We start from the raw sequence: 144,179 nt of genomic DNA on the forward strand, positions 1-144,179 counted from the left end.
CTAGAAAATGGGACATTTTAAATTGATCTAATTTTTGATGTTTTGAAAAGAATAAAATGGAAGAGATCGACATGTATTAGGAAATGGTTCTTTAAAAAGAAAAAAAAATGCTGCAGTTCAACATGTTTGGACTTGTACAGGGTAAAATCAAATGGTTGCATACAACAGTATTTTTATAGCACAATAATGAGGGCAAAAGAATATAACCACATTTTCCTGCAGCCTTGAACCTATCTCTTATGCTGTTTTAAATATTCCTCAAGTGCTTTAACTATCCTGAGCCAATTGTCGGGGTAATCAATAAAAATAATTTCCTATTTAGATTAGATAATACCATGATTAGATAATTCTTTACTGGATTAGAAGGCCTTCCGTAAATGGATTATTTTGATTTAGAACCCACCAATGTCCTGGGCTTAAACTTCCCAGATATTGTGGGATCCAGCAATGTTCAGAAAGTAATAGTGACCTATGTAGCCTAGACAATGAAAAGAATCCTTTTAGCAATAAAATTTCTAATAATGATGAGTACACTTCAATGAACTTTTAAAATAGAAAATACATTTTCCTGTCCATTTCCTATGCATCCTAGAAAATGTTCATGGATCTAGAAATATGGAAGTATAATGTTTGGAGCAGAATGGACATGTATATGTACAGATCTGGAAATATAAGTATTGGCAACCAAAAATAACATGTCACTGTTATATTTTTTTTGTTCTAAAGCTCCACAATTAGTAAGGCAGGAATTAGAATTCTACATCACTGTGTGTCAGAGAATACATCTGTTATTCGGAGACGGTCGCATAGCTTTTATAGTTCTGCGAATGTTAATGCCCTGGTTAGGGGATGCTCAAACTACCAAAGCCCAAAGGAAGTTGGATCAACCAATCATCATATGGGATGCACATCTTCACACAATGCATAGTTGAGATTTGGGAAGTGTGTACATTGGCCCATCTGCAACCATCTGCAAAGTATACCTACCCCATCAGCCCTTTGCTGCATAGGTATGTATCAACATGCAGTTGCGGACAAGTCTAATTAAAGCTTAAGTTGGGCATTCTTATTCATAACTTAGTCAGTTATGAAAAGTTCTCATGTTCTATTTTTCACTACACACTCTGGGAAATAAGTGGTGTCTTTAAAATGCTGTGGTTTATGGAAAGGGGATGTTGGAGAGAATGCCTGACTTTCTTCTACTAGATGAAATTCTACTGGATCCAAACTTCTTCTGAGCATTTGGATTCAGCTCTCATGTGAATGAGATGTGGACTTCTGACAAACAAAATATACAGAAGCAGTGATCACCAACCCCGTAATTTGACCTATTCCAACATAAAAGCAAATGACTGGCAATGTATTTAATATTTATTGTAAAATTTATATCTGCAGAAATCTAAGTTAAGTTACCCTGCAACACTCGTATAAAACTAAACAATATTGCATAACAATTTTGCAACTGCAAATATATTTCAACAGGCTGTAAATCATCTTCAAATGGGCACAAATGAAAAAAAATCCACATAGGATACAAACTATTCTAAATTCTGAACATTACCTTCAACCAGGTAATCTATGCATATCATATATTTGCACCATTGAAATGCTAAAATATTTCATTATGTAAGCATAGTAAATGCAAACACAAAAGAATTTAATTCATGAAAACATGGTTCTTCATTGTCAAGTGTTGAATGGTTCATTGCAGTCTCCATTGATGGATTGGAAGAAATGTTACTGATTCAGTTGAAATTGGAGACTCTACCTATAAAGTGCAATTTGTATCTACTGATCTTCTTGGCCATAGCTAAATATTAGTATTTAAATTTATATGTTGCCTGACTCCTAGCAACTCTTGAAAGAATTCCCCATTGTCTCAATTATCCATTTCAAAACTACACCTCTCACTATGGATTACAGGACTCCCATTGCTTTAGAAATGTTTTTATAATATTTTCATATTGTACTGTTATTAATTACTTTTTTAAAAAAAAAAATCAGGAATTTATTTCAAATAGAACTTGACGTAATTTTAAAAGCTGTGTAGTATGAACTTCACTACATTAAAGAAGCTAAAGTTTGTGAAATTTGTATAAGGAAAAAATTGACCCAAACCAGAGCTGCTTATTTAATGAAATGTTTTCCACAATTGAGCCTAACTATTTCTTTAAATTAATATATTAAACTAAGACTGATGACCTTTTTTACATGTTGAATGACTGTGCTTATGAAAAAGAAAACACACACTAAATAACACACTAAAATGGTGTTATTGGTTTAATCAGATACTCTTGATATATCAATAGGACCCATATGAAGCTCTGTTAAGCTCAGTGGCAAAGATATGCAAACATTCAGAACATCCAATACAGTCAATTTTACAAAACTGCATGCCAAGAAATGTTCAACACAGTTTAACGTGAGTTAAAGTACAGTGGTTTCGATGTAGTCATTGGTATAAACTGGACTATATTCAAGATTATCATGCTTCATTGACAATTTAAGATCTAACCAAATTCTGTACCAGTTTAATTCCAGGGATTAAATCCAGTGAAAATATTGATATATTCTAATATTTTCAGAATATATTAACTTGCTAATATTTGATGAAATTCAATAATTAGCAGTCATTATCAGCAAATTTTTATTGTTTGAATTTAATTCAAGTCTCAGAAGCTTCTGCAGTAGATATTTACTTGAAATTTTGTGGGCAGTTCTTAGTGGCCACATTATACCACTGCTTCTGAGTTGCACTGATTACTGGTTTGCTTCTGGGTGCAATCAAGGTGTTGGTTAATTACCTTTAAAGTCCTGCATGGCATGGATCCAGGTTACATGAGGAACCATCTTACCCTGATGGGATTGGCCTACCCCACCCCACCCACCCTAGCAGAGGGGACTGGTAGGGTCCAGGAGAAAATCCTTCTCTGCTGTGGCTCCTGCTCTTTGGAATATCTTGGAGATTGGCTCCCACTCTCCTGACTTTTTGTAAGAACTTTAAGACCTAGTTTTATCAGATGACTTGAGACCCAGTGAGGGAGCTTCAAACTGGAGGGGGTTTGATTAATTAATAGGTAATCCCACCTTCCACCCACCATGCATCCAACTGCGTCCTTCTCCCTCTTTTGTCAATGATTTTATTTTGTTTGCATTGTCATTTTAGATTTGATGATTTAATGTTTTTTATGCTCTAAGCTGCTCAGAGTCACATCAAAATGAGATGGGCAGCAAATAAATTTAATAAATAAACAAATAAAAAATAATAATAATTTTGGAAATTAGCAGATCTCTCTGTTGAACAGACCTGTGTAGAATTGCAATATGGATGATGTAGGTCTAATATATCTAATGTCCACAAAGATGGAAATTTGTCTATGGCTGATTTTTTTTTAATTGAAAAATTGATCTTGGTAAATTTTCCTGCAGAAAATTTAAACATCTTTTAAAGTTCTGCTGAAATGCTCTTACCGTAGACAATTCATCAAGAGAAATAGAATTCTGTATTGGTTTTATGTACTTGATGGGAAACTAGATGAAAAAAATTAGTTTCTCTCCAATCCAGAATTTTAGAAGAGGCATTAAGCTCAGTTCAAATATTGTACACCAAATTGATCACCAATTAGAAGGCTGGTGGTAAAGCTGAATTTAGCCCCTTCATCATTTAATCAGTGAACTTATTGATTTTTTAAAGGACAGTTCTATGGACAAAGTCTTAGCAGCTATGGGCATTTCATTGCATCCAATTCAGCTTGAAAACCCCTAACTCTGAGAACAACTTTTTTGTTTGAACAATGTTATTTTTATTTTCTTTCCCTCTCTTACGTTGCTAATTGAATCAAACATAACTTGACTACAATTAAGATAATAACATTGGCACAGCTGCAGAATTTATACAGTTTTTTTAAAAGGGATATTACAAATACTGATGTTGTGCAGGATGGTGCTCTTTACATAAAGAAAATAGAACATAGAATAATACACCTGGGAGGGACCTCAGAGTTCTAGTCCAACTCCCTGCTCAAGCAGGAGACTCTATATCATTTCAGGCAAATGGTTGTCCAGCCTTTTTTTTGAAAGCCTTAAGTGATGGAGCACCCACAATTTCTGCAGGCAAGCTGTTCCATTGGTTAATTGCTTTCTGTTAGGACATTTCTGCTTCATTCTAGGTTGCTTCTCTCTTTGGTTAGTTTTCAACCATTGTTTCTTGTCTTGCCTTTTGGTGCTTTGGAAAATAATTTGACCGTCTTGTCTTTATAGAAACCCCTCAAATGTTGAAATAGTGCTCTCATGTCCCCCCAGTCCTTCTTTTCATTAGATTAGAATGAAATGACCAATTCCTGTAACCATTGTTCTTATGGTGTATATTGTGCAAATTGGAGGGCAAAGGCTTTTTGTTTCTTTAATTATGAAAGACAGGTATGGGAATTATATTTCTCTAATAGAAACTGATTTATCTTTTAACTAGCACACTAATGTCCACCAGTGCTGTTTGCCAGAGATTACTGTACTAGTCTTCATAAACCTGGCTAAAAATAAAATCCAGTATTTTGCAGCTTTGAGGAATGCAGCAGCTATCATGAACAACAGAGCACACATGCGTTTATTTATTTACACTGAGTATAAATCACACTCTGGACACATCAGAAGCCCAGATTTCAGTTATGATGGGAAAATATATTTGTGAAACATATTCTTCATCTATATTACTTATTAATGTTAAAATACACATACAAATAATAGAGCTTTAGACCAACAGTGCAGAATCTAAAACCTGGGACTGGATGCATTCCCCCAAAGTATTAAATGTGCCCTCAATATGAATGCTGATCATCTGGAAATGTTAATATAGCCCAGGGCAATAATATATAAATATATGAAGAATGCATTAGCAGGATTTAATTAATTTTAGTTAATTTTAGTTATGTTTAAATTCAGTTAAAATGTATTGATTCATTTTATATATTTGCTAAGTTTAGATATTGCTTTTTTTCCCAGGAAGTCAACTTTTATTCTTTTTCCTTCAGTCAGAACCTGATGAGATAGGAATCTGAATCGTCTCCATCATACATACTAGGAGACCTTTACTCCATATCATACATTACCTACTCTGATCTTGCCCGCTTTGGGCAATCTGATCCTCAACCCCAAGAGGTTTAGCTGTCCCCTATCTGTCTCTCATCAACTCAGCTATGCTTTAAATACTTAAGATAAACCTTGGGAATTTAAAGAAATCTGGTGTACCATTGTAGAAAGTTAGCACCAACCCCTCTCCTAGGAAAATGAAATATTTTAGGAAATATTAAAAAGACAAAATATTATATTTTCTCTAAAGGAGAAATATGTTTCTAAAGACAAATTCAGAGCCTCAGATCCCTGAACCCCCAGCAGATATTTTGGTGCCAACCTATCCAGTGGTGGGATTCAAGTAATTTAACAACCGGTTCTCTGCCCTAATGATTTCTTCCAACAACCAGTTTGCCAAACTGCTCGGAAAGTTAACAACTGGTTCTCCCAAAGTAGTGCAAACTGGCTGAATCACACCACTGAACTTATCTATAAGACAAAGGCTGGGCCAGCTTATCTACAACACAAGACATGGCCCCAAGGACATGATAGGATTAGCCCTCACTCAAGATCCAAACCAGGACAACGCCATTAAGCCATAAGAGCCCTGGTGGCGCAGCAGACTAAAGTACTGTTATTAACATCAGCTGCCTGCAATTACTGCAAGTTCAAATCTCATCAGGCTCAAGTTTGACTCAGCCTTCCATCCTTTCTAAGGTAGGTAAAATGAGGACCCAGATTGTAGGGGCAATAAGATGACTTTGTATAAAATATACAAAAGTATGAAGGCTATTGCTTAACGCACTGTAAGCTGCCCTGAGTCTCCGGAGAAGGGCTACATATAAATAAATAAATAAATAAAGGAATTGCTCAAAGCCCCTTTATTACAGCATCACCCTGCAAGATTCAATCAGGCCTGGGAATCTGACAACCAATCAGAGTACATTCCTTACACAAGAACAGGAAGCTCCAAGGTGGGGCCCAAGAAAGGGTATAAATCTCTCTCCCTTTCTCATCCATGTGCTCTTTTTTGCCCAGGACCTCAAACAATGTAATCCTGTGCACCATTAAACCATCTTTCCAAGCAGTCTCCATGTTTCTTTCTTCCCACTTGGATCTGAACCAGATGGACATTTCTTCCAACACCACCTATAAACTTAATTAAATCCTACTGTTTTCATTCTTCTTCTCTTACCTTGTTTAAAAGGGAACTCAAAGTAACCCTGATACTAGTTTTATAATGATCAGTGTAAATAAAAATGAACTGTGGCCAATAATATACAGGAAATTACATAATTTTATTTATAAAATTTATAAAATTTTATTTAAATTTATAAAAAATTTCTAAAATATTGAAGATTAGAAAAAAATATGGGTAAATATTGTAGACAGTTGGAATTACAATAAAATTTAGCAGATTCTCATTTAACAGAGTTAGTCTTGGATACAACAGACCAAATATACATTTGATTTCACCTCTATGGAGTATGGACAAATGCAATGCATGTCATTTGCATCAATTTATGTTGCATGTGTACTGATGTAATTGATGTTTTCATGCAATTAATGTAAAATTGGTGCAAATATTGTTAAAACATTAACTACACGATTATGTAAATTATGTAAATATGTAATCATTATATAATCAATATATAAGTATGTACATTTGGATTTAATGGACATTCAGATTTAACGGACACACTTTCTCCCTAGTTATTCATTAAATATAGGTTTTAGTCCAGGGTCTGGAACTGGCAGGAATCTTAGTTATAAAATACAATGCAATACTGTACACAGACAATGGAAATATAAAATGCCTATCTTAATGATAGTATATAATCTTAGTAAGAAGATATGTCTAATCGTAAACAGTTGAAGGCAGTGATACAGCTTTGCTGAAAGCTGCAGATGAATCAGAGCTGTGGATGTTAGGAGGAAAGAGAATCTCCTCCTCCCTAAGTGGCTCCATTCCTAATCATCCACAACTGGAAAATATTCATCTCAATATGTGTGGTAAATCTTGCCTGCCTCACATTTCATTTGACTTTGAGATAACCCAGTAAAATCAATGTATGCTGAAATTGCATGATTTCACTCTGGGTTAGGCATTCCAACCTTCTCTGGGTTTCATCCGTGGTTTAGAATCCTGGCAAAGTCGATTGGCCCAACATGAGTCATGCTGAGTGGAAGACTAATATGAAGAATTGAGATCTGTTCCAAAATCCAAATTCCTTATTACTAAATCTACAGTAGTCTCTCCAATGGAAGCAAATGAGATGAAGCAGCCTTAACACTTTAACTTGAGAGAGACACAAATATTTCACTGGAACTTTCTATCAAACTTTGTAGTTTAAGACCTACAGCTTCAAATTTCTGTTTTGAGTGTGAGCTGCATAGATCATTCCTGTTTTATTTTGTTCTTCTGCTTTGCTTCGAAGTGATGGTTTTTTTCAGCCTGCTCTGTCCTGTGTCCTGTTCAACACGAGTCACACCCACTTGGGTTTTACCTTAAAGGAGGAATTAGCTCTATCGGTTTTATTTAAACAAAAAGGATTTATTGAAAAGCAAGCCTTATAAAACAGTGAGATTTTGAATTCTGATATACTATTTGAATAACTTTAAAGTTTAGCGTTCCCTGTGATCCATGTCTTAGTTCAAACCATGAATCAAAGAGAATTTGGTCATTTTAAGTAGCTTATTACTTATTACAATCCTCTACTGAAAATATGTGAAGATGTTTTTCTCCTCTGGAATAAATCATGTTTATCCATCCCTACCCCCTTCCCAAACCTAATCAGTGATTACCTTCCTGAGGGAGACACAAGTCCTAAACTTGTTAAACGAATTTTCAGATTTGCCAAACCATCCTGTAGTAGAGGCCTTCTGGACCATTGCACTATGTCATTTTGAAATTTCCCATGAATTCTGCATTTGCGTAGTCCATATCCAGAAAAAAAAAAAAAGCAAACCAAAAGGTAGGGGGAGTGAATATGTTTAGTGGGAGAAAGAAAATTACAAAGGCAAGCAGTCGTGGGTGGGGGTGGGGTAGCAATCACACACAGCCATGCAGCTATTAAGCATATGCCAAAGTAAAGAATCATGCTCAGGCCTGCCATAGCTTTGCCCTGCAGGTAGATGACAGGCAACACAGAACGAAAGCAAACGAAAAAGAAAATAAAAAACAGTACAGGACGTGGATGAGATGTCAAGCGCTGGAAACCTCAACAGTCAGATCTTCAAACCACATCATCAGCCGTGCAAAGCAGGACATACCTTTCTGGCTTGCTGGTTTTGTCCGCTGAAACAAAGCAGCCCCATTCTCAGCAGGAGGCCAAATCAAAATGAAATTTTATTTAGTCTGCCCTGTTCTCAGATTGGATTTCAGAATGACTGCTTGAGGAGATAGCATGGCTATGGCTGATGGATGCTTTGCATAGAAAATTGCAGGAGGGTTAAAAAAAAAAGAATCTACATAATCAAAAAAAGCTGTGCTGTGTGCGAAGAAAACCTGCATGTATCCGTGCATACATGTATGCACATACGCACACACACTCACACATGGATATTAAAAGCATCAACACGGAAAGGACCTTTCCAATTAAAATCAGTTGTTTCCAAAAATAAACATTTTAAGGAAATACCTGAAAAATAATCTTGCCCAGCCCTGCTGAGGGAATTAGTGGGATGGAGAGATCATTCTTCTCTTTCTTTCTCTTGGTGTGAAAAATATTGCATAAGACATAAAGGCCTTAAAAAAAACCGCATGAAAAGTAAAATATGTTTGTAGCTTCCAAGACACTGCATTGTTCTCCTGATCCTTCATACTGTTTTCTATTTAATCTCTTTCTTCCTTCAGGAACCAGAAAAGAAAACAAAAAAAGAAAGAAAGCTCTTTTGGTAGAAAGTAACATCTGTTTTCATAATCATTAATATAAGCAGACCATGCTTGATTTATAAGAGAGAAAGATTTCTTTCACTAGGTTGCAATCTCATACCCAATTACCTAGGACTAAATCCCATTAAATTCAACAGAGCTTTCTTTAGGATTGCATTGCGAGAGACTTAATTTTATAGCCTACTGAATAAATTATCAAGCAATCTCCATATATTTTCCCTCAAAGTTGGAAACAAGACAAGAAAGTTCATCTAGAAAATATATAGCATAGATCTCATGTAATACCTTTGTTATTAGTTATGCTGCAAATGCGATTTTCAAATAGAATTATTTGCAGGGTAGGATAGTAAACCTGTAGAAAAATGCAGCATAAGCAACAAGGGAGCTGTACCCCACAGAGACAGTGTAGACCCTGCCTGATCATTCGTATTCCTATTACAGAAACTGCTCGGGTTTCGTCCTGCAAAGTAGCAGATGCAGAATGATAGATTTTTAGTGGCCTGACCCTGGCTATGAGAAGGGTCTATCAACCACATCAGTCTAAGCCAAATACACATGCAAACAAGCAACATTTCCAGGCATTCTATTTAGCAATTATTGCCGACTAACATAAGCAGTGCTAAAAAATGATAGTGTAAATGGCACTGTGGTGTACAGGCAAAAACTCAATTTATATTTCATCCAGGAGGAATGCAAAAGGGATAAGAATACCAGGCAGAAAGCAGAGCTAGAAACTTGCTGCTATAATGAGATACAGTACAAATCAAGCACACTATGTGCTTTCAGAGAGCAGCCACGGAAGTCACTGACAACAATGCAGCCATGGCTAGGCATTCCTTGGAGACATCATTGGTAATTCAATCTTCTGTGTCTTGTAGGATATAGGTTGGGGATCCTCAGCAATAACTGCCAGAGTATAAAATCCTTCAGTAATTGGACTTTGCAGGATGGAGCTTCAAACACATATTGTGTAACGCCACAGCTATTTCATAAATTCAGCAGCCCATGAGGAACAAGCTGCGTATACTCATGTAGGGTTAAAAGACAAAAGTGCATTCACAAGTTTTTATTTTTCTAGTATGTTCAGTGACATACAAGCTGGTAAATTAACTGACTTCAGGGCATGTAACAAAATAATAATAAATTATTGGCATAGCCTTATGTTAATATTCTGTCAAAATCCCACAATTTATCTTGGCTGGAAATAGTTTTTGTCTCTTGCAGCCACACTTTAATTCTAAAAAGACTGTCTCCCCCAATGCTAATCTTCCCCAAATCCAGTGCACCTTGTATTTGTACTAAATCTAATAAGCATCCTTAAAAATAGATATCTTTGATGTCTCCAGTCAACTTATTAATTTATTCCTCAGGCAACTGAAGAATATGCACCTAACTCTTCAACAATTTTTAAGAAATATTGGATGTCAACACTGCTACAGAAAGTTGGAAAACCCTTGATACACTGGAAAACTTTTCACCTCCACCCACCCTTTCCGTCATATTTCAGACACATGCTTCCTACAAAATGTTTTTATTAAAAAAGTTTAAAAATGCCAAGGCTTAGCTAAGAGCCAAAATGTACATGTTAAATAGAGAGGAAAGAGAGAGAGAGGGGAAAAAAAAGAGAACAACTTACACTCTGTGGCAAATAGCAAAACTGAATAAACTCAAAGGAATGTTTTGCTGAAAGAAGAATTTATGACCAAGTCATTTCAATTGAGTGAGCTCTTTTTGGATGGATTATTTAACAAAACTTATTTTGTATATGGACCTGGTCTCAGACATATCCAAAAACAATCTGCTGTACTTTTCTTAATGCAGAATAGCTGAATAATTGTGTGCTTTGCCCACATTAAAAGCTCGGAATAATGTTTATAAAATGTTAGGAAATCCCTGTAGGTTTCCTATTTAACAAGCCATGTATGACAAATCACAGTGTAATGTACTACGTTCTTAATCTTTAATTAGAATGTGAATATCTGCTAGAGAACGCATTTAACTTTGACACATTAAATCTTCTGGTTAAAGTGCCTTATAGGAAGTGCAAAGATGAAGCACTGTAGCAATCTACTGCCTCTCTCTCCATTCACCCAGACAGTTGGGGAAGGACGATAACATCTTGTAATACCTGCTCTGTAGTAATTAATCGCTGTGGTATTTAGGACCATTCAAGTAGACAAATATGACAGAGACAGGAACAATTAGGAACCTTGTTCAAGCTACATTAACTTTTCCAGCTATTACAACACAGCAGCTCAAGTTTGCTTGTAAAAGCTGCAGAGGGATTGTTATGCATTAGCCATGCGATTATTAATGAAAAGAAAAGGAGAATTGTGTTTATTGTACTTTGAAAATTGCAAATAAATTTCAATTATCTGCTGTGTCATTTTGTTAAACATGCATTTCTGAAGTGCCTTTGTGCTTGACAATCACATGCTACTTATGACAAAATAATACTAGGAAAAAACCCTCCGGGAAACATAATGCCAAATTATCACTTTTAGGACCGGGTGGGTTAGTTCCTTTTTTCTGCACTGGTCTTCCTTTCATTGGCACCAGAGATGACACTGGAGAGAAAGTTACCTCAAAAGATTTCTGAAGTATAATGAATTCTGTTGGTGGATGGCCTTCCTTGCTTCCATCAAACATCTCACTGATGTTTGAATCAGGATTCGGTCCTGAGAATGTCTTGCTTCAATCACTGATATGTATTATAAATGATCAGCGAGCATAAACTTCGCATCAGGAAATCAGGACAAGAATTCAACAATTCCAATGTAACAGAGAGAATTTATACTTTCATTATCATTATTAACCCTATAATCAATGTACTGTATCAATATTCCTTTTTCATTTTATCTTCCTAACAAAAATAGGAGGGCTCTCGGATCTGACTGCATGAATCTATTCAGAAACTTGTCAGCTAGTGATTTTTGTACAAAGTTGATCATACACAAACAACTGCAAATAGACACATTCATTGCACAGACTCTTATATTAATCAGTCAGGGAACAGAAGGTGGACTGCATGCTTCATTTATTGAAACAGAAAAGCATAACTCAACTAATACAGTACTGACATAAAACTCTCCAAATAGTTGATAGTTGGGGTAAATAAAAAATACTGTTTTTTGAAAAAATGTTGGAATCCTTTTGGAAGTATAGAAAATATTGACGAAATCAGTGAAACTTACAGATGAGTTGAGTGTGCTGCAAGTCCAAATGCAAACAATCTTATCTTATTTTACAAATGAATTCTTTTTTTGTGTCACCGCAAGTTGGTGTTTCATATACATTTGAACCACAAATCAAAGACATGCAACTCCTTAGTTAATAAAAGCAAAGCACATGGACTGTTTTGACTTAGTTTTTATAGGAAATGGTCTTAACATTTCTGAGACTTTATATATATCTCTGTATAAATGGTTAATAATATAACAACAATAATAAAAAAAATCCTAAATGTATATTCTTACTCTATTTCTTCCTTCTATCTTGTCAACCATGTGTGTGGTCTTTTTAAAGCCTTTAACAACTCTACACATCACAAGACTTTCTGAATCTAAATGTACAACTCTGGCATTTGCTACAGGCTGGACAGGAAGTATCCTGATCTTTCGAACAGGGACTTAGAGATTTCTTGAATTTTCCTTGTCTGAACACCATTTCCTTTCCTTCTTCTTCTTTTTTTCCTTTTTTCCTTTTTTCCTTTTTTCCTTTTTTCCTTTCCTTTCCTTTCCTTTCCTTTCCTTTCCTTTCCTTTCCTTTCCTTTCCTTTCCTTTCCTCTTTTTTTCTTCTCTGCCTCCCCCTGGCAGTTTTCATGGAGACTGACAAACTTGCATCAATTGTGCTCTGCAAATAGAAAGAAAGGCCAGCTTAGTGTGGCACAATTTACATCCCACCTCAGAATCTGTTGTCCCCAAATGAGAAAGCCACGGAAAGGGGGAGAGGGAGAAGAAAAAACAAAAACCGCAGCCCCACAGCCAGGAACAATTCCCCCTCTCAGCTGAGCTGCAATGATGTCAGCTTTCTGATTACAAACTGCTTATTTATGCTTCAACAGCTGCCAAGAGCAGCCAATAAGTGGCTAAAAGAGTGTCTAGACCAGGCATTCAGGCTGCTATTGTTTGCTGGTTGTTACCTGGTTGACAGCGATGGGTACAGCTGCCTGGTGTGAAAGGGAGCAGAAATGGGGAGGTGGTGATTGACAGTAGGGCCCTGGGGGTCAGGCACAGGCTGCCCGGATGGCCCCATGTCTTTATATTCTCTGCTCTAAAGGGAAGGCAATGGCCCTGCCTAGGGGTTGGAGGTGAAAGGAAATGTTGCAGGGTAATGAAAAAAATCCTTTGGTCAAATTTGTGATCATGGACACATACTCCAGGGAATTTAAACCAGCAACATCCTCTGCAATTCACAGCCTATATACATAACAGAGCAAACCAGAACAATCTGTGACAACTGTAATACTGAGAGAATACACTGTATATTCCCTTAATTTGCTTGTACTGTATTCTTATTCTGCTTTCAGGGATGGGTGGCTGCCTTTTTAAAAAATGTTTGAACAAAAATAAGAAATATAAATTCATCTGCATGGATAAGAGGGATCAGGCAAATAAAAACTACATCACTTTATGATTTCTCTCTGTACTCTCCTTTTTTAGTTAGTCCCAAGCTAGGCAATTTCTGTGAATGCTCTTTTAAAAATTATGCTCACAGCAATCTGTGTGCTTTCCTCCAGTATCTATTATCATCAGTGGATATTGCCCAGGCTTGATTTTGATTCCATTCAATCTGGTATGGTTGAGTTACAACAGTGTCACTGCTGTTTCTCTACATATTTAAAGCTTTTCAAGGTTGGAATTATACATCTACACAAACACATATATCCACACATGCAGAAAAACAAAAGGAATAATTTTGTCTTCAGATACACTCCAAAAAAGAGAGTTGCTAGACTGATCTTCAAGCTAGATGAGCAACAGTTTTGTATCTTCAGGGGATTTATAACCAATTTGTAAATATTTTTTCTTTGGCTGTAGGTTCTATGAGCTTAAACAGAAAATTCTATCATCTGGAGCTTATTCTATGGGTATTTCATATCACAATGGGCTTATTCTATAGATTATTACATTTAGACCATTTTGAGGAATGGGGGATTTCCTGCAAAGAAGAGAAGGAAAATACTTGTTTGTGCATCTGGCTTTACTTCAGATAGCCAGAAAACAGGATCCAATGTATGGCACGATCCCACACAGAATTTTATTAATTTAAAGAATAAGCATCCTTATCTATGTATGAAAAATCAGATTCTACAATCTTGCAGGCTTGTGCAATTATGTCCGCAGAAATGAATGGGGAATCCATGGTGAACATTACAGTTCCACTGGAACAGCAGAAGTGTGGTAAATTCATTTGCATTCTGATTTTAAAGACAAGAATTGAGTGCAAAAAATATTCACTGGAGATTTTTTTCCCCATTAAAGCCATTCAAAATCAAAACATAAATGTGGATATAAGACTAGTTCCTTCACTGATTTTTAAAATTTTAATATATTCTTGATTATTATTGCAGATTAAACTATGGAAATCATTCTGCTTCTAACCTGAACACACTTATGTCCCATTGACGTCCATTGGACTTATCTCTGAATGCGATTTGGATAGTGCTATATATTGTCATTATTTGTCACCCTTTTCCTGTTTTACAAGGAAACACTGCTACTTTTATATAAAATCAGATTAGTGGTTCTTCTTAAATGATGCATCATTTTTACAACAGAAATTAAACTGATGAATGCAATATATCAATTATTTGTAAAAATAATGGAAGAGGGGAAAAAGTACCCATGTGCAAACTTAATTTTTAAAAAATTCCTACTCCCCCCAACTTCCTAGATTTAGGATAGTCAAGGTATCTAACATTCAGAAATAAAAATTCTAAACAAGTCAATAAAATCAGATTGATTTTGATTGATTAGATTACACAAAAATGTAACAGAAGTAGTCTAGTAGAGGATCTTCTTTCAGTTTCTTATAAATATCTGATGCAGATTCTGTAAGTAAAATGAAATCATGTTAAATTAACTATAAAAAGTTGATTTAATTAAGCACGGACTTATTAGATATGATAAATGTTAAAAAGTCAAATGAGGTGCAGTTGCATTTCACTTAGCCAATGCACTAAATGTGTTCCTTTCAATAATGATGTGTTTTGAGCATTTAGTTAGATAAATAATATTTAATCATGCCAGCAGAGCTGAACTAGAAGAATTTGTTCTCCTCAACGGTGACACTCACGTCATACTATCTATTTTAAAGAATAGAAGAAGGCAGAAAATAAATAGGTGGACTGAGGAATTATAGTGGATTAATCCTGTCTCAAGGCCTCATTCAAAATCAAGGTTTGCTAAACAAGACATTATTTACTGTATGGAGTGTGCTTGTTTTCTTGGGAAAGAGATTTGTTCTATTTGCCACCTTCTAACACACAGTTCCAGAGATATATAGTGAGAAAAGACATTCAATAGATGTCCTATAATTCATCATAATACTGTTTCATTTAATAACTACTTTTCTGAAGTGATTGGCGTGATTACAGGAAAATTACTTCAAATTATTCATCTCTTATCTTGCATCTAAGATGTCCTAAACTTGCATGATAGTTAGCATAATGGCACCTATTAATTGCTAATGCTGGGAGCCCTTCAGTACTTAAATATGCCTTCTATGGAGAATAGCAATTTATTGAAAGAATGAAAAGGCAGTAAAAAGGCAACTTGATGGTGTCGCTTTTTCAAGATGCTCCATGTTTTGCCCTATCAATGAATATTCCAGCAAAAATGAAGGCAAACCTTTCGGGGAACATTCAGCACATCTTTAATCAAAGACAATGTGAGATAGTGGAACCTGGCTAAAAATGACTAGAGAACAGTTCTTTCAATGAGATGATACAGCTAAAAGTTCTGGGCATGATGGTTGCACCAGAACTGGGCAGAGAGGAGAAATAGAGATGGGAAAATGTTCACTGGTGGCCCAATATGTTTCAGTTGAAGTCCTTTGTCAAGGGCAGTGACAAATTTAGCTGCTTAGACTGTCTAAATCAGTTCATTAGTCCTATACTCTCTACTGATTTAACTAGCACAAATGAAAATCTGTCATTGCCCTTGACAAAGGACTTTGTTCAAAATGCATTGGACCACCAGTAAACTTTTCCCCAGCTCTGAAGGGGTTTTTTTGCAAAAGAAAAGTGGGACATAAATTATCCAAAACAAACAAAAAAATACATTTATAGTTGTTTATATAGACAACAGACTGTGTTCTGTTACTAACACTTCTACCTATATCATTTTATTCCTTTGCGTTTTAACATGTCATTCAAAAGCTACTATTTACACCTTGCACTGAAGGAATCTATTGATGTTGTTATATTTTCATATAAAATTTTTCTTTCACTTTAAAAGATGTCCATAATTTTCCATATATTGATAAGGAGTACAGTACATATATTTACCCTTTAAATGTGTAATTCCATATTATTGATTTCTAAATATGGGATTCTCATTATTATGGTTTGTCACACACTCAGCCAGATGTTCAAACTGGATTTGGCATCTTTGTACACCTGGGATAGGCAGATAGGCAGTATGTTTGATTATTATTATTACAGGTATTACAAGTAGTCCTCAACTTATAGCCATTTGTTTAGGGACTGTTTGAAGTTACAATGGCCCTGAAGAAAATGACGTCTAACTGGTCTTCACATTTACGACTCTCTCAGTATCCTCATGGTCATGTGATCAAAATTTAAGTGCTTGGCAACCGGCATGTATTTATGGTAATTGCAGCATCCCATAGTCATATGACCATCACTCTGATCAAAACAAGGATAGTAGAAAGCTGTTGAAGGAGATTCAAAATAGTCAGGATAGAGGCAGCCAACATGCAATCAAGACTCTATCTTCTTTTTATGTTTCTTATTTCAAACATGTGTGCATGGCCACCCTCTTGACCATTTTGACACCTTCCCTGCAGATACCCCTGGTTACTATATCTTTCCATCTTCCTCTGAGTGGTTTATAGAAGGTACCTTAAACCTGTGGTAGAATTCAAATAATTTAACAACCGGTTCTCTGCCCTAATGATTTCTTTCAATAACCAGTTCACCAAACTGTTCAGAAAGTTAACAACCGGTTCTCCCAAAGTGGTGTGAACTGGCTGAATCCCACCACTGCCTTAAACCTTAGTTTTTCAGCAATCTGAGTTGCATTGCAGAGGCTGGTTCACAAATTCAGAAGTGCAATATAGCTGACTGCATGGATATGGAAATTGCATTTCTCCAGGATCAGTTTGTTAATGAGTTATGCTTGGCCAAAGGCAAAAGTCTTTGAAATACAAACAGTGGAAAGAAACAAATGTTCCAATTTCTCTACCATCATTGGTAGACGTTGAGTTTTCTCTTCCAAGAGGTAAAGAGATCTCGTGAACCGGCCTTGGGAAATTTGGAGCTTCATGTGGCTCAAAAGCTAAGGTTATCGACCTTTGCACAAATGTATTTGAAAGCTGCATTAGGACTGAGAATCTTGATTTATATTCTCCTTAAGATTTCGGGAAAAAACAGATCATTTAATTCAGTGTAGGCAGAGAAATCCCTCTTATTGTTTTCTCTGAATACCCTTCTCTTTTATTAAAAAGACATGACTTTCAACAATTCTTTCAAAGTGAAAATTTTCGGAGGTGGAATGCAATATGCAATGTTTTTGCACCTATTTAGTGACAAAGCGACCAAGGGTTTGGTATGAATCTCTTTTCTTTCACTGTACAATCATCTCACTAATGGCTCCATCTTCTGCTTTCTGACTTTCAATTAAATCTTGAAAGGTGCCACCAGGAAACTTTGCCCATTGGGCTTTTTCAGTACAGAGCTAGGGTCACATCTTAAGGGAGACCTGCCATAGAGAAATCATTGAAGAATTTTTCCTTTCTTTAACAAAATTAGAGGAATCATGTGCTAATCTTTACATTTACATTTCTTGTGCCACAAATTTGGTGCCAAGCCATAACCTAAGTACAGATTCTTCCCCTGTCTATAGCTATAAATAAACTAAGATTAGAAGGGGGGAAAGTTGGGTGTCCATTAGTTTTATCAGAAATATAAAACAAAATGAAACACATGCATATTGCAAAGGTGATTAACATCTACTCATAACCCTTTTTGTTTTTTTGCTGGCTCTGTCATATTTCTTTGGAAGAGGAGAACACAGAGAGAACTATTTTATAATTCTTATGAACAGTGTCATACTCAGTGGTGTATGATAAATTGTATCACATTTTTAACGAATAAACTGATTTTTGGACCTTGTAAAATGCATACCTTTCCAATTAGTCATTAACTTTTATTTTTATTCTGTTCTAGCATTTAAATGAAAAACTTCCTCATATGTAGGATTCACACTGGGAAGGATTAAGTGAAAAGATGGGTCTTCAGATGCCACCAAGTCATACTATCATAGAATACCTAAGATATCAGTTGAGAACATACCATAGTTATAGACCATGTGGCCCATCCAAACACAGAACCTTTCTCTTCCTCCTCCTCCTTCTTTCTCCTCCTCCTTCCCTTCTCATCTTCCTTCTCCTTCTCCATCTCCATCCCTCCTCCCCCTCCCCCTACCTCCTACTTCCTCCTCCAATTCAGCAGTATACTATAAATTTAAGAAGTCATGACTCTTTGATTTAATCTCTATCCCACTCCCCATCTAAGCATTAATAGACTTGACATCCATTTTATTTCACCCCCTCAACTAAAATAAATAAATAAATCAACCAAAAATTCTGACCTCGCCTCTTGTGAAGATGTAATTACAATATAGTTATAATGACAATAAAGCTTCAGCCCTTTTTTTTGACTTTTTTTTTTTTTGAAGAGGAGATGTGTAAGGTCCTTATCCTTCTCTCTCCTTACATATATAAATAAAAAATGGAGTGATACGGTGTACTATTTTGTTAGAAGACATGACATTTTTTTCAGGAAGAAAAAAATGGAGTTTCCTGAAGAACTCCAAAAACACTGCAAAGAATAACTATACTATCCAGGAAATGTTGTTTCATGATTGGCTTGGACATCCATGCCAGCCCTTTTGTAAGTAGGCAAGTTTTCATTGTTCTAGGTATTTTGCAGCATTTTGCAACAGGGCTGATGATAATTAATCACAGAGCTATGGATCTGCATGATTTGGTAGAAGATGATGTTCCTAAGATCAAAGTAGGCAAGTGAGGCTATTATAAATGAATTTTGGCATGGGGAGGGGCTTAATAAGGGAAAAGGATTAAGACATTCAGTTCCTTTAAGGCAGAGAATGTCTATTTTGCTTGCAAATCTTTATAAAATCACATCTGCACTAATGACCTTGTATAAATAATACTTTCTATTATTACTAATTTTTTTTTGGGAAATCATATGAAAAGAAAGGCCTTTATTGTTTTCTTTTGTTTTGGTTTGGTGAAAATATTCTCAATTGTTCAGGCTTAGTTTCAATACACTGAATTGCAACATTCAATAAAAAAAAAATGCCCCAGAATATCCTGGAAGGTTAGAATTCAGCATTGGTTCAGAAGATTCAATGGAGTGTGAAATGTGAACAACTTAGTTGTTCAAGATGTAAAGATCAGGTCAGTTCACATCAGAATTTGTAAAAGTTCAATTGTTCAACCATTCTTACTGCATTTCTGGGTGTGGGAATGCTGCTTTTGTGCAATTTACAACAATTTTATGCTATAGAAATTAGAAATACAGGAAGATGTTACCAGCTAGGATACAACCCTTCTTCTAAATTCTCTCTGTCCATTTTTCTTCTTTTTTCATATGTACAGGGAAGATACATTATGCCATTACTTACTCAGTAGCAGATAGGTTTGCAATATCCCATAAACGCTATTCTTTGGTACGAGCAAAAAGAAAAGACTGAAATTTGAGTTCCCACACCCAAAACTCTCTCTGCCTTCAACTTTTCTTTTAATTTAGAAATTTCAAACAATAGGAAAAAGTGGCTAAGAAGAAGAGGGTGTGGGATAGACCTATTTATCCATTGTTTTGTATTTATTAAATATTGGATATCACAGTTTACCCCTTCAAGCTGCCTAAAATAAAAGAGGTGGCTCCATCAATTGACATAAATGGGAAACCATAACAGATATAAGATAATCATGCCCTATGCATTCATTCAAAGAGCTAAATTGGGGAAGTAAACCTAGGTATTCATTGAAGCTCATTCCCACACATCCTCACCTACTCTTCTACATGAGTTTAATATGAAGATCTGAAAGAAGTTTTTAAAGTCTTATTTACACACTGGGAACCCCTAAAGCTATCATGGACTCTATAGCTAAAACTGGTAGTGTGGCTTAGGACGTAAACCAACAAATAAACATAGTTGCCACAATTGGGATTTTGAAGTGAGTTACCAAAGACTAATGGAAGTTATAATAATATATGTAGCTCATGGTAGAACTGTGTAGTCCTTCTGCTCTCTGAGCTTGGTTGTTTGCTTACAGACATTTCATTACCCAATTTATTAATATCACCAATGCAAGTAGAGTGAGGTTTGTTTAAAAACAGCAACTTGCCCTGCCATCAGCCACTGTCCAAGTAAGCAAGGATTAACACCAGACAAAGAATCAAGCACAAAACAATACCCTAATCAATGAACTAAAAGAATAAACTGCTCCCTCCTCCAAACCTAGCAGTTTAAGCAGTTTAAACCTAGCAGTTTAAGCAGTTTAAATAGCGAGTAAACCAGTGGTGGGTTCCAATTACCTTTACTACCGGTTCGCATTGTGCCTGCAAACTCTTCTGCTCATGTGCAGAAGCTTCTGCACATGCACAGATCACCTATGATGACGTCCGGATCAGTGGGGGGAGCGTCCCACTGGTTTTACTACTGGTTTTTGCGAATCAGTCCGAACCAGGGGCAACCCACCACTGTAGTAAACCCTACACCCATTTGTACTAATGATGTAACCTAGTTGGTTAATAAAACATTTGTGAGCAAACAACTAAACTCAGAGAGCACCAAGGACTCCGCTCATGTAAATATCCCATTTTCAACAACTCTTGTGGAACAGAAATTCTGAAATCATTTTAGCATATTTGTAAGCTCCTTTCAGATCTTCATGCTAAAACACGCAAAGATTTGTCAAGAGTTGATGTGGATATGGTGAGCAGGACTTGCCAGCATGGCCACATCCATATTGGGTGAGCTCTTTAGGAACTAAAGTCAATTAACTGAATGCAATCCACTTTTCTAGGCAAAGCATTATTATAAAACATTAACACTATCCTATCTGAGTTTTTAATCATGATTGTAGACTCAATGATCCCATGCCTAGCCAAAAACAAAACACCCAAATGAGGGGGGAAACAGGAACAAATACTAAAAATGACCAAATCCAGTATCCATTCATCAAAAGTCTGTAGAGATTCTCAGTCATCCAGTTCATGGTTGTCCCAAAGTACTTTTTCAGGAGACAACTGAAGTTTCCTGTTTTTTCTTTGAAGATGTTTCGCTTCTCATCCAAGAAGCTTCTTCAGGTCTGACATGATAGTGAGATATAAATCCTTTCATTCCCCACTATCCAGTCAGAGCTGAAAAAGCTTCTTGGATGAGAAGCGAAACATCTTCAAAGAAAAAACAAGAAAGCCCAGTTGCCTCCTGAAAAAGCACCTTTGGGGCCATTCATCAAAATTTACTCAACTCTCACGATTTCCAGGGAACTCAGAGATAAATTGTGGCATGCAAAAATCAGCACTTTAAATATCATGTTTGCAGTCTGAAATCTAGAAGCCTAATCAGGGCTTCCTTAGAAGAAGAGAAAATGATTACATAAACAAAACATGCGATTTAGTAACAAAAATATTTGATAAATTAGCAATAAGTAATATTTTAAAAATAGCTGTTCTAAGCTATTTAGTTTTAGTTCCTGCCAAGGTGGGGGAGGGGGAGGAAGGGAGGAGAGAGAGAGAGAGAGATTTAAAATGTGGATGTGAAAAATCATTCCAGGTTTATTCCTTTGATGTGGACTTCAGAGTCTGCCTTTATAATGCAGTCTGTACATCAACCAAGACTGGATTTTTTTTTTTTTTTTTGAATGCTACTCCACAAAATTTAGAGGCTGCTTTAAACAACAAAACTGCTTGGATTTAAATTTATGCTACTCCTTAGAGACAAACATAATTAAAGCAAATTTAAAATTCATTAAGTGAAAAAGATAAAACTTTGAAACACATACCCACAGAAACATACACCCTTTATAGTTTTTTTTTTTTTAAAAAAGCACAATGGTACTTTTTTTCTGTCCTTTACCCTGTTAAAAAGAAAAGCTATGGGGCCTAGTTCTGTCATGGCGGGAGCAGGCAGTTGGATACGGTAATGCATGCCTGAAGCCTTCACCAAAGATGATAAGCCTGCATGAATTTTACGAGTTTCAGTATCAAGGTTGCCCTCGCCCAAGGGATTTAAGAATAAGGGGGAAAAAAGAGAAGGCAGATGTATGAATAACTGGCATTGTAAATCTTCACCGTGGCAACCTACAGCTAGAAAAAGTCTGTGATGGGTTCATGACTTGAGAAGAAAGCGACACAGCAGAATGTGAATGGATTTTCTTCAGCTACTTAATACACTGCTTAGACCAGCTTAAGTGTGTGTGTGTGTGTGTGTGTGTGTGTGTGTGTGTGTGTGTGTAAACGTGCGTGCACATGCACATGAGAGAAAGAAAGAGTATATATGTAAGTGTATATGGGAGAAGAGGATTGTATTTATGTAATTTGTCGATGAAATTGCTGGTATTACCCTGCTTATTAGCTTCAAGGGAAAGGTACACTGTAGAAAAAAACATCATTTAGTTGCACTTTTAAATGTCTAGGGGGGGGAGAAAGGGGGAAAAAAAAGATTGAAGGGAGAGGTGTTCCAATTTATGCAAGCACATAACACCACGAAGCAAATTGGACACTCAACAACACAGCACAAGGTCACTGCGGAAGTCACAAGAGTGGGGTGGGGTGTAGATAGCTTGAGGTAGAAAACAGACCATGATAAATAGCTTCCCATTCTGCAAAATCTGGTAGTTAATGAAAATAAGATGCATCTGAGTTCTCAGTGAACACCTGACACACACACATACTCTCTCTCTCTCTCCCCCTCCCTCCCCCTCCCCCTCCCCCCCTCTCTCCCCCTCCCTCTCTCTCTCCCCCTCCCTCCTCTTTCTCCCTCCCTCTCTCGTTCACTCATGCTCAGGTCCTGCTGATGTATGAAAGCAAAGGGCTGGCTCTAATTGCACAATTATAAAACGGAAATGATGCAGATTTGGCAACATGGAGAAAGGAGGCAGCTCAATAACATTGTTTAATAACAAGCAAATAAAGCTCAGAGGGGAAAGAGGTGACGATTTCTGCTTTAGGCTCATTAAGGAGCCTGAAACATATTGTAAAAGAGTGATATTTAATTATGGAATGGACTGATAATATGGAGCAGGGCCTCACTGGGAGAAATAGACCCCTGTGCTCCTAAGAGCTAGCAGTTCCCTCCAAACATCAATTACCATGATTATCAAGCCAGGGCTTTAAAAATGCACCCGCCTTAGTATTCCATCAGTGACCCATAAACAGGCCCAGGCAGAAGCAGGGGCTAAATTTATGGGCATCAGCAGCCAGGCCCAGGTGGTGGGGGGGAAGAATTTCCCACCACTCACCTCAGCACAGGAGTATGGAGGGAGAAACGAAAGAGAAAGAAAGAAAAATTTGTCTTCTGCCCTGCCAAAAGAGCAATTTATTACTAAGCATTTGCTGGAGACAGCGTGTGTTGGCCTGCTGCCTTTTTCCCCCTCTGTTGACTGTCTGAATGAGAAATGGGAGCATATTAACCATCTTATGGGTTACAAAGGATGGCTTGGCATGGTCCCATCAAACTTAGTGCTGCTCAGGTGGGTCAGAAGTCAAGAGAGAACATTAGCAGCAGAGATTTAGAATCTGGTGCATTTTCTTTAACCTTAACTGTTGGGGACAGAGGATCACTTTATTTCTTTGGTCAAGAAATCATTTACTCTGGAAAGACATTACAGGCAGGGCCATAGCATCCACCTTAGAGGAGATAAAGAGATTTCTAATAGGGTGAAAAAGGAATATTCCTCTTGGGAAGCTACACTTCTGTTCCCACATTAATGGTAAGTCATTGTTCAGCTTGGTACTTTATAAACTAGCTGCCTTCCTATTTCCAAATAACAATAAAAGAAGAAAGATACTAGATCATAGAAAGTAAGAAACAAATAATATTTAATCAAATATTAGTTTCTCTTTTATCTTTGAAACAATCCCTTCCCAGAAAGGATTATATACCAAGAGTCAAGCCCACTGCGTACTATCTATTCCCAAACTTTTCTACCTATTGTGCAACACAAGCAAAGGAACGGTAGAGGAACTCAGATTCTCTTTCATTTAATCTTGTGTTTCTCAATCTCAGCAACTTTTAAGATGTATGGACTTCAATTCCCAGAATTCCCCAGTGAGCCATGTATAATCAAACTTGACCAATTTTTCCAAGTAAGTACCCTTTTGTCCATGTTATTTCATGTGAATCTCAAGATAAATTTATGTTACTCATGAAATATAATTTTGTCTGGAAAACAAACTTTGTTGTGCAACCTGGTTAAAGAAGGGCTCTTTAGATTTTTGAAGGATTGAATGCAACTCCCAATTCCTATGGCTGTGGATTAGACATGGCTTTATAGGATGCCCAAGGTAGGAAAAAGGCAGGGATAGCAAGCCTGGTGGCTCAGCAGACTAAAAGCATTGTGATTAACACCAGCTGTCTGCAATTACTGTAAGTTCGAATCTCACCAGGCTCAAGGTTGACTCAGCCTTCTATCTTTTCTAAGGTAGGTAAATTGAGGACCCAGTTTGTGGGGGCAATAAGCTGACTTTGTATAAAGGCTGTTGCTTAACGCATTGTAAGCCGCCATGAGTCTCCGGAGAAGGGTGGCATATAAATCAAATAATAATAATAAAAAAAGCAAACATTTTAATATTCTCAGAAAGACAATTGTAAGTTTTTCTGTATTATCAATGCCACTTCTTACAACTTTATCAATTAGTAGTTTGTATCGTTAGCATTTTAATAGCATACTTTGATTTTGAACCTTGTTTTTCATATATAAATTTTGTAAGCTGCCTAGATTTTGGCTGCATTCAAGTGGTCAGATTTCATATGTTTAATAGACAAAGAAAGAAATAGCTAAAATGGAGGATCCTTGCACCTGCTTAATTTCAGGGTCCTTATCTTCCAAGAAAAGGCATTCTGGGAAGATGCCAGAAAACCTTTTCTTAGTCTGACAAGTGTGTCTCTTGAATAAAACAGGACACAGGACAGGACAGGACAGGACAGAACAATAGGTTTATTGGCCAAGTGTGATTGGACACACAAGGAATTTGTCTCCAGTGCATAAGATACCCAGTGGATATCACTTTTGATATCCCCAATACCATATCTCTCCTCTCATTTCTTCCACAGCCATTTTTATTCCTTCTCATAGCTGTCTGTTCTCAGATACCAGTGCGGATGTTTCCTAGCTGTGGATATACAGCTGGCAATAGGGCCATCTATAATGGCACAGCTTTTTAATGTGCTGGTAAGCTGCAGATAGTGCCCAATGATGTCATTTTACAGAGAAGAAGACTAGGTAACATGAAAAATGCCAAAATAAATTCATGCTCTTTATCACGGACTATGATGGTGTATCTAGTAGACCAGATTCCCTTAAGGGAAAGGAGGCATTCCAGAGGAGTAAGAGGTAACTCAATTCAGATAATTTGTGTAAAAGACAGAGAAGAGAGCTGCTCCTTAAAAGTTCCCAGCGTATATGCTTGATAGAGGAAATAGGCTTCTTCAGTCTGGCAAGACTCTGTCTATAGATGTGCAACAATAAAAGAAAACCTGCTTGGAAGATTTGTGCCTTTCTTGGTTTGGGGGGCCTGACATCAATCTTGCAAGATCAAAGCAATCTTTTTCCCACATCATATATTCTGGGAACTATTAGGGAGATGCTGTCTTCACCTCTTTTTTCTCACACAAACTATTTGAACTGAGTTGTCTCTTACTTCTCTGAAGTGCACCCTCTCTCTCCTGGAAATCTGGCCCATTACATTCCATCACAGGACCACTTGACTGAGTCATCATTCATCACTAAGATACTATATCGTGTTTATATCAATAGGTATATGTGTCTGCAAAGTATTTGATTGACCCCAGGATCCTTTGCAACACTGATATCTTTATGATGTGTGAGAACTTCAACTCCTAGCATACCCCAGCTAGGATTCTGGTCAAGGAATTCTAAAAGTTGAAGTCCACACATCTTAGAGATGCCAAATTCGAGAAACACTGCAGTTATTACTATATTGTTAATACAAATTGCCATTAAAATGGTTTCAAACTCTTCAAAATGTCTCTTTTTCCTACAAATTAATCTCATCATAAGAAAGCCCTTACAGCAAAAAAACATTATAAATTATTTATATACACAAATACATGTCAACATTAGAGACTATCCTTCTCAGTCATTTGTTGGGTCAATACCCATAAGCCTTAGCCAATGTGCCAATAGTCATATTGTCTGGGGATTATGGTGACTGTTATCCAACACATGAGTAGTGAACAGAATTTAATAACCAGAATAAAATCTTAGATATTTCTCTTTTCTGACCATGAGAAATTCTTGCCAAGCACCTACACAAAGACACAGAAGAAGCTTGAACTCATAAGCATTTTGGATAAAGTTGTCTCTTCTGTTCCTTTTAATACTTGATATCTCCAGTGTAATCATGAAATAGCAGTTACTTATTTATCTCACGTCTTGCTCCTTGATAGCTACCCAGTCCTGCCGGCATGACCTCTGAAGCACACACATTAATTTTACTTCAGTATTTCTATAGCATCAATTAATAAAAACTGACTACATTTTCAACAAACACACATGTACTGATAAATGAGGGTCCTGACTTAATTGCTCTGTAAATTAAGAGCTCACAGTGGTGACAACAGAGAATAGTTTTAATATTTAAAAACTCATTAAATTTGTGTACATTCTGCATAATTAAAGACACACAACCACTTTTAAGAGCTAATTCAAGATTAATTTTGAAATGTATAGTTCAGACAATGGAGTTTTTGAAAAGTTTATAAAAATATTTTTATGATTCAGTAAGCCACTGGTTTTTCATTTTTGTTCAATTGTTCTCTTAATTAATTAGAAGATATACAGTATATGTATATTCTAATAATATATGTATGTATATATATGTGTGTGTTTATAAACATTTAAATATATAAATATGAATAATGTATACACACAAACACACACAATTTTGTTTTCCTAATACAAATAGATTTAGGTGAGGCATATAGAAATAATATTACATATTTTTGTGGTTTAGGGGTTTGTTTTTTTGTGTGCTTGTTTTTTCCATTCCTACTCTGGACACAATATCTTAGTCTACTTAAAAAAAAAGTTAACAGTCACTTTGGGAATATAAATGTGTATTTGCTATGTGTTTCCCCCCCATTATAGATACAATTAAATCCAACTGCAAATGCTGTAGCAAAGTACCATACGTTGTTCAGGCAAAGCAAGATATAATCTATGCAAAATTTTGCTTTCTGAATTTATATAACAATAAATTTGGTATATGGAAATGAAACACTTTCAAAACTTGTAGAAAACATATTATACTTTCACAAACTGTATTGCTTTCTCTTCTTTTTTATTATAAATTTTAGTTATAGTTGCAATTCATTTAACAGGTTCTAATGCTAATAAGAATAATCTTCATTTTAGATTTATATTTTAGTTTGGATCTAGGCTCCATATTCTAGAATTAGGGAGGTTAGGCACTAGAGTCTGGTGTGCATGTGTTAGTTGGTGTTGGGGGTAGGAATGAATTGTAGCTCTATCAGAACAGGCTAAATAAAATTTGTAATGTTGATAATATATTATTAGAAATTTCTTTTGGAGTTTACAAATAGGGAAATTTCTGAAAACTTCAGCCAAAGTTCTCAGGAATGTAAAAGAAATGTGAAATTAGCAGACAGATTTGAACTGCCATCATCAATTTTGTAGTGGCATCAATAAGATGAATGGATTCCACCAGTTTCTTTTCTCTTTGCTCAAAACATCTCATGAAAATTGGATATTTGGGAAACATATATCCCAAAAAATAATGTCTACTGGAAAAGGTTGTAAACCAAATCTGGCATTTAATATGGTTGCTTGACTGGAAATAGTCTAAAATAGTGTAGATTATTTTAAAAACACATATTAAGTTAGTATTGTGAAGAAAGACCATATGATATTGAAATTAGAATAAGTCTTTTCAGGCTTTTATTAAGATAACAAATACAAAAATGTGAAACAATAGGTAAAAGTTAGCAATATCCACAAAGGCAGTGTTTCTCAACCTTGGGAACTTTAAGACATGTGTATTTCAATTCCCAGAATAATGCACTTGTCTTAATGTTGCCAAAGTTAAGAAACGCTGAAAAAACAGCAAATTTTGATTTATATATCCCCATTTACTGTACAAATAAACCATCCCCTTTTATAGTAATTTGTTTTTATTTCTTTTTCCCTATAATGTTACCTCATTGAAATCTTGTTTATCGGCACACATTGTTCAAAGTGAGTCGAGGTGGCGCAGTGGTTAGAGTGCAGTACTGCAGCTACTTCAGCTGACTGCTAGTTAGCAGATCAGAGGATCAAATCTCACCGGCTCAAGGTTGACTCAGCCTTCCATCCTTCTGAGGTGGGTAAAATGAGGACCCATATTGATGGGGGCAATATACTATTTAGTATACTGTCTTTGGTGTAAGCCGCCCAGAGTCCTCAGAGAGCGGGCGGCATAGAAATATGACTAGTAAATAAATAAATAATAAATAAAAGTCTACCATAAATTATGTAATATTAAAAGATGGGTAAATATGTGAATGTTGAGAATGTTCCAGCTATAGTGATGCACAGTTCAATCTCATTGATTTACTTGTTCTGCCATTGAGAATCGGAACTTAACTGAGCATTTTTATCTTCAGATGAATTGTGCCTAGTATCATTATTATCACAAAGACGTACATAACCCAAAGTGTCTTTATGTTGTTATAATCCCATAATTGATTGCAAAAGACTTAGGGTAGAGCAGCATCTGGTATTCCAGTGTGTTGAACACCAGCTACACCTGGCTAATTCTGAGAAATGATGGGAGGTGTAGTAAGAGAACTTTTGAAGGGCCATGTATTGCCATGGGCCTTTGTCACAGGGGGTTGGGGGGAAGGGCAGTGACATCTTGCACAAGCAAAGGATGTGACTCACATATTGCATATCATTCTTGTGATAACTTGACTGGTGCAAATTCTGTAATTTGTATCATTGCACACAGACATTATGCCACGTGTAAGAATTATGAAAGTTTTTAGAAAGATGCAGGGATTTCCACCAGGCAAATAGTCATAAATCTTGCCGAGGGAAAAGGATCATTGTAACAAGGAGAGTAAAAAATAAAATAGAAAAAAAAATGGAAGCTTACGCCAGTGATGTCACACATAAGTGAAATCATTGTCATGTTTAGTAAATTAGTATGGCCTAACCACACAGCAGCAGTAGCAAAAAAAAAAAAAAAAAAAGACAGAGAAAGAGAGAGAGAGAGAGAGAAAGAAAAACCCTCCTTAAGCTACAATAAAGCCTAAATGATTTTAGACTCCCATGATCCTTTGTAGTCATCTTAAAGCACTACTTTAGTGAGCTAAACCTGTAAAGTTTTCTTTGGAGCGGCTGTGACTTGATTAGATCTATTTCAGCCTCGTCGTGGTAATAGGCTCCTCTCTGTGAAACTGCTTAGCCTCTGTTCCCCCGGCAGCTGGAGAAACTGGAATTAATCAGGTCTGCTGGGGACTTCTTCAGCATCTCCGCAGGCCAGCAACTCTGGAATCATTTACTACAGAATCTTACTGTCAACTCTTTGTCATTTAGGCTTTTGATTATGCTTCTTTCCCTGGAAAAGGAAGAGGAAAAAATGGAAATGGGTGACAGATTATCCTAATGGAAAATTTCGCTACTTTTATAGGCATCTATTATCCTGCTTTGTACTTTATTTTTTTTTAAAATTATAGGTGCACAAAAGATTCAAGGGGAAGAGGGTAAGCGGGAGAAAGCAAAAGGAAGCGATTAAAATGAATGAGTTACTTCTAATTAAAGTACTACCGTGCTAATAAAATTAGCTGCTAAAAATGGTTTATATTTTACTCATGTCAAAAATAGAAATTTGCAAGACTGTTTAAAAGCATTTGCAAAGTCATTGAGGTGACAGTAGGCACTTTTCTTCATCAAGCATCCAGATAACTTTTTAACATATGTCATTGTGGGACTTAGGAATCCATTCTTTACTCTGGTGAGCGATGAGCCTTATTTCCAGGTGACAGAAGACGGGTCCTTCGGGGATTCCTGCATAAGACAAGCTTAAAGATTTGATGTTGGCCATCACTGAATCAGCCTTTGATATTTCTTTATAATCTGCTTCTCTTCCAAAATGCTGGACCAGGGCTCAGTTGATGGGAATGACAAAAACTGTTGCTCAATGATTCTGGAGATCACTGGGGCTGTAGGAGGTGTGATAAATTGTGAGAATACCCAACTCCAAACTTACACTTCAAAAGAGTAAGTAATTTTTTTTTGCTTCAAAATATTAAAAGAATAATAGTACCATAAAAATGACAAACAGACATAGAAAGGGAACATTCAAGAGGATAAAGGCATTTGATTTGTCCCTCTCCATTGTCATCTCAAGGGCCCATCTCATCCATCTTAACCAAAGGCCCAAGGGAACTGCCAGATTTTAAAGAAATACTTGAAGGAGGGCAAGGTGGAAACTCACTCAGAAAGTTCTTGACATTTTGTTAGATGATATGAAAAAGGTGAAAGGAATGAGCAACCTAGCAGATGAGGCAATGTGGTGGCTACCAATGACTGTCCTTCCTGCATATTCAAAATAAAATTGCTGCCTTTTTCTCTCACTGCATAATGAATATTTGGGGGCAGGCCAGGTTCAGTAGAGCAAGAAATCTGAGTGGAACTATGAACATTTATTTGGGCTATTCTATGCATAGCATTTATGTGGTGCCTAGAATAACCCAAAGCACACATTCTGGTAGTTCCTTTAAGATGGGCTCCAGCACATGTCCAAAAGCTAAGAAGACTAAATCTCTGATTCCAGTGATCGATCCAGATTAGATCCTGAAACATTACTCCTGGGACTTGCCTTAATTCTATTTGCCTTAATTCTATGATTGTTTAACCTTTTAGTTCTTTTTTTTTTTTGAAACAGTATTCCAAATGTCTAAACTTGCTATGGTGCATGATGGATGATTTATAGGGGAACCATTCCTACTTAGTTAAATTAGGTATAGATAGATACCAATATAGAGAAGTGGGGAGAGGGGAGAGGGAGATGTCAGTTTTGCCATTGCTGTGTATTATCTGATTTTGATTTCCCTTTCTTATATTGTTGGGATCTATGAACATTTCAACTACTTTCCAGCTTTTAAATAAATTTCTAGCAAACAGGATATGAAAAGTCCTATGTTTGTCCAAATATGGCATAGGAATGGCATCATGAAGATGTTCCCATTAATTTATTCCAAACAGGTAGCAAAAAGTACAGTCTCCGAGACAAAGTATAGTCTCCAAGGCAAAGTAGACCTGAAAATTCTGTCCAGATGAAGGCTGTGTCTCCCTTTGAATGGCTCCTTTTGAATAGCTTGTAGGTGGCCAAGCTGTTAAGGGACAAGGCCCCCTAAAAAAGAAAGCAAGACAAAAAATGTAGCCAAATTAATTAAATATTGATATTATTTGGAGGGGGGGCTTTGTTACTTAGGTCGAAGGAATGCATTGGAATGGCAATGGGCATTAAAACATTGGCATGATTGAACTGAGGGCTTTTTTTGCTACTTCCATATAGAATTTAGCACTACAGATCTAGGCTGCAAAAATTGGGAAAACCACTAGAGATTTTGCTAGCCCAGACATGGTAAACCTAAGAGATTTTAGGGCAGCATTATCAGGTCTAGCTTTCAGCCAAATGGTAGAGTCTTAAGGGAGACCAAATTGTTCTCATAGAATGAACCGTAGTTCATTGTAAATGCCTTGTAGCCAATGGAATTTATAATAATTCAGAAAATGCAGCGCCAGCTGCAGAATGGCTATAGAGAATTCCATTGTCAATACAGCATGATTAAAAGTTTGCAACATTTGCAACACAAAAAAGAAGAATCATCATCGAGATTCAGCGGATGAAAAAACTGAACAGAAATAAATGGACAATGAGCACTCTTTTCTTTAAAAGTACTTTCAAAGAATAAGAAAAGAAGAGATAGGACCACTATGTGGGTGTTCCATTCTTGGTCCACTCATCATACTATTCTTGATACACTCATAAGTGAATGGTTGAAGAAGACCATTGTTAGTGTGTAAATTGAGAAGAGTATGTATTTGGAAATGGGTTTAAGATATTTTTTTTATGGGAGAAAGACTGCCCTATCTTTAGACCACAACCTATTCAGTCATCTATTGCCCAGCTCAGCCCAGCCCAGCATTATTGTTCATCTTGAGTCTAGTATTATGGAATTTGATCATAATCCAGAGGGCCATACCATCATGGTATTTTTATTTACAAAAATTTACATAAAGATTCAAAGAAAGGAAGGCGTATTCTATCATAATCTCTTCATTTTCTGTGCAACTGCAATTTAACTGGCATTTTATAATGATATCTTTGTACGTAATTGTATCAATTCCTATAAGTCTTGATTTTTTGGGACTGATTGTTTTACATAACCAGAGACATTAGAGAAATAAAAGGCAAGCATAGCTGCCTACATGAAGACTGAGAACTTTAAAAGGGCTGAGTCTCTCAGATTCAGTATGTAGTGGAGGAAGAGGTGGAGAAAAAAAGGCTCAAATCAATGATTCAGAAAAGAAATAACTTAAAAGACTTAGGTTAGACACAATGACCTGTTTAATGTCATAATTGGCTGCTGCCAAATTCGTCAAACTGAATGAAGTTCTTAACTAAAATGTCATAAACTTCTCAACATGAAGATTTATATAATGCAGGTATCTGGCCGGTTATACGTTTGTTATGTTGCATTTGACTTTTTCTAAAGAAAGAAAAAGAGTGGGGGGGGAAAAGAAGGATCTGTACATGTCTATGTTCTGGAGTTTTTCAAAACTCTAGGAACTAGTCCTGATATATATACGTTATATACTCAGTATATATGTGACACACACAAGATAAACAGTCATTTTTCTGATATAATAAAAATCAGATTTAAAATATTTTCAGTGGGAAAGTTACATGTTTATGATGAATGGATGTGGCTAATGTTAAATTTGAACAGTGTGTTTTTAACAAGAGTGTCAATGGAACATTTCATAATTAAAGTAAACTCCTTGAGGTCCTGTTGCCATTCAGGGATTCTAATGTTTACTCTTTAATAATTAGTTACAGTAATGGTATAAAACATTTTATGGGATGCTGATTCTATAGAACCTGCATTTAACTTTTGGGAAGGATGTAGGATGCTGCTGCTTGGATGCATTGAGATATGTGACAATTTTAGTCCATTCCTTTGTGACCAACGTCTAGTCAGTGCTACAGAGCTGCTGGCCCTATCCACTTGTTTCCTGATTTTTGTGTGGGTGTTAATAAAAAAAAAAGTCTTGGAGACTTTGGATGCCAACTCTTGGATGTCTCTATTCTGGCTTTAACATTTCTAACCCTTCTGGTCAAATTGCCCCTTCCCCTTTTTTGACATATAGAACCAGTGCTCCACTATGTGGTATCATTCCATGTGCCAGTTCTCCTTGGCTAGAAAAAAAGACAATTTTCCTTACTAGAGAGAAAAAGGAAGCAGAGCCATTATACCAGTGCTCAGAATATTCTGTTGTTGGTTAGATGGATAGAACAGATTTTGAAATATCTTTCTGGACAGGGGTAGCCATCTCAGATCTAATCTTACATTAGTAACAAAACCAACTCACATCTCTGACAGTCTCCCTGAATGGGCACATATGCAGACGCAGGCTTGCTCAAGCAAAGATATTGCCTTTGAGGTTCTACATGCAAGAATTTAGCAAATAATCAATTCCTGGATGAGGAAAGAGATGAAAGGACCATAAACGGATGAACTCCACTACTCCGGTCTGCAATCATTTATGGAGCAGGCCAGCCAAACAAAATAGCCTGATTTCAAGCATGTGGTGTCATAGTCTCGTCCTAGTACTACAGTCACAACTATCCTAAAGTAATTGAAAACATTGGACTGAAACACACCTAAATCTAATTTTTGTTGTTAAGTTATTGAAGCATCTGCTTATTCAGTAAATCAAGAAAATATTGAAAAATGGGATATGAAGGCTGAAGCAATGCAGAAAAAAAAAATAATCCTAACTTTCTTCTTGTATCTATAGATTCCCTCATTGTTTTGGCACGAACTTAACTTGTGTTATTAAACTTATCGCTCTCCTCTCTCTCTCCCCCCCCACTGTCCCCTATCATCATCTATCTGGAACCAAAATAAACCACACATTGTTCTTGCATAAGTTTGCATGCAGATATCTAAGACTGATTGCATTGGCATTGGTTTAGACTGTTGTTATTAGGCAAAAATTACCTTAAACCGATAGCGAGATGCAGTGGTGGGTTGCCCCCAGTTCGGACCGATTGTAAAACCAGTGAGAGGCCCCACCCACCTCCCCAGATGTCGTCATCAGTGATCTGCGCATGCGCAGAAGCAATGCACGTGCTCTCTCTTTGCTCTTGCATGCGTGCAATCCCATTGCGAACCGGTAGTAAAGGTAAGTAGAACCCACTCCTGGCGAGGTGGTTTATTCTTAGTCATGGTATTACCTAGTAAATATCATAGTTTGGTCAGGTCTCATTTAGGGCTTTATTCCCTATTATTTTTATTGAAGGTAAGTTCATCCAGAAGCTTAACATAATATCTGATAAAATTAGGGTCTCTAAACAATAAGGCTATTTGTTTCTGGGGACCCTAACCAAGAGAAAAAATAAAATAATACACAGAATAAAATAATACACACAAAGTTTTTCCATCATCATCATCATAAAAAAAAAAAAACCACTGGAATCATCAGGTTGAGAAAGTTTTAGAGAATGAGAAACTCAAGATCTTGTGGGACTTCAGGATTCAGACTGACAGGCACTTGGTCCACAACACACCTGACATAACAATAGTTGAAAAGAAAAAAGTATGGTTCATTGACATTGCAACACCTGGTGATGCATGGATTGAAGATAAGCAAAAATCACAAAGTACCGGGACTTGCAAATTGAAGTTGAGCGACTGTGGAAAAAGAAATTGTGTGTTGTCCCGATTATAATTGGAGCCCTTGGAGCAATACCCAAAGGGCTACCCCGCTATTTAGAAATTCTAAATTTACCGGATTTGAACATTTTGACTCTGCAAAAAACCACCTTACTCAGAACAGCTTACATCCTCTGACGATACCTTAACAGTTCCTAGGTCCTTGGTTAGGACTCGAGCTGCTGAGCTATTAACCAGCCTCAAAGGCTGTGAATCTCACTAAAGATTAACCAATAATAATAATAATAATATATACCTCCAACTCTCAAAATTCTATAGCTTTGCATAGTTTAAACCTGCATAATTCTTAAATTGGCCTGTTATTAATACTTTTGCTGCTGTCTGAGGCACATATGTTTGATTCTTCAATGGCATTCAGTGAGTTATCTGCAAGGTCTCTTACTGCTGCTACAGCAATATGAACCAGACTACACCCACATGAACAAAGAAAATTTAACTTTCATAAGTTGATTTTTAAAATGCATTCACTTTGACTCAACCAAGTACATCTAAAAAAAGATGAAAAGCATCTTTAGCGTGCCAGAAACATCTGGTTTCATATTTTGAGCCCAAAAGGAAATTGCATGAAGTCTAAAGTCTTATGTTTTGATTTACATTATTATTGGAGAGCTGAGAATCTGCCAGTCATAAAATAAAAATTTTATGATAATAAATAAATAAGGAAAACAATCTGACAAAACATGTTATGGAACAAAGATGCATTTCAAGTTTAATTAACTGATAACAATGTTTAGGAGAGCAGAATTGTGCCACCAATTATGCAGCTAGTAAATGCATGCCAGCCATGCAGAGCTGGCCTATAAAAGTGTGATAGAAAAGAAAGAAAGAAAGAAAGAAAAATCTCCTGCAGCAAAATTTGTCCAAGCACAAAGGGAAGGTATTCAGCATGTAGTAAATCAGACGGCAATTAAGATCCCCTCTGAAGACGTTTATGAGAAGGTATTTTATAGATTGTATTGCAGTTGCTGGGTTTCAAGGGTGCATTGTAAATTGCACAATTGTCATCAGTCTGGCTTTCCAATATGCCTACTGATAGTGTCCACAGCAACTGCGGGGTTAGAAATTTTCATTGTGCAGATATAAAAATGGGAGGGGAAGAAAGAGAAGGCAGAGAAGACTATATGTCCATGGAGTTGTATAAATTGGTCCTGTCTATTCCTGGCCTTGTGTCTTTCCAAAGTGGTGCAGTGGGACCCTAGCTTCAGAAATATCAGCTGCTGGAAGACGCATGTGATCCTCCATTTTATGGGAAGGAAGATGTGCTTCAGTTTTCTACAATCCAGGGATGGAAATTTTCCCTGTTGCCTTGTTTTCCTCAGCCTTAAAATGAATGTGTTATTCCAGTTCTCAAGAACACCTAGTGAGACCTCAGCACAAGTATATACTACAAATAATAAGGTAAATTAAGGTATTCATGGTTTTATAGTTTGTTACCTTTAGCTCAGCTCAGCTCAGCAGCCCAAATCCATTCCTTTTCAATATTGTAATGGCAGCATTTGTTTTCCAATTTGGACAAGAGCCTTAAAAAAAAAAAAGAGGAAAAAATAGTCAGACTCATTTAACAAATAGAAAATTGTTATATTTTCAACTGAAGTGCACAACACTTCTTCATTACTTTCAACAATCCAACTATGGAATTTGAATATGGACATTAAGTATGCTGTGATGTGTCCCACTGACATCTTTTTTTATTAAGAGTAAATGCTTTGCATTCTCTTTTCAAGTTTAAACTCATATTTTTTTTACAGATATTTAGCTGTAAATAGGCACAAATAGAAGCATCACAGTTATAATGTGGTGGAAAGGACCTTGAGGTCTTCAAGTCCAATCCCCTACTTAGGCAGGAAACCTTATACCATTTCAGACAAACAGTTGTCCAATCGCTTATTAAAAACTTCTGATGTTGGAGCATTCACAACTTCTGCAGGCAAGTTGTTCCACTGATTAATTGTTCCAACTGTCGGGAAATTTCTCCTTAGTTCTAGGTTGCTTCTCTCCTTGATTAGTTTCCATCCATTGCTTCTTGTCCTGCCTTCAGGTGCTTTGGAGAATAGGTTGGCTCCAGAGGTGGTATTCAGCCAGTTTGCTCCAGTTCGCGCAAACCGTTGGCAGAAATTTGGCCAAGGTCGCCGAACCGGTAGCAATGGACAGCTGGCCACGCCCCTGAACTGGTTCCCCAGTTGCCGCTCACTTGCTCCGCCTGCCATGTTTGTCACCACCATGTTCTTTGCACACATGCATCCCATTGCCTTGCAAGTTCAATGGGATGTGCAAAGAACATGGCAGCAATGGCAGCAGCTTTTTCCGTGACCTCCCTCTGGTACTCTTCGGTGGCCTGCAGCCACAAAGTGGCTCTCAAAGAGGAGGTGGTGGGGAGGGTTCTTTGCCAGCTGGTTTCCAGCAGTGGCGGCTGGCTGGGGGCAACCGAAAACTCCAGTCAGCTTGCCTTCTAAACTCTGGACCAGCCGCCGTGGAAGGTAAGCAGCCTGAACAAAGAGGTGGTGATGAGGAGGAAGTGGGACTAGGGCCGGGGTCACTAAAGGAGGGGAAACAGGGGCAACTGGTGAACAGAGGGCAGGGGTAGATAGTAGTAGTAGGAGTAGGGCCAAGAGATGATTGGCCCCTCCCATAAGGCTTAAAAGACCAGCAACGGCTCTTGGCCTCTTTGTCGGAAAACAACCGTTGAGAGATTTGCTTCATGTTTGGGTGTATTTCTTTCTTGTCAGCATCTTCTGTTCCTGAACTGTTGCCAAGAAACGCCTTTGGCAGTTTGCCTAATTATCCCAAGGTCAGTGATAAACTGAGGAATGGTGTTTTGAAGAATTTGCTTTAATTTATTTTGGACTATGCTGAGAATGAGTTAATTCTCAGCTGTTCTAATAAAGTCTTTTTGTTTTTGAACTGTTTGCATTTAATACTAACTACTTGGGCCTGGGTCACAACAATGGCAAACATTTTCCAAAATTTGTGATAGGACTAATGTTTATGAATTAAGGCAGGCTCTTGTCTGAATGGAAACCATGTTCCCTAGTGGAAATATTAAAATATCCCAACACCATTAATTTATAGAAATTACCTTTTCTTTAACTGTTAAGGTAGAGAAGTTGTTGGGAATACTTTGTCATTGTTCTGTCCCCGTCTCCACACACACACAGACACAGCCAGCCGAGGGTTAAGAAAGCACTTGGCACGCACACAGGTTGTTATCTAAAACTTGGCAGCTATATGAGCATCGGCTGCCAAGGGCTTTACTTCATCAGATAAACAGAAAATACATACAAATTGCAAATAGTCCAGTTCAAAACAAGGAACCTTCAGCAGATTTAGGCATTGTTCAAGTGACTAGCCAGAGTTAGTTTTTGTTCGTCACAGAGTCTTAAATGGCCACCACACTCTCTTATATAGTCTCTGGGGTGTGGTCCAGTGACTCAGTTCTAATCCCTGGCATGCCTCCTTAACTGCTGCAACCGTTTATCACGCCTTCGTTGGCGTGGATCCAGGAACGACAGATCACCTCCCTCACTCTCATCGGAGACACCTGGCTCCTGGCTAATCTCCTCTTCCTCGGCCGGCACTTGAGGCAGTGCCAGAGGGGAGGGGCCTGGAGAGGGAGGCCTGGCCGACTCCTCTTCTTCATGTTCGGAGCCTTCTTCCTTCGATGAGATAGGCTTGGAGGGCGGGGCCACAACAGTCGTTCTATTTGCTTACTACAGTCACACACTCAGATCTTGGAGATCAAAATTATACCTTCATAGAAAAAAGATGAGGACGTCTTCCCTCACTCTATCAGATTGTGGCTGCTGCTATCCTGAAAATTGGGTCGATAGTGCTGTATCAAACTGACCCTCTTTCCAGCCCATCAGGATACTTTGATCTACCCAAAAGATCACCCAAAGATGGTTTTAATCAAAACAGTACAGAATGTTTTATAAGGATGTTTTGACTCATTTGCCCCAAACTTTCCTGGAACGATGGAACTAATTTTTTTTCATCATCTGATTAAGATTCATGATAATGAGTCAAAACATGCCACTAGTAATTCCCAGCAGCACAGAAGACAGGATGTTAACTTCCACAAACACAAGCATGCATACAAAGAGAGACACTACATGGAACTAATCCTTCAAGCATATGGATGGGTTCATTTTCTTAATGAAAAATTTGACATGTTTGGAATATCTAGAAAGAGAAGGAAGGAGGAGGGAGGAACTACATCCTACTTAACCACTGAAACCATTTTCTATTTTTCTATCACAAAAGCAAACAAACAAAATAGACATTTATACACAAACACATGTATAGATATCTATTTCCTGTATTATGCATTCGTTGACACCGGGAATGCAATAAGAGGCAATTAGCATAAGAAATAACCTTACTGTCTGATCCTAAGAAATAATGCTACACATCAGTTTACATAAGTTAGCGCAAATACTAACACTAAGAGGCAACATTTACTGTGTTATTAATGGTTACCATCATGACAATTGTCTTCAGCAGATCCTTCCCAGTCTCAGCATGGCAAATCTCCTTCTCTCCATGACCTTTCGAAGAACGGCTTTATCAGTCAAGAGTTATATGCAGATAAACCTCCTCCTTGCTTATCTAGGGAAGATGAGGTAGCTTAGCTGGGCAGCAATATTGCATCCAAATCCCCCTGATTTCAAAAGTTGGGATGATCACCATTTGAAACCTTTAAGGACAGTTTCTCAAATAATAACCCAGATTTTCTAAACATTCAGAAATATATAAAGCTATTATATTTAAAGCTTGACATTAGATGGCACATTTGTGTTCAAAAAGGGCACTAGGTATCTTCAGGACTGCCTTTCTCCAATGCTCTCTGCTCATTCAGAAAGATCTGGCCAGGTTGACATGCTCCCAGTTTCATTGATAAAAGAGTGACACCTTTTTGGATCTCAGAGGTATCCTTACTCAGTGGCCAAAGCTGTCCTCTGAAATAGCATTCTCTCTGAGATCTGCAAAACATTCTCCTTGCCACTTCTTGGAAAACTTGTTTCTTTCAGCAGATCCTGAGACAAGATGATTTATAATGCAATATTCAATTCTGTGTATTTTTTCATTTATGATGTTTTCTCAATATGGTACTTAATATTGTTCTGTTATTACTGGCTTACTGACTTCTATTTTTAAAAATTGTCTTATTAATTTATTGTACATTGCCAAGAGTTGCTAGTGTTAGAAAATTACAACGAATTATTTCTAGTTAAGTTTCCAGTAAATATAGTCTGAGACAACTCCTCTATCCACAACAGAGCAGACACACTCAGCACTCAGTTTGGTTAGCAAAAACAAACAAAGATAGCTTAACGTTAATTTATTAAACATCAGCAAACATCAAAATCATTGCGAAAGTCCCTCCCACCCAAAAAAGAAAAGAAAAAATAATTAGATACAAGAAAGGCAAAAGCAGGATGAGAGAAAGATATGTACACCGGGCAAGAATTAACTTTTCTGTGTCTCTAGATAGCTACAGTACATCAAAAGGTTACAGAACTTTCTGGAACCACTGGAAAAATACTGTCTCCAAGGGAGTGGCCTTGGGTTATTCTAGTTTTAATGAGTACATAATGGGAGCAGTTTCTTTCTGTATCATGAAATAAACAATTTAAGGGATAGGGTTGATGTATGCAACAGCTTCAGTGACTGAAGTTGCTTATAAATCAGATGAAAGAGAGAGAGAGAGAGCAGAATAAAAATGACACCTGGTACCAACCTGCCTTACTAAATTTCTCTGCCCTGAATCAGCTGTGAAATGCAAAACATGTGGAGACAAGCATCACCTTGCACGTAGATGCCCAGATTACTCCAAATCTCAGAAATGGGAGAAATGATGCCAGTCTCTTTTTCCAGGATGGATCTTAGATAAGTCAGGCAAAGTCTCTTTGAAATGCTTGCTCCCCATGGTTCTCACATCTGGCTTGTGTTGCCTGTTTTCCCCTTAACGGCATTCCTACCCTTCTTTTTCCTACAATCTCTTATAATTAATTTCTTGTTTTTTGATGGTATATTTTATGTTGATATATACATAAAACATAAAAGAAAAGAAAAGAAAAGATAAAGAAAGGAAAGGAAAGGAAAGAAAAAAGAGTAGAACCTAAGAAAGAAGTCATTCTGCTCCCACCATTTCATTTTCATTTCATTTTTTTTCATTTTATTAAATTTGTATATCGCCCTACTCCCGAAGGACTCAGGGCGGTGAACAGCCATAAAATAAAACATATAGATACAAAATTTAAAATAGAGATAAAACTAATTAAATAAATTTGGCTAAACCAATTTTAAAACCCCAATAAATTAAAACCAAATTTAAAATTTCCATTTAAAAAGAGGAAAAATTTAGGTCAGGCCAGCTTGATGAAATAGGAACGTCTTAAGCGCGCGACGGAAGGTACGCAGATACGGAATCCTCCGTATCTCCGGGGGGAGCTCGTTCCAGATCGTAGGTGCCCCCACAGAGAAGGCTCTCCTCCTGGGGGCCACCAGTCGACATTGTTTGGCCAATGGCACCCAGAGGAACCCCTCTCTATGGGAGCGTACTGGTCGGTGGGAGGCTATTGGTGGCAGCAGGCGGTCCCGTAAATAGCCAGGTCCTAAGCCATGGAGCGCTCTGAGGGTGATGACCAAAACCTTGAAGCGCACTCGGAAGACCACCGGGAGCCAGCGCAGCTCGCGCAGGAGAGGCGTTACATGGGAGCGCCACGTCGCTCCCATCACCACCCGCGCAGCCGCACTCTGCGCCAGTTGGAGCCTCCGAGTGCTTCTCAAGGGGAGCCCCATGTAGAGAGCATTACAATAGTTCAAACGGGAGGTGACGAGGGCATGAGTGACCGTGCGTAACGAGTCCCGATCCAGAAAGGGACGCAACTGGCGGATCAGGCGGACCTGATGAAAAATCCTCCCGGTCACGGCCATCAAGTGCTCTTCTAAAGACAGCCGTGAATCCAGGAGGACACCCAAGTTGCGAGCCCTTTCCGTGGGGGCCAATGCTTCGCCCGCAATAGTCAGCGATGGCACCAGATGACTATATCGGGACGTCGGAAACCACAGCCACTTGGTCTTGGATAGGTTGAGCCTGAGCCTGTTCCTCCCCATCCAGATCCGTACGGCCTCCATTTACTTGAGTTTCCAGATAGGACATGCTAAAAATCATACTATAGAAAATCCACCTTAAAAAAAAAAAAGAAGTAGAAAAATTAAAAAGGACTGCTGCTCTTTTTAACCAGATGATCCTGTAAGAATAACTTTTCAACCACAGAGTTCCGAAACATTTTCATGCCAGCAAGGAGAAGTAAACTGAAAGTTATTGGAAAGAGAATGAAGATTCATTCCTTTGTGTATCGTTGCTACCTGAGCTTTCCATTGTGGATGTTACAGAAGTACATTGTTATCTTCTAGGTTTCCTTCCATCCTTGGAGCCCTGCTTGCCTCAAGAAATGTAAAAGATGCTGAACCATAGTAGATCTCAGGACTCTGACAACAAAGTAACTGCAGGGTTTTTTTTCCAGCTAAAGGGAAATGGAAACACACATGATGAGTAACTTAAATCTTACTTGTAGATTTTGTGACCATGAAAGTCGCTAAAGGCTGATTTTGCTTAGTGTGTGAAGAATGTTTATAAATGTAAACTATGAATAAATGAAAAGAAAACTGTGGTATAATATAGAAGAATAAATACCTTTAGCAAGCATTATGGAAAAATAGTTCGAAATGCAATGGTAGATGTCTGTGTTTACAATCTCAATCAACATCTATAGATTGGTACAAAACTAATAAAGATATACAGTATGTTTTCTTTTATTTGCAATGTCAGTTATCTCAGAAAGACTCAAATTCATAAAAAGATAATAAAAGAATACCCAAGATTGAAAAGTAGGAGAAGTAATTTATTTGGTTTGTTACATGCTTTTTTTAATAAAAGAGTTGAAAAAATATTTCATGTTCAGTTCTGTTCCTTGTTTTACATGTATTTTATGTTTCTAACACACATTTGAAGATTGCTTTAGCATTTTACATAAGAAATATTCAAATGTAACCACAATTTATATCAGTTTGAGATCCAAATCATGATATCAGTTCATTCTGTATGTATTTGTTCATCTTCAAACATTTGCCACATCTGCTGCAAATTCTTCATCAGAGTTTTCAGGCCGAGGAATTCTTATTTCACATGCCTCATTCAACAGAACTTTCAGCTCCACCATTTTTTAAAACTAAAATCTAAAGAATCCAATCTCCAATTCAACTTTTTAAAATCTCTGCTTCAAATTATCCATTCATATTTTTCCTGGAATCAATCTAAAAGTTGGTACATCATTCATACCACAGTGAGAAGGTCAGTACCTTTTTTTCTTATTTTTTTGGATTCAGGCTAAACTCTGCTATAGCTGTTGGCTGCTCTTCTGCTAGGTCACCAGGCTGCTTTTTCCTCAGATAAAGGTAGAATCTTATTTTCTCTGTCTTTTCAATTGCTCCGTCATGAAAGATAAGATATTGTTGGCAAGAAAGTTAAACAGTAAAAATCTCTTTTATTAAGAAATAAAGCAATAAAAGGTAAGAGGTTCGGAAGTGATCTAAATTGCAAAGGAAGCATGCCACTATAAAGTCAGAAATGTCAGATCAGCAGTGTGCCAAACATTTAACAAACTAACAGAATAACAGAGTTGGAAGGGACCTTGGAGGCCTTCAAGTCAGTGATGAAATCCAAATTTTTTTTACTACCAGTTCTGTGGGTGTGGCTTGGTGGGCGTGGCTTGGTGGGCATGGCAGGGGAAGGATACTGCAAAATCTCCATTTCCACCCCACTCTAGGGCCAGCCAGAGGTGGTATTTGCCGGTTCTCTGAACTACTCAAAATTTCCACTACTGGTTCTTCAGAACCTGTCAGAACCTGCTGGATTTCATCTCTGCTTCTAGTCCAACTCCCTGCTCAAGCAGAAAACCCTATACCATTTCAGACAAATTGGACAAATGATTGTCCAATCTCTTCTTAAAAACCTCCAGTGCTGGAGCACCCACAATTTATATTACTACAGTATTACCTCCCTATTAGCATCAAAGCATAATATTATCCACAGGAGAAGAACATTCATATTTTCTTTTTGGTACCTTTATGGAACAACAGAACTAGATACTTGCAATAGAATAGTCAACAATATAAGGAGCATCTTTAGATACAGTCACAACCTTCAAAATAGCAGATGTGACTAGAGGATCAAAGTCTTGCTCCTTTTTAGTGTATGCAATATGAGTTACGCATATTAAAACTGCATGAGGTTTTGGTCACATGGACAAGCCCATAATTTTGAAGCCAGTGATTATCATTGTGGATAGCTCTGACTGAATATAATGGGGAAAACAAAGATTGTACCTTACCTAAGATCATCATGATTTGGATCTCAAACTGATATAAATTGTGGTTACATTTGAATATTTCTTATGTAAAATGCTAAAGCAATCTTCAAATGTGTGTTAAAAACATAAAATACATGTAAAACAAGGAATAGAACTGAACATGAAATATTTTTTCAACTCTTTTATTAAAAAAAGCATGTAACAAACCAAATAAATTACTTCTCCTACTTTTCAATCTTGGGTATTCTTTTATTATCTTTTTATGAATTTGAGTCTTTCTGAGATAACTGACATTGCAAATAAAAGAAAACATACTGTATATCTTTATTAGTTTTGTACCAATCTGTAGATGTTGATTGAGATTGTAAACACAGATATCTACCATTGCATTTCGAACTATTTTTCCATAATGCTTGCTAAAGGTATTTATTCTTCTATATTATACCACAGTTTTCTTTACATTTATTTTGCACTGGTGTAGCTCCTGACATTGTCATTAATCACTAACAATCAGTGGTTGCACTATTTTAGTTTGGACCAGAAATCAAGTTAGCTGTGTTAAGATTTTACACTTATTAAGTAATCACAGCATTGCTGGACTGATGATTGAACCTCTTAGTGTTTTAAATATTATAGTAACCCAGCTTCTTCTTCTTTCAACCCTATCTCCATGACTGGTCCCATCCCTTCATCCTCCTAGGACTATAGGTTCAATTCATTGCTCTCCTCAAATTCCCTAATAAGACACAGGGACCTGCAGACACATACTACCATTTTATTATTGGTAAAACATATAGATCTTTTGCATAAATTTGATTATGTCTGTACACTTTTGATTCCAATGCCAAGGGATGTGGCAGTATGTATGTGTCAAATTACGATTGAACTTTCTTTAAAGCCAATTAACTTTTGTTTAAGTCATTTCCCTGAGGATTTTTCTTTGGACATTAGCACAAATTCTGCTGCTGGCCTCTATTTCTTTACACAAATCTATGTCCATTTATTAAACACCATCCATCTATGTTTGAAAATTAGATACTGTATGTTATCATATAATATGCCCAGCTGATACTTCCTTCTTTTCTTCCTGCTTCTAAACTCAGAATAGCACAAAGTGACCAAACTATGGGCAGCTGCACTCCATCATTTACATGGCAGTGATGTATGTATCCATGGGTCTCTCATCGGTGTTCATATTTCTTGAATAATGTATATGGTGTGTACTAAATTCTCCTAAGCATACTGATGTCCTCTTTTTACAAACAATGCTGAACAGTTAAATGAAAATGGATGAAATGAAATGACAAGGCTCACTCAGATTTAAAACAATAGATTGAACAGTTGGTTGTATTAACTTTTCTAATAAATGCTACCATAGATTTTGAGACCATAGTTGGGCCTTTGAAGATTCATATTCAAGGATAGGCATTCTATTACTACATGGGCAAAAACATAGTGTTCACAAGTGACAGGTTGTCTATGACATGCTTGTATGATATCTGTGGATTCCCAAAATTGCTCCTGGGTAAGATTTCATATAAGATATGATTGTGTAATGTTTCAAGTATTTTAAAAATGGAACAGGATACCCAGACCTAGCACCTTAAATAGTTGCTGAGCTCTGCAATTTTATTTCAACTCTTGTTTGAAATATCCATCAACTTGTATGGAATGGATATCTTCCTTCTTATTCTCTCTGTTTTCACTCTTTTCTCATGCATTTACTAGATGTCATTGGGAATATATTATGTCAGTAATAACATTTCAATAAGAAAGAGAAGATATTAATATATCTCAATAACATAAATAAAATAGGTATTTTATTTAAAATCCTAGTTTCCTGGAAGCCTGGCATTCAGCCATCAATAGGCACATAGAGATAAACAACATCTACATATATCATTCAAAAGAGATGGTTAAAAAAAACTAAAATACCACAACTGCTGGTCAGCAATCAAAGCCCTAGTTGGAACTGCCAACTCAGACAAACCATAAACAACAGCCTAATCAAGGAACCACCAAGAATACTCCCACCAACATTGGCAGGGCAAGTATATAAAATTTGAGCAAACCCCCACTCCCTTCTAGCACTGATTATACTACCTCAGAGAGAATCAGGAACCTCACAGTTCAACTCTGAGCTATAAATATTCTATTCTATTAGTAAAATAGGTGTCTTGACTGGATATATTACTGAGATAGTAAGTTACTCTTGTACTTACATTATAAGATTGGCTAGAACGGTCTACCATGGGCAGAAAAAACTCAGAAAATCCACAACTAAGTCTGGAATAATTGTCCATGCTTGATGGTAAGTAATATTTCCTTCAAGTTTCCTCCTTCAAGATATAAAGATATAAACTGTGATGTTTGTCCTCTTTATCTACTAAATACAATGATATTGAACCAATATCATTGCCATTCTGGCAAATGGCTCTCCTGGATACTTAAGATACATCTCAAAATTTTTAGTCTTTGGCTGGAGGAGATGTAAATGCATTAAATTCACCAAGATAAGATTCCTACCATTTTTAATGGAATGGATATCTGCATGTAGAATCTGAAAATCTGCAATTAGAAAATCTGCAGGAATTTTGAAAACAAATCACAAACTTTCACTGAGACATTAAGTACTTTTCCATTTTTAAGAGATAGATTAGGTGCTGGAGCAGTTGTAAAACTGAGAACAATGAACAAGAATCTACAGATTCCTTCCTTCCTTCCTTCCTTCCTTCCTTCCTTCCTTCCTTCCTTCCTTCCTTCCAAGAATGCCTCGTATCTGTATTTATGAAAACAAAAACCTTATTGTATGGAGTAGTAATTCAATAGATTTGTTACTGAAATATCATTTAAATTAATTTAAGTGTTTATAGGTGTTTTTTTTGCCACCTCCATAAATTTCAGTTCAAGTGTAAATTTGCTGGCCAAGAGCAAGCAGTTAACATAAATGTGCACTTTGTGGAAAATGTTTGCTTTCAATTGAAATCAAAGAATCTGAAGTAAGCTGGTTGCCATTTAATTGTATAATAGAATCCACCTTCATGGATTCCTTTGCAAAGGCAAATATATTTACATGATATGTAATATATTCCTGGTTCCTGTCCTCTTCGCATTCTATGCAAAACTGCTCCTTGTCCTATAGAAAACTCTTTGGGGCGTTCTGGATATGTGGAAGAATTTTCAAGGAATCCTTGGCTTTCTGGACAGATCCAAGTTCATTCAAATAAATCATTCTTCTCCCTGTTTTCTCAGAAAAAGAAGAGGGAGCTCAGAACGGCTGACGATGCTGTAGAAAATAAAACAAGAAAAACCACTCAGAGTTTTTTTTCAAATTGGTTAACGTACTGTAGGTAGCAGGAAGGTTTCTAAGAAATGGAGAACTATGTAGCAGAAAAGAACAACAATGGGAATAATATCTATTCCAGCAATAAATTAAACTCAAAAATACTATCAAGATAAATTTCAAAGAAATTCCTAATAGTTTGAGAATATGGAAAAACAAAAGCCTCTTTTATCCGAGAAAAGCATTTTTAGAGACTATAAAACATAGTTTGGAATAGTTTGGAATAGAATTGAAAATCACATTAAGAAAAGAAACAACTTCCCTTCCTTAAAGTTATGAATTTTAATGTTGAGCTTTATTGACCATTTCCCCAGGTATTGATGTCAAGCTGACTGGTCTGTAGTTTCCTGGATTCACTTTTTTTCCCTTTATTAAGATGGAACCACATCAATTCTTTTCCAGTTTTCTGGCAGTTCCCCTGTGCTCCAGGAGTTCTGAAAGAATTTTCTCAGTGCTTCTGAGATCACATCTGCCAGCTCCTTTAGAATCTTGGAATATAAACCATCTGGTGTTGGTGTTTTGAACTGGTCCAAGGTAGATTCCTTGCCTATTTTGATCTGCATTCTTGTTCTGTCTCTCATGCTGCTGCTTCTGATAGGGTAGGTGTTTTTTCCTTTTGCATGAAGACAGATACAAAAAGGAATTAAACAATTCTGGTCTCTCCCTGCTGCTCGTCGCCTTCTTCCCATCTTCTCCCATTGATGGATCAATTATTCCTTTGACTTTTTTCTTCTTCCTTATTTATTTTATTATATTACCTATTATTTATTTATATTTGTTTTCTTCTTCTTTTAATTAGTCTTTTATTTATGTTGGTTTATGGTCTTTTAGTTTAAAATATTTTAAAAAATGATAGTGTGTCTAGTGTGGCCTCTCTAATTGAAAATGCCAATAACATTTGGGGGCTTAGTTGCTGGTGTCCCAGGATTGTCAGAGCAGTTGGATTATACAAATTTAGATCCCTCACACATACCTTACACTTTCTTCAGACAGACAACACACTCTACAGTATTGGAAAATCTTGACATCTACTTATCCCTCTCACAAACTTTCTGAACATGTTAAACAGGAACAGGTATTTAAATGCATGTAAACAAACACAGCCTGAGGCATTTTGTTGCCTGAGGCAAAGAACAAGAGCGATCAGACTGGCATTTGAAACTTCAGTATTAAGCTGGGACAGCCTCCACCACTGCACTATGAAGTAATAGGATAGCTCAGATATTGAGGATATGAGGGATGAGAAAGCAAGTTCTGTCATCTAAGTAGCTACTACTCCCTTATTATCTTAGGTTCGGATCCTCAAGGCAGGCACCTCACTCTGGCTAATGGTAAAGCTTGCCCATCACATAAAGGACACAGACATATTGATATTTGCCCCATCCATCACCTCAGCTAATCTATATATCTGGAAGATTATCTCTGATCAACCTATCACATCTCTCTCTCTCTCCCTCCCTCCCTCCCTCCCTCCCTCCCTCCCTCTCTCTCTCTCTCTCTCCCCCCACTGTTCTTTGTGGTATTTTTCTGTCTGTAAAATATTTGTGTATTTTAGTTTAATTCTCATGAGAATTAACCGCTGGGCAAATAAATAACTTGAGGGGGGAAAAAAGACAGCAGAGCTGCTTGAATGTCCTTGGAGGCACTCGATTTTTTTGTTTGCCACAATTTGTCATTCTCTGCTCAGAGAGATCAACAGTTTTTAGCACACAGATCAATATTCTCTTAACCCAGACCTAATCTAAGGAGAATTTCCCTGTGTTTCACCTTGGCCTGCTCCTGAGTGCCGGAGTTACCCTTTTTTTCAGCAATAATTTTGTCTGTGTAAGACAGCAATTTTTCATTCTTTGGTCAAAACTAGTGACAAAAGAGGGAATAATGGTTCCTGACATATCAAATGATAGATTTGACACATAGCATGCTGAGCCGGGAGCTTTTACGTGCCAAGGTAAAAAAGACAGATAAGTTTTCTAATGGCCCTCCTGACATAGCTACCTCTTTTCCCTTCTCCTTGCTGTACCTAAACAGTCTCTGCTATATTTTCCTCTCCAGCTTCCCACACAACCTCTCAGTCTCTCCAAAGAAGGACTACTATATCGGTGGGCAGGAAGCAGTGAAATACACTCTACACTCCAGCCCAAAATAAACCTTTCCCTGTCCTATAAAATGATCAATCTATGCCCCTTTCCCCCACCCCCCTTCCTAAGTGCCAGAGATGCTGTACAGCATGCCGCTTGAGGAAACACTAACAAATATAGCCAGCGAGAGGGAAACAGATGGGACTAAGAAATTAAACCAGCAGAGATCTGGAAAGTATTCAAAAAATAGAGTTTGTAATATGGGAAACAGAGCTGCTCTTTAATTTCTTTTCTTTGAAGAGGGGTGGGCAGTTGCATTCCCAAGAGGTATTTGGGGGGAATTCTGACAGGGCTTGTATTCTGTATTACCAACGGTATCCAAAGTCTGCAAATGATGCACCATTAAGTCTCTTAAGCTAAGCAGTAGGGTTTACTACTGAGTAGATAAGCAGAAACATTTATTTTTATTTATAATAACTGAATACTACTGGGGAAGAGGAAATGTGATCCTCCTAATGTTGCTGAGTGACAATTCGGTGCCAGATAATTTGGCTAATAAAAAGGGAAGCTGGGACTTGTGCATAAGCAACAATCAGCAAGGGGCAAATGTCTCCCATTGGTAGTAAGCATATTTAAAAACATCAGAAGTAAATCTTAAGCAAAGTAAAAACTATTACTGTGTAAAAAAGGATAACATGTTTATTTCCATTGATGTTAAACATAGGTATCTGGAGAGGCTATTAACAAAGTCAGTAGAGTAGACTCCATCCCATGGCTGAAGCTACCACTTTAACTTTTTTAACATCTTCTGTGGATTTCTGTGATTTTCACAGACCAGTTTTACTCTGGTTAATTTTAATCATGAAACTAAATATGTACTCAGATAGATCTCTTTTGCCCCTGTATCATCATGGAGAAAAATCTATATATGTTGTTGCTAAGAGTCAACATCAATTTGATGCCATGTAATCAGTCAAATTAATCAATGTCCCCCCATAGGTTGGAGAAGTCTGACAGGCTGGTAGGCCTTCTTTTACATTGCAACCAAGTAGGATATATTATCTCTATCTATGTTTTAATGACTGTTTTGCCTAGTATATCAAGCTGTTTCAAACCCTTTTATCTCCCTTCCCTTTCTTTCTCTCTTTTTAATTGCCCTCTACTTTTAAATAATGTTTCTGGGTTGTTGTTGTTGTGGAAGAGGTCATGTCAGGTAGGAGCTAAACGATCAAAAATATTTTTAATCAGTGAACCAGATATATATTAGTACTATAAGTACTAAAATTAAATTTTCAGAATGATTAATTTTCTGATTTTCTGTTTCCTTATTGCTGTTTTATTTTAATTTTTTTTAAAAAAAATAGTTGGGTTTTTTTGGTGTCCCATCAATTAATTAAAAAAAACAGTAAATAAGATTTTTTTTTAGTTCAGTTGGAAAGGCAGTCAGCATTGTCATACAAAAACAACCTTTAATAATTTTGGCCCCTAGATCAGGCACAATCTATTATTTTTATTATTCCCCTATAGTTCTGTTCTGAAGCATATAGTCATATTATAAAATAGTGACCTTGCATATCATTTTTTTTCATTGTTTTGAAGTGTTTTGTTTTGGTCTGAGAAAAATCCAATGAACTCAATGTATGTTAGTAGCTGATTAGCTTGACAAAGTTGACTTATTCTTTCAAGTACTTTTAAAATATTAAAACTTTTTCACACATTTCACATGAAATAATTAAAGATTTGTGAAACTGTAGCTAGATTAATTATATCCTTTGTAAGGGCTTGCTGGCCACTTTTAAATTTGATCCAATAACAGAATAAATAAAAATTATTCAAGTAGAATGCTGTATTTACAAGGTCATTGAAGAACTGATTTTGATGTTTGCCACTTTGCATTTATAAATACCAGAATCTTTAAGGCCTTGTGGCTTGTTTCTTTACCTTCTATAAATGTTTACATGTGCATGCTACACATAAGGGAAAGATTATATGTATAGATCAAATGCATTTTGATTTCCTCTAACCTAATTTTTTTATCTTAATGAAAAACATTTTTATTACAACTACACACTTTGGAATATTCTGGAGAAGTTTTTTTGAGTCTAATATTTCAGTCAACTCTGGTATTAATAGGAAGTGCAGTAATAATAATAATAATAATAATAATAATAATAATAATAATAGTAGTTAATAGTGTGGTTGTGTCCTTTTTTCCTTCTCCTAGAAAGACCTCGAAGGGAGAAAAGATTCACCAAAGAATAAAGGGGCTAAGAGCATAATCTGATCATGTCTGCAACCTTTCTTTTCTTAAGTATTTTATTCCAGTCAGTGATTGATCATTCCCATTAGCACCAGGCAGTACTTACACAGTACTGAATACATTGATTGGCAAGTTGAATCATTCTTCAAACATTATCATTTTAAAATAAAAGATAAATAATGTTCATGTGCATAATATAATGCATATATAATATAATGCTTCTTTTATAATATGCACATTGTTTACTTGCCTGGAAACTGTTGTTGTTGCTACTATTGTCACTTAGCATCAGAAATTAGAGATGGAGAAGAATTTGAAAGAAATTTTGGAACTTTGTTATTATATAATTTGATAGCAGTAAGAATCTTATATGGACAAAGATGTAAAGACATACTAATTCCCACAATGGAAAAGTGGATGATGGAGGTGATAGAGTTAACAGAGATGGTGAAACTGATTGTTTTAATTAAAGAGATGAATTTGTCCAGTTTTGTTTCTACTTGGAAACACTTGGAACCTTTTTCTTGAATCTGAAAAGAAAAAAAAAGAAACCTAGGTTCTGATAACTGGAATGTTTTTATTCTTATAGAAATGACTTGAAATTTGGGAACTGTAGAGCAAGTTGAAGTTGTATTTTGTGTATTTTACTGCACTGACAAAGTCAGAAATCATCACTCCCTCTCCTTCTCCCTCTCCCTCTCCCTTTCCACTTTTTTCTTTTTTTTCTCTTGTCAGTTTTCTAACTTTTTTTTTTTATAATGAAACTTAATTAAAAATAAATAAATGGAGAACACTAGTTTTATTTATGGAGAACATCCAATTTTTGTGGACCTTCACCTCCCCAAAATCAATAGGCAAAACTCATTGAGCAAGATGTAGAAGGCCACTTATTCACCATCCCTGCTATAAGTGTATTAAGTGAATATTATTAATATTATTATTATTATTATTATTATTATTCCTAATAGCTGATTGCTCAGTGGCAGAGATGTATGTTATAGAATAGAGTAGAATAGCAGAGTTGGAAGGGAGCCTGGAGGTCTTCTAGTCCAACCCCCTGCTTACACCACTTCAGACAAATGGTTATCCAACATCTTCTTAAAAACTTCCAGTGTTGGAGCATTCACAACTTCTGGAAGCAAGTATATACTGAAGGTCTTTGATTCATTGCTCTGTCATGTCCAGACCGGCTTGGAAAGATCTGTGTCAGCAGTTAGAGAGCTTTAAACTAAATGGTGTTCCCTTTGATCATTTTTGGATAGCCCATATCAAGCTCAACATTGAAAGACAGGCATTGTATGGATAAATGTTTCTGATCTGGGTAGACATAATCATATCTAATATTGGGTGCAAGAAAGTCCTAGGTGCTATCTGAGTGGTTTGATGGGTTTTTTTTGGGGGGGGGGGTTTGGGGGAGTGGTTATGATTTGGACAATAACTTTCTTTTTCAGAGAAGACATATTAAAACTCAAAATAACTTTTCCTTGATTTTATTTACTATAAGACGGAAGGAGAGAAAGTTGGAAGATTCTGTTATTATACCCTTCAACCAGGGGTGAAATCCAGCAGGTTCTGACAGGTTCTGGAGAACTGGTAGCGGAAATTTTGAGCAGTTCAGAGAACCGGTAGCGGTAATTTTGAGTAGTTCGGAGAATCAGCAAATACCACTTCTGGCTGGCCCCAGAGTGGGTTGGAATGGAGATTTTGCAGTATCCTTCCTCTGCCATGCCTACCAAGCCACACCCACCAAGCCACACCACGCCTTCAGAACCGGTAGTAAAAAAATTTGAATTTCACCACTGCCTTCAACAATAAAAGAACATTCCTGAAATCTCTGTGGTGTCTGATTCTTGATATGGCCTACCCTGAAGGGCTGATTAAAAACACAGAAACTTCCAGTTATAATGGGTAGAATTTGAATTTAAGTTACCAGTGAGTTGGATAATTTCCTTTCCTTCTACAAAATTGCTTCTTGCTGCACTTAACAAATGCATTCTCTTTATGTGGGAATGTAACAGCAGCTAAGAAAATAATAAGAAACAGAATTCAAAGGCCATTCCTCTTTTCACTAAGCATCAATCCTCTTTAGGTCAGGCCTTCATAGCAGGTTATGAAGACAAAAGTCCAGATAATATTAAAATGTCAGACTTCGTAACGATGATGGTAATGACAATTACATATGCACTCTTGCCACATTCTTTCCAATAATGAGAATAATTTGAATGAATGTAGCTTTGGAAATCTGGATGTTAGTAACTAATTAACAAATTAATGCTTAATTTTTATAATTTACCTTCTGAGATAATAAGTAGGTATATTATTACTCTAATATAAACAGAAAAAGCAAAAATCTAACTCTTTAGAGAAGCACATCGGTAAGATATATGAATACATATTCCAAGTGTTAACTCTACTAAATAATATTAAACAAGAGATTTGATTAGTTTTTTTTAAAAAAAATCCATGATTGTGTCAAGTAGTAATTGTATTCCTGTTTAAAAGACAAGCTCATAAAATTCAAGTCATATACACAAGTGAGATTAAACAGGAAAACTTTTTCCTAAATAATTAGGAGGACTATGGAATTAAAATTTAGCATTATCAGGTTATTATTGAATGGAATATTCTGTTTTCATATAATCCTTTGTAGGAAAAGGAATAGTCCTAAAAACATCATCTGTGTTCAAATCAAACTTCAAAGTGAGTCATTTCATTCTCATTTTATTTGATGTATATACTCCCTACTCCCGAAGGACTCAGGGCGGTGAACAGCCACAAGATAAAACACATAAATACAAAATTTAAAAGCAAAGTAAAACTGAATTAAACAATTTGGCCCAAGACAGATTTAAAACACCCCAATAATTTAAAACAGATTAAAATTTACATTTTAAAAAGGGAAAAAAGGGAAAAGATTATGCCAGGCCAGCCTGATGGAATAAAAAGGTCTTAAGAGTGCGGAAGAAGGTGCGCAGATCCGGGATCCTCCGTATTTCCGGGGGGAGCTCATTCCAGATAGTAGGTGCCCCCACAGAGAAGGCTCTCCCCCTGGGGGCTGCCAGTCGACATTATTTGTCCGACAGCACCCGGAGGAGCCCCTCTCTATGAGAGCATACCGGCCGGTGGGAGGCTATTGGTGGCAGCAAGCGCTCCCGTAGGTAACCATAAATGCCTACTAGCAATATAGGTTAAGCCAATATTTTGTTTGTTCCAAATCTATAAGAGCATTTAGATTGTATGCTAAGTGCATTTGGATGCTGATTTAAAATTACGGTTAATTGCTGTTTTCAAATTGGAGCAAATCTTAATAAAAAATGTTGGTTGCTCCAGTTTGAGGGAGGAAAGGTCTTGGGATGGATAAGAAAATTGACAAGTGCAAATTGAAAAGGGTTTAGTGTGTTATGTGAACATTTAGTTTCGGGCAGACATGCAGAGGAGCTTAGTTGAGAAGAAAATTTCTGATAGTTCATAGCCCTAATTAAGAAAGAGGGGACTTTATGAGAATTATTTTTTGTGTCAATTCATGGCAATAAGATAATGAAACTGGAGCATCCCTGTAGAATTGCTTAAACCTCACTGTAACTTCAAAAGTATTTAGGCAGCTGGGCCTTCTGAAATGAACTCACAGCCAACATGCATGCAAAATAAATAAACAAAGATGTCCATTGAATATGATCATCAATAAGCTTTCACTGTATGTGGACAGTATATACAGTATAGAACACTGCCACACAATAGTTGGCAACATTTTGAGTTATGCACTTTTCTTCAAGCAAAGCAAAAAAAAAAAAAAAAAAAGTGTAATAGGAAAAGAATAGAAATGTTCAAAAGTTAGGCCTGCAGCTTTGGACGAAATTTACAGTAATAGTAGAGGCAGTAGTAATAGAAACATGTGGAAGAAATATATGAATCATTAGGACTCAGTAATCTTTAGGTTCAATTTGGATGAGGTAGCTCGAAACATGCAGAAGCAGGTCTGCAACTCATTAAGGCAGCCTTGTCTTTTTCTGGGATAGCAAAGCTATTGGTGTGAGACTTCCACTGTGAATTCATGGTTTTAGGAAGAGATATAGCTCCTTGTTTAATGTGTCTTGGGCAGATGCAATGTTCTTGCACCTTCATTTTTCAAAATACTTTTCGGAATGGAATACGAAGCACTGTAGAGCCTTATGCATAACAATAAAATAATGGTTGCCTCCCTTGCCTCCCTCCCCCCCCAGTTCTAAAAATGCAAAAATTTTCTGCATCTGAGCTTTGTCTTCTTTGAAGAATGAAGGTCATAGTTTCCTGGTCTAGCCCAGAACAAAAGAGAAAAAAAAGCACGGTGATCGTGCTTGATTAGCAAAGATTAGCAAAGATGAAGATCAACTTTACATACTGAAGTTTTAAATATGTAGATTTATTAGAGTATTTTGCTTGGTGCTAAATAAGCTGCTGTCATATTATAGATAAGACTGATTGATATTGAATGGTTTGGGCTTCTGCTTCTTAACATGGAACATGAATGTAGGTGAAGAGGATGTTTGAGTTAGGCTTTTCTATTCTATATATTCATCACCTTATATAAAATAGGAAACTTCAGATCTATCTATCACTTCCTCCAGGTAGATAGATATACTCTAGGTGAAGAGATTGGTCAATCACCTCCTCTAGAAGTAAAAATAATGTTATTCACTATCCCAAAGACATAAGAAAAAAACAAACAAACAGGTTTCGGATAGAGATTTAGTAAAATGAGAGCAGCTTCTCTATTCTTTGGGGGAAGATCTTAAAATCAGACATAAAAGAAAAAGCTACACATTCTCTGTTCCAGTTTCTTCTAAGACTATAATCTTTGGCATAATTAATAGGAAGTCCCATTGAACTCAGCAGGACTTACATCTAAATAAGCAAAGGGTGTCTTTGTTATTAGCATTTTTATTGGGCTTCTTCATTTAGCAATCAAGACAGATTGGAAGGAATAGGAAGGATAGAAGCTTTGCTTGCAAAAGGTCCCTAGTGTCTCCAATTAAAAAAAAAAAGATCTTCTGAAGCAGGACTTGGACATTGTTTTGTCTGAAACTTTGGATATCTAGTTTAAGTTGGAAGAAGAACAGTTGGCTACATAAGGGCATATTAGGTAGAACAGTTTCATATCATCTTAAATGAAGCAGTTCTTGTTCTTGGTGCAAGATGTAAGCAGTGCAATATTCAAAAATGGTTAAACAGCTGCATCAGATGAAAACAGAGTTAAACTATAACAGAGATGGGTCATGTAGCATCTGGTTGTTCTTGAACTCAAACTGTTATGAACCCAGGTCAGTGCAGCCACTGGTAAGAGATAATGGGAACTCTGATTCAGCAACATTTGAAGGGCTATGCATTGTGTGCCTCTAGATCAGTAGATCTAGTAGGTTGTGACAGGTTCTGAAGAACCGGTAGCAGAAATTTTGAGCAGTTTGGAGAACCAGTAGTGGAAATTTTGATTCGTTTAGAGAATTAGAGAGAACAGAGAACTGGCAAATGCCACCTCTGGCTGGCGCCAGAGTGGGGTGGAAATGGAGATTTTGCAATATCCTTCCCTCAGGAGTGGAGAGGGAATGGGGCTTTTGCAGTATCATTCCCCTGGAGTTGGATGGCAATGGAGATTTTGCAATATCCTTCCCCTGCCACGCCCACCAAGCCACGCCCACCAAGCCACACCACGCCCACAGAACTGGTAGTAAAAAAAAATGGATTTCACCACCGCTCTAGGTAAAGTATGAAAAGTCAAAGTCCATGTCCAGATCAGTGCCAAAGAGCATAGTTTTGTTTTCATTCATTATTTAAATTTCATATATTACTTCATTTAACTATTATATAAATTTTCCTCTCTCCCCCATTTTTTGGGTTGACATGTTGTGGGACAACTCTATAGACAGTTGGCTGTCCTTCCAAAAAAATTCCAAGCTGCTTTTTTTGTGTGCCCTCCAGATATATTGAAATGCTTAGTTGGGGTGGGCATACTCAAAACAGTTGTTTTTAATGTATTCATGTTATTTTTACATGAAAGGTGCTTGAAAAATCATTTTTCATTTTGGAAACTGGTTTCGTTCTTTCTTTGAGCCATGGTGGTGCAGTGGTTAGAATGCAGTACTACAAGCTACTTCTGCTGCCTGCCGGCCACCTGCAATTTGGCAGATCAAATCTCACAAGGCACAAGGTTGACTCAGCCTTCCATCCTTCCAAGATGGGTAAAATGAGAACCCAAATTGTTGCGGGCAATATGCTGACTCTGTAAACTGCTTAGAGATGGCTGTAAAGTACTGTAAAGCGGTATCTAAGTCTAAGTGCTATTGCTATTTCATTCATTCAATTGTATCTGTCCTTCAAAATTGAATTTCCACAGGGCAATATACAATATAAATATCTTAAAAATAAACAAACACATTTATGAAACCGTACAGTAAAATAAAAATCAAAAACACCAGCAAGAATAATTAAAAAGTATTATGCAATATATAAATTTACAATATACATATTAATATATAAAATAAATCAAAAGGAAAGAGAAAATAAAAGTGTCATTGCATGGTGCCCTAAATGCCAAAGTGTATGTCTCTAAAGATGGCATTCTAAAACTGGACAGCCTCTGTGAAAGATACCTTCCTAAATAATTAGTGACTCCCCTCAACAGAGTCTTTGAAGGAACTTGTAGCAATAACATGTATCTTCAGGTATCTTAATAACTGCAACTTGAGTTGATATCAGAAGAAGATTGGGAGCAATTGAAGATTCTCCAAAATTGGCATAGTATATAACATCTGGCTATAATCAGCATTCTGCTGCAATATTTTACATTTAAGTTTCTAGAACATTCGCAAGGACCGCCCCGCAAAAAGTATCTTCAATATGGATTATTACAATAAAACAATTTCTATTCAAATAATAAAATTGCAAAAGTCATTTTATGCCACAGAAGACACTTGTACCTCCTTTGTCACAGATGATCCAGAAACATCTCCAGGTTATAAACTTGATTTTTTAAGAAAAAAATTTAGTGCAATTCATCTGGACAGAATGAGCTTCAGTTTATTGGCCCTTATCCAGTTTATAACTCTATCCAGGCACAAATTCAAAGTTTTCACTGCTTCACTTGAATGTGATGAAAAGGAGAAATAAAGCAATGTGTCATCAACATGCTAATGGCACTTTACTTAAATCTCTTTATGATTTTACTCAGCAGTTTCATTTAAACATGGAGCATCATGGTAATAAATGATATCCATGGAATCTCTCGCTTCTCTCAGAAATCCTATGGGTTGAATAAAGATTCTTCATTACCAACTTTTGCAGACACTCATCCAGATATGAAGAGAACCATAACAAAGCTGTTCTAGCCATGGTGAATTGAAGCAGCATCTCCAGATTAATACACTACTAATAATACTGAAATTCTCAGAGAGCGTGTAGCATGTAGATTTGGACATCTGGCATGGCTGTACTTGTCTGTATGAGTCAATAAATGGGTATGGGGAAAAGGGAGATGAATTATGGTCTTGAAGGGCCATTGTGCTGTCATGAGGGCTGATAAGCTGACCTGGCAGCTAGACAATTCTATTGTGGGGAGATGTAGAACAGGAGTCCAAATGGTCCAACCTGGTATATACGGTAGCTATTGGGGACTAGAGTCCTGGGAGTGCACCCACCTCTTCATGCTCCAGATTAATTAAAAATTGAAGAGAGAAAGAAGTGGAGGAGAGAAAGAGAGGAGAACAAAAGTATCTGTGAAATGGAGCTGGAGAGGAAAATTAGACAGTGAAGTAGAGCAGTTGTCAGTTCCTGGTCAGGAAGAAGAAGAAAGATCCACCAGTTGCTTCCTTGGAGGAAGAGAAGTGATAACCCAGAGAGGTGGCATCTTCATGTAAGACCAAGGAAGATTTGTTGGTTATTAGTGAAGCCCTACTCTCTGATAAATGATGGGTCAGAAGACTGTGAGAGAGGTTCTTCCCCCAATGGAGAAGCAGTAGATGTTCAGCTAAAGAGATTTAGGAGAAAGCCAAGCCATGCTAAGCATGTTACAGTAAATCCATCCCATCCCTATCTTCTTACTCTCTCTTGATACACCAAGAAACAGGGGAGAAAGATGGAATTGAAAGGGACAGGAAAGAGAAGAGCTAGTGTGAGGAAAACCTACGACGAAACCTGACACCAGAAGAATAAGTGAATACTGGGATTGTGTTGTACATACATGTTGTAAATAGATTCACTGTGAATAAGAAAAAGCAAAAAAAGTCTAATTTTATGTATCAATTGCCACCCTTGCAAAGAAAAATACATCTCCGTTCAAAAAGAATCTCATCACACTATGAGAGAAATCAAGATATAAAAATAAATGTAAAAAGATTTATAAAATCTATTTAATCTAAAAATGGAACTCATTTGCCATCACTTGAACAGCTTGCTTACTCAGAAGGCTAGTGTTGCCTAGGCCAATTAACCAGATTATCTGGATCCTGTGATTATACTTTCTAAGTTCTAAGTTCTAGGCTGATCTTGCTGCTAGATACAATGAATGATGATGATCAATTGTTGAACAAACAGATAATTGTTTAAATTCAATTAAACACTTTGTCCAAATCCTCTTACCAGGCCATGCTCTGGATCCTTTCTATGGAATAAGCTGTCAAATCTGTAGATGAGTAATCAATTGATATTAAAGTGTCTATCAAATAAGCTACCAAGGATTCTATGTGATCATCGAGATAGTCTCAAAAACACTTGGAAAACAGCACTACTCAGTGTTGTATTTCAGTATTACTCAGTAATGTTCAGTCAAATATGTGAAAATGTTTTCTTCCACCTGAATTCTAATTGTTTTTCACTTTCCTGTATTGTGTTTAGCTGGCTACATAGCAAAAGCTAAATAGACTTTGACCAATGCAAGGTCACTAAGGAACAATTTTATCAATTGTGTACATCATCTTCTATTCCACAGAGGGAATGAGATTTTAACAAAAGTTCTCCTGGTAATAGTCAGAAAATTTCCCAGAACACTCTGAAATCTATTGGAATTCATTAGCCTTCAATGTGTATCATTCTAATAGATTCCCACCAATGCAGAGAAGAATAGTGACTGTAAATCCCGATCTTAACAAAAGTGATCTGATCAAAGCAAGCAAGTAGATAAAAATCCACCTGTGGAAATGGAAAAAAACAGATTTAGATTTATAATCTTCTTGTATATGTAGTTGGCAATAACAACTATAGAAAGATTACAAGACAGCAATGATATAAATTGTATTACTGTCATAAACTCTTGGGCTGTCATAATCTCGGTGAATCCAGTTTAGATACTGGAAGCCTATAGCCCTTCCTCATTCTGGAAGTCCACAAAATCAGATCTGAAGCTATTTCTATCAACTCATGTTTAGAAAAGCTTTACAGTGGAGTGGGTACTGTACTAGCAGAACCACGAGTCTTTCCCAAGTGCCCATGACCAGATAAAAGCACCTGAGATCGATGTTTATTTTCAGCCCCCCACTTCCTACTCAAAGTAAATAGAAGAGATCACAGTCTGGGCTCCAACAGATCACCAGTGCAATCATTTTTGTTAGCTGTGGTGAGAATATATTGGTTCCTGCTGCTAATAAATTATTATATGTATAAAAAGTGTTTGAATATTGTTTCTATATATAGAGGGAAGGCCAATTTCCATCTGTCTCTTGGTTTTACTATTGTCAGATTTAACACCATGCTTTTACACTGTGTGAGAATCAACTTTTACGCTATGAGAGTATCAGAAGATTCTCCCCAGCACATAAAATTAAAATCAGAGCAGGTAAAGATAAAACCAAGTACCTCTTGCTTTTGTCACCTCCTCCTGAAGTGGCTCCATCAAGATAATCACCTTGGGTATCTTCCCAAGTGGATTGGCCTCAAAAGGTGGTGCTGCAAATCGCCTGCTAAAAGGTATATAATAATCTGGGAAACACCTCATTCAGCTTTTCACAAAATTCTAGATAAAGTAATAACAACGTCCAGGTGACTAGTCAGCTGGATTCGTTATTTTCTCCTAGTCAGATTTTTCCATAGATGTTTTGTTTTAAACATATTTCTAGTTCACAAAATTTAGGTTTGCTATGACAAGTTTAATAGATGGAACACCTAAGAAAGTTAGCCCATTCTTAAAAACTAAGACATGAAAACAGATCTATTCTTTTTTTTTTGAAAAAAGTTTTATTTTAAATTAAAATAAAAAAAGACAACATAAAAATATCCTTACAAACAATTATAGACAGCATCTCAATCGGTTAAAATCATTTCGTGCTTACAATTTTCCAAATCTCATCATATAACAATTATTCTTTACTTGAACTGAAGATAAATATTTAAACATTTCATATATGTTATCTCATCTCCATACTTTTTTGTCAAACCATTGATAAAATATCTCCCATATCAAATAATATTGTTTATCTTCCTGTTCTCTTATTTCAAATGTCAATCTACTCATTTCAGCACAGTCCAACATTTTCATAATAATTTCTTCATCAGTAATTATCTTCTCTCCTTTCCAGTTTTTGGCAAATACAATTCTGGCCGCTGTTAAAATGTTCACAATTAAGTATTGTAATTCTTTATTAAATGTCTCTGGTAAAATTCCTAATAAAAATATCTCTGGTTTACAAAGAATTACAAGAAAGAGAAGAATCAGACTATTATAAAATATGGAATAATTGGTATAATTGGTTAAAAATCAGAAATATACAAAAAATATAGGGGATATATTACCGATTGATACATATATATATAATAAAAAATATTATTAGATTAAAGAGAGGTGAAGGAATATATTATAAGTAGAATTGTAGAACGTCACTCTGAAAAAATGCTTAAGAAGAAATTACACTCTTTTTGTGTATATGTTGTATAAATGTTTGTTGTGTATATGTTACGTATGTCTTTTTTAATATTTATATTCAATAAAAACTACTTAAAAAAAATATCTCTGGTTTAAAGTCAATATGTCTCTTTGTCATTTTTTCTAACCACATATGTATCTTAGTCCAAAATCTCCTTGCTTCCACGCATGTCCACCACATATGGTAATACGATCCTGGAGTTTGATGACACTTTCAACATTTCTCTGATTTATTCTTAAATATTCTGGCTATCCTCGTCGGGGGTAAATGCCACCTGTAAAACATCTTATACAAATTCTCTTTATATGCTGTCGACATTGTCATTTTATAATTATGTGACCACAATTTTTGCCATTTCTCTAAATCAATACTATAGCCAAAATTCTTCCCCCATGCTATCATTGATTCTTTAACTTGTTCTTCTTCCAATTTTACTTCAAATAAATATCCGTATAACTTTTTAATTACATGGTCATCCGAACCCATTAATATCTTATCTAAACCAGTCGACACATTATAAATACCTTCTTGTTTGAAGTCTTCTCGATATCTGGAAAGTATTTGCATGTATGAAAACCAATCTATCTTAATTCCCTGGTCTTCTAAGTTTTGTTTCAATTTAAGTTCACCCTTTTCATCCAATAATTCACTATATCTAACAATTTGTTCCCCTCTAAATACCACTGGATAAGAAAAAGCTTCAATTGTAGATACCCAAACTGGAATCTTCAAATAATGGTATTTTTTTATCTTCTCCCATGTCAAAAACAAAGCTTCACGTATCTGATGTCTTCTAAAATACCCCTGGACATCCTTGTCAAGTACCTTTTTCTATTTCAATAACATCAGTCAATTCTCCATTAATCATTACCTCTGTTTCGTATATATGGCTTCAATTGCCTGAATAAATTTCCTTCCAAAGCCCATCTCTTCCATTTTTAACATCATAAATTGCCAATTCACATTGTCAAATGCTTTTTGTGCATCTAGAAATACCAAAGCCATTTGTTTTTGAGGATGCGCTTCATAATATTCTAGAGTATTCAAAATTATTCTTATATTGTCTCTAATTTGTCTTTTTGGAAGAAATCCATTTTGATCTGAATGTATAAAGTTATTCAAGTATCTCTTAAGTCTTTCTGCCAGTACTGAAGCAAAAATTTTATAATCCGAGTTTAGCAGGGATATAGGCCTATAGTTTTTAATTTGCTGTGGGTCTGTGTCTTCTTTGTGAAACAGTGTGATATAAGCTTCAATCCATGATTGGGGTATTGTTTTATTTATCATTGCTTCATTCATAACATCTAAAAATGGGAGGCATAAGGATTCTTGTAATGTCTTATAGTATTCAACAGGCAAACCATCTGGTCCTGGTGTTTTTCCATTTTTTTTGTTTCTTAATTGCTTCTGTTAATTCTGTTAATTGTTATACACCCATCCAGCATTTCTTCAATGTCCTTGGGGATCAGAGGTAATTTTGCATTCTGTAGATATTTTTTAACTTTCCCCTCTTCAACCTGCTCTCTTTTATAAAGTTGCCTATAATATTCTTGTATTATTTTTCCCATCTCTTTATTTCCAAATTTACTTTGTCCTTGATCATCAATCAGTTGCATTATTTTTTTTTTATTCCCTTTCTTTTTTCAATTTATATGCCAGCCACCTTCCTGGTTTATTTGCATTTTCAAAATAATTCTGTTTAGCACTTCTTTTTTTTTTGGGCTATTTCTTCCTTCTCCAGTAAGTCCATTTTATGTTTCAACATATCCATTTTCATTTTTACATTTTTCTTGTGTGGATCTTTCTGGAGTTCCTTTTTAGATCTCTTATATTCATCCTTTAATATTGTAAAAGTTTGTCTTTTTTTCACATTCCTTTTCTTTATATAATCTATAATTATACCTCTAGAGTAGGCCTTTATTGTATCCCAACGATTTTGTATCGATGTATATTCCTTTTTATTCTCCTTAAAAAAAAACTCCAGCTCTCTTTGCATTTTCTGTACAAATTCTTTTTCTTTTAAAATTGTATTATTCAAAGTCCATCTAGCTTTCCTTTTTTGGCCTTTCCAAGTTGCTATCACTGGATTATGATCAGCCCATAAATTAGTGTCTAGTCCCATCTGCTCAATTTTCAGAATCAAGTCCATTGTTGTCCATATCATATCTAACCTGGACCATGATGAGTGCCTCAAACAGATCTATTCTTGTTTTCTTTCTTCTACAGCTCATGACTTTGTAAGTCTTCAAAGATATCTCTGAATTTAAAAAAAATGTCCATACGAGTAACATGGTTGTTCATGAAAGTATTTTCCCTCAGAGTTGAGACTAAGCTGTTTCATATTTCTTCAGGATTCTAGGATTCTGGACTACTGAAGAAAAACTTCAGACAAGGTTTACTAAACATAATCAAGAGTTCAGTTTCTGAGCCACTCCAAGACAAAGAATATCTTACTTGTCTCATTCAGAAGATCTATTTCATGTTCCCAAGGAAAGTAGATCTACTCAGCTCTACTCTGTTGGCAAAGTAATCAGTTTGAAAACTGCATTCTAACTAATTGTCGCATTCTAACTAATAAATGCTGCTGCAGTAGAATATCAATAGTAATGACTGCTGTAGTAATGACAAGGACATTTCCATAGTGACAGTTGTTGATCTAGGGGCATTTTTTTTGTCCCCTAATCTTAGAAAAGGAGAAAAACCAGGCCCATATTTTATTGCAAATTAATAATTAGGTATGGGGATATAAAACAGTATTATTATAATCGTGATGATTGGGATGGGATGAATTAAAGGGAAGTAAAGGTATTTGGTAATAATTCTCAGCACGCAACAGTGTTAAATAAAAATTTCTCATTCTCTTGTAGAAGTGGGATTTAGTAGCCTATTGATCCAATGCTGATAACAGGATATTTAGAGTGCAGGTTATCTCTGCAAGGAAAATGGGAAGCAATTGATTCCTAAAAGGATTTTGGAATTTCTGCATAAGAGATAAATATAAGTTGCACAGGTTGCTATAATATAAGATATAACACATTATAAAACAGAGGGGAACTGTGTAAATGGCAAACAATAATTTTCCTTTACAATAGCCATGTTGGTTTTTTTTTTTGTTCAGTGCTACTTTAAGATATGAACAATTTCATATGTTTCTTTAAACACATATTTATTTCAGTTGTATAGAATTACTATTATCCTCTTACCTGTTATTGTAACATGCATATTTATATGAATCCTTTCTTATTGTGACAGAAATACACCATGTTTGAAATGAATGTTGGAGATTTTTTTCAAATCCGTAACTCCCCAATGTATTCAGAAAATCTGAATTCTATTCCAACTCTTTATTTCTGGATTACTGAGGAAAATATGTAGAAAACATAAATATATGAAGTTGAACTCTATAATAATGTACAATTAAAAAGAACAATGCTGTGAAGAGTTTACACACACACACACACACACACACACACACACACACACATACACAGAAATAAAATCTTTTTGCTGTGTATTTTTGTTGTATTATGGATAAAGAAGAAGACGAGGAGGAGGGGAAGGAAAGAAAAAGAAAAAAGGAAGGAAGGAAGGAAGGAAGAAGGAAGGAGCCAATAGACCTTCAGTAGAATAGGCAATACTAATAACCACCCAGAATAAGAATAAATTAGAGAAAAATAAATAAACAATAACCATTAAAAATTGATTAAAAATAAATATTGATTCTGATTCATTCAAACCCAGATAGTTATAGTCAATCAATACTGCACAGAAGGGCTAAATTATAAATACTTTCTGGAAATAATTCAAGATGGGAGCTAGCCAGATTTTGGGAAAGAAGCTATTTGAAGAAAAGTGACCGCATCTCAGCCTTCCTGACTTCCTAGAAATTAGGATTAGGGTGGATGGTGGGAAGACTTTAAACTGGAGAGATTCTGGTTGGAAAAACTGTTCTTGCAGTTCCATAAAGGGTACGTCCATATGTATGTACATCTTTGGTTCATCATATGTATTAAAACAGCCTTTACATTTGTGTTATGTTAGTCTTACTAACTGTGGACTGTTAGCAATTTAGAAAAGGCAAAATAAAAATGTTTAAAAATTAAAATCTTTTCACTCAGTACCATATGTCAGGAACCCTAGGCTCAATTTATGACCTCTGCCATCATTCTGCAATTCTCCTAAAGAAAGGAAAGAAGATTGTGGACATAACCCAACTGATGTCATGCTTTGCTCCAAAGTCAAATTCTGGTTAAAAGAATCTATAGGACTCAATTTGACAAGAAAGCGCTAACATTATGCATGACAATGAGAAAAAGATCAATAGTTTGCAGTTTTATGTGATGATATGCCCTGGTTTGTGACAAGTCTGTTTGGGTCTAATAAAATGGGATTTCCCTCCTTTCAGTTTAATTTAAAGGAACTTTGGTTTGTCTGCAACTTGCCTCCAGCAAATTATGTCTATAGGATGTTTTCCAAACGGAGCAATCCTATGGGCATTCTAAACTGTCTTTATCAAAGAGTACATGAAAAAAAATCTGTACTTGAGAGAAAGGCAGGCCAAAACATTAAAGCCACACAAAACCATTTAAAATTTAAAAAAGAGAGCCCTTTGGAAAAATTGTCTAAACAGCTGCTGGAATAAATTTTTTCACATGATATAAAAGATGGTAGAATAGGCAACAAGGCTAATGTAGTAAATAGGATTCCCAAATTTGCAGAAGCTGGAAGCAAATAGTATCCTTCCGGTAACTGCTCCAACAGATCTCCCAACATTAGAAATGTTATATTTCTTCAGTGTTTGATAAGGCATAAAATCCAATTTGGCTCTGATTCAGGGAACGAGAGAATCAGCCACACATAAGGCTTTTATTGTGACTTTGCCATGTGTCATGATGATGAGGTTGTGATCTTGCCACTACAATCCCTGCAGAAGGCAAAGATAAACAACAAGCAAATGTGCTCATTGGCAGTTGTGCACACATGCAGGCATGCACATGAAGAGAGGGAGGGATCAAATTAAGGCAGGCATTTTAATTCAAAGATGCAAGAGGTATGTGTATATGGGGGGGGGATTGGTCTTCATTTAAGTATGTTCTTATTTGATGGAATTCTTGAGTGAAATGACCAGATTTCAGATTTCTACAGCAGGTCCTTACAATTTTTTTTTTTAAATGTTGTTAAAGATTATCTATGGAGATTCTCAGTCAACCAGGTCATGGTTGTCCCAAAGGTGCTTTTTTAAGAGGCAACTGGACTTTCTGTTTTTTTCTTTGAAGACCTTTTGCTTCTCATCCAAGAAGTTTCTTCAGCTCTGACTGGATGATGGGAAAGGATTTATACTCCTTGCAGACAGCTGGTCATTTGTATTCTTTTAGTGAGTCATTAAGGTCACCTGGAGGTTTATCTGTGTCCTCAGGATCATCTGAGTGGTGCAAATGAATGTGGAGCCTTCTTGGAACTATTGAAAGGACTGTGTTGTAGACTGGAGATAGATGATGTTGTATCCCTCCCCCTCTTTTGAGAAAGGGCTGCTCAATCATAGAGGGCTGGCCATCCATGGCAAAATTGTCATGTGTGTGTTGATGTGATGTGTTGATTCAATAACTGTTGCTGCACTGTTTCATCCAATTGAAGGTTAAAAAAAGGAGAGTTTTAGTAGCATATAGATAATATTTATGGGAAAACCCTTAAAATAATAATGTTATGTTAAATTCTGTTTACAGACTCTGGAATCTGACTACATGTGAGGAATTAAGATTGCAGCAGCCATGGGAGCTGCCAAAAGAATTATTCAGAGAAATTGGAAAACCAATTTTATCCAGATATTGAGGATGGACTTTTGTAGATATATAATTTATCTGTTTATGAAAAGATCACATATAACATAACATAACATAACATAACATAACATAACATAACATAACATAACATAACATAAAACATAAAACATAAAACATAAAACATAAAACATAAAACATAAAACATAACAAATATAATAATGTGTGTTTTATATTTTGGGTACTTAGTATATATATTTTTTAATTGGGAGAATCTTTCCTTTATTCTATTTTTTGTTTATTTTATTGTTGTTCATTAGTTTTTATATGTTACTATTTGTTTAACTTTTGTATCAACTTTTGTAATAAAATATAATAAAATGAAGGAAAATAGAAAAAACGAAAAGCATTTCATTCATTCCTTGTAGATATATGATCAATAACACTGGCACATATCCTTATAGCCCTGTTTTTACCAGTCGTAACATATGGCTGTGAAAGCTGGACCATCAGAAAGACTGAAGAGAGAAACATTGGAGGTCTTGGATCCAAGAAGAACAAGTAATTCAAGACTATATGAAGTAAAAACCCAACAGCTCATTAGAAGCACAAATCCTGAAACTAAAGCTTAAATATTTTGAACATATAATGCAAAAGCAGGAGCCCTTGAGGACAATCCTGATCAGTGGTGGGTTTCAAAATTTTTTACTACCGGTTCTGTGGATGTGGCTTGGTGGACATGGCATGGCTTGGTGGGCATGGCTTGGTGGGCGTGGCAGGGGAAGGATACTGTAAAATCTCCATTCCCTCCTTAATCCAGGGGAAGATTACTGCAAAATCCCCATTTCCTAATTTCATCAGCTGGGACTTGGGAGGCAGAGAATAGATGGGGGCGGGCCAGTCAGAATTTTTACTACCGGTTCTCCGGACTACTCAAAATTTCCGCTACTGGTTCTCCAGAACTGGTCAGATTCCAAGAATTGGAAGTGAAGGAACAACTACTGCTTGTTGTTCTAGTAAACTTGCAATTCATCTTATTTGGTTTATGTAGGTAAGGTTTGAGATTATGCATCATTTAGAGTTTGATGTTTACCCTAAAATGTTTAATTGACAACAATGAAGGAAGGGTAGAAGATAGCACAAGACAAAATTTGTTTATATATTTCTATAATGTACTTCAGAATTTTATCAAATACCATGTACTGTATAATAGCTATTTAATATGAGACCAGACTTTTTAAGTATTTTCTTTTTTAATCCATTGTTTCATACATTCAAAACTACTTGTACTTTAAGGTACGATGGGAATTTTGTTGGGGCTGTTTCAGAGCAGGCTGTGTCCTGGTCACCTTCTGAATGGACTCTACATGGGCTGCCCTTGAAGAGTATCTGGAAGTATCAGTAGCTGGTGCAAAATATGGTGGGGCAGACAATGCTATGTGTCCCTGGATAAGTACATATTATACCTGCTCCATGAGCTTTACTGGATACAGTCCAAGGTATTGTTTTTAATCTTTAAAGAGAGCCTCTTTCTTTATTACATTTACCCATACCACCAGGTCTTGCAGAAGAGACATGCTGTGAATTTTGTCCATTAAAGAAGTGAGGCTTTTCTGCCATTGCACCCACCCTGAGGAACATCATCCCTTCTGGGGTGATGTGAGCCCTATCTTTTATGGCTTTCCATAAAGTTCTCAACATATATTTTGTTTAGCAAGCCTGGGGAATCCCCTGGTAATACGAAACGTACATGCTGGTTATACTTTATATAATGATCTTCTCTTCCATGGTTTTATCTGTATTATTTGCAATTTTTTTTAATTCCTGGTTTTATTGTATGTTGACCAGAGCCACTTTGGGTGAGAGGGGCAGCCATGTAAATTTAGCAAGCAAGCAAGCAAACAAACAAACAAATAATCAATATTTAGTTAGTATTTTAGATAATAAAGAACATGCAACAGCCATTCCATTATGATAACATAGAAGAAAATATGCTCACCAGAGATTACATTTAAATAGATCTCTCTACATGTTACTGACCATTTGATTCAAGTGTGACCCCCATTATACAGATCTTAAGAAGTATAGCACATATGTTGTACATTGCAAAAATACTTAGTGAATTGCCCATATTGTTCGAAACCTGATACAGTTTCAACGTTTTGTGTTAAAATGCTATTATTTAGCACACTTAATTCCAGTGTCATTTAAAATTAGCTCTAGTTGGCTTCTGTTCTCAAGTGTTTTTCAGCAAAATTTGGCTCCCGTGTTGAAATCATCTTGGAATACTTTAGCATTGTTTCTTGGTTTTTATTCCTTTTGTTGTTGTTGTTTTTCAGACATGTTAACATCAGGGGTGAAATGCTCCCGGTTCGGACTGGCTTGGGCGAGTAGGTAGCGATGGCGGCGGGCAGTTCGGAGAACTGGAAACAAAAATCCCTGCCCTCGCCCCTCATGCTCAGCTGAACCGCGCGATCATCAGAGGCTTTTTTCTCTTTTAAATGGCTCTGACCAGCCAAGCTCTGACTATCCTAGCTGAGTTGCCTGCTAATCAGGCAACTCAGCTTTGGATCGCCAGAGCCATGTAAAAGAAAAAAACTTTTTTCCTTTTAAATGGCTCTGATCTCCCCCACCCCAGCTTGCTTACCTTAGCTGCTGGTCGCAACGCCTTGCTGTAATCCATTGCATCAGCAAGCAATATGACTAATCCCGGACCTCCGGACCTTCCGCCGGGCCCTGAAGACTTTTTTATTTCAGCAAGCCGGACTGGGTTAAAAATTTTAATTGGGTGAGTTTTATGGGTAAGGGGTTTTAAATTGGAGAAGCCAAAGATAATTTAATTTTGTTTTAATTGTATTTTAATATTTGTATTGTGTGTTTTAGTTTTGGCTGTTCACCGCCCCGAGTCCTTCGGGAGAGGGGGCAGTATAAAAATTTAATAAATAATAATAATAATAATAATAATAATAATAATAATAATAATAATAATAATAATAATTGAATCTCCCTGCTTGCAATCAAGCAGGTAGGGAGTTGTGGACTTCAATTCCCAGAATTCCTCAGCCAGCAAAGCAAAGCTGGCTGAGGAATTCTGGGAGTTGAAGTCTACAAGTCTTAAAGTTGCCAAGGTTGGAGACCCCTGTTCTATTGGGTAAGTTTTTTTCCCCTTTTGGAGCTTTAAAAAAATAGTTAATTGACTTTTCTTTAGTTGTTCTTTTTTTAGACCTAGCCATTTAAAGTTTAGGAAGCTTTAAATTTAGCTGCTTTTATATAAAAATAAAAATAAAATAAAATAATATTTGTGCAGCTTTCTGAGATTTAGTGTGTTTCTGTAGTGTTTCACTCTAACTACACAAACACACAAATCTCACAAAGCTGTATGTGGAATTTTGTATGTGTAAAGTGTGAAAGCTGTTTTTTGGGGGGCTTTTTGTGGCTGTGTGAGGTTCCTGCTTGTTGCAGGAGCCATTTTGGGTCTAGAACAGCTGCTTTTACATTGTGGGTGAGTCAGTTGTGTTCTGTTGTGTTGTGTGTTTGTAAAGTGTGAAAGTTGTTTTTTTGGGCTTTTTGTGGTTGTGTGAGGTTCCTGCTTGTTGCAGGGGCCATTTTAGGTCTAGCACAGCTGCTTTTATATGAGCCAGTTGTGTTGTGTTGTGTTTTGTAGGTTAAAAAAGGGCAAAGAAGTGACATTGACTTGGCCAAGCCCATCTGAGCAACAAGCCACGCCCTCCCAGTCACCTTACCACCAAGCCCTGCCCACTAATTAAGCCACGCCCACAGAACCGGTAGCAAAAAATTTTAGATTTCACCCCTGGTTAACATGCTTTCTGAGTTTTGTGTATGCCACTGGTGGTTTGGATGAATAAAGAATAGCAGAAAATTAAAGAGAAGTAGCACATGGCATATACAGATATTTCTTTCTCTGTGCATGGACTTGTGAATGCTAAGGATGGGTCTTTTAGTACACCACAAAGCTAGATAGTCTTCTGTCACTCACAACTGTAACAGCATTGCCAGCAGTTTTCTACATGGGAGTATTTGCAGATTAGGAGAAGGCTTCTGTTTAAGGGACTCTCCATCTGACCATTAACAGTAAAGGACTGACTATATTTATTTGTTTCAGCAAATTAGATCTTAGGCTCCCTTTCAGTTGTTACTCTTATAATAAGGTTAAAGCGGATTGTATGTTTCTAAGTTATTTGCTGTGTTCTCCATGGGCAGAAAAGCAATGTATACATATATATACAAATAAGGTAACCAGATAATACACATTTTGCCTGACACTCAGCATATTCACAACTGTGGCGGCTATCATCATATGCAAGTAGCTCTTAGTTGCAACCACAGATTTAGCTTAATTGGATGCTTACTCCATTGCAACTCCACTGTTGTCAATTCTACTTTAGGAATAAGGAGTAATGATGCAAATTAAATAACCTGAGAGTGTTAATATAAAGTTATAGAATAAAAAGGGATATTTAAAGCTGTTTGCCACCAAGAATAGAATTTGAATTATATTTTTTCAGAGGCACCTTAAGTAAGCAGTTAAGAGAATTGGCTTCTCACATTCTCTTGCTGCAAATGTAATTCAGTCCTCTATTTTTAATTGTACCATGGTACTTTAAACTGTAAAACTAAAGTGAAATTCATTAACTGAATAGTATTTTAGTACTTCATAAAAATGCTCAACTTTTAAAAGTGTCTATTTTTTCCCCTAGGAAAAACAAGAAAAGTTAACCTCCTCCCTTAATTATCCATTCACATATACACTTTGCCCCAGTGTATTTAAAATGAAACATGATAGAAGTACGAATGTGTGTTTGTGTGTGCTTAAAACTCCCTGCTTCTTTTTTTCTTCTTTCGCTGTAAATATATTGAGCACCTTGTACCTCCATGCCTGTAGTTATCTCTGTTGGTGCCTGCCAGGATCCCTGACTCCCTTGACTTTCATGTTTTAAAATATTCTTTTCATTAAAAACAAATGACAAGTTTGCATGCTGCAAAGAAAAGCACCAGCCTTTAACATCGGGCATTAATAAAAATGGCTGAAGCCCAGTGCTCGGCTTGGAAAGATGCCTACTTATGTTCCAGGAAACAAAACAAAAAAACAAAACCAAACAAAAAACAGGATGATAAGGAGCAGCATGAAGGATATGGGCTGGGAATATGCTTCTGCTTTGTGTTCCCAACAAAGCGAAATGACCATAAATCATTTGAAACACATTAAACCAAATCTACACAGCAACTTCTTTTTATTTTGCATTCTGAGAAATGAGTATTTTGTGAATGGTCACACCCACATAGACACTCACTTTATAAATAGGCAAATCTCTCTTCCCCAATAGTAGTCAGAATTTCAAAATATTCACACTTGATTTGAAATGAATGCAATGATTCAAAAGGGTTGTCTATCCTGATGTAGGAATATGCCATCTCCACAAAGCACCTAATATCGCAAGAAAAAAACAAACAAACTAGAGACTACGATTTAAGACTTAGTATTTGAAGTGCAGAGGTATCTTGGAACTCAATTACTTTGAAACTCATCAAATTTGGTACTCAACACATTTTGAAGTGAAAGTGTTATCTTGGTACTCATTGTTTGTTTGCTACTCAATGCACAAGCTAGAACTTGTTGGTGTCGGATGCCTTGTGACTTTCTCTATTATTCATTATGGGGAAAATTAGTCCAATAGTCATGGTTTTTGATACTCATTGCCAGAACCAATAAACTGTGAGTACTGAGTAGTGGTGAAATGTAAAATTTGTTACTACCGGATCTGTGGGCGTGGCTTGGTGGTGGTGGGGTTTAATGTGACTGGGTGGGCATGGCCAACTTTTTTTTTTAACTTTTAAAAGCACTTTTTCTGCAACCTATTCAGCCAAAGAGGTTGCAGAAAAAAATGCTTTTAAAATCCTCTGACGATCAGGCAACTCAGCTGGGATCGTCAGAGGCTTTTAAAAGCATTTTTTCCTACAACCTCTTCGACTGAAGAGATTGCAGGAAAAAAATGCTTTTAAAAGCCTCTGATGAACCCAGCTGAACCGTGCGATCATCAGAGGCTTTTTTTTTACTTTTAAAAGCATTTTTTCAGCTGAAGAGATTGTAGAAAAAAATGCTTTTAAAAATAAAAAAAAAGCCTCTGATGATTGCGCGGCTCAGCTGGGTATGGGGGGGGGCCGCAGGGATTTTTGCTATCAGTTCTCCGAACCACCCGCCGCCTAACTACCCGAACCACCATTGCCTAATATTAAGCATTAGGCAATGCTTAATAGATGTACAAAGGCAAGGACTTTCGAATACAGATGGATCGTCAATTGGAACACAACATGCCAGATATCACAGTTGTTGAAAACTGAAACATACAATTTATTGACATCGTGGTACCAAGACATGCTAGAGTCGAAGAAAAGAACTGGAAAAAATCATGAAATATCACACCCTGGCCATCAAAACTACACGGCTATGGATGAAACATGTAACAGTGATACCCATTGTCATTGGGGAACTTGGTACCATGTCCAAGAATTTTATAAGATACATCAACAAATTGCAGCTTCCTGAAATAACACCAGCAGAACTGCAAAAAACTCTGCTATTTGTAACATCGTACATCTTAAGAAGGTACTTGGTTGATACCTAGGACGCTGGCAGCAACCTGTATCAACCATCAGCACCAGTCAATGGTATTTGTGATGCATTTTTGAATGTTCAGTTGACTAAGTTTCATGTTTAATGAATAAAGTAAATAATAATAATAATAATAATAATAATAATAATAATAATCTCTTTTATTCATGAAACATGAAACTCAGTCAACTGAACATTTAAAAATGTATCACATTTTATCAAGAAGCTGCAATTTCTTGATGTATTTTGTAAAATTCTTGGACATGGTACCAAGTGCCCCGATGACAATGGGTATCACTGTTACATGTTTCATTCATAGCTGTGTAGTTTCAATGGCCAGGTTATATTGTTATTGTTATTGTTGTCGTTGTCATTATCATTATTATGCCATCAGGCCATATCAAAATATACAATATAAATACAAAACAGACTGCATATTAGAAAACAGAGTTTTCTAAGACATAAGTAAAAGAAAATGTAAAGCATTTCTGTGTCATATCTACAATTTATTCCAATCAGATCCACCTATGAAGTTCTTAATTATACCATAGTATTTTGTTCAGATATGATAAGTAATTTTTGGACTCTGATAACACATGCAATATGTTATTTTAATATAAGGATCTTAAGAAGCCATTCATCTGATGTCTAATCTAAGACACTGATTCCTCTCTTATACAATTGACATTCAAATAATATATGTGTTATTTCCTCTATCTCTGGTGCTCTGCAAATACAAAAATGTTCATCATAAAGGACTTGGTTAAATGTTCCATATTATAATTCAATAATCTATAATATGTCATTTCATAATAATAATAACAGAAATATAAACACAATCATTTTTGGAAAATTGAAATATTTGAAAATTTAAATTTATCTTTGGATAAAAGGAACAGCCATGCATTGTATGTAAACCAGTGGTGGGATTCAAATAATTTAAGAACCGGTTCACCCAGGGTCAGATTGGCTGTCATGGGAGACATGGCCCATCCCTGTCCTCCGGCTCCACCACACATGCGGAACAAGCCTCCCACAATGGCCAACCTGAACCTGAGCGGCCGGTTGTTAAATTTCCACCCTTTGCCCAAAGGCTGTTTCCAAGCTTGCTTGTCTGCATGTTGGTCTCGCGGTTCTTTCAGCCTTCGGGACGTGGCTCCTTTAAGAGGTGAAGTTTCTGAGGAACAAGGAAGGGGGGGTTACCATAGAGACAAGGAGTTGATACTCCCAAGAGCTTGCGTGGGAAGGTGAAAAATTGGGAGGAACTGGAGGGAGGGAAGTGGAACTGCATATAGGGCGTGTTGGTCAGTCTGCAAGCAAAAGTGGGAGGGGCGAGGAATTAAATTGGCAGCATGATTGAAGCTGGGCTCAATGTAGGAGAGACTGCAAAGTTAGTTTGTCCAGGGAAATTATTACCTTCCCCCATATCAAAGTGGATCCTGGGCACTGTGCTGTGCTGCAATGGAGAAATGAGCAATGGAGCAGCCGGCAAGAGGGAAGGAGGAGGAGCAGGGAGAAGAAAGAGGGAAAATGGCCTTCTCCTTCCCACACACCGGCTGTTCCATTGCCATTTCTCCATTGCAGTGCAGCGCCCAGGATCCACTTTGATAGTGGGTGGTGGTGGTAGTTTAAAAACTGGTTCGCCCAAACCAGTGTAAACTGGCTGAATCCCACCACTGATGTAAATGCTTTCCACTCGACCATATGTTGGTAGAAAAGTGGGTGCTACCTGATGCTAAACCCTTTCTGCTTCAGTAATGAGACTGGCAATTGTTACTACCTTTAAAGTTTTAAAGTGGGACAAGTTAAAGAAAGCAATTGGTGGATTCTTCTGGCTTTGTTTTTCATCCCACCAGGTGATGAACTTTTGGCAGGTAAACAACAATCATTCTCTCTAACATGGAGTGGAATCAATGGTGGGTTCCTCCCGGTTCCGTCTGGTTCCGCCGAGCCGGTAGCGGTGATGATATGACATCACCGAACCGGTTCTCTTTGTTTGGGAGCTGGGCCCTCCCATCCCCCCGCCCCCCCCCATTATTCTTACCTTTTATTTGGCCCCATCCCCAAACTATTGCTGCCTCCTGAGTCCCGGCTAGAAGTTTCGCCCAGCTAGAGATCGGCTAGAAGCCGCGGGGCTTCAAAGGGCCACCCTACAGCTGATCAGTGTTAAAAGGCAGTGTGGTGGTAGACCGGTGCCTCCAAAAACAATTGAGTAGACCGGTGCCTCCAAAAACAAATGGATAGACCGGTACAGCTCTGCAAGCAGTTAAAAGCCTGGTAGACCAGTACCTCTTCTAAATCCTAAAGAATTGTCACATGACCATCAAGCCACACCCACAAAATAAGCCATGCCCAGAGAACCGGTAGTAAAAAATTTTAGAACCCACCCCTGAGTGGAGTGGAGTTGGCCAAATGTAGCTAAGTGCATCATGTTCAGTCACCCATAAAGTTGCTTAAATAATGGTTTGTAGATGTTCCTTGCTGATAAATTGCCATTCAGCTATTTCTAAACATAAGTCTAGCATTCTTCTGAAAGAGCACTAGAGTACTTTTTAAAGTATGGATTAAGTGATTTTCTTTAAAAAGTTCTAAATGGAATCCTTGGTGCCATTGTGTGGAAAGCTATTAAATAAATAAAAGAGAGGATATATTTGTCCAGGTCATGCAGTTCTTATGAGAACAGACAGAATTTGGTTGACGTAATAAGTTATTGATCCTGTAATAATGTCATGCACAAATAGAGGGAATCGATTTGTTATTAAACTGCTGCTCTTGGATATGTAATCACCTAAATATGTAAAGAGTTACAAAAAGAATATAGCAATGGTATGTACATATTCATTATCACTGGGACAGACTTTCTGATTTAATTTGGATTCGTTTTTTTTGGCGTGCAACATCCATTCTTTTAAGAGTTCTGTCATGTTTTATATGAGATTGGCTAGTAGACTCTTCACAACAGGGTTCCATTATTCTCTCACTATTCTGGGCACATACTGAGCTTCAGTTGATCATGGTGGCAAAGGGTAGAGTTTATGCTTATTGAGATACAGAAAACCTTGTTGAAGAAGAGAATTAACCTGGTACAGCAGAGTAACAATTTTCTTAGTGGTTCTTCAGGAAGGTCACTTACCTAACAAGGGTAAGGTTACCGTAGAAAAGTATAGCTTCTTGCTAAGAGTGGAGTCTTTGTGAGTTCAGTTAGCACTTCCAATACACCGACAGACTGCATTGTGTTTAACAATGGCACCCCATGAGCCAGTAGCTTTTTGCCCGTTGTGAAAAGATAGTCCTTTTAGAAGTTTGCTAAATGAGGCCAATGTATCTACTTTCATTGGAGTAAATCTGTGCAAGTGTCAGCAAGTAAAACTTACTGAAAATATTTAGTTAGAATAAGCAGTGGTGTGTCTTAGGTGATGAAATATTAGGACATTGTTATGCGCAACTTTATTTAATATTCATATATAAAGTATTCATGAATTGGTTTATAGCACAGCCTGATATTTCATATGCCCTATACTTATTATTTATAGCCTTGTCAATACTAAATAAACTTCCAACAAAAGGGAATTACATGCTTTTTTTACACAAGTTTAATCCAAGTTTTCAGCCAAACCTACTATATTATTTGCAATCAGATAAAATAACTAGCTTTGAAAATTAGCATACCTATGAGGCTTGTGTTAAACTTTACCTTTGTCATTTTTAAGCCACAATGTAGGTTTACAGAAATAGATGTATAAATATAGGGAAAAAAAGTTTCCACTATAGGTCTTGGAGCAGTCATCTGGCCAAGCATTTTTTGGTCTTTGCTTACTCATTATTTATTTATTTATTTTTATTCCACCCTTATTATTTTTACAAATAAGTCAAGGTGGTGGACATATCCAACACCTCCTCCTATTTTCCACAGAATAACAACTCAGTGAGGTGGGTTAAACTGAGAGAGAGTGACTGGCCCAAGATCACTTCTTTTAACATGATTAGGAATCACTCTGGAGGTTTTATAGGGTCTTCTACTTTGAATTGGTTCCTTTTTTATTATAATGTGGTAGTCGATGACATGTTAGCAATGATGTGTCAGTGTGAATGTTTGCTCTGGTGTGGCTATGCACACAGGAACAAACATTCAAGGGTTGTAATATATTTTTTTAAAAAAAGAAACCCATCCCTAAATAGCATGTTATATAAAATGGGTTTAGTGAAATTGCTTTTCCTTGGTCTGAACTGGAAATTCTGTTCAAGGAAGCATGTGCATATAAAGGGGATTAACATCTTGTTCCCCATATGATAACGTTCATAATCCAGATCAGGCCTTTACAGGTGTTTACACAACAGCAACAGCAACAACCACAGCAGCAGCAACAACAATCTGAATGTAGCATGGATTGACTACAAAAAGGCATTTGACTCTCTGCCACATGACTGGATAATCAAGTGCCTAGAAATAACAGGAGTCAGTAGAAACATCAGAAGTTTTGTGCAAAGATCAATGGCACAATGGAAGACACAGTTGCAGGTCAATGATGAGAGACTTGGAGAAGTTAATATCAAGAGAGAAATATTTCAAATAGATTCACTATCACCACTACTATTTGTCATTGCACTGTTTCCTCTGTCAGCAATACTGAATAACTCAGGCCATGGCTATTAAACATCAAAAACATCTGCCAGACTATCCCACCTCCTTTATATGGATGATCTAAAGTTGTATGGAAAAACACCATCTGAAATAGAATCGCTGCTCAACACTGTTTGTTGTCAGCCCTGGAGGCCATCTTTTACTTTGAATCTTCAGGGCTGCCACACTTGATGGATGGGCATGCTGTGGGAAATAGGAGGGAGGGTGGATGGAGATAGGGTGAGATGTATAGCCATAGCAACATTCTTTTCTTTGGAAGTCAAGGACATTCAGCCTACACCTGGAGAGGCATGACTAGGAAGCTACTCCAGTTGGGATGGGGACATGATTGGACCATGTGATGGACATATGGGTGCAGGGGAAGCAACTTTGATTTTGATATGGGTGGGGAAAGCCCAAAGGCCTTTCAGATTTGGGTTTTCCCAGATGTGTCAATATGACATCTCTAATAAAATGGAACTTTGAGGAAAATGCCTGCCTTGGAGTTTCACTTCTGTTGGGGATGTTACTTGGAATCCTGACATTCATATATATAGCCAAGATATTGCAATGGAGTTTGAATTGGACAAATGTGCCACAGTCACTATCAAACAAGGAAAAATAGTGAAAACTGAAGGAATCAAGATACCCCATCAAAATAACATTAAGAGTCTGGATGAAGATGATTACTACAAATAACTTTGTATCTTTCAAGCTGACAACATCAAGCACACTGAAGTCAAGAAAAAGATTAGAGGTGAATACATCAAGAGAGTGAAGAAGATCTTAAAGTCCAAACTCAATGGAAGAAATCCCATCAAGGCAATCAACAACTGGGCATTAGATACACAGCAGGAAGAGTGAACTGGACTCAAGCAGAACTAAAACCAATGGATATGAAGACCAAAAAAATAATGACAATGAATCATGCCCTTCATCCTCGCAGCGACATTTACAGACTCTATCGACCAAGGCAAATAGGTGGGTGTGGATTGTTGAAAGTACATCAGATAGTTAAAGAAGAAGAAAAAAAGGGCTTTGGAAAAATATCTGAAGGAGAATGAAGAAGATGCACTGAAGTTAGTATGCAAGGAAAGCTTTCTGACTACTGGAGAGACCAAACTGGCCTACAAAAAAGACCAAATGAAGAATAGAATGGAGGCATGGGAAGAAAAAGCACTACATGGCCAGTACATTGAAAAAATTACAGGGAAATCAGATAATAACAAGACCCGGCAATGGCTAAGAGCAGGAAAGTTAAAGAAAGAGACCGAGGGATTAATTCTGGATGCACAAGATCAAGCCTTAAGGACAAATGCATACAAAGCCAGAATTGAGAAGACAGCAACAGACAGTAAGTGCCACCTACTGTATGCAAAGAAGCTGAAGAAATATGGATCACCTGGTAAACTGCTGCAAGAAGATTGTACAAACTGACTACAAGCAGCAGCATGACAAAATAGCAGCAATGGTGCATTGGAAAATCTGCAAGAAACGTCATTTGCCTGTAAGCAAGAACTTGTGGGACAATAAAGTAGAGAAAGTCATAGAAAATGAAGAAGTTAAATGGCTTTGGTACTTCAGAATCCAGACAGATAGGCACCTGCCACATAATATCTGGACTTAACAGTTGTCGATAAGAAAGACAAAAAAAGTCTGGATAGTGGATATAGCAGTGCCTGGAGACATCAGAATAGAAGAAAAAGAACTGGAGAAGATAACAAAATGCAAAGACCTACAAATAGAAATAGTATGACTATGGCAAAGGCAAGCAAGGGTAGTACCAATAGTAATAGGTGCCTTGGGTCCAGTTCCAAACCAACTGGAGCACCACTTGAACACTATAGGCATTGACAAATTTGCCATCAGTCAATTGCAGAAGGCAGCTTTACTTGGAACTGCTTCCATCCTGCGACAATATCTGTAACACTGTCAAACATCCAGATTTGCCTATCCCAGGTCCTTGGTAAGAATTTGATAGATAGATAAAAATGCCAAATTCAGTCTGAACATTGGGCTGACTGTGAGATTAACAACAACAACAACAACAACAACAACAACAACAACAACAACAACAAAGTTGATTAGCTGAGATTTATTTTATGTTTTCTGTAAGAAAGAGAAATCCAGAATTGTATCATTCTCTAACATTCACAGATACAAGAAGGAAGAGTTAAGGATAAAGGGATGTGTTAAAAGACACTAATTAAGTTTAATGTGGATTAGAAATTCCTTTTGGATTTTTTGTATGAGACAAAAAATGAAATTATGATATATGGTTATGATGAGTAAAAAAAATAGATTATAGAAGAAATGAAAGTTATGTTGTAATCATAGAGCAAGAGTTTGATTTACATTTATACTTATAATTGCTGTAAAAGAAATTTGGAACTCAATTGGAACTCGCCTGGCTTTGTTCTTTGTTCTTTATTTTTTTTCGTTTCTTTTATCTTAAATATTAGTTTCTGTTAGTTTTTATCTTTCTTGTTTAAACTCTTAATAAAGTTAATACAGAAAAAAAAGAATAAAGAGATGTGTCAAATAATAATTAGCAGCCAGGAAAAGCATACTCAAAAAATGAGATCTTTAAAATTCCGATACAATCAATTGCATTAAGAAAAAAAAAAAGGAATATAGTGGCAAGCTTCAAAGGAATGACTTGGTAGAAAGTAGCAATAAGTCACACCATCTACAATTTTCAAGAGGAAGAAATAGTTAAAGTTAATACTTTTATTTTAGCTTCTTTCTTCAAAAGACTTATCTGGACACTCTTTAATCTGTAATTGGATACCTGAGTTATCAGAAGAAAGCTATACTCGTCATCTCCCTTTTAAAGAAAGCTCAGTTTTCATTGGTCTGTTTGAAACAATGATCGTAGCATCCATTCAAACATCTAATGTGGTTTGCAAGCTATTGGGAAAAGTTCCCTTTGCTTTATGTAAAGCCTGACTATTTCTAAGTAATCCACTTCATGTTTTTTATCCATAATAAGAAGGTGGCACTCTTGTCCACACACATACATTCATATTTTTTCAATATATGATATTATAGAAGTCAAATGAAAATGCTTCCATGGTTATCTAACAAGTCCCTTTTTTTATATCCAAGTTGTTGCTTTAGTGTGGCAGTCACCAAATGATGACTATGCAAGTGTTTTCAGAGCTATATGAACCAATAATCCATACTGTTTCAAAAGATGTCATATATTTGTCAGGTTTAATATTCATAATAACATATAACACTGTAGAGGTAGTCCTCAACTTATAACAGTTAATTTAGTGACTGTTCAAAATTATAATAGCACTGAAAAAAGGGGCTTATGAGCATTTTTCACACTTATGACTGTTGCAGCATCCCCGTGGTCATATGATAAAAATTCAGATGCTTGGCAATTGACTCATATTTATGTTGGTTGCAGTGTCCCGGGGCCATGTTATCCCCTTTTGAAACCTTCTCACAAGCAAAGTCAATAGGGAAGGCAGATTCACTTAATAGCTCTGTAAGTGTTGTGGTCCGCCAGCAGCCTGCGGACCTGGCAGTGGAGTCAGACAGCGATGAGGCTGAGGAAGAACATGGGCCAGTCCTAGAGGCTGGGGAAGGCTCGGATGAGGGCTCTGCGTCGGAGGCAGAGATGGGGCCAGGGTCATCGGGGAGTGATGTGCGGACTTCGGAGTCTCCAGGGGCTGACAGTAGAGAGGCAGAGGAACAGGAGGAGCCTGTTCCTAGTGCATGTATGAGAAGAGCTGCCAGAAGGAAGGAGCAGCTAAAGCAGAGAGGACGACTCAGGAGTAGGGCCAAGAGATGATTGGCCCCTCCCATAAGGCTTAAAAGACCAGCAACCGCTCTTGGCCTCTTTGCCGGAAAACAACCGTTGAGAGATTTGCTTCGTGTTTGGGTGTATTTCTTTCTTGTCAGCATCTTCTGTTCCTGAACTGTTGCCAAGAAAAGCCTTTGGCAGTTTGCCTAATTATCCCAAGGTCAGAGATAAAGTGAAGAATGGTGTTTTGAGAACTTTGCTTTCATTTAATTTGGAATACGCTGAGAATGAATTAATTCTCAGCTGTTTTAATAAAATCTGTGGTTTTTTTTTTGGAATTGTTTTGTATTTAATACTAACTACATGGGCCTACGTGGGTCACAACAGTAACTAACTTAACAACCACAGTGATTCATTTAACAACTGCGGCGTGAAAAGTTGTAAAATGGGGCAAACTCGCTTAACAAGTGTTTCACCTAGCAACAGAAATTTGGGGCTCAATTGTGGTTGTAACTTGAGGATTGCCTATATTGTTAAGAGCTGCATAAGAAATGAATTGAAGGCAGTACAAATGCTATCAATATTGCCATGCAATACTGAAACCATGCAAAGGAACTGATCCAACTATTAGTTTACAAATAATGAGGAAGGTGTGTGTATAGGATTCAGTAACAACCAAGAAGCTGATGGACAAAAGAGTTTGGGGAATTGCTTTTGATTCATTAATTAATCAAATGTCAGTCCCAAAGGTAAGAGGAGAAAGTGTATCTTGAGATGGGATTTCAAAGCAATTACCATACCGTTGACTTCAATACAGTGGTCTGAAACTTAAAGTGAGCCAATTATTTTGCTTGTGGCCCACATGGTGACGCAGTTCTCTTCCATTTATATCCTTTGAATTTGAATCATTACCAAAATTAATTCATCTCTTAATTATTCATTTAGGAATTGCTTTATTGGATTCCCAGGAGTAATATCTTAGGAATGTCTTTTCTTAATCAGATATTTAGAATGTAAGAAGAGTGAAGGTTTGGATTCCTTTGTGAGACTACTGGGAATTTAGATTCAAATGGATGTGCAAATAAGACAAACCTGTAATTTGTGCCATAACTTTCCCTACTAGCAAAAATAAGCTTCCAAACATGGACTATTTTTTAATATATTCTTGGCATCAATATCTTAAAATTCACAGTCTTTGAAAGTTAACATTGAAATAGCAATACTAAAAATACCAATCAAAAGCATGAAAAAATAATGCAGGCCTCCAACATGAATCTCAAATGCAAATGGAATAATTATGTTTTTTTTTACTTATCTTGAAAATAATACAGATAAAAAACCCAAAGGAAATCTGTCAGCCTTTGAAGTACCTAGTTTTGCCTTCAGTGAAGAAATAACTGGCACCGAACATCTTCAGTGTTCAAAAAAAGCTTGTTTTATTTTGAATGAGCCTCATTGAGATGTACGTGTATGCGCTGGCCAACCTGAAAGTTCAAGTTTGCTTATTTATTTGTTTATTAAGTCTTAATTGCTGTATGTTGAAAGAATTCCAGGCAGCATACCAAAGTGCAAGTAAAAACTGTCCACCACTTAGACAACTGTGCTTTCAAGCAGTTTTTCTTGTAATGCATTTAGAAATGCAGGGATATCGGTTTAACCTACTAGGCCAGGCCAAATCTGTTAGCAGGCTCACTGGTTTCCAAAAGCTGAAAAATGCACTTTGAAGAACAGCAGCCAAGATCGATTGGATGATAACAGTATTTGGAGTACAACATTCAGGAGAAAAAAAGGAACTGCTCCCTTCTAAAGCAAACAGTAAACTCCAGGAAGCTGTACTAGACCCAAGTAATCATATACAGCTCTGACAACTCTGGTGCTGTTCCCCTTTTGCCTCCTAAGTGATTTTTTTAAAAAATACTACATACTTTCTTAATCTATAGTAATTCATTAGTCTGCTCATGCATCTCTAACTCTGATGTTTTCTATTTGAACAAAAAGTATGTTATAAAATTAGAAATGATTTCTTGTGGCTTTTTACTCTGAGTTATCAGATCCAGATATTTAATCCAAACCTCCTTTTGATTGCATGAAACTGCAATTGTGCCTAATAAAGATAAATTACTGTACCAAAGGTGCTTTTCCAAGAGGAAAAGCACCTTTGGGACAAACATGAGCCGGATAACTGAGACTCTCCATAGACATTTAGCTATGCACTTTGGGATGAACAATCTTTGAATGGTGCAGGAATGTGAACAGATTTCCAGAAAAAAATGAAGACTACAAGAACCATTTGTGCTTCAGTTTGAGATGCAGGCAGCACAGACTTATCCCCAAAAGCTTGCACCTGTATTCAACAGTGAAGGGACACAGAGCAGAAAACATCATGCAGAAAGCACAACACCAACTTCTCAATGAAAAAAAAGCCAGTAATATCCAGTTGCCTATTGAACAAGCACCTTTGGGACAACCATGACCTAGATAACTGAGAATCTCCATAGACATAAATCCTTGTAAGCTTAACGTGACTGTTCATTCCAAGATTCTTAATGTAAAGTAAAAGAAGAGGGAAAAGCTAAAATAACATCCAGACTTTATAATCTTCCTCTTATGTCTTAACTTTCTAATGCAAGTTTGGATTGGTCCTGCATGATTATCATTTTTATTTTCCTTTTGAGGAATATCCATTCTTTTATTTCAATTTGAGAACTCCACAATTACACCTCTAAACTGGAATGCTCCAAAGAGGTTAAAAAATAAAAATAAACTAATGATGATGTAAGAAAAATATTAAGCATAAAAGCAACACCTATTAAGGGAGCTCTTAATCATAATAGGGAACTCTTCCTTTTCTTGTCAAATAAGCATATTACATTAATTGTTCTGCTCTTTTCTTAGAAGATTCAAGATTCAAGAAGATTCAAGAAGATTCAAGATTCAAGAAGATTCAGTCCAAACACTAGATTTATGACTGTATGAATAAAAGGCATAAATACAGATCTTCAGAATATGTAAAATGAAGTATTGTTCTAAGATTCCCAGCCACCCTTATACAGAAATATGTATATCAGCACATTTTGGCAGCCCATGTACCAATCAGGATAATGCTGCCCTTCCTCATTACTGTTATTTCAGTCCAAATAGGAAACTGAAAACTATTTCATTTACCTGCTTGAACAGTGAAATATACTAGCTTCCTGAAACAAAAATATATTTTAATGTTTTATTTGTCATTAAAGAATTGTATTAATTTTGAATATAAAAAAAGTTGTGGTTAAGGATATAGCTCCATTTCCCATTTAAAACATTGAGGTTTTTTTTTAAATAAAATAGTTCTTTAAAGGTCATCAGTTTTATAACTTATTCTTGATCTCTGAAATAAAATGAATACTTATCATATATCGCACAGAGTTTATGGAATGGAAGAATATACAAATAGTAATGTATTGCATCTGACATCCTTGTTTTTAAAAATATTTAATCTGCCAATCAAATTGCTGGAGCATGACTTAGGCAGCTGTATAGTATTTTAACATATTGAATGAATAAAGTGATATGGACAGAAACCAGATCAAGATGACAAGATTAAGACACTCTTTTGTGGGCTCAAAACATGTCTGCACGTGTAATTCTCATTAAAGCCAACATATTTGACCAACGTAATTTTGAAAAAGATATTGTCTTCTCTCAAAGAGGAAATCATATAGATGGCCAACAGCTACATTTTCTCTTGGCCTGTCAAGGAAGAACTAAACTGGTCAGCAATCCAGTTTAGAATTTGATAGCATTACAATAATTCAGGCTGCATGGCATACCTAGACATGTAATAGGAGTTACAATTGTATTGGTCATTTGCCAATTTGTTTGATGGCGGTATAGGTAACATCCTTCCTTATAGATATCCATGATACCATTGTATAATTCTCCTTAAGTATTTTAAAAGAATAGAATAGAGCTGGAAGGGACTTTGGAGGTCTTCTAATCCAGCCTCCTACTCAAGCAGGAGAACCTATACAATCTCAGACAAGTGACTGTCCAGTCTCTTTTTAAAAACCTTCAGTGATGGGGCACCCATGATTTCTGAAAGCAAGCTGTTCCACTGGTTAATTGTCCTTACTGTTAGGAAGTTACTCCTTAATTCCAGGTTGCTTTTCTCTTTGATCAGTTTCCAACCATTATTTCTTGTCCTGCTCTCTGGTGCTTTGGAGAATAATTTGACCCCCTCTTCTTTGTGACAGCCCCACAAATACTGAAATACTACTACCATGTCACACCTAATTCTTCTTTTCTTTAGACTAGCCAGACCCAAAATCTACAGGTTTAGTCTCCAGGCCTTTGATAATCTTAATTGCTCTTCTCTGAATTTTTTTCCAAAGTCTTAACATCTTTTTTGTAGCGTGGTGGCGAAAATTGATTGTAGTATTCCAGGTGTGGTCTTACTCAGATTTTATAATGTGGCACTAAGGGTTTTGTATTACTAGTGTTTTGTAAAGCAGCACTAAGTCATCACCATAATAATACATTGAAGAAACAAGGAATATGGATTTGTAAAGTTATTAAAATATGGAAGACAGGTGAACAAAATGTCCTGTATTCAACAAATGCACATGTATAAAATACCTGAAGATGCAGAAGAGTTTTCAAGAACAGTGGGAAAACAGAGAATAAAAGGAAAACAGATGATTGTTGAGCTGATAAAGGAATAGAATTGAATGAAGTGAAAACTGTGTGCTTACAAGTTCGCACTGTTGGGGCCAGACAGTTCACTAGAGTGCAGTTCATTTCCTCTTCCACTCTGCAACTTCAGGACTTTGAAGACCGCTGTAGGGATATAATCATTCTTCCATGGGCTGTGGGAGAAAAACCACAGAGCAGTTCTTCATTCATCCTCCAATAATACACCCCCATCCTCACTTTTAATTTGTCTTTCACTCTAAAGATACAGACCATTATTTCTTTGAAATTTCTTTCACTATTCATAGTTAACAGGGCTTTTTTTAAAGTCATAAAGCTGTATTAGCTGACTATCTGTCAGGTCCAAAATACTGTAAGTGGTAGACAGTTTTCATTCGCATGTTGGTATGCTGCCTGGAATTCTTTCAAAAATTCCAACATTTTTAAAATTCATTCTGCATTTCCTGATTGAGGAGGATTGCTCAGCTACCATCTGAATATTAATTTGTCAAAGAACAATTGAGAGACTTACCATTTGATAGTCAGACGTGCTCCCCTTTCATATTATATAATACTGATTTTTTTCCCCCCGTCATCAGCTTCTGCTATTTTGAATTTTGCATACTGCTATGTTTTCAGTGTGAACTCTGAACTGAAATGCTAGTTTTGAAATGATGCCATCCAGGGTTGATGCTGCTGAGGTTTCAAGGCCACTTGGCAACTCTGGAATACTAACCCTCTGACAACAAACTCAGAATATTAATTGTGTAAACATGGGGTTTTTTTTCATCGTGTGAGCAATACCAATTAAACGATGGGGTATCTTTTGCAAAGGCCCTTCTGCCGAGTGAATCTTTCTGACAAACTAGAACAAAGGAATCTTAAATGCCTAGTTATTGCATACAAAGCTAGAATCTGATCAGTGTATCCTCACTTTCTGCTTTCTTTGACTGTAACGCACGGGTGTCCAACCCTGACAACTTTAAGACTTGTGGATTTCAACTCCCAGAATTCTCCAGCCAACATACAATTTATTGAGCCCTTTTGAACACTGTAAAATTTATATTTTAAATGAATCAACAATCCTACTAAATAGACATTATATACTGCATACTGTATGCAAAATAGAGTCAGATCTATTAAGTGTTTATTCAAAATTCCCAATCTTATTTAGAGATAGTTCTTTATTAAATATAAATTACATTAGGAATGTCTTATTTCCCTTTATTATGGGTAAATACATCTGTTAATTATACAAGGTACAGTATATATTAAATGACGCTTCATCAAATAACTAATGCCAGTACATCTTAAACTCTGATGTCAAAGCCAGAGATGTCTCTCTATGGGAGGTGCTAATTTCATAAAGTTCAATCTATATATTTATTTGCATGCAGTTATACTATCTTGCAAAGACTTTTATATTCTTGAATTAATAGCATTACTGATATTTTATTTTACATTTCTGATTATTAATAGTTATTTATAGTCATTTGTTTGGGACCTTAAAATGATGTATATGATTGTCCCTCTTTTATGTTTATATTCTTACATCTGACTAGCTCTTGGCAACTGATGTGAATCATGAAATTGGCATCACTGACCTAAGGTATCTTCATTTTTTCCTTGCTTTGGCAATTTATTAATTTGGTGACCTTGGTAACTGCCTAATTCACTTAGGTAGACAAGCCAGCTCCACTTCTGACAACAGCATAGATAGATGAATAGGACAAAGGCGTTCATGAGTTTTTTAGATCCTAATCTGTGCATCCTGTTGTGTCTTAAGAAAGACCTGAGAATGTGATGCTTCATAAAATTAATTTTTAAATTAAATTAAATTTAATTTAAAATTTTTAAAAGATCAGCAAATATTTGGCATTCAAATTATAGATTAATATTTTGAATAGAATATGTTGGGTAAAACTTTGTAGCTCTCAATTTAAGATTCAGTTTACACAGTTGTTCGTATTTACAAAAGAAGAAACTATATGCAATAACATATGCCTGTCTATTCTTGAAGCCAGTATTAAATCTTAAGAGGAATAAACAACAGCCTTTATTTAACTTTGTTGAGTATTGGAAAAAATCCAAAATCACGTTTTTTCTCTATAGCCAATACCATTATGAATATAATAGATTTTTTTTTCCAGAAAAATCTGATAAGTGTATTTTTAGGGAACTTGCTCCCAACAAGAAAACAAGTAGCTCTATAACAATATCTTGTAGTAACTTACCTTGCATAGGGCACAGCATGTTATCATGGCTCAGATTCTGGAAATACTTGAAAGGATTATCTTTAGAGCACAGGAACCATCTTTTAAAAAATAGACTAGTGTTCTTAATTTTTTTAACAGAATAAACCAAAATGTGCTTATCTCCTCAAGATTATTTTTTTTAAAAAAGATTAAAATTTCCTTTAATTTTAAATTTTTCATTATGTTTAGTTCTTAAAAACTACAAATTCCCTTTTCTGTTCATAATCATGTGTATAGGGTGTGCATGTTCCATTATTTTAAAATAATATTTAAATGCACAAACGCAAAAAATAGTTAGTGACGTTAAACCAATCCAGGTGCAACATGAAGGTAGCCCCAGAATGATGTATCTAGGAAATAAAAGAGCTAAAGAATGAAAGAATGAAAGAAAGAAGATGTATAGAAATTTTTAGATTAAATGAGAGTGTGGATTTAAAAAAAAGTAACTATATTGTTAATTAAACATACATTATAAATCACCTAGGTTGAAAAAATAAGTAGTTAATTAATTTATTATTTAAAAAACTTGTAAGGTCGTCCAACTTTTAATTTATGACTCTGAGTGGTGTGCCATAGCAATAAACAAGAACAAGCAGAAGTTAACCAATATAAACACAATATAGCAAATGCAACATTTCCATACAGTGCAAGGGATCAAAGCCAGATATTCACTGTTCTGCTAAAAGTTAATAGGGTAAAATGCATGGTGGTTGAATGGATGTGATGTTTGAGATTGTGGTGGAATGCAAAGGTAATGCATAACAAACAAATAAATAAAACCAAGAACTGAACTCAGTTCAAGGCAGTCTTTAGCTTTAAACTTCCAAGTAATACATACCAAGAACAAACTTGCTGGGTACATACATAGTGATGATAAGCCAAAACTGCATTTATGTTTTATTGGATTAAGCATATGCTAAATAGCATTTCCCATAAATCAGCAGAAAAATGTCCAATTTTGGCTGTTGACCATGGCTCACATGGGCTATACACTAAAGGATGTTTTGAGACTGAACGAATGAGCTGTATTGAGTCCTGGCTTTGGAGGAAAACAATTGTCATTTTGTGATACTTTTCAAAAATCTACAACGATAATAAACACCAATAACATTTATCCTGGGATTATCTAGTTTGAAACTCACTGACGAAATACATTAGATAACAGACTATCGTAGTTTTTGAAATTAAACCCGCAACACGTTAAAGTCTTTATTCACACACATATACATTTAGGATAAATAAGAGAGGCTTTTTAATAGCCAGTTGACAAAATACAACAGTTCTTCTGTATTAAGAATGATTGCCAGCCAAATAAAATATCGCTGTTCCACAAGTAAATGGCTAACTAAACAGAGAGTGTAATGAATCCATAGCTGAAGATTTCTCCATGAAATTCCCTGTGCAAAAAAAAAAAAAAAAAAAGATAGAGGCTTTTTTTGTAGTTTTGGATATTCACAAAACTGATTGCTTAGTATTATGTAAATGGAAAATGGGTTTAAAATTGATTAAGTATATGATTAGTAGCGAAAAAAAATTAAATAGTATTGTGTTTGGGGTATGTTTGATGTTTTAGCACAATTCCAAACTTTCCAACAAATATTTACCATGAACCTATATCAGAAGTCTGGTAAACATATGAAACACACTATAGATATATTTATTAATTTTCTTTTAAATTTTTAAAAAAGATTTATGGGATATAGTTTTCAAACCTACATAAGTACCTCTAAAATCAGTCTGTATAATTGAAGGCAAAAAAGCGCTTCTCTGAGGCCACAAAAATATACAAATAATAAAGTGTAAAAATAAATATATGTTCTGAAGTTATCTGTTCTTCCATATCTATCCAAAAAAGTTAAGATGGCAGCTAAATTTTATGTTCTTTTTAATGTTTTATAAATAACACAAATTGTATTATTTGCACTGACCTAGTAAATTTTTTCACAATGCCATTGTTAAAAGATATCATTTTATGTTTCATCACTGGTATAATGATGTCATCATAGAAACACTGCAATAATGTATTTCATATTTAATGGATATTTGTGAATGATAACTTCACTTTCCCCAATGACTTCATTTACAGGAGGGTCCATAGAAAAGTTAAATAAGGAAAACACAAGTGATGTCAACAAGATTTTCAAGTGGTATTGAACCACAGTTCCAGAAACCCAACAACATAGGCTAAGGATCATGGATTATGGATTTGTAATTTAAAGTCATCAGATTGACTAGCTATTTGGAAGAAGAAATGTTCATGGCATTTGTTTATACCAAATGTTCATGGTATAAGGTAGTATAACAACATTGCTCACCTAATGTGAAGGGCCACACTATGTAGACCAGTCTAATTTCCTTCATTATTTATTACATCTCATTAACATTCCTTTTGTAATTCATGATATTAATAAATTCTGCTCTATATTTTCTGCTGAAATATTTGTTTTGTATAACATAGTGTCCTCAGGCCTCTTGGACATATAATTTAGTTCTTTCACAGAAGAAAAAAATAGATAATTGTAAAGCTAATTAAATCACAATTGCTCTTAATTACATTAAACCAATGTATGCCTTCTTTCTGTGTATTGTGTATATAACATTTGCCCGGTTGAACTATTACAGCTTGGTCTTAGTTGAGAGGAAGGAATGATGAAATAAATATGAAATTACATTTCCATATAATTTATAGCTACAGGTAAAGATACAGATGTTAAAATTAAACAGTTGTTAGTAGGTAAGAAGATAAAATCTTTTAAAGTAAGGGATAACATCTACCACATACCCGTGATGGCAAACCTATGGCATGCATGCCACAGGTGGCACGCAGAGCCCTCTCTGTGGGCACGCGAACCGTCAGCCCAGCTCAGCTCCACCATGCACGCATGTGTGCACCTCCCACCAGCCAGCTGGTTTTTGGGTCTCTGCTGCACATGCACAGGGGTGGGGTGCATGAAGGAGATGCATGTGCATGCAAGGGGTGGGGTGCACATCTGGGACTTGAGCACGCATGTGTGGGGGGCACACATGGGGGTCATGTGCATTGCACTTTCATGCACACATGCACATACTTTCGTCACTCAGTGCTGAAAAGGTTAGCCATCACTGCCATATACAGTACATATAACTTTCTTAATTAGGCAGTCCAAGCACATCTTGAGTATCAAAACAGTTGGAGAAGAATTTAAGTTTGCAGTATTGGAAATTTAGCAGGCTATATTATTGATTGAGATAAATCTGATATACTTTCTATTGATTCTAAGATTTTTTACAGATATTTGTAAAAAGTCTATAGAATTATAAACTTGCAGTTAGTATGAACTCATCTCAATATGAGGTCATATGCAAAAATTGGCATCAATAATTTGGATCACTTTATTGTTAAGCAGTCTTTTAAAACTCTGTTTTTGATGCAAAAAAGAAGTTGGATTGTCTAAAACTGATGAATAGCAAAATTCTATTAAACCTCTTTCAGCTATATAATTTGGGACTGACAGATTAGCAATATTGGAAACTCCTAGACAATTTTATTGTGAAAAGTTAAGAAAACTAATATCAATGCAGAAGTGAAAAATCTATAAACGATCTGGGAAAAAAGGGATCCTGTCTAACAAATCAATGAAGTAGTGTTTTAAAGAAATGTATATTAGTATCCTATTATATTAATACATGATTAATGCAGAATATTACTTTTCATGTTTATTGGAAACATATTATGGTAAAATCTTGGTTTCTCTTTCTCAAAGCGATGTGTCAAATTTGTAGGTCTCAAGTCTCATTTTCTAGTAATACTTAGAGTTGATTTTTTTTAAGTACAACGTTAACATACTCAAAAGTAGTCACTGCCAATTGCTTTTATAAATACATATGACTAATTTAACTTCAAATTCTAGCTTCTGTAGCTAGAAAATACTTCCTCCCAAATATTCATTTCTGCAATTTCTAATAAGCTAAAACATATTTTAGTAATGGATGGCATTTTAATGCATAGCTTTGTATGTTCTGGAACTGACAGATCACATGACTGAATAACTTACAAAATTCTGTATGTTTCCTAATTGATTCCATTTGCAAGTTAGCCTAGGCAAGGTTGACAGCCAGGTTGCTTTGCTTCAAAATGGGGTTTGGACAATATTTCTGAGCTCTATTCCCAGGGACGTTTATAGAGGCTGCAACTTCTAGTAAGTGTCTGCAGTCAAAGAAAGTCTAGAGAGTTTACATACCTGATGTAAAATTTAAGCGCTCTCTGTCCGATAACAGATCTCACTTTTCCTAAGTCCCAGACCTGATGAATATGCTGAATTTTAAATGAGCAGATTTAAAGAGGAGAATTACTTTCAGTAGGATGAGTTAATTAGAGAATGAAGGGAATAGGTTTAGTAATTAATTCAGATTACATAAGGCTATTGAGAATACCATGGATATAATTCATTGAGAAATGCCCATTAGGGATCCCAACATTGTTTTCCCATCCTTCCTGCCTAGTCAATTTAAGATGCTATTCAAAACTGAAAAGAAAGCTTGTCTTATTGATCATAATTGGTGTGCAAAAAATAGTTTACTTGTTCATTATGACTTATTTTATAACCTATGTGCCTTGGTAGGCCAAGCAAACAATACATCTTGGAATAAGGCATTCTTAATAATCCTGCTGACATTAGTGACTTTAGCAGAAACAACACAGAACAAAAACACAGACACGGTATGTAAAAGTCACTGCAGGGCATTCCATCTCCAGCCATTGATTAAGACATGCTAATGTGAAATAGAAATGTGCAAATCTTGTTTCAAACAAATATCCTACATCAATTTTAATTGAATTATGACCTTATTGTATACATCAGATGTTCTGGATCTATAGGTATTTTGACTTACGAGTCTCAAATTTCTTGCCTTTGACCATTGCAGGTAAGGGATGAATAAGGCTAAAATCTAGATGCTAGAGAGCAAAGTCTTCCAGCCTATTTAGATGTTCCACTGGGAACTGTGTGCTCTGCCCTGGATTGATTTGAGTTATGTACAACTTGAAGAAAAGGACAAGATGGGGTGTGGGACAAGAAGGTGGTTAGAATGCTGTATTGCAGGCTGACTCTGCTCGCAGCCAGGAGTTTAATCCTGACTGGCTCAAGTTGACTCAGCCTTCCATCCTTCCAAGATGAATAAAATGAGGACCTAGATTGTTCAGGACAATATGCTGACATTATAAACCAGCACCCAGACATAGTGCTGTAAAGCACTATGGGGCAATGCATAAGTCTAAGTGCTATTGCTATTGCATCTCACTAGATTGGCAGTTGAATTCTATTTCTGCACTGAACATGACATCATCAATCACCTAAGAATAACAGAAAATTTTTGAGGCTCCATGTACAGTATATTGAAGTTCTGACTTTTAACATATACTCCTGCAAGTAGATAAAATTTACAATTGTTATGTAACATGAATAAGCTTTTCCTGGTATAGGCCCTTTAGAATCTGGTCAAAATCTAGCATCAAATGGTTTCTCAGTTCACAAAGATATTTTTCATCTTGCAAGAATCCATTTAAGTGGCTACACAATATTTTTTAGTAGGAGCAAGGTTGGATATAGTATGGTATATCAGGTTCTTTATGTATTTTCCTCCACAATACTTTTTGCATGATATTTTTTGCTTATAAGTAAAAAACAAGTTCATACATTTAAAAGTCATTTATTATCAGTGGTTGATGATCATTCATTAATCTAACTCCTTGATTTAATTGACTGAAATTGTAGCATATCCTCCAGCTGTCCCTATTTTTTTAAATACATTGTTTAAATTTAATACATAAATAACTCCCTTGTTTTTTTCTTCTTTATCCTTTCTAGAGATATTGTCAAAATACGCCCTTGTGAAATAACAATTCTTCTTCCTAGATGTCTATTTATCAAAGAATAAATGTTGCTAGATATTATTGATCTTATTTTTATTTATTTAATTTATTAATCTCATTCATAAGGCTGCTCATTCAACAAAAAGCGACTGGGCAGTGCATAGCAATCAATAAAACACTAAATATATAAAATAATCATTATAAAAATAGAAAAAAGACTGTTAAAATAAAAAATTAAAAATTAAAATATACAAATCACAGAAAGAGAGTAAAAAGATCTACTACAGTGGATTGAAAAATGTCTCCAGTTCTCTGGGACCTCCCACTCCCATAATCAGGACTTGACAGACTTCAGAAATGATAACACATATTAACAAAATGGATTCATTTGGATTCCTCGTGACCGGAATAGGCAATTTGACATGGGTTCATACAACCACACAGTCCAATAGTAGTATTCACTTACCTTCGCTATTGTTTTGGGAATGTGAGCGCACGTGCCATCTCTGTGCATGTGCAGAGGAAGTCCATGATGACATCTGGATGGGTAGTGGAGGCTCCAGTTGCCGCCACTACCAGTTCACCTGAACTGGGTAGAACCGGTAGAATCCCACCACTGCCACACACCCTTTGCAGCCCTTGAGATCGTCCAAAGGATGTCAGAATGAAGTAGTGAATTGTTGAATCACAGTGAAGCAACTCTTCACTTTGTGCTTTGTTTAAATGAGCCTAAAGTACAGTTAATTACAGCCTAATTATATCTATTCTACTTTTTAAACATGTTCAGAATATATCCCTTACATATTCTGGTCCTCGCTGTCTTGAACCTCACTTATCACTGCCCTACACTATCTGCAAAATGCTGGTCTATCATTACATTAATTTTTAAAATGTATTTTTCTAAGGCTCTCATGAAGCAAGTTTTTTTAAAAAATATAAAGCAACCCAGCAATAGAGGAACAGCAACATTCCAATCTATCTATGCTTTAAAAATTAATATAATGCAAGTGGAGATATATCTTTGTTGGTCAAATGTGATCCCATGATGTGTATCTGCAATAAGGAGGGGTTATGCACAGCAAATACTAATCAGTAGTACAATATGTCTTTGTACACCATCCATAGGATTATCTTGGTCGTCTATGGAAATTCAGCAAGGGTTACTCTATCAAAGGTAGAAAGCAAGTTTTGCTGATCTGCTATTTATATCTATCTATATGCACCCTTTCATCTCAATATTCCTATCCTAGGGTCTGTTTCTTGGCAATAGAATACTAAAATGTTAAAATACTTGCTTTTGCATACAGTGTGAACAGAGCCTTTGATCTACAAAAATCTTAGAAAAGTACAAACTTAAATCAGGTAACCGTCTCTTAAAAAAAGTAAGAGGAAATTGTATTTTATGGAATCTTACCAGAAAAATCACTATTTATTTGGCTGCAAAAAGATTAAGCATGTGCTTCATTGATTGTGGCATAAATAAAAAAATAGAACAGATAATTTCTCGCAATGCCAGAACAGGAAGGTATATTAGGTAGGAAAAAAATGTTATATTTCATTGATGCATTTTTAAATCTTCCTAACCATTTCATTTTTCTTCTCATTTCTGTTCCTTTTTTAAACCAAATATTCAAGACTTAGTTGAAACTGAAGATAAGTGCTAACACTTTGTCAAGCATTTGAATCCCTTCCAGCATATTGTAGTATAATCCGCTGTCCACAAACATCCCCTTCATTATTGCCTAATTACATGCAAATTTCATAAAATGAATGAGTTTTAAGTACTTGTCAATCTGTCATCCTAGGAACCACTGAAACATTTTGACTGCTGGATAAATAATCAGCAATAATCACACTATGCAAATTTGATATTTTCTGTACAATTATCTGAAACCATAAATAACTGGACACAAAGACATTTGGCATTCTTTCAAAAAGGCTTGACCTAAAGGTTCTTCCTGCTCTCCTTCTCTGAATGTGCTTGTGGAATTTTTAAAATTCTGACTGAGTAATTATGACCAGTGGAAAAAATTGTTAGCACTTAACATCTAGCATTTGGGTTTTAATTTTTTATCCCTCAAAAAAGGGCTGAATGAAAAGTCATTTCTCTTTTATTTTTAAATTTTAACTGTTAATTACATTTGCGATACTATTTCTCTAGTTTCATTTGGTTTTATACTAATTCTTTTAAATTTTCTGTTTTGTTCAATCTTTTTGTCTTTCCAATAATGATAAAAAAAGAAGAAAGGAAAAATGAATAAATTAAAGTAATACGTAATATGGCTGAGTAAAATCTTATGAAATAAACATGTTGTAGTATTTGCCACACTTTTGACCACTAATGTTGGAGAAGACTTCTGAGAATGCTTGGATAGCCAAGAAAACATACAAATGCATCATCATCATCATCAACAACAACAACAAAATCAACTTAGAGTTGTCACTTGAGGCACAAATGACAGGATTCAAATTACTTTGATTACAAATTATGAAAAAAACCTACTTGTCTGAAAAAGATTCTAAAGCTGAAAAAGATGGAAGGGAAGAGAAAAGGATGATCAGCAGGAAGATGAATGGACTCATTTACAATGCAATGAGTGTGTTATTGGAAGGTTTGAAGCACCAGGTTAGGCATGGGGAAAAATCTATGTGGTCACTAAGATTAGACAATGTCTTGATGGTACATAACCAAGAGTTGTCTACAAAAGATGTTGACATGGTTTGCACAGGGAACTCATACAACACAGCTTTTTTCAAAGTTAAAGTTAACTAATAAATTTAAAGAAGTCACTTTTTCTCAGGCTCAGATGGTTTCTTCAAAAACATGGTGGCCTCCATATCTTTGACAGTCAGTGAGTAAATATAGTTATTTGTAGAAACCTGGAAAAGCCTCTGAAATTAATGGGCAGACCTGAAAAAAAGGAAATGGCTGCTTTAAAAGTCTCAAAATAAGTGCTTATATTTACTCCGCTTGTACTGAAGGATTTGCACTGCTCTAATATATTTTGTCGTGGAGCTATGTTTGATAATATCCATTGTATTACAAAATTGTCCAATGTGAAACATGAAAGGCCATGCTGAGTCCAGTTCATCTAGCAAGTCTGATTCTGATTAGTCTTATAAAACTTATCACCTATTCTAACTTTTGTCCATATCAACAGTTGAGCTACAGGTCACATTTGCTCCTTTCAGTTGCCATCCTCATAAAAATCCCTTGATATTATCTTCATATTATCCCTTGATAATACAACAGAGCAGAGGTACTATTTACTAGAATGGGCCAGACAATTATTCTGCATTTAGTATCCCAACCTGTATCACTTCCAATAGTAAATTAGTTCAATGTCAATATCAACAGACTTTTGAAAGGAACTTAAGTAGAAAAACAGGGACCTCTTTCATAAGGAAGAATACTTCTTGGAAATTGAGAGGCAGTTTTCAAATTGTTATGAAATATTTCATGATTAGTGTATTATTTCACAATTAATTAAATGAATTATTGATTAGTAACAAATCTTTATTTGATTGCTATTCTTTTCAGAGACGTGATTCTACATGTACATACTAAACTGAACTCTTTCATCATTTTGATCATGGAAACAAAATTTAAGAAAATTCCATACACATACAGATGTGTTCCTGTATTACTGGAACCACTAAAGAAACAGCCTATGAGGTTTTACTCAATTATTATGTAGGAATGTCCACTTTTACTTCATAACCCATTCAATTATAAAATTCTAAATTCATAAATAAATAAATTCATATAATTCATTTATTCATATAATATATTGTATATGGCCTTCTATTCCAGAGCAATGACTCTGGGTAGCCTGCCAACTTTCAGCAACAGTTCATTGTTATACTTGAATTATTTATCCTTGGATCAAATATATTAATTTTCCTAAATATTGCAAAGGTAAAATTCCCTAAGATATAGATACTCTTAAAACAATCTGGAGATTCTTTCAAGGGATGTATTTATTAATTTTTGTTTATGTCACCTTTATTGTTTTTATAAATAACTCAAACATTTATTATAAAAATGTATGATGTTTATTTATATACATTTATTTATATATTTATACCTATGTTTTGTAAATATTTAAACATTTACAATAAATATTTATTATGACTAAAACAAATGTGATTATTTTAAGCAACTTATATAGACATCTATCTTATACAAAACTCATAACAATCACTAATAAAAAATAAATAAAAAGGAAACAACAATTCCATAACTTACAAAGGAAAACCTGCAGGAGTGTAGTCCACCAGGGTGCTCAAACTGCATGTCAATTTTGTTCAGAGGATGCTACTCCATTGAGAGTAAAAGATGAGAGAACTCACTGGAACCCAGAAGATCAAAAACCACTCTGTTTTGCTAGGGATGAGTTGCAGTCTGTTCCTCTTCAATCCAGGCCCTTTCAGCCTACAGGTGCCTGAAAAGGAGAGCAGATCTGCTTACTCTGTGGGAATGCCTTGTAACTTTCACTGATCTGCTGTTAATATGTTACTAACTAAATATTAGTAGTATGCTATACTACTACTACTACTAATATTAGTAGTATGCTATACATCTTCAATATTATCTCATTTGAAGAAAGCAACTGCTACTGGCTTAACTTGTTCTCCATTTTTTGGCTATTGCAAATGGAGCTTTAAGGTTTCTGCTGCTTAGGAAACTGAAAAGTGTATAAACACATTAAACTGCTGGATGTCCCCTTGGTGCTGGATGATTGAAGTGGACTAAAAGCACTTGAACACAAACAAATAAATAACACAAATACATATTCTTCCTCTAAAGGATGCAACTAATTAATGTGCTTCAACTACACACATCTTGCCAGAAGCCTGCTTTTTGCACAACAAAATTTATCCACTAAAACACTTGACATAATAAATTAATATTTCAAGAATTCCTTAGTAATGTCATGGTCACTTTAATCACATGTTGGAAATATCTCCTATGTCAAAATAAAACATGCATAATTAATATCACCGAAAGGCAGGGGTGAAATCCAGCAGGTTCTGACAGGTTCTGGAGAACTGGTAGCAGAAATTTTGAGTAGTTTGGAGAACCAGCAAATACCATCTCTGGCTGGTACCAGACTGGGGAGGGAATAGAGATTTTGCAGTATTCTTCACCTGCCATGCCCACCAAGCCACACCACGCCCACCAAGCCACGCCCACAGAACTGTTAGTAAAAAAAATGGATTTCACCACTGTCGAAAGGTTAATATTGGAAGCCTGTATGAATTATCTTGACCTAGAAACATAACTCAGTACATACCACAATAATAAAATTTTAGGATTAGAATTTTCTCTTTGGTTGACAAATAAGTGAGCGATATCATATGCAAAGCCTGAATTTTTTGTTATTGTTTTATTTTCAAAAAGAAAAAAAAATCATTTTGGCATTTTCCATCTTCATTCCATATAAATGGGATACTAATTTGTATAAATGTATACTAATTATGAGTTTAAATATATAGATTAATAATAGTTGAATCGATCCAAAGCATAAATAACATTCCATGGATATATTCCATGAGCTATACTAGTTCACAATAGGCTTTTGGGTGAGATACGGGATGCTAGTTATCATCTGTAAAGCGGTATTAAGTCTAAGTGCTATTGCTATCTTTAAAGCCTCTTGTCTCCCCAAAACATTTGCCTGTCTCAAATGCTCCCAATAAATATAGAGCAAAAAAGCAAATTGCCAAGTAATAAACCAAATGAGTAAAAAAATTAAGGATGAAGATGGGTGACCATGAAATAGCATTAAAGTAAATGGAATAAAATGTTGGATTCAGGAACTTCTGAGCAGCAAAACATTATTTCTTGCAAAAGATTAAATCTTAGACACATGAGTTCATTTCATCTTCGGTAGCTGCATTATTATGCAAAATTTGTATCAGAGGTGCCAGGCTTTGAACCACATCAGCAATGGACAATTCTGAATAGGATTTGCACCTCATATGGTGTCTGCCGGAACTCTCTGTATAAATGACTGCCAAGTCCCATGTCAAACTGTAGACCACATTGTGACCACCTGTAAACTGGTGAGATTTGATCTGCCAAACTGCTGGAAGCCGGTGATCAGCAGAAGTAGCTTGCAGTACTGCACTCTAACCACTGTGCCATCGTGGCTCATAATTATTATACCCTTTAAAATAAGCAATATTATGCAAACAGAAGAAAATAAAGTTGGAATTCATTAGAAGAAGAAAATAAGAGAATACAAATTAAATTAAATCTAATCTATATCTCTGCATCCTTTGTATCATTGGAAGCAAACTGTCTTTGCTTTCCCCATATTCCTACATTGATTCAAACACTGTCTTTTGTCCTTTGGTATAGTTTCAGAGTTGTATCGCACAAGTAGTCCTCAACTTATGACCACAATTGGGACAAGAATTTCATTCACTAAGTGATGTGGTCATTAAGCAAATCATTACATAACTAGATCTGGTTATATTATCATTTTACAGTTAATCAAATCATCACAGTCATTAAGTGAATCACAGGGTTGTTAGGCTTCCCATTTGACTTTGCTTGTCAGAAAATGGCTGGCAAGGTGACAAATTGTGTTCACTTGATGGCAAGAAGTTGCAACTGTTGTAAACATGAGCTGGTTGCCAATTGCCTGAGTTGTGAGCATGTCAATGTGGACATGGCACAATGGTCATAACTTCAATGACAGATCGTAAGTCACTTTTTCTGTAGCTGTTCTATTAACTCCAAACTCTCATTTGATGAATGCTCATAATATGACTACTTCTACATTACTTTTTAAAAAACAGAATCTTAAATTGTCTCAAATTCAAGTGGTTTTCACTTGACTCTTAATTCAAAATGGCATCAAATCATGCCCTCTTCTAGCCTTAAATCTCTAGCTGGAATTAAATGAAGGCTGGTTCATATGCCTAATAATCACATACAATGAAATCAATAATATAATTTGATGACTAAATTTACCTGCTGTTGATATGTTTTTATGATTCTGGGTTGTAATACTGACAGAATATTAGTCCCTATTGGTGAGGTTTTTATAAGACTAAAATACCTAGGTTTTTAAAAACAACTGTTGTTGGAATTGGCTGGCCAAAGTTAAAACATCTGTTATAACATAAGAATAAAAAAAAACTCATTTCACCTCTAAGGATAACAAATGTTTTGTGTTATATTTTGCTACTCAATATACCTGATTCCACTCAACTATAATGGACTATGATCAGGAGTTTGGTGAATCCATAATCCAAAATATCTGGAAATGATTACATTTGTACATTGCAATGTACATTGCAATTTGCAATGTACATTGCTGATAGGATCCTTGAATAAGAAATCAATAAGTAGAGAACCTGAACAAATCAGAAGATAAAAAGGTATCAGAAAAATTGATGCTTATGGATAGAAGTTTGTGATATGAGTCAGAGGAAGATGAAAGATTTCTCTTTTATCTAAATTTCTAGTGTAACATACATACAGAGTTGGATTCTGAGCTTTTAAAATCTTCTCCAGGACAATCAGCACTAACAACTTTAAAAGCAGAAAGATAAAGTGTTAATGAGATGGGGCAGTGGTGAAATCTAAAATTTGTTACTACCGGTTCTGTGGGTGTGGCTTGGTGGGAGGGGGTTTAATGTGACTGGGTGGGCGTGGCCAATTTTTTTTTCTTTTAAAACCATTTTTTCTACAACCTCTTCGGCGAAGAGGTTGTAAAAAATGCTTTCAAAAGGCTCTGACGATCCCAGCTGAGTTGCCTGATCGGCAGAGACTTTTTTTCTTTTAAATGCCTCTGACGATCCAAGCTGAGTTGCCTGATCAGAGGCTTTTTTTTCTTTTAAAAGCCTTTGATGATCCCAGCTGAGCCACGCGATCATCAGAGGCTTTTTTTTTTTTTTTTACTTTTAAAAGTATTTTTTCGGCCGAAGAAGTTGTAGAAAAAATGCTTTTAAAAGTAAAAAAAAAGCCTCTAATGATTGTGCGGCTCAGCTGGGCATGTGGGGGGGGGCAGGGATTTTTGCTACCGGTTCTCCGAACCACCCGCCGCCATCGCTACCGGATCAGGTGATCCAGTCCGAACTGGGAGCATTTCACCCCTGAGATGAGGTATTTAAAAACACCCACAATGTCCCATAATTTAAGAAGTGTAATTTATCACTATCTGCAGTTGGTTTATTTGTTCCAGATAGTTTTCAGAATGAGTCTTCTACTCTACCTTTTGGGACTGCAATGTGATTTAGAAAATTTATTTATATAAATTTAAATAATATAAAATTTATTGACCGCCCATCCCATCTTACCACAAGATAAGAAAATTGAGGTCAAAGTTTCACCAATTTTATTTTCAGGGAGAAAAGCAATTGTCAGTTTACCATTTCTGAGGAACTGGGATTTCCATTCAGAGTCACCACAATAGTCAAATGGCTTTATCAATCCAAGGTCTGGCAGAGAAAAAATATTGTTATTCCTCACTGCCCTTAATTGATAAAAACTTTGTTTAAAAAGTGATTTTATCTTTTTAAGGAAGTCCTATATGAAAATAAAAATAAAAGAATTCCACCATATTCTCATAATGTTAGCTAAATTCTGAATGGAATTTTAAAAAACACTCACAGGTTTCCAGAGTCAGATGGTTTTATTGGCCCAGTTTAACCTTAGAGGGCTTATTTTAGTCTGATGTAGTTGTGCAAAATTCAAACTGATTTGGTGGAAAAAGTGTTTACATAAGTGTGAGCACAGCATCTTTCTGCTATTCCCAGTGGGTGGTTTTTTTTTTTTAAAAAAAGGGGGAGGCTGGTTTATAGAGTTGATTCATTAAAAACATGAAAAACATCTGTTTCCCCCCCCCAAACTATTGTGGATGACTGGAAAGAGAATAGCTGCTATAATGCACAACAGAGAAATCCTGATATCACGTTCAAAACAATTCTTCCTAATCATTTTTAAAGTATGCACAGCCTTCATCGTATCTCCTGATATTTTATTTAATCTTTTTTAAAAATGTTGTTTGCTACAGAGGAAAGAGAGAGAGAGAGAGGGGGGGGGAAGAAAGAAAGAAAGAAAGAAAGAAAGAAAGAAAGAAAGAAAGAAAGAAAGAAAGAAAGAAAGAAAGAAAGAAAAAGTTCATCTCTATCTATACCTCCACAGCCTCTGCACACTTCAACCATATCACTTGGATAGTTTGGGGCAGAGATGTTCAACTGAATGTCATCCATAGTCTGATAAAACTTAAGCCTATACTGATGGTTAACCTGTCCTATTCATGTCTGTGTTAAATAATTGTGGAGAAAGAGTTCAAGTCCCGTGGCACCCACATAGCAGAGGCCTAAGGATCGACTTTTCCTTCAATACCAACACAGCTGTGACCTATTAGGGAGTGGTCAGATTACGGCCAAGCAAGTTGAACTACCCCCTTTAATTTTACCATCAGATGAATGTGTCTACATGTTACCTCCTAGAACCAACCAGGAGGACCATGAATCTAACACACAGGTAGCTGTGACAGGACCCTGCCAAGCTCCCCAGAGCAGCCAGATTGAACTCTACCAGGTAACTAACTGGTCAAGACTGTCCCTCAGTCATCACTGTAGGAACAGAGCTGTTAGAGTGCAGCTTCAAATGGATCCAAGCAACTATATCTGTCAAATGCTAAGCATAATTCTCCTAATCATAATGTTCCAAATATGCTTTAGATAGAAGAGAACAGTTTATCCGAACAGGGATATAGGGTGGTTGTATGCAAATGCAATAAGAGTAGAAATAAGCATAAGAATGTACACACACAAAACACGTACAATTCTGTTATTTGCATTGCCCTAGTTTACAGGAAAACAGACATAAAGCAAGTGTTTTTCTTTAAATTGTCAAAGGTTAGCCATGAGCATTTTAAAAAATGATTATTAATTCACTTTCTGATAAAAATAGGGCTGGATAAATGAAAACATTGACAGACCCTTAGCTCTAGCCACAGGGTGGCGAATTGCTATAAACAACTCTTTTAAAATTCCTGGGGCATACCTTCTCCTTGAAAGTTTACCCTAATTATATGTAGTTTTGCTAATGTTTTGAGCTGCCCTTCATTCCACTCATCCAGACCCACACTCAGGTTCTCCAAAGAGATAGAGGAAACAGATTCTATTCACACCTGACATCAATTTCCTTTGATGTTCGCAGTCTAAATGAAAATGCTACAGCAAAGCTGTATTTGTGAAGAGTACAGGATGCCTTAAAATGATGGAAGGTATTTTCCTCATTAAAGCAGCCATAACAGATAGTTAGATATGATGCTGTCCCTCACCTTCCTGCTAATTAATGACTATGATTGCAACCCCAAATAAGATCAGGCAATTAAATGTGGTAACATTTCAGAAGCAAAAGTAAATATACAACGCTCTTTGGAATGACTGCCTGTAGATAAATAAAAGTTGATCTTAGCAACATTAACATATAAGTGTACAGTTCTAGCAGAAACTGCCAGAAGATAGAAACACTGTAATGTTAGCTTTTAATTGAAATAGGAGATAGATGTTGAAGCAGGAGCAACACCTCATTTTTTGTAAAGTCTAATCTCATCAAATCTCAAATTTTGTGATTAAACAATATCCATTAGTAAAAACGAAAACAAAGCAAAGTCACCTCTATTCCTCCACATAAACCAGCCGATATCAAGTACAACATCTATAGTTCTGCAACTTTCTAAACAATTGTTTGGAACATTTATAACTTTCTTTTCTTTATGTTCTTTTTCTAATGGAATAACACAATTTACTTTTTAGAATGGATTATTGTGGAAAAGAACATTTATATAATTTGGAGTTTCTTTTTAAGTGCCTTAAGGTCTTTTACTGAACCATACACACATTCTGGTATTTAATTTCAGGGTGAGCTATATTATGCAAAGTGCAGAAAATGGAAGAGACAAAATTAGAGCGCGATGTCTGAAAAAAAAATGACAAGAGGTGTGTTATGTTCTGATTTGAATGCAGCAGTGGAAGAACAGAGTTTGCACCATGATGTCATCAAACAGGTGTCATCTATGAGTCAGAGGAAAACAAAAGATTTCTCTTTTATCTAAGTTTCTATTGTAACACACATACAGAGTTGGATTCTGAGCTTTTAAAATCTTCTCCAGGACAATCAGCACTAAGGACTTTAAAAGCAGAAAGATAAAGTGTTAATGAGATGGGATATTTAAAAACATCCACAATGTCCCATATTTAAGAAGGGTAATTTACCACAATCTGCAGTTGGTTTATTTTCTCTAGATGGTTTTCAGAACGAGTCGTCTACTCTACCTTTTGGGACTGCAATGTGATTTAGAAACACTGTAATAGCTTTTACTGAACCATGCACACATACTGGTATATACCCAATATGTTATTTAATTTCAGGGTGAGCTATATTGTGCAAAGTGCAGAAAATGGAAGAGACAAAATTAGAGTACGATGTCTGAAAAAAAAAATGACAAGAGGTGTGTTATGTTCTGATTTGAATGCAGCAGTGGAAGAACAGAGTTTGCACTGTGACATCATCAAACAGGTGACATCACATTTCTTCCCCCTCAAATGTTGTTCCCCTCAGTGATACCCATAGAGAAAAGAAAATCTAACTAAATTTTATTTATGCCAACACCATTAATTATTTCTCTCTCATCTTTCTATCCTTGTTTGCCACTCATTTACTGTATATACTGCTTTCTATGATGCTCTTTAAAATTCTCAACCCTTTTTGAGATTTGTATCAACTGCGTCCAAGTACAACTTTGTAACTTTCCTTCTCCCTCCATCATTTTCCTTCATTTGTTGCTTTTCAAGTTGATTCACATTCACCTTCTCTATATAAATAAACCACTTCAACGTATTCCTTTTTTTAACTAATAGCTCGTTTTTTATTTTAAATCACATTCATTCAGCACCCCTTCATTCTTTAGTCTTGTATTTGTACCACACACAATCATTTCTACTAATCTTTAAGTTTCCTCTGACAGATGCAACTCTTACCCATGTAACAAAGCGGACAGGAACTCACTCTTATTCACTGTCATTTTCACTTATTTCAATATACATCAGATCATTTAATTCTTTCTGTCAGTACTTGCATAATCTTAGAATTTCTCCATTTCCTCAACTTTAGAAAAACATTCTGCCTAAGTTTACAAAATGATCTTTATATATTTTTTTAAAAGCTTGCAATTCTCTTTGTTGCATCATACAAGCTTCCAACATTCATTGTAAATTATTTGAGTTTCCAGCCAAGAATATACATAATCTACCCTCAGTCAAATTTTAGCAAATATGGCTTTAATACCACAATTCTTTATGCATTTATCCATAACTAGTGGCAACTGCAGTGGGTATCAAAACAGGGAAAAATGGTCCTCATCTCATCCCTTTGTATGTGTTTTGTCATCAAACATATGTATAAAGTGGAAGGAGTCTTGGTCCTTCCAAAAAGAGTAGAATTCCACTCAGGACAGATACACCAGGGGTGGGTTCTACTTATCTTTACTACCGGTTTGCAATGGGGCTGTGCACACACTCTTCTGCGCATGCATTCTGATGATGTTGGGGTCGGTGGATGGAGCCTCCCGCCAGTTTTACTACCAGTTCTATAGAACTGGTGTGAACTGCGGGCAACCCACCACTGAGATACACTATCTGTTTTCCAAATCCTGAAATAATCTCTATCAAAAGCTATATCTTAATAAGATTCAGATATGCTTCTTGCTCACCATTGCACATAGATTTTGATTTAGGACTGGCATAATGAATCCAAGATTAAAAATATAAACACCAAAAATTGTCAGATTTGTCAGATTTGCTTTAAAATTTCATCAGAACAATCATGGTGTTCAAACACAGGGTGTTCTGAGAGAATAAAATGAAGTTGGGTGGGGGGCACAAAATAGGCTGTGAAGGCCCAGTCCAGATCTATAGGATAGACCAGAATGAAAGGATAAAAGGAAAGAGTCACATCATCACTATAACAATAGTAAAACTGCTATTGTTCCCAATTTGTCAACTAAACTCTATTTTAGTGCTCAAGGCTAAAAGTAGGATTGCCATGAAATATTAATATTTTGTATATTAAGCCATACTTCTAACTGTGATATAATATTGTCTGTATGCTCTGGGTTAAGGAGTGACTGGGGACATATTTATACTGCAATTAAATTAAAAGACAGCTTTGCCATACTCGGTAACCTCCAAAGTGAATGACTTTGTGAAATAGAAGGTTGTGTTTAAGATATAATATGTCCATTCAAGTTCCATATTCATGTTCACCAAATAAATGATCCTGTGCAAATAAGGCAATATTTGTTTCATACCAGCATTGAAAAAAGAACCAAAGCAAATGGTTTAATTATACACAGAAATATGTTGTTAATATTAAGTAAACCTAGAAATAATGTAGAAAAATGGTTACAACTTTCAAGTAAATATCTCTCTTTTATCATTGCATACGTTTTGGACTTGGGATTTTAAAACAAGAACACACACAAATACATACAATTTATATATTGAAATATAGAAAACATGGTTGTTTAATTATATTTGACTATATTCTCAATGTTAATGTTTTCTTTTTTGCTGCAACAACAGCTATGAAAATATCTCCAGTGTTATAAGACTGCAAAGCCATTTTAGGAAATCATAGCAGAGAATGAGGATGTGGACTATAATTGTAGGTCCTTATTAATGGCCCAGTCTCATCTAGGAACAAAATCTAAGATAGACCATGGCAGGATTTCATTGAAGTCAAGATTTCTTATTTTATTTATTTATCGACATTGTATGCTGCCTATCTTACCATCTTTAATCATTGAATCTATGGGTTATAGAAGCAGAAGACATATAAAAACTTTGAACACATGGCTGAATTTAAGACAATGAATTCTAACAGATTGCATTGAAACTTCTTCATCTGCATACCAAACATGTTAATATACATAATATCCATACAACATAGCAAAAGAAAAGAAAACAAGCACAATTCAGGATGAAGAAGATATAAGTCATTTGGCTGACTCACAGAATTATCAACAGTGATGAATGTCAGGATTATTGAAATTTCCATTTAATATTTTGTTTCCCTCTGTGGAACAGTCATTTTACAATCCGAGATTTGAGATAGGAGGTCTGACCTTAGAGAGGGGGAAACAGTCAGTTGACATCAATGCTGGCTTCCAAAATTAATTTTCTTGAGATTAGAAAAATCCATTTTCAGGGAGAGCTGAAAGAGAACATGATAGGGTATAGAAGGCAAGAGAAGAGAAGTTCCTTTGTGATTTCAGTCCTATATAATGCCTAGAAAATATGCCAATTTTTTAGATAGTGTCTGACAATCTTCTTCCTTTTTTATCACTAGTTCTCTGGGAACTTGATGAAAATAAAATGCTTTCAAAATTATATTCAAGGCAGTTTCTTAGAAATTCTCATGGGTAAAGTGTTTGCATTTAGTTAGGTAAGGGCCCTCGGGTAATCCGACTTCCCTTGCATAATTGTCTCCAGTCTCGCTGGCTTCAAGATTCAGTTATGACCCCAAGGAGGACAACTCTTCCCATTGGCCTTTTCAGGAATAATGTTAACATCATGACAAAGAAGAAATCATGCACTTGAAAAAGTGTTGGTAAATTTGACCTTCTGCTACCACAAATATTGGGTAAAACTTTGGAAGTTTGTGCAAACTAAGTGCAAAAATGTTTAAATATTATTATTATTATTATTATTATTATTATTATTATTATTATTATTATTATTATCTTTTATTCATTAAACATGAAACTCAGTCAGCTGAACATTTAAAAAGTATTATAAATATTATTGACTGGTGCTGGTTGATACAGGTTGCTGCCAGCATCCTAGGTATCAACCAAGTACCTTCTTAAGATGTACGATGTTATTAGTAGTGCAGTTTTTTGTAGCGCTAGTGTTATTGCAGGAAGCTGGAATTTTTTGATGTTTTTTATAAAATTCTTGGACATGGTACCAAGTGCCACAATGACAATGGGTATCACTGTTACATGTTTCATCCATAATCGCGTAGTTTCGATGGCCAGATTGCAATATTTTGTGATTTTTTTTCAGTTCTTTTTCTTCGACTCTGGTGTATTATTATTATTATTATTTTTATTATTATTATTGGTTAATCTTTAGTGAGTTTCATAGCCTTTGAGGCTAGTTAATAGCTCGGTAGCTTGAGTCCTAACCAAGGACCTAGGAACTGTTAAGGTATCATCGGAGGATGTAAGCTGTTCCGAGTAAGGTAGTTTTTTGTAGAGTCAAAATTTCAAGTCCGGCAAATTTAGAATTTCTAAATAGTGGGGTAGCCCTTTGGGTATTGCTCCAAGGGCTCCAATTACAATCGGTACAACACACGATTTCTTTTACCACAGTCGTTCAACTTCAATTTGCAAGTCCCGGTACTTTATGATTTTTTCTTGCTGCTTATCTTCAATACGTGCATCACCAGGTATTGCAATGTCAATGAACCATATTTTTTTCTTTTCAACTATTGTTATTTCAGGTGTGTTGTGGACCAAGTGTCTGTCAGTCTGAATCCTAAAGTCCCACAAGATCTTGAGTTTCTCATTCTCTAAAACTTTCTCAACCTGATGTTCCCAGTGGTTTTTGCTGTACTCAAATCCAAACTTCTGGCACAATTTCCAGTGAATGATCTTAGCAACATGGTCATGGTGTTGTAGGTAGTCAGTTTGTGAAATTTTGCTGCACCCACTGATCAGGTGGTCGACTGTCTCATCTGTCTCATTGCAGAGGCAGCATTTGCTGTTGGTGGTAACATGTTGAATTTTTGCCTTCATGCAGTTTGTGGCTAGGGCTTGTTCTTGAGCTGCCAAAATAAAACTTTCTGTTTCTTTTTTCAGTACTCCTGATCTTAACCAGTTCCAAGTTAGTTTCTGGTCAGCTTTGCCTTCAATACTTTTCAAGTATTGGCCATGCAGAGCTTTGCTTTTCCAATTTTCAGCTCGCTGCTCAATTACTTCTTTCTTATATTCTGCTTTTGTTTTAGTTGTCTTTAAAAGGCCTCCTTTATTTACTTCCTTAATCATTGGTTCTTCACATTTTTGGATGTAATCATTCAAGCTGCGTTTTTCTTCTTCCACAGTCTGCTTTACTTGTAGGAGTCCTCGACCACCCTCTGCTCTTGGTAAATATAATCGGTCAACATCACTTTTAGGGTGCATGGCATGATTCATTGTCATAAACTTCCTTGTTTTTCTGTCCAAATTGTCTAACTCCATCTGGGTCCAGTCAATTATTCCTGCAGAGAATCTAATCACAGGTATAGCCCAGATATTTATGGCTTTTATGATGTTTTCTCCACTCAATTTGGACATTAATATCTTACGAATTCGCCGAATGTACTTGGCTGAAGTTAATTCCTTGACTTTATTATGCATTAAGTCAGAGGCTTCTAAAATTCCCAAGTACTTGTAGCCTTGTTCTGATTTATACTGCCTTTATCATTTCTTCATTCTCTAGTTCTATTCCATCCTCTTCTATGATCTTGCCTGCTTTGGTTGCTATTGTTGCACATTTGTCAATTCCAAACTGCATACCGATGTCTTGGCTGAATTCTTTTGTGTTTTCAATTAATAAATTCAGTTCAGCTTTTGTTTTACCAAACAGCTTCAAATCATCCATGTACATCAAGTGCGAGATTTTCAGTCCTTTCTTTGCAAGTTCATATTCACAGTTCATCTTCTTCAAAATGATTGTCAGTGGTAGCATTGAGAGTATAAACAGTAGAGATGAAAGGGAATTGCCCTGGAAAATGCCTCGTTTAATTTCAACTTCACCCAGTTCTTTTTCATTTATTATTATTATTATTATTATTATTATTATTATTATTATTATTATTATTATTATTATTATTATTAATCATTGCACAGTCATCCAGATGTTCTGACTGGGTTTGCCATTTTTGTCTATCTTTTGTCTTTACCAAGGACCTGGGATAGGCAAATCTGGATGTTCGGCGGTGTTACAGATATCGTCACAGGGTGGAAGTTGTTCCAAGTAAAGCCGCTTTCTGCAATTTACTGATGGCAAATTTGTCAATGCCAATGATGGTGTTCAAGTGGTGCTCTAGTTGTTTTGGGACTGCACCCATGGCACCTATTACTATTAGTACTACACTTGCTTGGTTTTGCCATAGTCATTCTATTCAGTGGTGGGTTGCCCCTGGTTTGTACTGGTTCTATAGAACTGGTAGTAAAACCGGCGGGAGACTCCGCCCACCAACCCTGACATCATCAAAATGCTTCTGCACATGTGCAGAATCTTCTGTGCTTGCGCCGAAGAGTGCGTGCGTGCGCGAGTGAAGCGAGTACATGCATGCGGCCCCACTGAGAACTGGTAAGTAGAACTCACCCCTGATTCTATTTCTACTTGTAGGTCTTTGCATTTTGTTATCTTTTTCAGTTCTTTCTCTTCAATTCTGCTGTCTCCCGGCACTGCCATGTCCACTATCCAGACTTTTTTGTCTTTCTTATTGACAACTGTTAAGTCCGTGGCAGGTGCCTGTCCATCGGAATTCCAAAGTCCCAGAGCAATTTAACTTCTTCATTTTCTAGGACCTTTTCTATTTTATGGTCCCACAGTTCTTGCTTACAGGCAAATATTTCTTGCAGATCTTCCAATGCACCATTGTTGCTACTTTGTCATGCCACTATTTGTAGTCAGTCTATGTGATGATAATAATAATAATAATAATAATAATAATAATAATAATAATAATAATAATAATAATAATTATTATTATTATTATTATTATTATTATTATTATTATTATTAAAACAAAAAAGACCAATGACAAATGTACCTAATTCTTGCTTTCCGTTATCAATCAATTGCTGCAGAAAGAGTCTGCAAATGTTGGAATGCTGTGTTTCAGACTGATAGGATTGCACTGCTTAAGTAAGAGAAGATGCTCACATTGTTCAACTCTAAAAGGATGGAACCTGTGCCTTTATGGATATCACTGCATACTGCGAATTCCCATCAATTAAGTTGATGAAGGCCAATCATGATTTGGACTTGAATAACACCACAATTTCTCCCAGCCTGCAGTACTATAAGACAGAAGAATGAAGAATTTGCAGACGCAGATAGAAATATTTGAACAGGACATTTTTAATGATACTTTTAGAAAGTATCTCAAAACATAATCTAAACAGAAGTCCTACTCAGAAACAGAAACTTCAACAAGAGGAAAGAGACTTACGTTTCCCAAAGCAAGAATCAATGCCAGAATGTGTTTGCACTCAATCTTGCCATCTGGTTTCAATGCCATTTTTTAATTTAAAAGATATGATATAAAAATAGATGAAAAGAGCCTCTAAGCAGATGCAGAGTGCATTTCTCTCATGACCAAATAATTGCCAAGAGTCCCTGAACTGAGAGATTATGGAGAGAGATTTTTCATATAAGAATGGGATGCATCCATATTTACTTCGAACCTGGTATTTCCTTTCATAGGAATAAAACATTGGCAAGCAAAAAGAAAAATTATTTCTCATTCAAAGGAGAAGTTTCCTAATATCATAAGATCCTCCTTCCTACTCTTATTTCTGCTTTTATGCACATCCTTCCTTTAATATAGACATCTGTGGAATTCCCCAATATTTGTAAGTATCCCTTCTGACTGGAACACTGGAACTGGATCTCAGGAGACCAGTGTTTAAAAAAGAGGAAGTTACTGTTATTTTCCAAGTCCTGGGAAATGTTCTTCTAGAGTGGCATTGGTGTTTTCAGCAATACATCACATGTCAGATTCTTAAAAAAAAGTTTGAAGCTTAGACTGCCACTTGAAACTGACTAGCTGATTAATTTTACTTAGCACATATCTAGCATGGAAAGGCATGTTATGCCTCAAGCAGTGTAAATGTCCCAATTAGATGCATGACTGATTTTGATTTGGTTCATTATTTATTCACCATGCTGGCTATAGGGCTGCCTGTCTGATTAAGTCTTTGGACACAACTCCATCCCAGTTGTGATTGGACAAACACTAAGCATAATAAAAGCCCACTGTTAAGCTCACTGCAGTCTATAGTCTTCTGTGTATCAGTGTGTAAGGAGAAAGTAACTAGACATTTTGAGAATTTGGGTTTGAAATGTTGGGTCCTTAACAGATGCCTTAATTTCAGATCTCTCTCTCTCTTGCTCTCTTTCTGTCTGTCTCTGTCTGTCTGTCTGTCTCTCTCTCTCTCTCTCTCTCACACACACACACACAAACACACACACACACACACATCAGGGGTGAAATCCACTTACCTTCGCTACCGGTTCGCAAATGGGAGCATGTGCGTGTGCATGCACAGGACCTTCTGCGCATGCAAGAACGTCAAAAATGGGACGTGATGACATCTGGGTGGGCGGGGAGAGCCTCCCACCACCGGCGCTACCGGTTCGCCTGAACCAGATAGAACCAGCTGCATTTTACCACTGACACACACACACGCACACAATTGTTGCAATAATTCCTAAAACGATACACATGCAATTTTGAAATATTGGAATATACTATATAAATGTTACTTGCTTTATCAAGGTCTGAGTCAATCCCTCCTATCCACATTGCCCTGTGGCTCCCATTGTTAGCAGCCAGGAGGGCTGATTAACTTGTATTCTGTACTCCCTCTTTTCCTATCACAGATGTGATATTGATGTAGGTTTATGTCAATCTTGCAGAGTATACCAGACAAAACACACCCAGAAGTACTAGCTTTAACTTTATAACACCATCTTGCAAGTCTTATATCTCTGACCCTTTGCCTTTACAGATGAAGAAACTAGGGAGGGACTCTTCTGAGTTGTATGCCAATCACCCATTGCTTCTACAAGTTCGCCTCTTATCAGACTATTGTCTAATCCAGGGGTCTCCAACCTTGGCAACTTTAAGACTTGTGGACTTCAACTCCCAGAGTTCCTCAGCCAGCTTTGCTGGTTGATGAACTCTGGGAGTTAAAGTCCACAAGTCTTGTGGACTTCAGCTTTGCTGGTTGATGAACTCTGGGAGTTAAAGTCCACAAGTCTTGTGGACTTCAACTCCCAGAGTTCCTCAGCCAGCTTTGCTGGTTGATGAACTCTGGGAGTTAAAGTCCACAAGTCTTAAAGTTGCCAAGATTGGAGACCTCTGGTCTAGTCTGTGCCCCTTCCTTGGTCCCCTAAGGTCCTTTCCAGATTCCATTACAGTTTTCCTCCTGCAGTTTTAAGGTTTTCTTTTTCCCCTTCATGTTTCCTAGATGCTCCTTCTCCATTTAAGCTGGTGTACTTGTTTTCATTACAGTCTAATTCCCATAGTACATTGTCTACTTCACAGAAAAAGAAATATTTCCTCAAGTGGTTACCAACATATATTTTTTTAAAAAAATACTCTTTTTTTCTGAACCGTGCCCCTTTCCTTAAGCTATTCTTTTTTAAATAATGTATCTATTGCTGTACTTATTAATCACTTTTTTAGCCATTTCAGTTGAAAAATGTCATCTGTTGCCATTGGGAGTGAAACTCTTATATCTAAGGTGATTTGCATGGTGCCTTGCTGGACATTAAAAGAGAAAAAGACAAAGCAGCTAGCTCAGGAAAACAAAAATATACAAAGTACCATTTCTGCCTGGTTTCAGATCAGCAGCCTTTTATTCACAGTGTAAGTGTTATAACCATTGTTATAACCATTATAACACTCCTAGTAAAGATACTTCTAGAAGACATCAGCATGGTAGTAAGAAAGACTTTATTTTAAAGCTGGTTGTTATGCCTACACACACTATCATATATATTCAGAGAGAGAGAAAAAAGAAAATGTATAAATTCAATTAGATTGAAATATCAAAATACACGTGTGTTTTGAATGGATACATTTTCTTCTCTCTCTCTCTCTCTCTCTCTCAATATATTAAATAGTATGTACATATACATACATACACACACACACACAGAGACACCTATATTCCTTTCCCATGTGTGTGCGCGCGTACATACACACACACACACACACACACACACACACACACAGAGGTGGGAAAGGAAATAAAGATGGAAAGTTGCTTTCCAGGAAAGAAAAAAAGAATTGCCCCATGGGAAGATGTGGTAGCCTTCTGTATGGACTGAATACTTTGCTTAAGTGTTTTGCTTTGGACAGAACTTTCTTCAAGCTGGCATGAGCAGAGATCAAGAGCAACGTAAAGGTGCAATGCAGATATGCCCCTAGCCCTCGGTCTTCTTCCAGAAGCTGAAATTGTCTGGCAAACTTGTTTTCTTCCTTTTCTTTGATCCTTTCAAAAATTTCCTTCTGTGAAAAAGACCTTAGGCAAAACTCATGTTCTAACTTTATTTCATATTCTGCTGTTGGTGCATATGGCTGATCACCAGTTTCAAGGTAATGAGAGACACACTGCAATTTCAAGGATATATTGCAAACAGTTCTGCAGAGTAGATTTTAAAAAACTTCTGATGAAGTTTTGCGCAGAAACAAGAGTTAATAAACTTTATGACAAGCTTCCTTCTTTTTATTAGAACTCACACAGGAGTACAACTCCATGTTTTCTATCCTAGATTTGTTCCAGCTTCTGTGAATTTACCTGACACTGCCAGGATGAAGCACCCTCCACAACCCACGCTCACATCTTTGAAGAAAAGACTGCTGACTCAGAAGCCATTTTTCATCCTCAGCTGCTGTTATCTACTGTTCGAAAACTTGATGAATATCAAAATGAATTTCAAGACAATACCCAGGAGCTGAATAAAGATGAAGATTGACTGATGTGACTGACAGATAGCTGATATCCATTAGAGAGCCTATACACTCTAGTTAGAGAGTAGAAGAACAGCACAATGCCCCTCACTAACCTATTTGCCAGAGTTTGGGTGGGCAAATTACAAGGGTAGGAAAAAATAGCTTTCCTTTGGAAAATATTGGCTACTATGCTCATTCATCATTCACAATCACATCCAATCCAATGACATGCCAAGTCAACAATAAAGGGAGATGTCCTGATTGTATGACTAGCACCTCAGAATGTTTTCTGCTGTACTGATCCTTACATTTTCAAGCTCTATGTACATCCCTCCTGTATGCCTGCTCCTCAAATTAAATTAATGAGCTTTAGTGTAGCATTTAGATCCTTAGTGGAATGGTGTGGGTGGAAATTAAGAATCTGTTGGAAGGCATAGGATAACCCTTGGGCATAATATGAAGCTGGGACATGGTATATTGTGTTGTATGGAAGGCACAGCATAACCTTCAGAGATTATATGAAGCTAGGAAGCAGCTTGCTATTGTCTTCCTATGCAGAAGGCTATTTATTTGAAATGTAGATACCACAAATCTTGTCCATTCTGCATCACATTAGGAAGAGTAAAACAGCACAACACCAAATTATCACAAAGAAATTGAAAGCAGGTTGATATGAAGTATAACCCATAATCAATATACCTTATTTATCAGTATAGGCAAATGCAATACCAAAGCCCAAAATTGCCATCAACAGAAAGAAAAAAACATGACAATATACATTAGCAAAGAATGGAATTTAATGAGTAAATGGAGATGGCTCCAGTTTGTGAGCCCTTGAGTATTATTCAATTTCATTGTGCCCCATTTTGCTATCTCCTTTCAACATTTCTGACAGAGTCACCTGCTGAGACACTTCTTCATGGAGGTTGGTCCCTAAATAGTTTGGAATCATGATAGCAGATAATTTCACCATTCAGCTGTTGTTCAGCACAAAGATTATCTGTTGGATATTTATCCTACGGTTGGGTAGGTAATATATAGAAAAACTATGTTTGTGACTTTAAATGATATAAGAAGAATGATTGGGTGTGCTATTATCAGGCAGCCATAAAAGTAGACAGGAAGCCCGGGAGCTCCTGCTCCTGCTATTTGATGATTGATCTCCTGAAGAGGGACTGTGTGTGACTGAAGAGAACTGTAAGCAAACTGTGTTTTGCGTTGGACAGTGATTATTCGAAGACGTGTTATCATTGTTTTGAGAAACCAAGTTTGTTTTTTCACTAAGAGTAAAGAATGGGGTTTTTTTCACCGTTCAGAGTCTGTGAGTATCTGTGTGTTTAACCAGCAACGTACCTCTTTGCTGTCCAGTCCATTGCCTACTATGCAGAGGGAAGTTTTACCCACAACATTGTCAAAGGAGGTCCTCCTCTGTGTGCTAAGAACAATATACTGATATATTATGGCTCCTTATGTGCTGTCTGGATGGTCCTTCTCTGCCCACATTTAAATACCTGTCTCCTCAGCCAGGTCTTTCCTTCATTAAAATTGCATGGATGATTTCTGCTCTCCCCTGTGCTTTCCCTTCTTTAAATGGTGTGTAGAATGTGTTCTATTAATAGTATTTTCAATTTACAGTTGTATTATTATATTTAGAAACTAAGCTGGAAAACTTAGGCAGAGATCCAGAAAACTGAGACATACCAAAAGGAATAGATAGTCAGTGAAAGTATGGCATAGGCCGCACATTATAATTCAGACAACAATGAACAATGAAAAAACAAAAAAGCAATCTGAAGGCAAAGACCTCAAAGGGACACCTTTAAAAAAAAGCTAAAATCTTATCTATCAGCTGAACAGGGCTGAAGTCAAGGATTTTAATGTGGTTTCTAAAATCTGATTGCCTTAGAAGTGCTTCCAGTTCTGATGTCTCATCCACTTAACCATTTAAACCAGTTTAAAACCAGTATAAGTATAACCAGTAAAAGTAAGTATAAGGATGCCTAACCCCCCGTCCATACATTATATCATAGTGCGGGGTATCAAACTCGCATTGTCACGATGTCGTCACGTGATGTATCCCCTTCGCTAAACCAGGTGTGGGTGTGGCCAGCATGTGATGCATCTGGCTTGCGGGCTGCGAGTTTGACCCTGTCATAGTGGTATACAGAATTTTTTTCAGCTGTGAAAATCTTGTACAAAACAGAACAATGAATGTAAACTAATTAAGGAGAGGATCAGCCAGGGGTGAAATTCACTTACCTTCACTACCGGTTCGCAAATGTGAGCATGCGCACCTCCTCCATGCATGCGCAGAGCCTTCTGTGCATGCGCAGAAGGTAAAAAATGGAATGTGATGACGTCCGGGTGGGTGGGTGGAGCCTCCCGCCACCAGTGCTACCGGTTTGCCGGAGCCAGATAGAACCAGCTGAATTTCACCATTGGGATCAACCTAGAAATAAGGAGAAATTTTCTAACAGTCGAAATAATAAGTGGAACTGTTTGTCTTCAGGAACTGCAGGTGCTCTAACATGGGAAGTTTTTAAGAAGAGATTGAACAACCACTTGTCTGAAGCAGGAGCTTGGACTAGAAGACCTCAAGGCCACTTCCAGTTCTGTTATTGTGTTAAAGCAGTACACATGACTTTCCCCCTCAGTGTTCATTTCCTTTTCAAAAGCTTGATTGCAAAACACAGAATATCTGAGGTTTTATGTGGATGTCCTGTTTCTATTTTGTAATGTAAATCTTATGCATTTAAGATGAAAAAAGAAAGTTTGATGTTGTTATTCTGCTTAAATTGCCATAGGACCAGGGAAATTACTTTTTATGCTGGCTCACCTTGATATTTTACTATCAGTAGACTGGAGAGTAAATTTTAAAATACACTTATGAGAAATCAGGTTTGCCTTTATGTCTCAGAGGAGCTTGTGATCCTGAATTATTATTTTTTTATTAAATTGCTGGTTTTCCTGAGATATTCATGCCACTCCATTTTTGACCAACAAGCCAGATAATTCTGATATATTTTTTTGCTTCCATTTTTATTGGCACATAAAGATACAGCTGTTATTGTTAGCCTGGCCAATAACAATGCTGTGGCTTGTTGAGTCTGGCCAAATGAGCCATTAGGAACTGGGTTAATGACAAATTATTTAAGCCTCAGGATTTTTCAGGATCCAAAATTTGATAGGATCTTGCCACACATTTTGTTTTACTTTGTTATATTCTTATTCTGAATATGAATGACCCTAATAAAGTGTTGACTACATTTTAAGTATTGTAAGTATTTTTGCAAGCTAATCTCTATGCCTTTATTTTGGTGTTATTGGCAAACAACTGTCAGCTAAGGAATAACCAGCTAATTAAGCCTTTCTTGTTGGAAATTATGGAAATGTTTTTACCATTTCTAGAAGGAATCAGTGCCTAAAGCATAAAGTCTATCAATCTTACAAAACCCTTTTTTTTCCCAAATATGTTCCAGGCAACACTTAAACCCTGATTCTAAAGGCATATTTTGAAATGTGTCTGCATCCCACCATCCCCTGAAAAATAAAGACAAAAGCAAACTTAAGATTTAAATAATGTTCTATGGAGTTATTTCATTAGTGTGTGCACTAGTAACGTATGTTTTGTAATTGTCTCCGTGCAGCAAGGAAACCATTTTGTGATAGCTTCCAAAACATGTTTCCATAGCTAAAATCACCCCTAACACCAAAAATATTGCTTTATTTTTTTAAAAAAATAAGCTTTTGAGACTGTTTAGAGTTGTTTGTAAGGAACGTGGTAGCTCAGTGGCTAAGACACTGAGCTTGTCAATCAAAAGGTTGACAGTTCAACCGTTTGAATCCCTAGTGCCACGTAATGGGATGAGCTCCCATTACTTGTCCCAGCTTCTGCCAACCTAGCAGTTCAAAAGCACGTAAAAAATGTAAGTAGAAAAATAGGGAGCATCTTTGGTGGGAAGGTAACAGCAGTCTGTGCGCCTTTAACATTTAGTCATGCCGGCCACATGACCACGGAGACGTCTTCGGACAGCGCTGGCTCTTCGTCTTTGAAACGGAGATGAGCATCGTCTCCTAGAGTCAGGAATGACTAGCACATATGTGAGAGGGGAACCTTTACCTATACCTTAGAGTTGTTTGGCTTTTCATGAATATATTTTAAAGGCACACTTTTTCTATGCTTATACCTACATACAGCATGGATATATGTGATCACCAATGCACCAAGGAATACTGGTGACAAGAAATGAAAATATAGTTTTGATCCTTTCTGACCTCCTGATTATACCTTTTCTCAGGTCCACTCCAGATTGGGAAATCTAAAAAAATTAATCCATTTTCTAGTTTTGATGGGGTTTTAGAGGAGAAAATATGTTTTAGAGGCCAATTTGAGATCCTTGGTCCACTGACTTTTAAAAGAAAGGCCTTGACATGCCACTTAAACCTGGTATAGACTTTCAGTCAAAGGAAGTTGTACACTAATGGTGTAAATTACTTCCACCCCCTCCACCCCTCCAGCCCCAGTAAAACCCAATAGAAAGAAGCAGCTGCACAGTTGGAATGTTTTGGCTTTCTTACAGATAATACTTTTGAGCAGCAACTGTGTATGCAAAAGGATTTTGGAGGCAGCATGCCGGTGTTGTATTTTTCACATCATCTGAGTATGAAGGAGAACTTTTTTCTTAAATAAGGAATATTTTATTTGCCGTGTTGCTGCCTCACAGTTGCTACTGAATATAATTATATTTTCTGCAGTTTCTTTGATTTTTATCACTGGAGAACATCTAAAATATTAAGGATTGAGCACAGACATTAATATGAGCAAACAGGGTACAAGTTTACGATAAATTCCCAAAATGCACATAGATATGTAACTAAGTTTGAATGCATTCTAAAGTGCTTAGTCCTTAAACTGCAAGAGAAATATGGGAATATTATTTTCCTCATTTATACATTTCTGTTGTCGTCAATAAGCACATGTTTTCACATATTATGTGTGGATTACCATACAAAATTACAGTGTTGGATTTTCAGTACTGTACTTACCATTGCATTTGCATCTTTAGGTTTCGTGACTTCCTCTCTCATTCTGAACTATTCTTCTTAGATTAAAGTGCAGTTTAAAGACTCCATCTGGGAAGGAAAAGCTGGGCATGCAAAACATCATTTTGTTGGAATAGACCTCTTTCTTGTTTATGATATGTTTCCTATTGCATTTCAGAATCTCTGTGCCTGAGATTTTAGAAGGGATTGATATTAAATAAAATAAATATAAGGTATATGGATTTTAAAGAAAGAACACTATTTGATTCAGTTGTCTAAGCAGCTGAGAACACACACAAATTTTATCTTTAGGAATGTCTCCAATGTCTTCCAAGCTCATACAGTGTTCAGATAACTTGTTCTCCCTGCCCTGGCTATCTATTTTACAGTAATCCCTCCAAAGGATTTTCAACAGACTTGCTGTGAAATGATCTGCTCTCTGTGGTCTACCAGGACCAAAGTACTGACCATCCTCTGCATTTCTTCTAATCCCACCTTGTAATGTTTAATAAAATTTCACTGTACTTGCTTTAACTTATTTTGTTTTCTTTTATTGTGGAACATTCTGTTTGGTTATTGTAAACAACTTCTGGATTTAGACATTTATAGAATTGCTTTTAATCATAATTTAAAAAACAGTTAAGGTTCCACTGAGTTCTGGGCTACATCTGCTGATCATCTAAGTATGCCATGAAATAGACTTTGGAATGTCTTAAGGTGAATCATACATAAAAACAGATATTTTAAAACCCTGACATTTTTATGATTTAGTTTAAAACTCTGCATTGTGAGCCTTAGGAAGTGATTTATCAATTCCCAAACACTTATTTAACAGAATAATAGAATTCAAAGATCTTGGAGGTCTTCTAATCCAACCCCCTGCTCAAGCAAGAGATCCAATGGTCGGATTCAGCCAGTTCGCACCACTTCGGGAGAACCGGTTGTTAACTTTCTGAGCAGTTTGGCAAACTGGTTGTTGGAAGAAATCATTAGGGCAGAGAACCGGTTGTTAAGTTACTTGAATCCCACCACTGAGGAGATCCTATACCAATTCAGAGAAGTGGCTGTCCAGTCTTTTCTTAAAAGCCTCCAGTGGTAGTGTACTCACAACTTCTGAAGGCTCCAGAATTTGAATGTGTTTGTTTATTTCTACAATCCATCTTTAGTTTAAAACTTTGATGTTCTTCTGTGGTTTAACTTTAAACCCAGCATTCTTTCTTGCCTTCATCCAATGGCAGAAGATGCCTGGGCAGAAATGACAGAGGGCATCTGAGATAGATGGAAATTGTATAGGGTCCTGGAAAATTTTCATTTCCAATGGCTTTCTATAATACAATGCAATGATACAAAAGAAGAAAAGAAGCATTTATTTGCCTTTCCTATAGTTTCTTCACTACCTCCCTTCCCTCCCTGTTCTTGAATAAAAATAAGGAAAGCGAATGCACGTTGAAGATTAAAGACAGAAAAGACGGGCACCTAATTGATTTAAAATCAAGTTTCATTTTTTTTTTATTTTGAAAAAGGTTTTCATTTTTTTTTTTATTTTGAACGTGTTCCAATTTAATCCACAGAAAGCTTTGAATATCTTACTGAAGTTTCACTTCGGGGGATTGGGCCAGAAAAAGCATGCATGATTGTAAATTAAATAGTGTGAACTGAAACCTGAAAAATTCTCCATAGAGATCTTCATAGAAACTTACCTAGTGTTGGGCAAATCTATTTTATTCTCTCTGCAATTTTAATTCTTTCAAATCTCTGGCAATGTCTTTTCAGTGAGCTTAAACTCTGAGTTATTTTTAGGCCTCGTAACTACAGTGTTAGCTTCCATTGCTTTTAAGGTATTTTATATGAACAATTGTTTCACTATACTGTTTTTTTTTAATTGGTGCAGCATTGTGTGAAACATATTAGCTATGGGGTGATGGTAGAAGTAAATAAACAAATAAGTGCATTAAGGACAGGCAAACTGTTTCCTAAGGCCTACATTTGCAAAAGAGACATTCTGTTTTGTTGGGTTTTAAACATTTGTGAGATAATGTACCTATACGGATTTGAGTATTGGAGCCATGCTAAGTAATATCATTGCTTTGCTTTGAAACGATGAATCTCCACTTATTTTTCTTTAATTTGTTTGTTTGTTTGTCTCTTTTGTAGTACTCAAATACATTAAGGACAGCTATATTTATTATTTATTTATTTATTATTCAAATTTCTATACCGCCCTTCTCCTTTCGGACTCAGGGTGGTGAACAGCCAAAATAAAACATTTATACATAAAGTACGATTAAAAATAGATTTAAAATAATTAAATTTGGCCCATAGTTTAAAATTTATCAATTTAAAATCCATATCAAAATTTAAAATCAACCATAAAATCATAAAATCAAGAGAGACCGGCTAACTGAAAGAGATGAGTTTTTAGGGCCCGACGAAAAGTCCGGAGGTCGGAGATCACTCGTATCTCTGGGGATAGATTGTTCCAAAGGGTAGATGCCACCACAAAGAAGGCTCTCCTCCTGGGGGTCGCCAGCCGGCATTGTCTAGCCGACGGCACCCTGAGGAGGCCCTCTCTGTGGGAGCGAACTGGCCGGTGGGAGGCTATTGGTGGCAGAAGGCGGTCCCGTAAGTACCCTGGCCCTAAGCCATGGAGCGCTTTAAAGGTGATCACCAACACCTTGAAGCGCACCCGGAAGTCCACCGGAAGCCAATGCAGCTCGCGCAGGAGAGGAGTCAAATGGGAGTGCCCCGTCGCTCCCATAATCCCCCGCGCAGCCGCATTTTGCACCAGTTGGAGCCTCTGGGTATACTCCAAGGGGAGCCCCATGTAGAGAGCATTACAATAGTCCAGACGAGAGGTGACGAGTGCTTGAGTGACTGTGCGTAGGGAGTCCCGATCCAGAAAGGGGCGCAACTGGCGTATCAGGCAAACCTGATAAAAAGCCCCCCTGGCCACAGCCGTCATATGCCCTTCTAAAGACAGCCGTGGGTCCAGGAGGATGCCCAAGTTGCGGGCCCTTTCCATGGGGGCCAGTGATTCGCCCTCAATAACCAGTGATGGCGTCAGCTGGCTATACTGGGATGCCGGCAGCCACAGCCACTCGGTCTTGGAAGGGTTGAGTTGAAGCCTGTTTCTCCCCATCCAGACCCGCATGGCCTCCAGACACTGGGACATCACTTCCAAGGCATCGTTGGGATGGTCTGGGGTGGAGATGTACAGCTGAGTATCATCAGTGTACTGATGGAACTCCACCCCAAAACCACGGATGGTCTCACCCAGTGGCTTCACATAAATGTTGAACAGGAGGGGCGAGAGGACCGACCCTTGTGGCACCCCACAAACAAGATGCCTCGGGGTCGACCGCTGCCCCCCTGTCAACACGGATTGCGACCGGTCGGAGAGATAGGAGGAGAACCACCGCAAAATGGTGCCCCCCACTCCCAGTCCCTCCAGCCGGCGCAACATGATACCATGGTTGATGGTATCAAAAGCCACTGAGAGGTCTAACAGGACCAGGAGGGCTTGGGATAGAGGAGTAACCCCTATCCCAAGCCCTCCAGAGATCATCCACCAACGCAACCAATGCCGTTTCTGTGCTGTACCCAGGTCTGAAGCCGGACTGGAGTGGATCCAAATAGACAGCTTCATCCAGGTACTGTGGAAGCTGTCGCGCCACCACACTCTCAACAACCTTCGCAATAAAGCAAAGGTTGGAGACTGGATGATAGTTAGCCAAAACAGCCAGATCCAGGGATGGCTTCTTGAGGAGAGGCCTCACAACTGCCTCTTTCAAGGCGGCCGGCAGGACACCCTCACTCAAAGAAGCATTGATAATTCCCTGGAACCAGCCTTGGGTAACCTCCCAGGAAGCCAGCACCAACCAGGAGGGACACGGGTCCAATAAACATGTGGTGGTGTTCAGCTGTCCCAAGATCCTGTCCACGTCCTCGGGAGCCACAGGATCGAACTCCTCCCAGATAACACTCTCAAGGCCTGCCTCAGTCATCTCGTCTGAACTAACCCAGTCAGCGGCCAAGTCTTCCCGAATCTGAGTTATTTTATCATCCAGATACTGTACAAAATCCTCAGCTCGGCCCTGCAAGAGGTCCTCCCGCGCTCCCAGATGGAGAAGGGAGCGGGTCACCCTGAACAGGGCGGCTGGGCGGTTATCTGATGATGCAATAAGAGCAGCAAAATAGCTAGATTTCGCCGCTTTTATCACCACTAGGTAGGTCTTAATATGAGACCTTACCAGTGTCAAGTCGGATTCGGAACGGCTGGCCCTACAACCACTCTCTAGGCGTCTTTTCCGGCGCTTCATCTCCCTCAGCTCCTCGGAGAACCAAGGAGCTAAGTGAGTTCGGTGCCGGGTCAGAGGCCGCAAAGGCACGACCCGGTCCAAAGCCCCGGCAGCCGCACTATCCCAGGTGGCCACCAGGTCATCAACCGAATCGTGACTAGAGTTTCAGGAAATGGCCCAAGCTCCATCTGAAACCTAACAGGATCCATCAGGCGCCTGGGGCGGAACCACCTGGTCGGCTCCACCTCCCTGCGACGGGGTGCGGCGGTCAGAAAGTCAAGTCGAAGGAGCGAGTGGTCAGACCATGACAAGGGTTCAGTATCTATATCCCCTATATCAAGGCCACTCAACCACTGACCAGAGACAAAAACTAAGTCCAGAGTGTGTCCCCCCATGTGAGTAGGGCCGTGAATTACTTGGGTCAGGTCCATGGCCGTCATGGAAGCCATGAACTCCCGAGCTACCTCAGAAGTTTCACCGATGGATGGCAGGTTGAAATCCCCCATGATCACAAGTCTGGGGGTATCAGCCGCCACCTCAGCTATAACATTGAGGAGTTCGGGCAGGGTCGTCGCCACGTGGCAGGGAGCCAGGTACGTGATCAACAGACCCATCTGCACCCCACGACCCCACTTCATGAAAAGGGACTCACATCCGGCATTCTGAGGCACAGTGGTCTCCCTCGGATCAAGACTATCTCTTATAATGACCACCACCCCCCCGCCCCTGCCCTGAGCTCTCGGCTGATGAAATGCATGGAAGCCTGATGGGCACATCTCCACGAGGGGAACCCCCCTTCATGGCCCAACCAGGTCTCCGTAATACCTGCCAGGTCCGCTCCCCCCTCCTGAATAAGATCACAAATGAGGGGGGCTTTATTTACTATGGACCTGGCATTACACAACATCAGCCGGAGACTCGGGCCCTGAGACTCTAAGCAGCCTGAGGAACGGGAAGAGCTAAGGGGACCGGGGCACACAATCGCTCGGAGATAGTGAGCGCATGCCCCCACCACATGATACGGCCCCCTGCTCCCGCCATACCTGCCCCTCCCACTCAGCGTATTGATGGAGAAGCCCTCAATAGAGGGCATTCTAACAGTTCCCTTTCCCCCAGAGTCCGTACCCCCTATGGCACCATTAACAGCCGGACTGGCCATCCCCCGTGGGTTCTCCCCCAAACCCACAGAACCCCCCACCCCTTATTTACACTAAGCCCCTCCACATCCAGCTCCACACCTCCCAGTTCGTGCCCCTTTGCCAAGCCTGACCTATCACCCCCCAAACCCCTTAAAAATTTACACAAAGACAATTTTAAAAAACCCCTCAGCCCCCTCTTTGCGGCATGCCACCTCTCGGGATTCCAAAATCCGTCATCGAGGTAGGCCTTCGATAATGTGGAGGGCCAAGCCTGCGAGAGGGGGAAATCTCGCAGACCAAGAAGCTCCCCTGCTGCGTACATCTTGCCGCAGGGATGGGGTGACCGTCCCCTAAAGGGTCCATACAGAAAAGTCCGAGGGAGAACATAAAAAAGACAGGAGCCACAAAAGGATTCAAGACCCAGTCCACTGTTATCTCACAACAGAGGCAAGTCCATCTCCAGGTCGACACAGTCCAAGCGGGGAGGAGGGATAAGTCATACCGTCCTCTCACAGCGGCTTGGCTCGATGGTCTGCTCCCTTTACTGGTGAGATGGAAGTAATGGTTCAACTTGCGCTCTTAGCACCCATAATATAGGTCCAAAATCCGCCCTCTCATGGCGGATGCGATGATCTGTCCCTCTGCCAGCAAAGTGTAAAGTGCAGGTGCCGAATGATGGTACAACAGAAACAGTGCAGCACCCAGGATATAAATCCCCAATCCGCCCTCTCACGGCGGTTTGTCCGGATGGTCATTCCCCTGCCAGCAGGTACAAAGTGAAGAATGCAAAATAGCTAATGCCATCCCAGCTCAGCCCGTGGGGCCCAGAGCCCAAGCCACCCTCTCATGGTGGTTAGACTCTTGGCTGGTCCTCTCAGCTGGTGGGATGGAGTCATATACCAGCTCCTGTTCAGATGATATTAGTCCTCCACACAAGTAGGGGAAGGGCTCAGGTGGAATAAGCGAGCTATTTATGTCAGCGAGATGAAGCCAAAAGAGGGCGCAAGTCCGAGAAGGGTGTGTTCCAAGGGGGGAGAGATGGAAAGAGGGGGGATTACACTTTAAACCCCCCCAGTCCCTGAGGGCACTCTAAAACACCCCAGTGGAGACCCCCCCTCAATAACACACCCAGTCCTCGTCTATCCTGGCTCGAAAAGATGGTCCTCGGCCACATTAGCGCCCCTCTTCAAGGCCATAGGGCACTCCTCTCCCCGCCAAGAGCCAGCCGGAAGTCTTCGCGGTTGCTGCCCTCGTCGCCATCCCCCACTGCCATACTGAAATCCCGGCAGCGTCCCTGAGATTTTTCCAGGGAACTGGCAGCCCCAACAGCCCCAACAGCACCACAACAAAGCCAGAGCCTGGGGCAATGTCCATGTGGTAGGTGCCCCCAGCGCAATGCCACAGCCGCTGCTCCCACTCCCGGCGAGCTCCAGCTGGAGGGGAAAAACGCCGCCCTGCCGCCTCTCAGCTGTTCCGAGGCTTCCGAGCCTCGCCGACGCTGTGCTCTCTGCTCCCACCACAATGTTCAAGAGGGAGCAGAAAGCCATCCCCAGAATGGGAGGAAATTCCCCCAACTGGACCCGGGTCGCCAGGTCTTCAGGGCGACCCTCAGAGGGTCCCAAAAGGTAGGTCAGTGCCCATCCTCACGCCGCGATCTCAGCTAGCGCCGCCATCTTGTGCATGCTAATTACAATGTGCTCTACATCAGGGGTCCCCAATCCCCAATCTTTGGGCCGTGGCCTGTTCAAAACCAGGCCACGGGAGAGATGAGCAAGTGCATGCGCGTGAAGCTCCACTCATGCAAGTGGTGGGCAAGCACGTGCACATGCACCTGAAGCTCCATTCATGCGAGTGGAGGAAGCACCCACTCACCACTTACACAAATGGAGCTGTGCATGCATGTGTGCACTTGCCATTTTCTCTCTCTCTCTCTCACACACACACACGCCAGGCCAGGCCTCCAAGCTGGAAAGATTGGGGACCATTGCTCTTCATTACATCAATGTGCTTTATTTGTGGCTACCTGTAAAGACTATTCAGAAGGTACAATTGGTACAGAATGCCATGGTGCAGATAGTTTTTGCTGCCCTGGGATGCACATGCCACACTGCTGTTGCATGAGTTGCATTGAAGCTGGTTTGCTTCTGTGTCCAATCCAAGATGTTTCTTGTCATCGGAAGGGCATTAAAACCTGACTCTGCTCATTGGCTTGGTGGTCTTTGTTGGAGATGACTGGTGGACTAATAGTGCTATCACCCCATGGTTGTTGCTCTTGGTTTTTGAGTTTTATACCTAATATTATTAATATTTCATTACTGTAATATTTATGATTTTGATTACTTTCACTCTGTAAAGTGATATGGGTGGCATATAAATTTAATAAATAAATAAATATATTAGGCATGCATACCTATCAACAATTCCATCAACAATTCCATGCAGTGTATTGTAGTCCTTCTTTATAAGAAATAATTCAAATGAGTGTGAAGGAGGAAAATCACATGACCCTAGATTCATGGCTTTGGAAAAAAATATTCTTTAATAACGTGGTAGTGGTGGGGGATAAGAAAACAAACCTCTTACCAGCCATTACCTAATTTCCTAATTTGGAGGAAACTGTTTGGATTCCGCAAGTAATATCATTTTCTAGGGAATAATGAGGAATGTTTGGGAAATGAGTGTTTTTGACTTGACAACCATTTCTGTAAATGGTCACATTATTCATTGAATTAGGGTACTCATACCCTGCTCTGGGAAGTCTAAATATATTCCCAGCCCCACAAATCTGCTTATCCTGCTGTAAACTGATTGAAATTTACTAGCTTCATCAAGTATTTCTATAACTACATTTTTCAACCCATTCTGTGAGAAGAGGAAGAAAGTGGTTTCTTGGATTCGAATGAAATTAATGAGTATTGTGACTCTTTATCCTCTGAATTGAATCAGGCAGCCTTTAACTTATTTGGAGATGAATCAGACTGTTCTCTGAATCATTGAATTGGAGTCTAAACTGAAACTTGTGGCTGGTGTACATCCTTTTCTATATTGTTTCATGCATTACTTGAGCTCAAGGGTTGATTGAAGGAGCATTGAAAAGGTTTTATAGCCCCTTTGTTCAGATTCTTGAAAAGGGTCAGAAGAGGATTAAATGTTACCAGGGGGTTACACCAGATCTGAAAAGAATACTGGACTGATGTGTTGAACCTTAATTGTTTTTTCTCTAAAGTAGAATAGAACTGAAAGCATTATTTAAAAGTGTGCATTGAGTCCAAATTGGAGTCGAATAGCTCTTTCACATAAGTAGGATCTAGAAGAGATGAATCTCTGCTATAACCTTACCCCTCAAACTCTGAGCTCTTTCTGTTTTAACTTAATTGTCCACATATTTATAGGGATGCCTGAGGCAAGGCTGATTCATGTGGATATCTGTAAGATTCCCTGTATGGGATATGTATGGCTTCTCCTAGATCCAGCCCACAGTACTGTCTCATAACACAGTAGTGTGGGCTGGATCTAGGAGAAGCCATACATCAAATGAGATCGAGCTACAAGATTTGCCCTGAATCACTATTGTAAATTTGCTATTTCTTTATATCAATAATTTATGAAGTCCTATTAATAGGACACCTGACATTACTGGTTGAGAATTAGAGCCTGACTAAAGATAACACTGAAACATAATTATTATTAATTACAACAATATGAAACTATATATCAAGAGGGGAATAGACAAGCTATTAGTGGAACCCAGCCCACCCAGTAAATGGCTCCACCCAAGTTTAGACAGCTCTTGTTAGACAGTCCCATCATTCTATTAAAGTTAGGTAAAGATTAATCAGACAAAGACGATCCAACCACTCAGCTTTATAATTTTGTTTCTCTTGAAAATTACAACACAAAATATAAAACAGGAATTTGAAAGGTATTCATTGTGCACACAATATCTAAAATATTTCAAAAGCAGTAAAAGTGTTGAATATATATGTCAACAAACTAATCTGAGGAATAAATGTAGAGAATATTCTGTTCTGTGCTTAGAAAAGTCCCCTATTCTCGCACTTGGTACAATCTTTGATTTTAAAATTGGAGGTTCTATTCTTAGGCCTATAAAAATAGATTGATTGTTTTTTGATGCTGCTGACCACACTATATTGAGAATAATAAGTGAAAACTGCAGGTTCTGCATGACAAAAATAATCAACAACATCCAAAATTTCCTAAGCACCAAATAAAGTGTGCTCATAACATGCTGCCATATTCTAGACCAGCTGCAGCTTCCAAGTGGTATTCACTCCAGTGGAAATCCAACCCCAATTGAGGTCTAAGGATAAAACTCCTCCAGCCACAGTGGGTCAAAAATCTTGTCAGGATTGAACTCCTACCTTACCTCCTTATCTCCGTTCCTTCAATAAGATGGCTATCTTTGGATGTGATAACAATGGAAAAATAACTTGCTGCTTTCCTTGCCACTACATAATTCTTAATGTGGGCTTTTGCTCATGTTTGATTGGATGTATTCTTCATCTCTAGGCTTCTCTCTTGACTTTTTATCTCCCAGAATTTTTAAGAAAACCAAGGAGCACCTGAAGATCAACACACAATTAGAGGCCACTTTGTTCTAAGGCCATGTTACTCACCCATTCCAGACCTCATCTAGGATGTTGGATCAGGCGCAGGAAAAGAAGATGCGACCTCCTTCCTGGGGTTGAATGCGGCAAGCGAGACGAGCACGGCTTGTGATGTCGCCATGACTGTGGTGGCTTTGTCTTCGTGACTTTAGCTCAGTGCTTATCTCTTAGTTTGGTGGCGGTGTGCCACGAGGTTTGTCGCTGCAGTTCTTTGAATCCTTCGTCGCCAGTGTTGGATCAGGCGCAGGAAAAGAAGACGTGACCAGCGTGGTCCATTCAGCACTTTTATTAAGTGAAAACAAGACTGGCGGCTGCGTTGCTGGAGCTCTCCTTTTAAGCGCTCCTGGCAAGTCGCACCGCCCAGAGACAGCATTTTGAATTTCCCACCGGAGGATTAGCCAATCCACGGCGGGTGTCCTTATAAGGACATAACATAGGAGATCAGCTGAATCACTATCAAGGAAAACCTCAAGCTCCCTCTTGAACATAGGGGATCTTAGTTATTTAGGACAAATAGATTACTGATTATATATAATCAGATTATATATATTCCTTTTAGCATTGATTCCTCAGAATTGACTATAACATGACAGTCATATTGTTCAACTTATCACATGTTAATCAGTTGTGCAATATAGCAATAGCACTTAACAATAGCGCTTAGACCTATATGCTGCTTCATAGGGCTTTACAGCCCTCTCTAAGCGGTTTACAGAGTCAGCATATTGCCCCCAACAATCTGGGTCTTCATTTTACCCATCTCGGAAGGATGGAAAGCTGAGTCAACCTTTAGCCTGGTGACATTCGACCTGCGAAACTGCTGGCAGCTAGTGATCAGCAGAAGTAGCCTACAGTACTGCACTCTAACCACTGCGCCACTGTGGCTCTTATACAAGACATTTTAACATTTACAAGGCATTTTGCCATTTACGATAGAATCTAGTACATCCAAGTTCCAATCAATCTTTTAGCCAAAGTTAGTTTGACTGGAATCAAACAGTCTCAGTTTGCTGTCTCAAAGAGTCTGAACTTTGCAGTCTCTGTTCAGGTCAGGCCAGACTTTTAATCCTTCCTAGAAGATAATCAAATCTCCTTCACTAGTTTGTTTTTTCACAACTGCTGCAAGGTCATTTGGGATGACTTATTAATCAATGAATATGATCATGGGTTTTCCACACTCTACATTTTTTCTACAATGGAATTCAAAGATTCCTGATTTGACTAACAGAATAAGCATTATCAGTGTTCCAGATGATTGGCTCTTGCTGGCAAGCTCCCTACAGCAATCATTTGGAATATTACAAATCAAACACATGCATTTCTTAGCAGAATAATTAAAACACTTAAAAATGTAGGCATTTGATACATACTTAAATATATTGTGGTGTATTGACAGAAGAGAATTACTTTTCTAGAGTAAATAATATATTTCATCAACCTCTTTAAAACATTTCATTTGTCTTTATTTAACATGAACCCTCAAATAAATTCATGTATCTAATGTATTTTAATTAACTAAAGGACTTTCTTCTCAACCTTCTTAGTTGCACTCTACTGCTCCAGTCAATAAAAATGAAATCAAAACCGTCTATCTCTATCAACTTTAATTTCATTTTCTTTCATGCCTTTCAGCAAAGCAGAGTTTACATTTTAGCTATAGAAAATATATACAGTACATGTCTTCACCAACTGCATTTATATGAACTCCTTCCAAGAAATAAGGTATCATATCTGTTTATAATTTTTATTTCTCTGTGTGTGTGTGTGTGTGTGTGTGTGTGTGTGTGTGTGTGTATGAATTGGAGGAAGGTCAGAGAGAAAGATAGGAATAGAAAAAGGGTTTTTTTAAAAATATGACATTGAAAGTATTACTGCATTGATCTTACAAATCAGTAAGAAGGTAGGAAATTAAATGCAGCAAACAGTCTAACACTATTTGAGAAATGCTTTCCAATATTGTTCACATCAGGGTTTTTCATTTATGTATTTATTTCTAAGTTCACTTGCTGGCTTTCTGCGTTCCATTATGCCCTCAAATACCTTCCCAAGTTTTAAATTTAAATATTTAACAGCTCATAATAGGAAAAAAAATTAAAGCACGAAGAAAATAAAAACAATGGCATAAGGATAGAGCTAAAACTCATTATAAAACCATACATCTTTTTAAAACGTTGCTCCTATGGAATAAAAACAGACCCCTTCTTATTTCAGGCATGAACTATGACCTCAAGCTTTTAATTGTCAGTATCCAGAATTTTATTTGGCACTTTTTCAGTGTTGAATGAACTGTATGAATAACAGTCGTTTTCCTACATTAAATGCATGAAGTGTGGTTGTGCAGATATATTTAAATGTTTCTGTAACTGCTTCTGACCTTCATCCAAAGAGGATTTATAACTGCTTAAAGAGAGGCATACAGGCATGTATCTCTTTGAGATGTGTGTCTATGTGTGTGTGTATGTTTTCATCAACCATAATATATTATAAAGCAACTGTCTTACTATTTATTATCCCAAACTGAATACTGTACTCTCCATAAATACTTTTTAATATACTGTATATTATAAAGTTTTCCTTGGATTTTTGCTGCAGCATTGACCTATAAAACAATAGCACTTTTTGTTAGGTTGAAGACATTTTCCAAACCAGAATCTCCCAGATTTGTTAGAAAGCAACCCCTAGAAGCAACATCAGATGAGTTTCATTGTTTCAATATACCTGGAGGGAGGTTCCAGATTGGAAACTGCTTAAATGTTTACTTTCTTAGACAATATTCTGCCTTAAAGAAATCTGTATTACATGGAGTTAAGGCAAAAATCCTGGCCATTGGACATCATAAAGGACATGATTTTGCCAAGACATAATTCATTTATCTAGAATCCATAACTATGGTTTCTTTGTTCTAATCTTGCTTCAGTAACATAGACATCATAGAATTGTCCAAATATTATGGTATCGGCAAATACAATGATCAAGTCCTACAACAGCTTCTCTTCACCAATGATAATTTAATCTTCCTGAAGTAAATCCTGGAATTTTGTTGTGGTTGGGCAGAACTTCTTGGGCATAAGAAGAAGGAGTGATCCAATAGTAATTCTTATACAACTGAATATCATATGCAAATTCAATCTGAGATAAGTACAAATGTATGACAACTTTGGAATACAATGGCTTTCACCCTTGACAATGCAGGTTTGGGGCTTTTCTCACTTGGTGTCCAATGACAATTAAATGACATGAATGCCTCTTAGGTTTAAAGGGATCAAGTGAAGTTGCATGTATCTTGAAGTCCTTGGGCAAATCACACAAATTTCATACTTGCATCATTACACACAATTATGTAATTAATCATTTGTTCCATCTGCATGATGGTGTCATGACACACCTCAAATCATTTTAATGTCATTGTAGCTTTTATTGAACACCTGTATAGGATGACAATTAGTTTCCAGCGTCAATCTTGTTCAAAGAAAATGCAGTATGGCATCAGATTTTATCTACACATCACATTCACTACAGTGCATGGGTCCTTCTCATAGACAGGTTGGTAATTAAACCAGCAACACAATGAATAATTGAAAGATTCCTGATGGCTGGAGCATTGGGAATTGTGACTGGGGCAAGGGTGCCATTCCTCCAGTAAATCTCTGAACTTGAGCTATGTCAATCTCAAACTCAACTAAAGATCCTAAAGCATACTTAATTTCAAAAGAATGTATTGGGTTCTTTTGTAAGTGTTCTTAAAACTTACATTCACTTTTGACATCTTTTTCATTTGTGAAAAACTATTTAAAGCTTATTACAACTTATTTAATTGTACTAGGAATTTTAAAATCATAGCATGGCTACAAAAGATAAGAGTATTGGTCCCCATATGCTAATTAATAATTAGCAATACTCCTGAAATAAACCTGAAACACTTCATTAAACAGACAGTAATTGAATTGGCACAGGAATTCCATGTGAACTTTATGTGGCTATGGAATACCAAACTTTAAAAAAAAAAGTTTTGGGGACATGAGGGCAACAAGTCCCATCACACTATGAATGCAGCATTTGTGGGGAAGAGGGTAATATTTCTGTGTTTCCAGGTTTTGTTTAAACAAAGCTCTACATTATGGAGCCTATTGCTAATTTAGGAAATATATTCTTCATTGATCCCAAGGTCACCTCTATGGAAAAGAACAAATTACAGCAGATACATTTCACTTTGTCATCTGAAGACATCTGCCAATTAATGTTATTATAAAATAATAGTTTTGAACAGATGTTGCATTTGCTAATTTTATATTTGACTGTTTGAAATCCAGCTACCTGGGGATTTATTTAAGCTGCATACACATTCAAGCATTTTAACAAAAACGTGTTTTTTTTCCTGCAGGATCAAATTAAGTTGCTATCTAAATATTAATTATGTTTAATAAAACTTGGTCAGAAGAATTACTTACTATAAAGGTGGAGAACAAATACAACATCTAGCTTTCCCAACTTTTCTCTGGGAAATATGCAGTTTGGCCCCTTTACTTCTGTTTGCCTATTGGGTTCCGTAATTTTGGCCACAATTCTCTTTCAAATATAAACTCTAAGAAATTAGCATTTCTCCACTTTCTGACCATACCAGACAGCATACTTTGACATCATCCTGTTAAAACATTTAATCCTTAATATCAATCAAATTTATGGAATATGGGATGTTCAATCTAAGTAACAGGAGCTGTATTTGGTGTTGATAACTAAAAATATCTTACAATTTTGAAACAACTGCCAAAGGTGCTTCTACCATTAATGTGTATATTTGATGTGATGACCACACTTCACCGGATCTCTGCATAAATGATTTATGGTATTATCTTAAATCTCCATGTTTTGATAAGACACCATTTTGATTATTACAGTACTGTATTATTTTATCTCACACAGGTTGTCATGGATGACTCTTATTCATATGACTCTTCTTCTTCATATTCCATTCCACAAATTTTAAAAGAACTTCAATAACTACTGCAGGATCCAATCTGGGTTGGTCACCAGGACCAGAGTTTTTGTCTTCTGAGCTTTAAAGAAGCTCTAGAGAAGTTCTCTGAAGATGGGCTCCAGCACAAATCTGAAAGCTTGAAAGACAAAACCTCTGATCCCGGTGATTGACCCAAATTGGATCCTGCAACATTATCTTGAGACACATATATTCACCTTCATTCATCAATGACTACTAGTTCACTTCAAGATCAAATGCTAATGGAATCAGAGTAGGGTGATTGTATGTCAAAAAAGGCAAAATGATGGTGATTGCTACTCCAGTACTAGTCTCATTTCTTTTTTATATGAAATCCATACCTCAAAGCTGTAGCTTTGATCACATGGTCATGCCCATTATCTTGCTTTTTTAGTCTACTTGTGATGGCAGTGTTCAACGTACTGTCATTTGAAACCTTCAACAGTTTTATAGCCAAGTACTTGAAAGACTCACTTTTTCTTAAAGGAAATAATGCATCTTTAAAGTTGTTGAACTTTAAAGTGGCAGGCAAAATTAAGTTATTATTCACCTATGGATTTCAAAACATTTAGAATGGGGAAGAGGGTTTTATTCAAAAAAGAAAACACTAAAAGCTAAAAAAAAATAAAGGAGGGATAAAAAAAAGGAAACTTAAGGAAAAATCTTGGAAATCTATATATGAGTATTTGAATGTATAAAACAAATTAAGGAGACACATACACATTTGAAATATTAATATTCATTACTCCTACCAGAACACTGGTAGATTTTTTTGTACATTTGTTCATAATTAATTTGTTTTTAAAAACATAATTATTATAAGCAATAAATTATGACCTGATTGGAATATGTTTACCTTTCCTTATATGGTTTTTCAAAGGCGTTTGCTGTGTTAAGTGTGCAGCTAGGGCAATTTCCCTTTTAAATATCACTAATCCAGTGAAAATTATATTTCAATTTTCTAAAGTTTTGCAGCGAAAAAACAAAAAAACCCAAAGCGCTGGTAGCTAGTAGTAGAATTTAATTAATTATTTATCATCAATTTATTGGGTTGTATAATGTATGTGCCATGGGAAATAAGTACAAAAAACAATCACACTTATAATGACAGATTATTGGGTGATTCTCTCAATTTATTTAGAAACATTTGAGCAAAAGGACTAGTAGGGCATCAGCATGAAAAACGGCAATATGCATAAATTTTCCTTTCTCTTCAACACAAGTTAGCAACTTGATAAGTGGTATAGCAACCTTTCAGCAGAGTGTAATATGATTATACCAGGTTTCAGTCAGATGCTTAATTTGTAATGATGAAAGGCTTATGTATCCCAAGCAATCATGAAAGGCAGAACCATAGATGGTCAAGGATGAACAGGTTCTACTGGAGAAAAAATGACAGTTCACCACTATTCTGCCAATAAAAATGTATGGACAATCACAACTTGGACAGTTTCATCATGAGACTGGAAGATAGGTTCCTGGTTTGCAAAGAAACCATTTGGTGTTTCCATTCTCAAGAACTTACTATTAAGTACAAATAAGTGGTGAAATCCAAATTTTTTTACTACTGATTCTGTAGGTGTGGCTTAGTGGTCATGGTGTGGCTTGGTAGGCATGGCAGGGGAAGGCTATTGCAAAATCCCCATTCCCTCCCCACTCCTGGGGGAAGGATATTGCAAAATCTCCATTCCCAACCCACTGTGGGACCAGCCAGAGGTGGTATTTGCCAGTTCTCTGAACTACTCAAAATTTCCGCTACTGGTTCTCCAAACTGCTCAAAATTTCCACTACCGGTTCTCCAGAACCTGTCAGAATCTGCTGGATTTCATCCCTGGTACAAATGTAGTAAAAGTTCGTTGGCATGAACAAAACCAAGTAATTTGCAATTTTGAAGCAAAATATAACTTTAAGACAAATAAAAATTACAATACAGCTATTGTACCAAGCAAATAATGGAGGTTGTCATGATGGAAGTTTCACTTTAATGTTGCAAAGAAGAGGGTCACAATTATGTTTCTCTGATTAGTGCCAATCCTTTGCAATACTTAGTTCTAAATATTTAAATCCATCCAGATTGGTATGAAGTCCAATCACTTTTTAAAGCGTTTCAGTGATTCTTTATCAATGTTAATTAACGTAGCAGACAATTTATCAATGTTAACTTCTAAACTAGTTACTGCATGAAATATATTTAATTAAAATTGCAATTGTGTTATATCTTTATTAAGATTTTGAAGAAGAATGAGTATATCACCTATAAATGGATTAATGGCTTGATGTTATGTTTTAATATTAAGATGTTAAATATTCTTTTTTTCTAATATCTTTTGCTAATATTTCTATAATTAGGTCAAATGAAACAGAACTGTGGGCATCTTTTGCAGCCCCTATTTATTTAGGGAAAAGTCATATCAATCCATTGGTGCTAATTGCTATGCTGATAAATGTAGCTGATCAGTTAGAGCAAATGTATGTCCAAACCCTACTTCCAATAACAGATTTATATTCTATAGCAGACCTGTCAAACTCGCGGCCTGTGGACTGGATGTGTTACACGCTGCTCATGCCCACCTCCGGTTTAGCGAAGGTGAAAAAAGTCACGATACGTCATGTGACGATGCTGTGATGATGCAGGTTACACCCCTGTTCTATAGCATCAAATGTTTTAGAAATCTCATTGGTGCAAAGCAAGTTTTGATATAGTTACTAGACCATATTACATTAAAGCCTTCTAAAGCCATTTTGTGAATTTAAATAGCAAAAGAAATAGCACTTAGACTTATATACTGCTTCATAGTGCTTTCCAGCACTTTCAAAGCAGTTTACAGTCAACATATTGCCCCCAACAATCTGGATCCTCATTTTACCAGACTTGGGAGGATGGAAGGCTGAGTCAACCTTGAGCCCGTCAGGATCGAACTCTTGGCAGTGGGAAGAATTAGCCTGCAATACTGTGTTCTAACCACTGTGCCAACATGCCTCCTCCTTCTCTACCTTGACAAGTGTACCTTTGAAGTTATTGGTTGCTTTGTTTCTTCCACTTTGCCATGTGCCTATCTCACAAATGTGGCACATTAAAAAAACCAAAAACCATACTAGGAAAATAAAATAACAATGGCCACCAAGGTTGAACCTAGCAAAACAATGTACAGAAATCTTTCAAACAGTCATCTAACCTCCTGACTTACAGATCCTGGGGCACATCCAGGTCTTCACACTTTACAGAAGCAAGCAAGATCATCACGAATCTGATTTTGGGGGGATATGGTCTCCCAGAGTCATACACTGACAGACAGGACACTCTAAGCAGGTGCTATTAGTTGAGAAGATTTCCATGCATATTTTTTTTTTTTTTTTAGCAATGAATTAATTTGGCTCCTGACAAAAGCTAGGTAAAATCAGCATAATTATGAAACCTGTTTGGATAATTGGATACTAATAGAGCAATGGATACTGATAGAGCAATGCACTATTTAATGGATAAAGATTGTGAAACTAATAAATATTTGGCTGTCAATTGATAAATTGAAGTGGACTACCATCAGGCAATATATTAGGTACATATATAAAATAGAATAGTGTGGAATTACCAGACCCATACTAAGTTAGCACACAATAAATCTGGGACAAGGCTACCCACAGAACCATCTTTGTCCTATTACACTGGTCAGGCAGGGAAAGTACCTCATCAGTTAAATAATTCTGACTTATGAGGTCTACTAAGAGAGTCTTCTCTGCCATTGCCCTTCCTTTGTGGAATATTCTCCCCCTGCAGGTGAGGCAGGCCCCCATTTTTCTGGCCTTCCAAAACAAAGTTAAAACAGGGCTTTGTGGTCTCATATGGGGGGCTCAGAGGATCACACAGCTATGTGGTTGGTTGGTACTCTGAAAGACTTCCACTTGGGGTTTAATCATCCTTTATTCCTTCCAAATTTTCTAAATCTTAAATTTTATATTTTAATATTTTATTGTACATCACCCATAGTCCTTCTTTGAGAAAGACAAGCAGTTCAAAAATGCAAAATAAAAATAAAATAAAAACAAAACAGAATAGACATGCTTAAAAGGGGCACGTTTTGATCAGTTCTGTTGTTTGGTGTGTTCTTTAGCTAAATTGGTCTTTCTCTACCTTCTGCTGCATATTTTATAGATCTTCAAATTAATTAAAATCTATAATAAAGAAGTCCAATCCTTTGGTAATAATAAACTCTGAAAATGTTTTGAATTCATGTAAAAATATGTCTAATCCAAGCTACTCTTTCTGACTGAAATAAAAACAACTTCGCAGAACTTGAAGAATGCTGATGAGAACAATAGAGGAACAGTATAAAAAGAGAAAAATAGAATAGTGGACCCTAGTATGCTTATTCAAGATGATCTAAATTTGGTTATTATATTCTTTAGCCTTCTTCAAACATACAGCCAGTGGTGGGATTCAGCCAGTTCGCACCTATTCGGGAGAATCGGTTGTTAACTATCTAAGCAGTTCGGAGAACCGGTTGTTGGAAGAAATCTTATTTTGTTTTTTCCCACTTTACAGGGCTGATCCTGTAAGGAAGGCAGGAAGGAAACATTCTGGTGTTGGTTCTAGTCAAATTTTTATTGCTTTTCTGGTTAACCCTTATTACACTGTAACAGCTAAGGCACAGCGCCCAGCAACATGAGTTGGTCACGCCCATTGAGTTGACCCTGCCCACACAGTCACATGACCACCGAGCTATGCCTACCCAGCTGGTCATTAGGGTAGAGAACCGGTTGTTAAATTATTTGAATCCCACTACTGTATACAGCATCCTAAATTCTGAGCACTTCAAAGTTATCTCTATATTCCAAGCATTTAGGAGTGCATAAATGGATTTCTAAGAAGAAAACAGGTGCCTAGATGATCCTTACACAGTTGAATTAAAGCTTTATTAAAAACAACCAGATTGGCAAAGATGACAGTGATTTTTTCTTCTTCTAGCTTTGTATGTAAAGAAGAGTTGATTAGATCTGCAATATGTATGAAGAAGAGAATGGAAACATTACACATTGAAATAGGAGGGAAACAGAACATTGCAATGTATGTAACAAACAGATATTGGAAAATTGTTGGCAAGGACTTAAAATGGTAGCCCCCCAGTGGAGGTACTTGCAAGAGTAACAAGAGAACAATTTATAAAAGACTGAAGTTGATATTAGTTAATGGGCAGGTTCACATATTTCAGGAAACTATAATAAGAATTTTTTGTTTTTTGTTTTTTTCATTTGGCAAGATATATTATGGGTTAGCATAATGCAGGCTATTAGCATTGCTCCCAAAATCTAATTTAATACAATCTTGATGTTTTATTTTATAAAATGTCTC

Source organism: Pituophis catenifer, unplaced genomic scaffold (assembly GCF_029215685.1).
Source record: "Pituophis catenifer annectens isolate HBS135680 unplaced genomic scaffold, rPitCat1.0.hap2 SCAF_4, whole genome shotgun sequence".
In the NCBI taxonomy this organism is placed as follows: domain Eukaryota; kingdom Metazoa; phylum Chordata; class Lepidosauria; order Squamata; family Colubridae; genus Pituophis; species Pituophis catenifer.